The sequence below is a fragment of the Onychostruthus taczanowskii genome, unplaced genomic scaffold (genome assembly GCF_017590055.1).
Source record: "Onychostruthus taczanowskii isolate IOZ18803 unplaced genomic scaffold, ASM1759005v1 scaffold180, whole genome shotgun sequence".
Taxonomy (NCBI): Eukaryota; Metazoa; Chordata; class Aves; order Passeriformes; family Passeridae; genus Onychostruthus; species Onychostruthus taczanowskii.
In genome coordinates, this window is record NW_024499018.1 from 347,917 (window position 1) to 492,095 (window position 144,179).

The following is a 144,179-nucleotide window of genomic DNA, read 5'->3' on the forward strand; positions in this document are numbered from 1 at the left end:
ATTCCTTCAGAAATCACTACACTTCCTGTTGATGTGTTTATGACAGCAGATGACTTACACCAGGAATCCCACAGGACTGCTGCCTTTTGAAGTCTAAGCCTGACTGTCACCTTCCTCTTTCTGCAGCTGAGGCAACATCAGCAGCATTGGTTGATAAGGAGAGGACAGAAAAAAATGTAGATGTGCCTAGTTTCCTGCAGCAGTGCCTGTTGTCCCCAGTCAGGGTTCTCCCCAGATGAGTATCTGGGACCTCAGGTGAAGATGTGGCACACTTGAAGCACAAGCTGCTTGGGTGCCTCTGTGTCACTGATCAGCATCACAGCAGTGCTCAAGAGAAATTCTTGTCTGTCTTCCATGGCTGGAAAAGATGACTTAGAGCTGCATGAAGCTATAGCCTCTTTCTCTTTCTGCCACTGCCTGCCCTTATCAAACTAGAGCTTAAACAACATGAACTTAAAGCAGCATTTTCCCATTGCTTCCAGTTCCTGGATATTTACTTCATATCAGCTGTCTGACTGCCAGATCAGCAAAAGCAGTCACCCAGCCCTGTCTTCTTCTTTCACAAGAGGCTCTGGTGCACTGAACAGCTTCCAGATAGAAAAACTCTAAGGTATAGTTCATATGGTGGTTGTGTTATACAATGTGTGAAAAATGAAACATATTTGGGTGGCAGAATAGACAGCATAAATCCTAGGCAATCTCTTAAAATAGTTAGTGACAACACTCGATAGCAACAGGGGAGTGGGAAGCAAAAAGCCTTAACAAAACTTCAATGAAATGCCTTCAGGCATCTTGTTTGAACAGACCACAGAAAACACACCCCCATGTTTTCTGTGCTTCTTGCTGGTAAGGTAAGTATGGCTTCTCTATCACTATCTCAGCAACAGCTCTGTATATATCTAAGCTACATAAAGCTTAGTTGGAAAGAAACTCCTGAATTGTACTTGAGGACTGCAGTGGCTTACCTGGTCTCTTGCACTGGATAGTCTTCACATCAGGAGACCACTTGAGGCTGGGCTCACACAAAATGGAGTGTGCCCCTTCCAAGTGCATGCCGTGTGGACAAGACAGAGTTATTCTCTCACCAATCTCGTACACAGGTTTCCACGGCTCTCCTTGCAAACCCCCCTCCAGCTCAGGCAGGAGACAAGCAGTTTCTGTGGATGGAGGCATTTGAGACAGCCACAGTCATTCCGTGGATTGCATAAAGCAGCCATGCATTTTATTTTCTCAAAAATTCCTTAAAAATTGAATGGTGAGGTTAGCTGACTTTTCTGTAGAAACCTATCAGTCAGGATATTAACTCATCACACCAGACAAACATGAAAAAATAGGGACACATGGACAATGTATTCTCCTACTCCCTGCAGGTGCAGCCCTAGCTGTATGAGGGCTTCTCTCTCCTTAGGACCCATGTTTCTGTTGGCAGTTCCCACTAGGCAACAGCTTCCTAGTAAGAGGGATATCACACATACAGGACCCTGGAAGAACATGTCCTGGTACACACAGGGATGGCCTTAAAACTAGATTTTATGGGTGTGTTTCTAATGCAGCATTACAATATCTGGATTCACACTAGAAATCAATTTAGACCTGATTACATCTAGGGAATTGGGAAATACAGGTGTGTCTTTTCCCCCCATTGTAGGTGGAAAGCAGATGCTCTGAGATGTTCCATTGGAATTCAGAAGTGCAGCTGTAGCTTAAAACAAGAATCAGTTAGACATACCCTGGCAATATCTCTCTCCAACTTGCCACTGTAAATTACTGCGACACTTAGCAACAGGATCACCAACAAGAGAATATCCATGCTTGCATGCATAAACAATGTTTTTCCCAACTGGGTATGAGTTTTCAGCATTCTGAAAGAAAATGAACAGGTGATATTTTGGATTTAAAATACAAGAACTACCAGCAGCACTCTTTGATTCTGGAATGCAGTAGCTGAGGACAGTGAGAAGTAGTATTGCTACTCTACAACAGAGTGATGAGAGAGTCTGGAATACTGGGGACAATCCTGGTTATCAAGTCTCTAAATGTGATCAAAAGGGATATGGAACAGTGCTCTCCTGATGGTGTGTTAACAAACTGCAAATATGGCTGTTATCAAACATTAGCGGGGCAGGATAAGATCTTGAACAGTCTTGGCCTAGGGGGAGATCAGTGGAAACTACATGGTTTTGCCAATTTTTAGGATGGAATGTTATCAGCTTTCTAAAGGTTAACAGGGACTTGAAGACACAGGGTTTTTTCTCATTTTATATTACACTGTCTTCTAAGAAGAGATCTCATGAAAAACTGAGAACTACTCCATGAATTGCAGGTCTTACCTTTAGTTTGTGAACCAAAAATATCAATGTAGGAGACAACTATTGATTGCAAAAAAAAAAAAAATCACTAGCAAAAGAAGGAGGGCAAGATTTTGGATCTTGCTGTAGGTTGCAATTGTGCAGAGGCAACTAATGAATTTTAAACTAATCCTTTTATCTATTTATTGAGCAAAGAGACTTATGACAGCCTGATAACATGAAGAAGGCATAATCCATTCCTCCAAGAGTGGAATTAGTCCCCCTTGTCAAATAGGCCTAAGTTATGGTGTGCCAAGTACCTTGCCAGGTCTTCATTTCATTTTTCATCACCAGAAAAAGCAGAATAGTGAGTTACAGAAGGAAGATTCCTAAAATCTGTTTATGAATTCGTTATAGACTTCCTGAATGACTGAGCATTTTTCTCTCTAGTTTGTTGTGATTTTATATGTAATCCACATGGCTCAGTAAATTTTTAATACATATATGGAATAAAGGACAAGTGGATGACTTTTCTGTGTAGTTACCATGGTCCAGAGAAGCAAAGATCTTGCTCTGGTTTTGAGGGTGAGGCTTTTTTGTTTTTATCTAACTTTTAGTTTGAATACTTTTGGATACTGTCATGCAAACTTCAGACAGTGAAAAATGCTGCAAGAGTGGCTATTCACTAGGTCAGATACTAAGCTTGCCAACAGAAATACAAATTTGCAAGTGAACATCTATATTAACTGTAGAAAAGACATTTCAGGCAGGGACAGAACAGATAACAGAGCAATAGAAGTAACTCACTTGAACAAATCCATTTTCTAAGAGAGGAGGAGGTGAACAAAATTCTGTAGGATTTATGGATAAATCAAAACAGTGTGGTTCAATCAAGCTACGAAGCAAACAAAAGTACGGTTTAGTTTGAATTTAGTTTTCTTTCCTTTCAAAGTGCTACACTCCTCAGTGAAGCCCATTTTTAAGAGTCTTATGCCTACATTTACATCATGATTATATTGAAATCAGGCACTTCCAGGCTGTCCAAGAGAGTGGTAAATAGAATGCTGTCAAGTTTACTGGCTCTTACCCCATTTTCTAGCCTTATCTTCTATGACATTTACAGCTTCTGAATTTAATTTTCTTTCAACTTAAATATTAAAGCTCAGTAAGTGATCTCCTTGAATTCAATAGTTTATGCACCCTTCTGAAACAAATTTTTAAATCTTTCAGCAGTTGTCTCCAAGTATTTTTTATTACTTACCGAAGATGCTGCAACTCTTCATCTTCGCATGCTTTGCTTTCATGCTGGTCTCCCAGGCAAGCCTTCCCACCACCACGTGGGGAGGGATTGTTGCAGGTTCTACTCCTTGATTTCCTTCCCCCTGAACAAGGACTCCAGGAAGACCAGCAGCTCCAGTGTCCATCAACAACGCCTGTGCAACATTTGGAAATATTTGGTTTAATGTGATAATTACTCTCTTTAAAGCATTCCCTCTGAGAGGTTTTAATGGCACAGGCTGCTCAAAGGTAGTGATGGCTCCAACTGAGCCCTTACAGAAAATTCCAGATTGTAATAATCTAATCTGCCGTCTTTACCCAGCTTTGACATAGGTATAATTCCACAGACGCTATCTATTACCAGCATCTGAGAGAACATAAAACCAGCTTCCAGCTACTACTAAGTATAAAATGAAAAAGAAATTTTTTTTAAGTAATTGATAATTAGTTTAGGATATGGACTTTACTTATAAGTGGTTGCATTGAGCAGTTAGTATTGTCCACTGTATTTAATGCTAATAATAAAACCAGCTCACAAAGATTCAGGCTTGGCATGACCCTCCTCATGCTGTTTGTTTGTTGTGATGTCTCAGCCTAGCAGCCACTGCATGGTTTTGCAGTGGGACAGACAGACTCTGTCTGAAAGCAGCAGAGCACATTTTGCCACTTCTAAATTCTCAAAGGTTTAAAGGGTGCTGACCTGGCTGATCTTGCACGAGAGTTCCCAGCTCACAGGCTGCTCCAAAGGTGTAAGGCTTGCAGTAACACACACACTGTGTTCCTTCCACAGCTGCCTCACCACCATTCTGGCAAGGCTGACATTTGCAGGGATCATTTTCAGCCATATATTCTTCAATGGCTTGTTTTAGATAGTACTTTTTGACTGAGGAGCAGGGCACTTCCTTTACCAGCTCATATAATGGTGTTAGCTACACACAGTAGGAAAACATGCATATTAAATAGTTATTACTGTAATATAAGAGTTTATAAACACATTTCATTACGCAAAATAATTTGTGACATATGCTTCTGCACATGGAAGTTAGCACATTAGATGCTCTAATTTGCTAATTAGCTAAAATCTTATGTTAGTATTTAATATTAGCATTTTTATGAAAAGCCAGTCCTGCTTTAAAGCATCCATTAAAGCTACTGGTATATCAGTAATATTTAAACACATTTGAGCTGTGAGAATGCAAGTGAGATAAAAGTACAACACAGACCACCAATGAACTTGAATTCATGAATTTTCACCCAGATATTCCCAGCATAAAAAAATAAAGACATTTAGAGAGCTCACTATGGCATTTCATTGAACAGTGATCAAAGGTAACAGAAATTGAAACTATTTTGCCTTTAAATTGATTACTTTATGATATTATATGCTTTTACATTTAGCCAAAATCTTGCCAACAGAAATATTTGGGGTTTATACCATTCTTGAGTATGTGGGCAGTTCCCAAAAAGGACATAGACAATGCAACAGGGAATAGGGCCACCATGCCCAGCTCTGAAGTGTCTGACTTGGAGAATCTCCAGTTATGCTAAACTTCTGGATTCAAAGTGAAGGAAGAGAAGTAAAAGAAGTTGGCAAGTGAAGTGGAAGCCACACAGACATGCCCATATGCATTTTGGGAAAGGGGCTATCTAAAATTGGGTCTTTCTCCAATGCTAACATGACCCTCTATTCCTAACCAGAACTCAATACTTAAGTCACTGAAGGCTGGTATGGAGTTGTCAATAGACTTAGATTTGTGTTGCACCTGATCATATTAGCTTCACAGCATTTTCTTCCTGAGCATTTTCCTTTTTTACAAAAGTGATCTGAAAACAAAATGAGTGTAGATCATGGCATGATTAATCACCAGCTGTAGCTTCCTAATTTCTCCCATTGAGGTGATCCCATCTGCTCACCTCTGCTTCAGGAAGATAGCCTTACCTTTTTTTTAATTACTCTGGGATAGTCTGTCACTGATGCAGCCCACAAAGTGTACATCCGACTGTTCCCAGCAGGATTATCCAGGTCTAGATAACTAAGGCCAGCAACAGCACCTGGGCTTCCTCCTTCTATGTAAGGGTCTCCTTTAATTTTATTGCCAGTGCTTCCTGCGGATTCAGGATGGGAAATACATAAAATGTAGATGTTGCTGTGTTTACAAATGGAAATAGAAACAATACACACAGAAACTTTGCTAGCAAGTAGTGAAAGGGCTCACTGGTGCAGTTCAACCACCTGTGCCTGGATCAAGAGCTCCTACACTGATCATATACCACATATTGGTGGTATCTGTTTTACCAGGTGTCTTGACAGCTCAAACTCAGGATGTTCAGAAAAATGCTATTTTCTGGGAAAGCATTAGCAATAACTGACAAGTGCCAGAGAGCTTTTTAAACCAGACACTTGATGTCTGGGTTTAGCATATTAGGACAGAATTCATCAAAGTTATCAACACCTGCTCCTCATTTTGACAGCTATTTAGGATGAGATGAGAGATGGATACATGACAACTGTGTGAGTCACCACTGAACATTCACCTGAAGAAGTCAGTAGCAGTTCATCCAGTTTGGTGCATTCCTTCTTACGCTTTTTCACAATGAGTGCATTCCAGCCTGATGTGGTACACTTGTACAAATCTGTTATGCTGACACCTGCAGATAAACCATCCATTAACAATACTGTACACAGAAAGTGTGTTGGATTAATTTCCGAGTTTTCCACTGGCTAGAGAGGTCATGATCTCTCTTTATAAGAGATCATAAAGCTTAACATCCATAAGTTTGAGCAATGTGTGGATCTTCCCACTAACACAAATGCTAGCTGGTTACCTCCTTGTTCACTACACTTAAACTAGGAGGTTACTAACTAGCATTTGTGTGCTGCGGGGAAGATCCACACATTGCTAAATCTAATGGATGAATGCTCAGAGGTGTGAGGTGTATCTGGGAAGGGTTTACAGTATCATTTATTTTCTCACCTCAGCTCCAACTGATTTTCATTATAGGTGCCATTCTGGTGTTTGCTCTTTTTCTGCTCTACCCAGTTTTACCATCCTTGATCTCCAAGTAACCTTTAAACTTTAACCTTGTTTGAGAGTTATATTCAAGTTCAGCCTGAGAGGTCCTAAACTTACTCTAATTTTTTTTTATATATGCCCAGAGCACTGCAGGTCACAAACATGTGATCTAGAACTAAATGTGGTTTGAGCACATGTTTTAGTCTTTTTTCTTTTGACCATGAAAAGAATGTAGTAACTTGTAGAAGCCTGTTAATTGATTTTAGACATTAGCTAGAAATACATACATATAATTTTTTATTCTTGATTACTAACTTTGCTTTCTGCAACAAACACTCTAGTACTCTACCTTCTGCTTTCATTTTGTCAGTATCCATATAAAAAATAACTTTGTAGTGTCCTCCTAGAGACCCAGAGTGTAAGAAGTGTGTCCCAAAATGTTCAATAAGTCTTCGGTAGACGCTGTACTCGTAGACAACTGGAAGGTTGAACAGTTCCTTCCAGAAAGACTCCGCAAGGGTGAGAAAGTCTGGGCGGTTGTTAATAAACTGAGCAACTTCCACAGTGTTCTCAACAACCATCAGCTGCTTACTCTGGGGGAAGGAAAAGCCATCAGTCATGCTCCATGTGACTATGAGAGTGGCTTCTAATAGCCAGATGGCACACACATTCTATTGGCAACTAACCAACAACTTTACAGAGCTGTTAGATATGTCTAAGCAACACAGTAAATACAAAAAGAACACCCTGAAGTAATGAAATATGGTTGGGTCTTTATTTATAATTGCTGCAACATCTTTTTCCTCCTGTGTACTAGAAAACTAGGATAAGGACAAGTGAGATCACACTCTTCAAAAATAATGATGGCTTCCAGAATCAGAAGCCTGGCAGAAGAAGGTTAACAAACTTTGTCTGAAAGCAAACCACAGGCAGTACATTTGTTCTTTGTGCCCTGTTTTGACTAGGTAAGGCTTTTGTTGTAAGGGGCTCTAGCCATTTGGAGGATGCTGCTTAATTATAAAATCCAATATGCCTCTACAATAGTGTTCACTTTAGACTCTCAAAGTTGCTTTTGAACTTAGTTATGCTGAGTCTCAAAATATGTCATTGCTAGTGTCAGCTTGGGGGCCATAAGCTGCATACATTTGTTACTTGATTTTATTTTCTCTAAAATAGAGATTGTACTTCATAATTGAAAATTACTCTCAAATTATTTATCTAATGCTCCTTTTAAAATAAGTTAAAGGCATAAGCACTGTGACCTTCTGGCTGTTAAAGACACCAGATTTCTCTCTTAATGGAGTTCTACTAATGGAAAATGCATTATAAAATAAGTTAATTTTAACCACAAAGTATTTCAATCTTTTTGCTCCACTGTACTGACCAAGATGTAGCAGAAAAAAGGGGACAATAAACCACTTGAAAAAAAGAAAAAGATAAATCAATTATGAGAAGAAGCCAATGATTTCTTCCTTAAATAGGGAGAAAAACACATAGTAAATAAATAAATTACTACTAAATAGTAGTACTGAGGAAGTAGAAAGAGCAGCCAACTCCTCTGGATTGATAAGCAAACCAGGGATCTCTTTCTGCAGGTTTTATGGGATATTTACTGTCATGCACTTTGTGACAAAAATGTCTTTATAAAACAAGCATTTTTATCTCACTACAAAAACACATGAATAAAATAATGAAAATATTTATGCAAAATACTAAGCTACAGGGACAAGTTACACATACCTTTTGCAGATTTTTATTCTCTGTCTGCTTGTATTTGTTTGAATTTTCATACTGCTCTACGTGTTTCATATAAGACCAGGTACTGTTGAAAAACTCATAACTAAAATCATTTTGAACTTTAACCTAGAAGGTAAAAGATAGACATCTGTATAAAGAACTTCATGTCGGATTTAAATACTGTAATGTATAGAGTAGAGCAAGGCCTTTCCAGTGCAAAACAGGCTGATGTATTTTTCAGGCTGAATCCAATCTAGATTTCATAAAAAGTATTGCACACTATTGGAAAAGCATGGAAATGCATTCATTCTATATCTATCTATCTATCTATCTATCTAAGTATTTATGCTATACAGTAAAGTACATTATGAATTGTTTGGCCTGCTTCTGATAAATGTCAGACAAACCAAATCATTGAGACTAACTTCAAACAAAATATTTCTGGAAGATCCACATAAAGCATGCCAAAGCTCTGTATTTCGCCTCCCAAAAACATTTCTTAGGGTGATTCACTGCTTATGCTAAGATGATTAGCTTTACATTCACTATGACTGTGAGAGACTTAGAAATCACATCTAAAAATTAACTATTTTTTTCCTTTTATTTTAACAAGATACATATCAATTTATATTTCAAAATAATAAGCAACTGCAGAGAGGGTACAGGTGTCAGTGAGCTGTGTTTAAGGAAGCGTAGATGCCAAAGGCTCCTGCAAGCTTTGCATCATTCTCCCAGTTTTAATCCTGACTGTAAATACAAGGCTATTCTTAATGGAAACATACCTGAAAATTATAAGCAAGAACACTTTCACTCAGCCTGTAGTATTCTCTCCTATCGCCGCTAAAGACCTTTCTGCATTGCCCTCCAAAGCTTTTTGTATGAATGACTCTTCCCTTAGTCTCACCGGTAATAATATCAAAGCTACAAGAAGAAAAAAAATGTCATTAAGACAGAGACAAAAATTACAGAGTCATTACAACTCAGTGCAGTATCTGCAAATCATGATCACAGGCTGATTTAACCACAGGGTTATCATAGACTTTTATACATGCAGAACTGCAGTATGCATAGCATGTTACAGCATAAAGGGAAATGTTGGTCTTGATTTGTCAACAATTTAAAAATTAACACGTCATTATCTCTATAGATTAAGACATTTATATCTATCTCAATTGATTTTAAGTTTTATTGTTTGTACAATTACTGCAACACAGGAACAACAGGGCATTCATTCCAAAATGGGGGGGAGGGGGGTTTACTATATTTGAGGTGTAGCATAAAAAGTGATAAATTAACACCAAAGAAACTTAAAACAATTATTTTGCCAGGTTGCAGTTCAGATGTAGAAAGAGAAATCCGTTTGGATCTAGAGGGCTAAATTCAACAGCAGTGAACAAAAAGAATAAACATTGCTGGCTCATTTTTCCCATGCTGAAGATCATGTGTTACTAGAGGAAATTTGATTTAATATCTAGTAGCTGTCTTTGAATGGCAGTGCTTCAGGTCAAAGAACCTGTACATCCTGCACTGAACCACTGGCATGGTGGAAGCAGTGGTACTGAACATTTTTGCATGTGGGATGTTTTACCATAAGCCCAGAAAACCTATCTGTACACCCAGAGTTTGCAAATACATCAAAAATAAGTGCATTTGGTACCAGTACTACTGAACCTGGCACAGAACATTACCCTGCTCCTGTAAGTTCTGAATTCAGAGGTGTTTTGTCAATATCACATACAGTTTTCCTCTCTTCACATTGATCTTCATCTGCGCCATCATCCTCACAGTCCTGATCGCCATTGCACACTAGGGATCTGCTAATGCACTGACCTAAATCAGGACAAACATGCATGGAGAAAGAAGTGTTTGTTAGTTTAAAAATAGATCACATAAAATCAAAGCAGAAGTCCTATTAATCTACTACATTAATAAGCTTATTCACTCCCATGACGAACAGACTGTGCCCATGAGGGCTTGTGAAGCATTAAATGTAGACATAAAGAAATAGTGCATAGCACACTCAAGACAGCCATAGCCATTCACGGCTTATGATATATCAGTGAACCAGTTGACTTCTAGAGCTGCTTCCTAAGCTTTCACCCTTTGACCCAAATCCCATTGGTGATTAACTGTGTTTGTCTCCCTAGTAGCACCAAAACATGTTTATCACGGTCCTCTGTGATAAATATCTACCTACAAGATAATGTGCTCCTCTGTGAAGGTAATGGGAGACGCTTGGACACATTTTATGGAGTATTAGTTTCCATGATTCAGGTCATTTCATATTTGGAAATAGCCTAGAACAGCTGCAAGACATCAGTGTAAGGTTGCATTCATTAACTACCTTTTTATAATGAAATAATCTGTTCTCTGGGGCAAGAAAATAAGGCAGAATGAGTTAGAGAGGGTACTGGGGCTACAGCATGTTATCTTCAATGCTCTGCAATACTCCAGATTAAATTAAAAGCATGAATAGTCAAGGCTGGAAAAAGGAAACATTCACCTAAGTCAAATTCATCTGTAGATCAAGAACACTGCAAATACATTGCCCATTTACTGAATTTGAAAGATAACAAGGTTATTTTCTTAACTTCATTAGTAGAAAATATTGAAAATGGTCTTGGATGGTACCTGAGAAACACCTGAACCGATCACCACAGCCATCTTCTGTTGGGCATCCCCTTGTGGGGGTGCAGGGTCTTGTTTCAAAGGTGTGCCCAGAGCAGGGGTTTCCTCCATACTGGCCATAAACTGCCACTGTCCGTCTCCTAATCTGAATGCAAATCAAAGGATATCTTAGAAAATACAAATGCAAAGACAGAACAGTTTGCTACTGTGAAGACAGTGCTACTAGTCTAGACATTCACTATTTTTTCTGAGAACAGCCAACCTGGTATTGCCACCATATGGTAGCAGACTCTCAAGTTAATAGAAAACAACACTTTCGTCTCTAATGTCTTTAGCGTGATGCATGAGCTTGGCTTGGTTTGTTCAAAAATCTAATATGTAACTGAAGTCAAGAGAACACTGCTAAGAAATTTAAGTGGTTTTTTTTACATTTTTAATAGGAGTAACCATGCGTGATATGAATTTGTTAATGTTTTTTCAAGGTAAACAACATCATTAAGGAAGTTGATAAAATCTTACATCCAGTGGGCTAGTTTTTGTTTTTAAAAAAAGTAAGTACTGTCTCATTGCACATCTTTAATTTTGACTAATCCCTCCTTAACTGGTGAAACATCAAAGTTAATGAGAAAGAAAATCAAATGCAAGTGTCTTGCACATCTATAGAGTTGCAATGTAAAAATCACCAACTTATTTTCATTGACGGTAACATTTTGCAACCAAGTTTTCTTCCCTTTACATGATGCCACTAATGAAAAATCAGTGGAATTGGTACAAACCAGCATCAGTGGAGGAATATCTATGTTTACCAGACAGCTCAGCTGAGCTTTTTGAAACTATCACCAAAATAGAAAGAGCACAAATTATTTTACAACATGAACATCATAGCTTTGAAAGGAAACTTTGGGACAGACTGGAGGATTTTTCTTCTTAGTTCTTGGCTTTTTGGTCTTCTCGTTCTGCTGGAGATTTTGTCTGAGAATCTGATTTGGGGGTTTAATGTTAGAGTGGCTTCCTAATTACTAGGGGGAAAAGTATATGCTAAAGAGGTTATGAATACAAAAAAGATGTGTCCATCTATACCTGTTTTTGAGTACAGCCATTGCACTCGGACCAAGGGCCAAAAGAATTCCAGCGGCAATGGATTAGAGAAGGGCTGCTCCAGTATTGGTTTTTGCATTGAAAAAACAAACAAACAAAAACCAAACAAAATACAACAAAATAAAAACAATAACAGAAAACCCCACCCACCCCCAAAAAACAAAACAAACAAAAGAAAAGAGAGAGGAAAATCATCAGGAATTTCCATCCATAAGCATGAGTGCAAAACTTTCCTAAAAGACAAAGCAAACCTTCAATAATTAGGGGTATGACCAGGTTTACTATAAAACCACTTGAATTTGCTCTTCATGTGTAACAATTAATTCAATCCCAGCTTGGCCTTTCCAACCATTGGAAAGAAGAAACTAGACACATTTACCTAGCCTAAAGATCAGCAACAAAACAAACTGCCAATTTCCATGGGAGGTTTTGGGGGTGCAACTTGTCCCTGGTACTGAGGCTGGCATGGGGTAAGCGGTGCTGTGTTTCACAGACATGGGCTGCTGTGCTTCACACCATCACTGTGTACCCTCTTCCCCAAGGATGGCTGACTTCTCTGGGTAGAAGTTAAAGGACACCATAATGCCTCACTGTTGCTGTCACCGGTGGCAGTGTCAGAGCTGACACCAAACAGTGTGTATTTCTCCCAGGAATTATACCTGATGACCCCTTGAATTCCTGCCTCACATCATGCACCACAATTACACATGCTTAACTTTCAGCATGTATTTCATCAAACAAATATTCACCTGGAAAAAATGGGAAAGAAGCCTGAAATTTCCAGCAACAGAAAAATCCTCAGCACCTGAAAAGGAAAAGGAAGTAAAAGCAAATTTACTTTGCTTTTCTACTTTTCCCTTCCTTTTTTAGGTCATGCAGTTCTTCAAAGTTTCTGCAATCTATACACTAGTCAGCTTAAGAAATAAAAGGAAAATGTCACACAGATTTCTCAGCTTTGTTGTGCAAGCTTGATTTTAAATTTTCTTCTTTCTTGCAATGCTGTCCAATTACTTTTTTCAGCTAACTATTTCCCCATATAAATTAATATTTCATTGCACTTTCCATATTCACTTCATCAGTACAGATTAAGTAAGCAATTTTCTTACCTTCATGTTAGATAAAATACTCAGATATACAGCAATTACCAGGGAAAAGGCATTTCTAGCATTTTCAATTTGGAAGCCAAAGGAGTCAGTCAGTCTGTCTTCTGCCGTTCATCTCTTCTCATTCTGCCTTGCTACCCTGCTTTTCTTTCCCTAAAAGGGTTGAACATTGCCAAGGAATTTTAACCTTAACCCATCTAGTTCTCTCCAGGGACACAGCCAGCTGTGGGAGCTGCTCAGTATTTTTAAGACATACAAATCAAGGCTTGGATATATTAACTGGGGCTGGCAGAAAATTATGAGCACTTACTGAAAGAAGAATCATCTTTTCTTTATCTTCTCATAGTTTCTTTCCTCTGAACAAGATCTTTGAGAGATCCCAGGCCACATGTACTACACCATGGCTAATTCACAGCTGCAGCAGGAAGAACTGCTCTAGGATAAACCTGATGTTGCTAAGGTTTCATTTTAAGCACAAATATTCATTCTCCACTTCCAAAGTCATGCTGATTTTTGTGTATCAAATTTCACTTTGAAAATCAGCTTATGGATCTGAATGCAAGTTTTGGTCAATACTGGTCTGGTTCTTCAAGTTTTTTGTGGATATACTCATAAAAAATAAGAACGCTTAATTTTCCCTTCCTTATCCTGCCATGTGCTCTTATTTTTAGTTTTGATTTTTTTCCCACTTTTCAGAGTGGATCCACTGCAGTAACAGCATGAAAATGCCAATGAAAATGCTGGAAAAATTTACCTTAATTTATCCTAGTGGACCCCAGATAAAGCCCTCATGGAAAGGTAGCACCCCTATGTGAAGGTACCTCATATACTAGATCTCAGCTACTGCACCAATTTTGAACTGCTTACACAGTCCTCAGAAAACTAAATGCTTCATGTCATAGCATCACAATATGGTAAGTTCTAAGCCCTGCCCTATGTCGGCATGCTCTGCTTTCCTCAAGAAGACACCTAGATCTTGGGTCACACTGCTCCATTCACATGAGAGATGCCTATGTCCACACTTCAGAGCCAATACTGATGAGCCAGAGCCTGTCTTTGGGACTTTTCAGATTTAGCAACTATGAATCTCTTTGATAATGTAATTCACAGACTTTCAACACTTCTGTATATGTTTTATTGCTTTTCATCAAAATCCTCATGCTTCTATTTAGACCAATTTGTGCAACACTGACAGTGATCATTTGCCTACAAATGAAATTATTAAAACTGAGTTAAGACATTTAATAGCTGACCCAGAATACAGAAACTGCAAATAATATTTTATCAATCCAGACATATGTCTTAATGTTTCATCAGCTGTTTTAATGGCTTAGATAGCAATTTCATTTTTTGCAAGTATATCATTAGCTATAATAACCCTCAAGACCAAGATATACTGTAATTTGGTCCCAAACAAAACATGCAAATAAATATAAAAAACTACAAGTACAGCTAGCAAAGAAAGTGTGTGTGTTGGTAGAGATCTGGTCTCAATTAATAGTACTGGTATCGTATTCAAATGAGCTTGTATTGATAGACTGTCTTCCTACAAAAAGTATTTCAGCAAGACAAAAATGTTACTCTGGCAGATGCTGTATAACAGTCCTTTCAGCACACATTTTGAGGTATTTCAACCTAACAATTTTATCTTCTTTTCTCTGGAAATAGGACCCTGTTTTTTCCTGATCCTGTCTTCAGAGTAGCAAAAGAAAAGAAACTGAACCAACATGGTGCAAACCAGAGTGAGGGCAGAGCTGGATTTGTGCTGTTCCTAGGACTGCAAGTCCACAGGCCCCATGGCACTTTGCTGCTTTGCAGTGGATGGGTGTTCAGTCTCTCTTCTAGAGCAGTGGGACTGGGAATGGCTGATTCTTATTTCATTTCATAGGGTACTTACAGCAGCTTTTTTCTACTTAATATTTAAGCTCTCAACCATTTATACAGTTTCCTACTTTTTTGTGCGTGTTGTTGACGCTTAAAGCAACATCCAGTGGCATAAACATCTACTTCCACTTGAATTTTGTGGCTGTGCAACACCTAGTACAGTCTCAGGTTGACATCAATTATAATAAAAGGCCCGTTTGGAGAGCTTCCCAATAACTTCCCCTGATGGCAGAGTAGTAAAGGTCAGAGTGCAACTAACAGAGAAGTGGAAGCTGATTTTCCCTTACTGTTTGTGAAAATGGAAACAATCTAGTAACCACTTTACTGTCTCATCCGCAGCTTCTGGTTCTTGCTAAACATTTCTACTGTGTATTCATAAATAAACCTTAAAATGAATAAAATAAATTAATTTTTTAGAATAAAAAAAATGATGTTTTAGGGGATTAAAAGTGGAGTAGTTTAAGCGACACAAAGGGTTAGCCATAAGCCAGGGCACTTTTTGTCTTGCATCAAATGATAGTCCTAGCACAGGAATGATTAATGCAATGCTTCATTTGCTGGGCTAATGATATCCTGCCTGGTCTAGAGACAGCCTGAAATGGTATTGTCTGTATTCCACTTCACACTAAGGTCAGCCAGAATATAATTATATCAATGATATTTCCCTGTAGACTTCTGGCCTTTCATAGGATTGATGCTAAGGTTACTCAATAGTTTACCAAGCTTTAAATAGTCTCGTGTCTTCATTGTCCAAGTTCATTATGTATTACAGCCCTAAAGACAGTCTGTGCTCTGTGACTGCTGCAAATGCCAAGGTTCCAATGACAACTGAGTGGAGAAAGAACATCCTGTTATTATGGTTTTGAATTGTGAAATTGACTTGGGAGAATTTTTGTATTGTTTCTGTATGCTAAGGCAATCTCACTTTCTTTTTTTAAAGCTTTTTAATTGCCTGTTTTGCTTTTAATATATTTGCCGCATTTTAGGGATTAATGACAATGCCTTGGGATGTGTCTCCATGAAATATGTCAAATAGCATTACTGCTGTGCTAACTTTAATGCAAATTATTCTCTCTCAGGGGACCTTGTAGAAAGATATTGTCTTAGATACTGGCATTTGTATGCTGCAGAAACTACACCAAACAAACAAGGGCTGTGCGGGTCTTGGTTTGAAAGAACTGGGTTAGAAGAAAAGAGCTCAAGCTATTACGATTCAAAACTCAGAGAGCTTCAGTGGTATTATACTGGCAATACCTGAGACTTGTCCGGAGCACAGACATTTCAGGCTGCATGTAAACAAAGGTCATCCCTGGGCAGACAAATAATTACTACTCTTTAGAGTTATGTTCTGATCTTAAAACAAAAGACATGGCGAATAAACTCTGCAGCTTGAATCTGCCCAAAGCTGAGTTACTGATCTGTTTTTTCCACATCTCTGTCTGCTTTTATTCGCAATCATCACCATGTGCTTGCTTCTTCTGCATGTCTGGTGCTGCCTTTGGCACACTTCAGTCCTCTCTGAGCCAGTTTAATTTATCATAATAGCAGAAAATTAATCCAGGGGAAAAAAAAATCTGGGTGGGTTTGAGCTGTTTTTATGAGGTAGGTCGTCTCCCAGAAAGGTCCAGTGAGCAACAGACCCATGGAGAGGGTAAAAACATACACAGTCACAGAAACAAGAGATGGGGCAAAAGATGTGGAAAGTGGGAAAATAAGGAGGGCAAGAGGAGAACTTTCTGTTTGCAGATGCAGCTAGCCACTGCATTTGCTCAAGTGCCAGTGAACCACACCCTTGCACAAACTCTTCTGTTTTCTGCTCATCCTAAACTAGCAGATAGCGCTCACTGCTTCCAAGGACTCCCCTGTACGGGACTGTGTCATCCAAATGCACCATACTATCTAGCAATCAGTTGCCTAGATAGGCCTGATTTAGCTGTTCATTGAAGGTGAACATTTATCTTTCATTGCTACTGTTACTAATAATTGCCTCCCTGAGACATTCTACCTTCTGGCTGACAAAACTGCTCAAATTCAGACCGTCTGTCTGGGGAGACGACAGCAAACAAAGTATGGGTAGTAAACATGAGAGGGATTTTCAATGGTCTTCTTCACCAAGGGCTGGGAGCAAGCTTAGATCCACTCTGAGTCTTTCTCAGCTTGAAAATCTTGTCCACAGAGCTCACAGGGATCAAGGGCTTCTGCACAAGCTCTTCTGAGAGCTCACTTGCCAGCTGTGTGCAAAGCAGAGGTACTGTGTCTACGCAGAGCTATGTGCTCTTGTGTGTCCAGCAACAGCACACCTACATAAAACAGGTGAATTTAATGAACCAGAAGGCTGGTATTATGATTTTAGCACTTTAAATATGCTAACACAGGAGGAGTCACATGAAACAGGCTAGAGTGAAAGTATTATTCCATTTGTGCTAATAATGACACAGAACCACACACAGCGTATAAAGGTATGTATTAGAGGTTAAACTACAGTGAGGACTGCAGACCCTGTTCTAAGCAATTACTCCTCAGGCCCAAATATAGCCAGTTTTTAAAAAAAATCCAATTATTTCAGTTTTTGTTGACTTTTTCTGGTATTTTTCTACATTGTTTACCCTAAGTTTAATTCCTACAGTTTAATAAATTCATTAGGTGCTTTATATGACTGCCTGAGAGAGCAGTATCTCACACTGATAATGCAGATCTCTTCTGGCCTGAGGTCTTTGTGCTTTTTAAAATACCAACTCTTTCTGATTTCTGTGTAGAATGAATAGAATGTCAAATATCAACCATTAGCAACCTTGGCCATGCTTTTATATTTCTGATTCTTTCTGAAACAGTGAATATATTCTAGACTTATTATTGTAACTAGCTGAAAAGCTAAAATCCCTCAAGCACCAAACCTTGAACAAAATCTTTCATCAAAGTCCATTAGTCTCCCTCTGAACATTTCCAAGTATCTTGAAATTAAAATCTTAAAAATGTTTTCCAATAAGCAGAACTCCTTTCCCATAAAAGAGAGCTGGGGAACAAAAGGAAGGCAGGACTTCAAAGAAACAGATCTTATTAGGATATCTTTTTGAACTACAGCATTTTTAGGATCATCTGAAATTCATTTTCATTTTCTCAGCTTACTTGAGAAGTCAGTAATTAACCCTAACTGCTACTGTGAAACTTCCTGGAATAAGCTTTTTTGGATATTTTCTATCTGGAAACAAAGTTCAACAGATAAAGTATGGTTTTGCAAACTTTCATAGAGGCAACAGAGATGCAGCACATTGTGTAGAAACAGAAGTGACACAGCCTTGACTCCGGCCCTCCCTCATTCTGGACTGGCTGTGATAATTGAAAACATTAATATCAGTAATAAGAAAGGGATAATGCAGTTGCAGAGATTCACCTGAGTCCAGAGAAGTTTAGATGTGCTCAACATTTGCTATTTTTTCGACAACAAGCTTATAAGTGCAGTGAGTTATTCTGGTTTCTGTGTGTACTTGCAGTTCAGTTAAAAGGAGAAGGACTGAAGCACAGGGTCACTGTGACCATATTAATGATGTACCTTTTTATTTCCAGATATAAAATTCTCAGAAAAAATTCTTCCTATCCAGCCATCCAATTACTTTTATGTAAGTTTTGATTAATTGGAGATACATAAATAGGACATGCTTTATCTGAGAGTGGAGACTGTACCACTAAACATCTCTGAAAGAAACTTCATTTCTGGAGATTGGACTTGTCCCCACTTAGCCTGAGAAGACATCCCATTCTGTGCTTATTTGGTTGAAAGACCACCATGAAAGTAATCAAAAGTATGGTATTTCTAATATAGGTGGAGGCTCTGTAGAACTTCTAATAGCTAGAAAAAAGTATTCAGCAAACAGCAATCTCCAAACTTTTCAGAATTAGCAAATAACTTTGAGATTTTTATAAATTATTTTTTTAAAAAGATATAAATACTGATAATTCCAAAGAAGGAATGTAAAATATAAGGTTTGTGATAGCAACAGAAAAGGAAGCCTCCTGATTCATCCTTTGTGGGGCTTCATGGCAAGAGAGGTACACAATTCTGCTCATTTATTGGGGAATATGTATTTGGTCTTCTGAGACAGTAATGAAAGCAGGTGTGCTGGGGTAGAGTTAATTTTTTCACAGTGGCTAGTACAGGGCTGCTTTGGATTTGTGCTGAACACAGGGTTGACAATACAAAGATGTTATTATTCCTGAGCAGGGATTGCAAACAGCCAAGGCCCTTTCTGCTTTTCCTACTGCCGTGCTGGCAAGGTAGCTGGGGCTTGTTGGAGGTTGGGAAGAGGCACAGATGCAACAGCTGACCCAAGGGATATTCCAGACCATATGACATCATGCTCAGTACATAAAGAGGGGAGAAGAAGGTGGTACTGGGGGACATTTGGAGTGATGATGTTTGTCTTTACAAGACATAGCCTTTACATTTGATGGGGCTCTGCTCTCCTGGAGATGGCTGAACACCTACCTGATCATGTGTAGCTGTGAAAGAATTTCTTATTTAGCTCTGCTTGTTTGCACAGCATTTCCCCAGTTAAACCCTCTTTATCTTAGACCACGAGATTGCTGGCTTTTACCCTTCCAATTCGCTCCTCAATCCCACTGGAGTGGGGTGAGCAAGCAGCCGCATGGGGCTTAGTTGCCATTTGGGCTTTAAGCTGGGACACCAGGACAGGAAATACTTCCACGTAAAAGCCTGTGCCATCCATGAGAAAGGTACCCTGAGAAAGGTTGGTGGTCAGTTTTGAACTGAGGTCAATTACAAACTTGTAAAATGGTCGAGATACAGAGCAAAAAAAGCAAATTACCAATATTGCTACTGGGAGGGCTACAGTAAGTAGGCTTAGACTTGTCACAGTTTTGTGACCTTTACACAGTGCAACATTCTCTCAGACATTTTTCCCTTTTTGAGCAGACATTTTTTGGCTACATATCATTCTAACGTATATTCAAGCCCTGCTCAAAAATGTGCAATTAGTTAACAAGGACTAACTAAAGGGATAACCCAAATCTGAAATTGTACATAATGGCATATTCTCCACCATCTGCTGGAGAAGCTGAGTTTGCCCTGCATCATCTGGAAGATTGTCCATGCTAGGTGTGTTAGTCTAATCTACATCTTGCGGCCACAGGATTGTAAATTCCATTTTGTGATCAAAAAAGAAGTTCAAAAAGCTCCATTTCTTTTCTGTGTCCTCTTTACACACACTAATAAGGTTAGGTACTATTTTGTCTTCTATTTTTGGTAAAGTGAATTAGTGTTAAGAGGGAAATTGTACATGGGTGTTAGGGGAATTCCCTGATGGAGCCAGTATGCCTCAGTTCCAGTAAATGCAAAGCTGAAAATGTCTGATACAGGGAAAAGATTCCAGAATAAACAGAAGACAGCATTTGTAACTGCAAAGTTGAGCTGACCTTTGTTAGCAAATCATTTGTACTTAGGGAAGGTTCCCAGCCAGGGAAAATAATAAAATGCAACAGTGATTTTGAAAAAGGAAAGTGAACTTAGGAATAAGCCTTTATCTTCAGTAAACATAAAACTTAAATTTGTCTGTTCCACTGCAAAGCCTTTTTTTTTACAGCTTGTGTCTCACATCCAAAAATGAAAATCAACCCCCACAAATTCATAAAAGGTAAAGAGTGTTAAGCAAATGACAGGGTTTTATACTTCAAAGTGGGCTTATAATTTTATTTCTAGAGAAGGGACAGGATGACCAGGGAAAGCAATCATTTGTAGTAGTCCTAGAGCAAGAAAAACATAAATTCTTTAAGACTCCTGAAGTGAGATGTAAGATAAAGTAAACACATATATAAACAACTAATATCTTAGGCTCATTTTGCTGGTTTTCAGATCAAACATGAGTGCCCCAATTTTCTTCAATGCCCTATTCTTTGACCTTCCGCTTTACTGCAGACACTTATCCTTCTTCCTGAGTATTAGACCTAAAGTAAAACTGGAAACTTATGAACAATAAATATTTGTGATCCAAAAGAAAATCAGATACCTTACATTTTTGTGCACAGCTTTGCATTTACTCAAATACGTGGATAGTTCTAATTGCAATATACATGGAAAATTTGAAAATTTACCACGTATATGCTGTAGCAGTTATTTTAACACTAACAGGTGCCAAACCTGGATCAGTCCTGTAAAACTGAACTATCTGTTTACCTTGGGAGACAGAAAGCAGTGTAAAAAGGCATGTCTCTGTATTTCTTCAGCACTTCCAGGAAGAGAGTATCAACCCATGTTCTAAGGAATGGGTGGTGAGAAGTAAAATCATTCACATTTAGTAAAATCAGACTATTATGAAAGATAGCCATTCACATATGCACTTATAGGATAGCTGAGAAACACAAGGAGGGAATATAATACTGGAGATATACCTAGCCAAGCATTTAATTCCACATAAAAAGAGGGTAAAATAACCAAAGACTTTTCTCCCAACACTTCTGAAGGAAAGAGATTTTTTTTTCCCAACCAGTTGATACTGTACTTTTCCAAAGATTATGCCTATGTATCATTCATACAGAACATTTGGAAGTATAAAAGAATTGACATTGTAAGTTATGTTTAGACATTCAGCTTCCAAGTTAGCAAATTTCAACCATAATGCCTGGGCTTAGGTATAGGATGTGTCTAGCTGTAAGTGAGACAAATTTTGATATTTTTTCAGTACAAAAGAAAGGAAAGAAAACATTTTTAAAACAGCTAAGTGTGTACCATCTGTGTATGTGTCTGCACAGAAAGATACACACAAGTATCACAGAATATTCTGAGTTGGAAAGGATCCACAAGGATGATCAAGCCCAGCTCTTATCCCATACAGGCCCATACAGGGATCAAAACCACAACCTTGGTGTTATTAGCATCATGTTCTGACCTACTGAGCTAATCTCAGGATCATGACTAATATTTTCTTTTCAGTTATATAATTGTTTTCAGTAATAAATTTTTTGGGTTTAATGTGCTTTAGAATAACTCCAAAAATGCAAGTCAGAGACTTCCACAACATGGGGAAAGGATGGATGTTTAAAATGAAGGCCTGTCAGTGGGCATGTAAGAAAGGGGACATAGCACCTATTTGGCCAGCCACCACAAGAAAAAAAGCCATCACTACGAGAAAAGTAGACAAAATTTGAAAGTAGAATTAATGAAGATCTGACCTTTTTTTTCCAAGTATAAAATTGGTCAAATGCATTTTTCAGAGAAAATGACAGCCTTAGAGATTAGATACACTTATGCCTCTATAGTTAGTGACCTTTATGAAATCACAGCATGACAAAAGTACAGCTGGAAGAAACCTCAGAAGGTCATCCAGCTTATTTTCCTTCCCACTAAAAGATCCACTAAATCTATGCTATTTCAGACAATCATTTGACCAGCCTTTTCTCAAAAATTCCAGAACCATCTGAAGGAAAATTAAGTCCCATACTATGCAGTATGTACTGGTATAAACATTTTCCTCACAACTCACTAAAATATTTTCTGCAATGTAAGAGGCATGTGGTTAGAAGCTAAGCATTTCCACCTGGAATGTGATTCAGACTACAATACCAGAGGTGGTAGCTCAAATGCTTTTTGTACCTCCTCAATGAAAACTTTGCTGCAGGCTTGTCTGTGCATACATTTTTGCATGAATAATGCAACAAAGTAACAACACAACATCAAGAAAGGTTGTTTTTTTATCAAAATAATACCTACAAGAATATTTTGTTGCTGTATTGCTCATAGTTTACCACAATTAATTAATAAATTGATTGCTGCTTGAATATTGGCCTAGTCAAGCTTCTCATTTACAACACTGAGGAGTGAAAATAGAATAACAGAATGGTTAGGGTTGAAGGGACCTTAAAGATCATATTGTTCCACCTCCCCTGCCACGGGCAGAGACATGTTCTACTAGGCCAGCCCCATCCAGCCCAGTATTGAACACTTACATGGAAGGGGCACACACAGCTTCTTCTCTGCTCTGACAATAAATCATTTCCTACTAATACCTAATCTTAACTTGCCTTTCTTCAGCTTAAGGCTTTTTCCTCCTTCAGCTTAAGGCTTTTTCCTCCTTGTCCTACCACTACATGCCCTTGTAAAAAGTCTCCCTTCATCCTACTTGTAAGCACCCTTTAGGTACTGGCAGGCTGCCATAGAATTGTAATTAAAAATATTGAGTTGTTAAAAATTTTTATCACTTCCAGTATATTTTAACAAGCAATTTCAGAAGTTAATGTCAGCTGTTTAATTTTCTTTTATTCATTTTCATCTTAAACAAACAGAAAGACTTTTCTATTATGCTTATTAGTTTCTTAGCAGGATGCAACAGGCTTATTCATAACCACTGTTGTTTGCTAAAATTTTCTGTTATTGTCATAAAGATTAAGAACTGTACAGACAATATTAATTAATATTTCAATTTATTAACCTAGTATACTGTTACTGTTTGAGAGTTTTTACTGAGTTGTTTGGTAAAAAGGTTTTACTTGAACTCTACTGCCATCTTGTGGTGACCAATGTTTCTGGTTCAAACTCGCGTACAAAAGTTTTCAAACTGAAGAATCTGGATATTATACAGATGAAGTTATGCTGCTTCTGCCTGCTAGGTAACAAACAATCAGTGTCTTCCCCACTAATTCCAACTGAGATATTTACCTCTGCAAATCAGGATGATAACCAGACACAAAGGCAACCAAACCAACCCTCATGAAAATGTTGCCCTTGAATACCTCAGTTTTCCTGTAGCATTCCTGAGACGCTGTTACCTATGTTAAAGTGTTTGATATTCAGGAGAATACCGAAAGGCATGCCTTTGATCTACAAGACCACACTAAGAAATAAAGACTTCAGTTTGTCTGCACCACTGAAGATAATTGAAGATAGTATTTAGTGCTGACTACCTTCAAACATCTATATATGAAGGTTTATTCCCATCCCTTTAACTCCTCCCTGCTTGAGCAAAGGGTCTACACATGCACAAATGAGTCATACCATATGATGACATTACACAGAACTTGCTTGGATATCAGTTGCTCATTTTTACACACTAGTCCTTTCAGCAGTTCAAGTTCAGTAAAACTCCTCTGTTTTGTGTCACACCACAGGTATGTATGGCCGTACTGCACCCCAGTGATGGTGTGATGTAGTGGCATGACATCAAACCTGAAAAAAACAAATGCCACTGAGGTTATCTGTGGCTCACACAACCCTTCCTCTCTAATGCCTACCCAGTCCTGGTTCTGGTCTCCCTGTCCTTGAACTAGACTTAACTTTAAGGCTTATTTCTAAAAGCATATCTATTTTTTCACTTCAGTGTTTTAACTCCAACCAAATCAGCCAGGCTGAGGAACATGGTGCAGAACATTGTGCTCAATAAACCCTAGCCTAGAAGATTAATAGGATCACTGTTTGCTGGCACAACAAAGGATTTTTTTCCATCAACAAACCTGTCTGGACCAAAATTGCTGTACGGAAGATGTGATGGGATACCAGCTTCAGTGACAGACTCCTGTTTCTTATATCAAAAAGACAGTTCTGAAATCCAGACATGTCACCTTCTAAATTTCTGATTGCTTCCTATGCAACAAAGAAGCAGCATGAATTAGTCAGTGCTGAACTTAGACTGGTGCCGCTCAGCAGCTGCCAGTACATGAGCCTGTGGGTTCTGAGCAATGGACAATGAACTCTTCTCCCCTGTGAGCTTCACACAAGCTAAGACCTTCTGGAATGGTACAGGGTCAGCCACAGCTCTGCCCATTCTCTACCCTAAAAGTAATCCCGAATACTAAAGAGAAATGCATGATGATAGCAACAATCTTTCTTTCTGAACAGGTTTGAAGACATGTAAATGAAAAAGATTATTTTTATCCCACAAAGGACAGGAATAATTCCTGCATATTCTTGCAGGCAGCCAAACCAACAGACTTCCTTTGGAGGCCGTTGCCATGGCACCTGTCCAGTGTCCATGCCATCTTCCAGATTTCTGAGATTTACTGAGAAAGAAAGAGCAGAGGACACACTAGATAAAAGGCACACAGCAATGTTGCTGGAAGAAAGATGACTCCAGTTCAGCCTGTAGGATGTATTCATACCATTTGAGTTAAGTGGTTTGTTTTGGGGTTTTTTTTCTGAATGGTATTTCATCCACAGCACACTGCCATTTCTCTTTTGATTTCTGGTAAGGAAGACAGAATTGCTATAAAATATATTCATTGAGTCAAGTCAGGATAAAATTAATTTTACCTAAATTAAGCCACTATGTGCCCAGCCTAAAGGGTCTGCCTAGTCCTCTCTTAGAATTCATGGAAGAAGGGTTACTCCCAAGGATCATTTCTTCAACCTACTTCAGACACCTAATTTAAGATGGGATGATTTACCATTTGGAACCAATCTCTCCTTTTTAACTACTGCAGGACCATAGATGGGGTAAACATCTGGATTTCATGTGAGGTTAAATTAATACAGGCAAAGATTTCTGTTATTTCAGAAAGAGAAATTGCCACCCAAAAATGAGAGAACTGAGTGAATAGCCTGAGCCACAACTTTTTGGGTCTGGAAGCCATGCTGCTAAAGTCAAAATGGCTTTTTCCCCCATCCCTCAACCTTAGCAGAGGTCAAATGCCTCCCACTACATAAATTAGCACCTAAAGAATTCAACAAGAGGCTACACTCCAAAACAACTGAGGACAAATTAATATTTAGACAACCATATGAACATGATTTGTCCAGGAGTGAAAATGCAGCAGGTCAGACACAGCTTTACTAATCTGGGGACTGTGGCATGGGACTACCCCGTTTTTTGACCAATGAGCTCCATGTCACAGGGGTTCAACTGATTCATAGTGGGTGGGTTGTTCACAGTTTGTTGGCTTCTGCTTGGCCCAGACAGACGGACTTGTGAAAAGCTGCATTTTTCCTCAGTAAACAAGGACTGAGATCTAGCCTACCAGACAAAGACATGTTTTCATCAAGTACTGTAAGACAAGATACATAATTCTACAATCAAAGATAAATAAACTGGCTATAGCATCAATTTCTGGCTCTGTTTGGGATGACAAGGTAATGATCTGGTAATAAGGTATGCATAAATTTCTCCAATTTCCCCTGAAATGAACTCTCTCAAGATAAAATTGTGTATAGATTGTAAACCTACTGAAGGTGCATAGTAGGCAGGCATGTGAGAATTTAAATAGTAGACTTTCAGAGAATCACAGAACATGCTGAGTTGGAAGGGACCCCTAGGGATCATCAACCAATTCTTGGCCCTGCATAAGACAGCCTCAAGAATCACACCTTGAGTCTAGAGCATTGTCCTGATGCCAAATGTCCAAATGTTTCTTGGATCCAGGCTTGGTGCTGTCATCACTTCCCTTTTCTGTGCCCATGATGTCCATTGCAACGCTTTTGATCCCAGGCAGACTGTGTAGCACTGTGGAGTGGTCTGGGGGAGGACATGGACAAACAGAGCGCAGGAGAGCCTGTTGTTCAAGGCAGCTTACTTTGAAATTCATGTGTTACAGGCAGGAGTACCCTGTGCCTGAATTTCACTCATAAAAACTCACCCATTAGACCTATTGCTCTCTACAAGTGTGGAGAGTTTTGTGCAGGAATGGCTTGATGAGAAAGGACATAGTCAAATTGGCCTGATAAAACTAGATGGGAAAGGAGGCTAATGATATCTTGAAGGATAGGGTGTCCTTCAGAAGGGGAAGTCTCGGTAAGACTGTATCAATAAGTTGCAGAATTAGGGACTGAGAGTTAGCTCTAAAACCGCAAAAATGCAGAAGAGACCTTCAGATGATGTAATGACGCAAATAACACATTAACCAATGATGAGGTACAGTTTTGCACTATGTATGAGCTAATTAAGTATTGTATTTAACCAAGTGTATGATTATCAATAAATTGAGAGTTTGCTGATGACCATCTGGGGTCGCCTCTCCCTTCTTCGATGTAAAGTACCTGAAAGGAAGGTGTAGCGTGGTGAGGGCCGGTTTCTTCTACTGTGCTTACAGACAGAATAGAAAATGGTGTGAAACTGAGAGATGGGAGATTCACGTTAAAAATGTTGTCAGTGCTCGGGTGGGCAGAAATCAGTTACCTGGAAGGTGGTGGAATCGCTCTCCCTGGAGGTATTCAATAGGCGTCTGTGTTTGGCATTGAGTGATGTGGTTTAGGGGTTTTAGGGTTACAGGGGTAGTGCTGGGTGGACCAGTGGACTGTATAGTCTTGTATATCTCTTCCAAAATTGTTGATTCTGTAATTCTGTAAAAATAACTTCGACTGTCGGTGTGAGCAGGATCAGGACTTGGCGCTGAGCCACTCGCCTGGCACCGCGGGCACTGCTGTAGAGCTGCACCCCTGAGGCGCCCCGCGCTGTGCCCGGCCGGGCTCTGCCCCCACCAGGCGCCGCCTAGCACAGGACTCGGCCCGGGTCCGCCAGACGCCCCCTCACAGCGGGCCCGCTCCGCGCTCGCCAGCCACCGCTCGCAGCGGGCCCGCTCCGCGCTCTCCAGCCGCCCCTCGCAGCGGGCCCGCTCCGCGCTCTCCAGCCACCGCCCGCAGCGGGCCCGCTCCGCGCTCTCCAGCCACCAGCCCGCAGCACACGCTGGCCCCGTGGCAACATTTAAAAACCAAGCCTATTTCTGTTCCTAACAGAACAAGGATCCCACCGCACTGAACCCAATTCAAAACTCAAATAAACCTGGCTCTAAATCCATTTTAAAATCCCATTAGAACTAGCCCACAACCTCCGTCATTTGGAATCATAAACTTCCTCCTCAACCAACATCTCAAAAAGCCAAACAACTCCAGTACACACTGAAAATGAAGTAACTGCTAATAAAAACAAAAACACATCAAAAATCAATCAAACCAACTCACCAGACTGTACAACTGATGCTAAACATTACTAAAAAAAGCCCCCAAAGCTCTACCTTTATGCTAACTCACAAATAAGAACCCATAATCCATAAAAAGAATTTTTTTTTAAAAATTAAAACTAATTAAAAGCATAATTAAGACGAAACCATTAAAATATTTAAAAATATCACCACCCAAATTAAAAAAAAAATATTGCCTATAACAACCCACCACCTAACTGCCCCTTAGAAAGAAAGAAATATTTATTATTTAATAAATATTTAAATATTTAAACATTAGAAATATTCAAATAAAATAGGAATAAAACAAATAAATAAAACTAAAAAAAAAAAATCCAAGCAGAAATAAATCGAAACTCGTAAACATTAAAATCACAACATTCAATAAGTACACCATATCCCTTTTCATACACCAACTACTAACAATATAAAACAATAGAATAAATTCTTCAAAACCACCTTAAAACCACTACGTGAAAAGAAACCACTTTCAAAAACTAAAAACGGCATCCAACAAAAGCCATCTCATAAACTAACAGCCAGAACTCCGGCAGCCCAGCTAGCCCTCCCAAATCTGTATGTTCACCCATACAATAAACACAAGCAAAATCCCAACAATACTTACCAGAAGTCTGTTAGGGAAACCTATTGAAATTGATTCTACCTCAAATACAAACCAACCCATCCGTAAAGTTACCTTCAGTCAAAAAGCAAATTGCACATAGTTAACAATACCAAAAAGTAAAACAACACACCATACATATAGCAACAAAGAAGATAATATTGAAGGAGAAAAAAAAAAACCCAGGATTTTTTCTGCTTTTTTATTTTCAAATTAACTTCTTTTATTTGCTAGAAGAAAAGATTTTGCCAGGACTGTAACAACTTCTTCTTCCTTCTTCCTCTCCTTCGTCTCCTTCTGAAATGTTCCATCTCACTCCAAATTCCTCACAAGCCTTGAGTTGAAATCCAAGCAAAAAGCAAAATGCACAGTCCGCTTGTGCACTGGCTGCTCCTGTGGCTTGTCAGAGTCTGCATTTCACTCCACATCTTGTCCCACTTTCAGTCTCAAGGCTGTCCTGCCCTGATGAGTTTCACAGAGGAATTGGTACACGTTAAGAGAGGATTTTTCTCCCTGCCTCCCTCCCTCCCTCCCTCCCGCTGCTTTCCTTAGCACATTCCAATAAACTGCAAGCTTGCAATGATGCACACTCATCTCGAGGCTCCCAGCAAGCATGCAGGAGCCTCGGGCTTACTTGGTTCCATGGCTCTGTGCCTCAGCCAGCTGAGAAAACCAGGGCTGAGGCCGGGGGCTGGCGGCGGGCGCTGGCGGCGGGCGCGCCTGCTGCCCCGGGCCGGGCAGGGAGGCCGTGGTGCGGTGTGGGGCCGCGGGCGCTCCGGGGACTCCTGCTTCGTACCTGCTGCAGCCGTGGCCGAGCCGCCGGGCGGTAACGTAGCAGGAGGGGTTTCGGTCGCCACGGGTGAGTGTGTGGCTGCTGCTTGTGAAGCGAGTTACTTTTCGTCGGGAGAGAGCAGTTTGTTGCTTTAGGGTGATGGGTGTGGGGAGAGGGGCGCTGATGGGAGCGCGCCGTGGCTCCGGCACAGCGCGTTTTGCTTCAGCACAGGGGCGGGGGCACATAAGGAATGGCGGCAGCGGGTCCTGAAAATGGAGGCTACTCGTAATTAAAACTGAGTTGTGGTTTAGAGTTGAATGTGCCTCTGACGTGTTTATAGGACTCGGTTTGCGCTAGGGTTTTTAAGGCTTGTTTAGTTTGGCGATTTGGAAGTGTTAGTGATATTTTCATGTCTTGAAATGCTTTTCAGACGAAGGGTACCTCGTCGTTTGGTAAGCGACGAAATAAGACACACACCCTGTGTCGTCGATGTGGGTCCAAGGCGTACCATCTGCAAAAATCGACCTGTGGGAAATGTGGTTACCCTGCTAAGCGTAAGAGAAAGTGTAAGTAACAAACTTTTAATTGGCTGTAGTTTAAAAAATTGTGTTACTTTTTCTTCAGTAGTTTGACTTGCTTTCCAGTCAAGGAGGAAAACTTTGTGTAGTGTTGTTTTGCAGTTTGGACCTTTTTTCGAATTAATGATGCTTTAACTATGTGCTAGGTAATACGCAGTATTTGTGCGTATATGAATCAGAAACTGATTTCAATTATAGTAAATTTTTTTTGTCAGCTTGAATAATTGTACCGTGCAAATGTTACTTGCAACCAAAATTACTTGGTGCGGGTAAATAACCGTGTCTTACATATTTTAGATAACTGGAGTGCAAAGGCTAAAAGACGCAACACCACTGGTACTGGTCGCATGAGGCACCTGAAAAAGGTCTACCGTCGATTCAGGTATAACATTTTATTACAGACTAGCATGCTGTGAAATCCTGCATAGACACCACTTAATGACAATTCACCATTCTAAGTCAGCATTTCAATTTGGTTTTAGTACCACTTAATGGTGTCATGAAATAATGTGGTTTGTATAATTGTCTGCATTTTATTCTCTTTGGAAGATAAGAATTTACTGGTAAGACAAAGGGTGTATAAAAAATTACAATGTTTATACTAAACGAAGGTAGTACAGAATATAAATGCTACTGTAGTAAGAAGCTCATATATAAAAATTATTTGTGTGGTATTTTGCTTATTTGTGATTCAGTTAAATAGATTATTACACTAAAGGTTTATTGAGATAAGTCTCAAAATGCACTTCAGTCCCCATTTGCTCGCTCAGAAGAAAGTTCAGGACAGGAACAACTTCTGGTCCCTCTCTTTAGAGTTCAGTCAGTGTTGATTAGGTATTACATCAGATCTGGAGTTGCAAGTTTCTAAGACTTTTTAAAAACTTTCTGAGTTGTGCTTGGGAGGTAGTGGGAGTGTTGTATGTTTCCCATTTTGTGTAGTCCTGTGGGGTTCTGTAGCTTCTGGGCTACCGCACAAGAATGCAATATGAAAGGTGCTACGTAATTCAGGAGTGTTGTCATAAAAATGCAGATTAGCTTTATTAGAAAAAGGTAAGAGACTTAGTCTCAGTCATGAATGTGGTTGAAGGATCAGTTCATTTGTTTTGATTAGCTCATCCTTTTCCAATGACAGCCATAAAACACCATCCAGTGTGCAGCTGTACCTTGCTTTCCACTGAGTGTTGCTTGAGTAGATAGATTTTTAATAATGTGTTTCTTTTTAAAAAGGTCTGAACGTGTGAACTCTGTTTATTTCAGTGCGTTACTAAGATAAATTGAAAGAAGCTAGTGAGCTTCATCTAAAACCTGAGTGTCAGAAAATAACGCGGAGCAGGAATCAACTTCTCAGAAAGTGGTAACCATATTTCTACTTGCAGGAATGGATTCCGTGAGGGAACCACACCGAAGCCCAAGAGAGCAGCTGTTGCAGCCTCCAGTTCATCTTAAAGACTCATCTATTTGTTAAATAAATGGTCTTAACCAGAAAATCTGTCACCTTTTTTTACATACTTCACTGAAATGTAGTATTCATGAAAATACATAAATACTTGAAACCACAAATTTTGAACTGATTAATTTAAAACAATCCTTTATTGACTCTTCATTTGGTAGTACCTTTGTCTTGAAAAGGACCATAATCTCTGCACTGGACTGAAAAAGAGGCTTGTATGTATTACTCAAAGGAGGTCTCCAGCTAGAGAAGTGGAATATTGGTACTGGGGATTTGCCCCGTGTGCCTCTGATCTCAGTTTGCCATAGCATGGAGAGGTAGAATTTCGTTTGGAAGATAGTAGCTATAATAATAGTTCTATGTGCTGTCTTGGGAGGCGTTTGTGAAAGAGGGATTTCCAATATTCTTTTTTTCACTGCTCTGTGATACTGGAAAGCCTGCAAAGGTGCTACTATGTGGATCATTGCTTCTTGGGCAAAAAGAAACTCCCAAGCCTGGAGCGTGTGTTCTGCAGATACAGGGCATTGGAGATTTGTGGGTGGGACAAAATTGCCTGAGTGGCCTGGTAGCATTGGTGTGGAAAGCAGCCACACACATGTGAGTTAACTGTGTTGTGTGTAAATAATAAATTAATACCAGACAGTAAGTCAGATGGAGCTACATAAAAATTATAGCTAAATTAATTTGTACCTTACATTGTGTATTACTGGCATTTGAGCTCGCACAAAGTGATTATGAAGCGCTGCTATGAAAGTTTGAGGAATTGCAGTAGTTACTGTGAGGGTTTACAGGACTGTAAGATTGCCTTGCAGAGACAATACTAGAAACTGAAAAAGTTGTGATGCTTTAAGCTTCTGAGGCCCACTGCTCTTAGTTTTGTCATGAACTTCCAGAAGCAGGATATTGCTTTGTCTCTGTATGATCAGTAGTTAATATATCACCTGCAAAATCACAGAAATTTTCAGTCGGGTGTGAAATTGGAGTACCAAACTGCACTTTTCTACATTTTAAAATGGAGTTAGAAATTTCGGATAATGCAGTTTATCAACCTCAGCTGTCTAAACCAAAAGAAGTCATTTGCTGCTGTTCTGTAACATGTAACAAATAGACTACTTGCTCTAGATTCAGCTGGTCCATTTGAGAAAGTCGGAATGTAAGTGATAATGATGCGCTTAAAATACACTGCACAGTACCGGCCATGTATTCCCAAGGCTGAGGAGTATCCCTGAAATGATTTTGGTGACGGTTGGGAAACATGTAGGGAGGAAGTAATCATAAATGTGCCCTTACTCCTTAAGAATAAACTGAAGACCATTATAAAAGCAGGTCAGCAGGATTCTAAGGGCTTTTTGAGCAATGTTGGATTGGTGGTATGGCAGGTATTCTGACCAGGGTTGGGAGTGAAAGCCTTTGCTTGACAAGTCGTAGGTGATCTTTCTGTAGCATGGGATTTTGCTCTGAACAGCCTGTTTGACCTGCAGACATAAAACACTAAGGGCAAGTGCTTACCTGCTTGCTGTTGTTACCTATTAGCTTCTCATGAGTTCTGCTCCTGAAAAGTGAACATTAGTATAAGCAATAAACCATGATAACAGTGACTGAAACTTCCAATGACTTGGAGTAACTGAAACACTTTATTTTGCAGAGAATTTTACTTGCAGCAAGAATGAATTTTATGGACAAGAATTTTGACAGCTGTTTTCAATTGTTTAAAAATCCTTGGTGAGAAGCAGGAAATTGTTTTTTTGTGGTTTTTTTTGTCCTGTTCAGAAAGGATTGTGTACTTCATGTGTCAGTTATATTTGCACTGTACAGGAAATAGATTTTGATTTTTTTGATTGTTCTTTGTAGTGTGTTGTTAAATATTGAAAGGCTGCTTTGCTGGTTGCACAGGGTATGATCTTTTGCTGAATTTCATAAAGCACTTTATCTTGAGTGCTATCTATTGAACCTCTGCATAATGCTTACTGTATATTTATGTGTACAGTAGTATTGTCATATCCAGTCTGTAATGTATGATTTTCGCATCCTTCAGGCTGATAGATGGTGTAGTCCAAATTACATCAGAAATTACATTTCCTATTGTTCAGTGTACAAGTCTCACTTTTTAAAAGTGTATTGGATGAAGGTTTCTTAAAGGCATAGAGGTGTTCAAGTGACTACAGTGGTGAAAGATGGATTGCCTTTGGTAAAAGATCCTTGTGTGGTGATGTATTATGTCCTCAAACACCTCCCCCACCTCCTCATGGCCACCAAAACTGCCCTTGAATTTACCAAAAACACTGTCCATACCAGGGCCTTTGTTGCCTAACCAAGGAAGGTGACAAGAAACAGTAAGTCATCCCCTGATAGCATCCCCTGGGAATGTTACTTGCCTGAAACAGCCTGAGTGGAATGATATGGTTACAGACTTTGGAAAATTTCCGGTAATTACTGCCTTGGATGGTGGCTAATATGGAAACTGCCTGAGGACTAAAGTCAGTCATCTTGCAACCCTATAAACAGTGTTCCTAAGTGAGGCCCTTTGAGCTCCCTGGCACAACAGCAGGCTGCATGAGCACCTACCTCCCTGCAGGAGAGTTCAGCAATTCTTAGGTTCTAGGAGCTAGTCCATGGGACCCACTGCCCTCAGAGTGGGAGTGGAACAGAGCTGGCAGATCTTTGAAGTGTGTGTTCCACAGGGAACAAGAGCTCTCAGTCCCCATCTGTAAGAAATCATGAAAGGAAAGCCAACAGCATGGCTGACTCAAGACCTGCTTTCCAAACTGAAGGGCAAGAGGGAAATAAAAAGGCAGGGAAGCAGGAGGAAGTATCCTGGAAGGAGCATGGGGACATTGCTCAGTTGTGACAGGACAGGGCTGGGAAGGCAATGTGTGGCTAAAGCAAACCTGGCAAGGAATGAAAGAGGAAGAGGAAGGGCTTCTGTAGGCATGTAAGCCATAAAGGAAGGTCAAAGTGTAACTTCCCCTGCAGTGAACATGGCATCAGTGCCATAGTAGGATTGAGTGCATCCTCCAAGACTTTGCACTATCTGAGTGGTACGGTTGATTTGGAGGGACAGGATTGATATGAAGGGACAGGATGCCATGCAGAAGGACATGGACAAGATCAAGCTGGCTCAGATGAATTTAAAGATGCTCAGCAAGGCCAACTGTAAGGTCCTGCACACAAGACAAATCCCAGCCGAGAGATCAAGGGATTGAGAGATGCTCTATGAAGAAGGATTGAGGGTAATGGTGCTTGAAAAGCATGACATGAGCCAGCAATGTGCACTTGCAGCCCAGAAACCAGAAAGCCAACCACATCTGGGGCTGTATCCAGAGCAGTGTGGCCAGTAGGTCAAGCAAAGTGATTCTGCCCCTCTGTCCTTCTGTCTACAGAGAGACTTCACCCCAGAGCACTGCATTCAGCTCTGGGGTCTCCAGAACAGGAAAGATGTGTTTCTGTTGGACCATGCCCTGAGAAGGGCCACAGAGAAGATTCAGGGGGCTGAAGCACCTCTCCTATGAGTCCAGAGAGTTGGGATTGTCCAGCCTGGGGAATAGAAGGCTTCAGGAAGCCATTCAATACTTGTAGGAGACCTGGAAGAAAGATGGGGACAGGCTTATTAGTAGGGGCTGCAGTTACAGGACAAGGGGTAATGGTTTTAAACTAAAGGAGAGTAGATTCAGGCTATGTAAAAGGAGGAAGTCTTTTTCTATGAGGCTGCTGAGACATTGGAACAGGCTGCCCAGAGAAGCTATAATACTCCCAATCCCTGGGAGTGTTTCAGGAGAGATCGGACTGGGCTCTGAGCAACTTGGTCTAGTTGAAAATGATTGCAGGGCAGGTTGGATTAGAGAATCTTTACAGGTGCCTTCCAACCCAAACCATTCTGTTATTGTGTGATTTCTGCAGTGTCCTCAATTTAGAAGCTAGAAATAGCAGAAGAGAGAGAAGTCTAGAGCTGGGCAAAACATACACTTTTAGCGGGAGGAGAGGGAAAGTGGAAACAGTACGGATGCTTGCAGAAGAAATGTGCTGTACATTCAGCAGTAATATAGAGTCAGAAGTCAAAGAGAAAAGGGCAAGAAGCATGTGCCTGTTTGCAAAGCGCACCAATGATGCCAAGTCTTAATGCCAGCTAGTAGAAACAACCTGCATTAATGTTCCCCCTTTCATAGTAGTGAAGCTGAGAATGTTTTCCATTTTGTTTCAGTCCTTTGTTTTCTTGTGTAATTATTACATCATCTACCACTCCTGGTCTCCTTGCTGGCCCTGAACTGTACAGGGGTCTGATGGCACTGCAGTGTCTGGGCAGATGTGCATCAGGAAAGCCTTGCTGCGTCCCTGAAACACAGCACTGGCTCCCTGTGTGCCACAAAGGGCCCGCATGCCGGGTCTCCACACTGGTGGCACCTGTAACACCCTGGGTAACACAGTGCTGGGGGTGTTTTCACAGAGTAGCAGCTCTATTTATGCTAGAGTACCCTGAGTCTTCCCACATATGGGAATAAATTATTGAAAATATAGAAACAATTTACATTTAAGAGAAATAAACTGTACTGGGGGAACTTAGCAGCAATTTTTCTCAATCAAAATAAGGTTATGGAGATAATTGACAGAAATCATTATGTCAGCTTTGAGTTAATTTTTTGTTTTAAAATACTGTCTTAAAAGTAGAGGCATGCCCAGTGTGAACAAACAGAAAAAGTGTTTTTAAAGTAGTGCATGGGCTTTTCAAGATAAATAATGTAATGGAGAGATTATCAGAAAGCAAGTTGGCCTCAAAGACTCATGGAGGAATTCCTCCGTTATGTTTTGTTCCTACAGCTATTCTAAGAGGACAACCTGCACACCACACGCTAACAATACATTACTCAAAGTTGTGATGTTGGCCAAAAAATAGCTTGCAATCATTTGTTATCAAGACAGTAACAAGATCTGCAGATATCCCAAATAATTTTTTCCCTCTTCTATCTACGGCTTATTCCATTATTTTTTTTCCCAGTGTGATATTCAACACATAATTTTCTCCTTATACTACAATGAATGTTTCCAAAAGGTTAAAGTAATGCTTTTTGCATCACAAAAGAGAAGTTGCCAATTTTTCTTTTCCTGATGTTAGATTGCCATCCAATCCCACCCTGAAATTTGATAGCCTGACAATACATATATTTTCCCCAAAATCTCAGATCATGAACTATGCTAGTTTGTATATTCTGATTTGTGTGTGTGTTTACTACTTGTGATGTACAAGGTTTTTAGAGCCAAAGATCTAGCATCAGGCCAAATTCTTTTTATAATTACCCTTCAAAGCTTGTACAATTCTATTGTAGTGTAGTGTAATGTTACCATTGTAGTATAGCAGGATGCTCTAAGTTGGGTAAAACTGCTCAAACTATGTCTTGTTAGCAACAGTTATCAGAGGTGGGTGTCACACTGCTTCTGATGTTGAAGAATGCTGAGACCAGCCCGACTCAACTCTTCAAAGTTAAACATCCTGAGGATGTGAAAAACAATATTTCCTGAGAGAAACTGGCACTGATGAGGATGTGGCCGAGTTCCTGAGAAAGGAACCCATAAATGACAATGCAGATAACTGAAGTAAAGCTGCTGAGCTAAAGGCTAATGAGCTGACACAGGCAACCTAGAAACACCTGGCTGACAATCACTTTATCTAGGTGGTTTGTATACTGTAAGAGTTCAGTCCCACTTTTTAATGGACACACTTCTGACACATCCCTTCCCTTTCCAGAGTGAGGGTATGAAGATTTCTTCCTTGAGTAGGAACACTCCTCAAGGTTACTTCCCCATGAAAATTTTCATGCCATTAACATAGAGGAGTTTCTTAAATATGCAATTTTTCTGCATAGACCAGAATTTCTGGTTTCCAACTGCTAAATTAGTGACTATAACATAAGTAATATTGAAGGCTCTCTGAATTGGATTTAGGACCAGTACTAGAATAAAATTGTCCCAATTTTCTTGCTGTCTCATGTATTTATCTATTTGCAAACACATTCAGAGCCTGTGTGTAGGGTAGGCAAGAGAAACTATTTTAGATTTAATCATTCACTTAGTCTGGAGTACTAGAGAAAGGAACTAAAGACATGGGAGTTGCCCATAACCTTCCTCTTCAGTTGATGATCTCTCCATTTGGAAATATCCATCCAATAGTCACTTCTCCAGGTTTACATATTTCTTTCAATGCGGAGTTGGAATGTGAAAAAAAAAAATTAATCCACTTATCGTCAACAAAAAAAGAAGTATGATCTTCGGTGTATAGAAAATATGGAATGGAATGGAAGGCAAGTTAGCCGCTTAAATGCAATGTGAACGAGCGGCGCGAGTGGTTGGTAAGGCAAGCCAGGGGGCAGGATACATGGTCAAGGCAATTGGAGAAGAGACTCCTACTTTTCTTCGTATTCCTAATAGGGTCTGGATGTGAGAAGAGGAACTGAGGAGAACAAACGGATTTCATTTACAAGGTTATTGGAAACACAAGTTTCGGAGGTCCATTTTATGACGGCGGCCTCGCTGCAAAACTACACCACCTGACAACCAGCCCCGGACGCGCCGCCATCTTCCCGCTCCGCAGCCCAGTGAGGCTCGTTCTCCCCCGGGCGCCCGTGGGCCGGCCCGGCCTCCCCCGCGAGCCGCAATGGTTTGTCCTGGGGCAGGGCGGACGGGCGGTCAGTGCGCCGTTCGCTTCCGGGTTTGGGTGTGGGCGGGCGCTCTGTGGTTGCTCCTCCCCGCCGGCGCTCTGGCCCGGCGCGGGTGGGCGCTATGCGCAGGCTCGGCCCTTGCCTCAAGATGGCGGCGGTGGCGGATAAACAGAAGCACGAGCACGGCCGGGTGAAGATTGGACACTACATTCTGGGAGATACGCTGGGCGTCGGCACTTTCGGGAAAGTCAAGGGTGAGCGGGGCCGCGGGGCGATCGGCTGCCCGTCAGCTCCGAGCGGGGCTTGCACGGGCTGAGCTGCCGGGCTGGGACTTGCGATCCCGCTGCGGGAAGCGGCGGCTGGGGCAGAAACAGCTTCCTCCTCTGTGCTTGCGGAAACAGCCGCTGGGAGCGAAGTGCTGCCTCTGGTTAGAACAGCACCGGGCGTGTAACCAAAGCAGGGAGTCTAAATCCTCCAGCTTCGTATATTGCATTTTGATGCTCAAGTACGAACTCTCGATGCCCTTGTAAGGAAGGCAAGATTTCTCTCTCTACAGAGAAATAAGCGTAAAAAGACGGGTCTGGGATTGTTTGATTAGTTGGTAACGCAGCTGATGTGCAGATAGGGAAAAACTTCATGTTAATCTTCTTGACCAGTGGTTAGCAAAGTTTGTTGTTTTTTTTTTTTCAGCTCAGATTTAAAAATTTTTCCAGTGCAGGGCTATGCGTGCCGTACGGCTGTTTGAAGGCTAGTAGAAATAAGGTAGAATTTAGACTTCCCCATAGTACCATTCATCTCAGATGGCAGGACTGTGCATTACTTTACACTGTTCCTGCCGCGTTGTTTGTGAGAACTTCAAATATTGGGGCAAGCAAATCAAAAACATCCTTTCTCAAATGAGTAGAGGTAGGCTCAGGCTGTATTCTCAATAGGAGTTGTGGGGAGTTTTTTGGTTTTTTGGGGGGGGGGGGGGGGGGGGGGGGGTTTTTTTTTTTTTTTTTTTTTTTCTTTTTTTTTTTTTTTTTTTGTTAACTTAATAGGTGCTAAAAAACCTCAGCTTTTTTCCCCAGTATAGCTAATCCATTATATGTGCTCTGCACAAGCTCTTTTAGCTATTGATTTGTACTGGAAAAAATTAATAATGTATAGTGGATAGGATGATATTTTGCTCTAGGAAAGCAGTAAAAAAAATTTGGAAAGCACAGCCCTTTGAGTCTCTTTTTCAAGAGAAGCATATAAAGGGACAGCCCCTGCCATTTGGGAGCAGTGATGACCCCCCTCCCCACCCCATCTGGCAGCTGGGGTACCATTTTTTTCTGTGGGAACTTAGTACTTCCTTGAGTAGAGAGAAAAAAAACGTAATGCAGCAGACAAGCACTGGGTTCTCTTTCCTCATGGAAGGACTGCCTGCTTGAGGGGAGGGGACAAAGCTATGTTTGTTCTGTGGTTTTTTTACCCAGCACACTGCAGAAGACCAGGATTGACATACCATCAGTGTTCTAGTACGATCCTAAATTTAGGGGAGCACTGTTGCAGTACTGCTTTTCTTGTCCCCATATGTTGTACTGTGTTACTTTTATCTTGCTTCATCTGTGCTTAATAAAGAACATTTTATCTATGATGCAATGGTTTTCCTCTTGACCACACAGTTTCTTAACTTAATACCAGATCTGCAATTGTTTTCCTGTTTTCATAATTTCCTTCTCTGGTGATACGGTTTCATCAATTGACATAAGGTGAAAAATGTGTGTTCACTTCTTTAAATTCCATTAGCATATACCCTGAGTTCATGTAATGTAGTGGGTCAGGCTAAGTGAATGTTTTATTCTAACAGTGGTGGCAGCCTGGAAAAATAGGACTGGAAAATCAGTGCTTTATTTGGTAATTGTGAAAGCCCTCCTGCTGTCACTTTCAGATGAATTCATGCTGCTCTTAGCTGTCACTGGTGTGATTCTGTCCAGTTTATCATTTTCACCTGGCTGTGCCGCTCTGAAGGAATTCTGAGTGACTTGGTTTACCTGCCTGTGCCTCAGATGGGCAATCACAGAAATACCTGTTCCTAGCCATCATCTAGACAAAGTTAAAATACCACTAAAGTGAAAAGCTGAGGTGGAAGAATACTGAATCTAAACCAATGTATGAGGCACATTCATGTTCAGACTTTAGTAGGATTCAGTGTAAAACATCTATCCCTATTTCCACCAATTTTTTTAGGCACTGCTGATGTTTTCTGCTGAAACTAAATGCAAACTTATTTCCAGATACTTTTTTTTTTTTTTTTAAGTTATCTTTCATAAAAGGAGGAGTACTTGGGCTTGCAGTGGTCCATACTGAGACTACAAGAGCTGTTACTTAAGGCTCTAAATATGCAATAATTGTTCCAGCTCTCTAGAGTGTCAACACTGTTCTGTATAGACTGCAAACCAAGTGGTCTGGGTCAAGGCAGCAATAAGACACCTGGAAATGAACAGTGCAGGTCAGTATGGTATCTGATGTTGTGCAGCAAGATGGCTTTGCACAGCACAAACTATTGTTGTTTAGGGGCTTTTCCCATGTTAGTGAAAACATGTTTAGCTGATACTCTTAAAGACTGCTTCCCTCTGAGCTTTGGATTTGCTTTTTGGCCTACTGTGAATTGTTTCATTAAATACAATTTAACCTTCAGATTATTATTTTTTTTTCTCTGAAAGCTTAATGACTAGTGTATTTCATGAGTATGTTGTATTTGGTCGGCATGGCCTCAAAGTCAGTTTTTTTCCAGCTCAAGAACTGTTGAACAAGATGGAGACTCTTCCTCCTGCACTTCTACAGTTAATAATAAGTCACTGCTGCTTTGAGACTCTGTTGTGGTAATGAAAATCTTGATGCTATGCAAAGCCACAGTGAAGTTTGAAGGCAATTACTATTATCAGAAAAAAAGAAATATAGGAATATACTAGGTCTGTTAAATTATATATATATATATATTTTTTTTTTTGCATAGGTTGTTTTGAAGGACTGATAGCTAGTTCCGGATTAGGAAGTTTTTATCTATAAAACTTCCATCAAGTGGTAATGCAAAATAGGTTTCAGGAAGGTAGCACTGGCTGCTTACGTTTCTAGGTGATGTTATCATCTGGTGTGAAGCTTTCACTTCTATCCTAATGTTGAATTCAAAAGTGTCAGCAGTCCGCTAGCAGTTGGTATCTGCTGTTTTAGGGGTAACAGATACCTTGAACTGTATCCAGGAAAGGCTACTTGTATCTTAAAAAGCTAGATTTGTTATAATTTTAAATTGAATTACAGTAATCCAAATGTTTCTGAAAAATACAGAAATTTAATTTGAAACGTCCAAAACAAGAGAATAGGCTTTTTGGGATCTTTCTGCACTGGCACCACACCATAGTATGTTTTCATTACAATAATTTATTCAGAGCTGGTGGAATTGAAGAAGCAGAAAATCTCCCAGTCAGTGAATAAAATTAAGGCTTGAGGCTCACAGCCTTGAAGGCTGTGACAGCTAGAGTTGGTTTCAGTGAACTGCAAATGTTACTGTTTAATTATTTTGAAAGAAAATTGTTTTGAAAAGCTCTTTTCTTATGTGCCTTGCATATTGAGCATAGATTGTAGCTAATGAGTTACTTTCTAATGTTTTTTTGAGTGCTAATGGAATTCCAGTCTAAGGTAGACTGACAAATCAGAAATGAAACAAAGCGGCTTAAAAATGAAATTTTATAACCCAGTGCATATCAGAACTGTCTATTTATACCTAAGCTTTAGACTTGGTCAAATATGTATGTTACTTACTGTATTAAACACCATCTTAAATATACTTTGTACAGAAAAAGATGATGTGGATTTATGTGTTTGACCAAAAGATTTTTGCTTGGTTTCTAAGAAGTTGTTTCTTGCTAACAAAAACAAATGTTACATTTTAACTTACTGACTAAAGTTGTGAGGGGTTTTTATTGTTGTTTTTTTTTGTTTGTTTGTTTGTTTGTTTTTTTGGGGATGGGGGGGTTTTGTTTTGTTTTGGTTTTGTTTGTTTGGTTTTGGTTTTTTTTCCCCAAATAATCCTGATGTACATCAGTTCCCATTATGGATGGGTAAAGACTTTACAATTAGAATAGTTCCTTTTCTAATTTTTATCATTTTATGGTGATTCTTTACTCCTGAGTGTTTGAATGTAGGTGATATAATTTGACTCTTTTAAACTGCAATCACATTTGAAGAAAATAAAGGGAATGCGATTGCTTTGATTGTAGGTGTGGTCCAAAGCAAATAATTCTCATACATTTCTAGGCACTCACCTGCCACTGCTTTGTGGTCTCTCTAGAACTTGCTATGGATTCCAACTTTGTCCTGCGTTCCTCAGTAGTGGAATATGCCTGCCCAGTACTTTGTTGATTGTGGCCCTTGTTAGGTAATGGCCCCTCTGAATTAGGGGATGTCTCTTCATCCTAGCCAGAGCTCTTTTGTTTTTTCATGTGCTGAACATATCTCAGTGCAGCATTGTGATGGTTCTGGATCTTGGGTAATCCACCGCTTAGTTCCCTATAGGAATTTAGGCTGCTTAATTTTATAGGTGGCTGTCTTCTTGTAAGAAAAAGCGTGCAGATGCTTATTATTGTCTTCTGGCTCTCTGCTAAGAACTTCTCACTTGCATTGGTTTTTAGCTTGATATAGAGGCAGAAGGCAGCGGAAAGGTATTTTGTGCCGGAATGAAATTTACAAATTGATGGGTGTTTGTTTATTCTATCCAGATTATCTGTTGAATGCAGAAAGATTTTTGTGGATCACTGCTGTTTAATCACAGCTTTCCATGGATATGTTTAGATAAAACTTGAAGCTCAGGGCTTATTTAAATTCTCAAGTGAGGGTCGGCACCCAAATGAGTATTGTGTTCAGCACAGTTCAGTTACAAATGTCCGTTCATGTGGATAAGGATGAGCCATGCATGTGTCTGGAGAATCTGGCTTATCTTTGGAAGGTAGAAGTCAGGGTGGCAGATGAATGGTATTATTAAAATCATTGCATGTGGCAGCCATGCAGATAGGGAAGCCTTCTAGTAAAAGAGATACTTAGCTTCTTGGTGTTCCATCTGTGATCGTGTTTTGTGTTTAAGAAAAATATTCTGATGGACTTTGCTGTGACTACTCCCAATAGCACTTGAAAATTTAAGGACTTTAAGAGAGAACTTGCTGTGAAATAGTTTATACTTTTTAGTTCCTCTGTTTAAAGAACAGTGAAATTGTCCTCAGTTTCTTTTCGACTTGTAGGAACACATTAGGTTGCATGTTTGCATTGTTTTTCCTTGTTTCTGTTCTATTTTTTGTGCATTTCTCATTGCATTTGCCACTTATTTAAATAGAATAAAGCTCTGTTGTTAACTGCACAGAATGTGGAGCTGTCAGACAGCTCCAAGGACAGATACATTTTTATAAGTAAGCTGATCAGTACTTACACTCGTAATTCAGAGCAATTGCTGAAGCAGGCTTCTTGAGGGAGTGATAGGAGTGATCCTTGCAGATGAAGTAGAAGAGGTACAGGAAAACATGTTTGAGTGCATTGCCAAGCAAGCCAAAAGCTTGGAGTGACTTACACAGTGAGTGGGAATGCTCTCTCTAATTAGCAAGGATAACAGGGTTTGGAGGTATGCTTTGCTTTTTGGGTGGTTTTTTTGGTTTGTTTGGTTTTTTTTTTTCCCTCTTTTTTTAAAGCAGTATTGCAAAAAATGTTATGCTGCAAGATTCTGTTGGTTAGGTTTAAGGAATTTCTTACATGTATGCATCTTCTAATGATAAAATTGTGGGAGAAATTGGAGTAGGGCTGAAGAAATTCCCTATCATCTGGTTTTCAACCTCCCCAAAGATAATGGGGATATGTGGAATGCTAGTGTCTTAACTTGGCTACATTCAAAAAGGAGAAATAATGTCTTAACTGAGCAATTGAAAACCTTGACTAAATACTTCCTTGTTTCTTGCAGTTGGAAAACATGAGCTAACTGGGCATAAAGTTGCTGTGAAGATCCTGAATCGACAGAAGATTCGCAGCCTTGATGTTGTAGGCAAAATCCGCAGGGAGATTCAGAACCTCAAACTCTTCAGGCATCCTCATATAATTAAGCTGTAAGTTTTGCTTACTGTAATCAAATTATTTAGGCAGTAATCTCTTTTTGCTCTCACTGGTCTAGAATGCATTTAAAGTATTAAAGTATAATACTACAAACAGTAGTATTATACTACAAACAGTAGTATTACTTGTTACAGGTATATAAGTATACTTATCTTCTCAGAGAAATAACCAGCTTCAAAGTGTGCAGCTGAGCCCTCTGTAATGTGTTTTTACCAAGCTGGGCTTTATTGCAGGCTGGAGAGTTTCCATTAGATCTTTGCTTAGACATTCTTTGGACAGGTGTATGAAAGAGTGTCATGATAGATACTTATGGTAGCAGTCATCTCTGAGTTTAGTGGCTACTTCATTTTACTTTTTCTGTTTATGTTTGTTCTTTTTTTGTCCTGTTTGGAAAATGAGTTACTAAGAACAAGAGTGTAAAGGTCATTTCTATAGCAAGTTTATTGTATCTTTTCAAAGTGTTTTTAGTGATGTGCTGGTCATTGATATATGTTTTTTCAGTGTAGATGGTGCTCCGCAAGATTTTTCTGAATAAAGGATGTAAAATTTGATAAATCTGATTGCTGTTTCAGAAATCTTCAGTGTAGTGGCTATCCTTTGTGTAAATGTGGTATTTAAAATGTGCCTGATTACATCTCTTAGTTGATCAATAGCTCGTCAGTGGATTTCAAAGTAAAGCTGTGTCCCAGAGTAGACCCCTCATGTCTCATCTGTGGTAATAAATTATAAGTAACATTGATTTTCCTTGACTCTAATTTCCTGTTAAAATAATCTGCTCTTTCATAGTGTGGGTGACTTCCACTGTCTTAGTCATAATGTGGGCGGTTGTTTTATTGGTAGAATTTTGTCTAAAGACCCCACTGCCACTGGCAGATGCCCTGTTTCTGCACTCCCTTTAATTCAGCAACAGCTGTTACACTGAAGCTAAATTACTTTGTGTAAGGTCAACTCACCCACTTCTTCAGAAGGCTAGTTTTCAGAAGGCTGTTAAGCTGATTTGTCAGCAAAATTGCTTCTGCTTTTAGTTAATCTGTGAATGGGTCCAAAGGGCATACCTATTGCCAGAGCAGAAGAGGAAGTGTCAGTGCAACTAGTGACATACCAGGGTGAAAGAGGAATGTGTGCTTGTGGTGTTGCTAAACTGAAGACAGTTTAGCAGATTTGAGATGACAGTTTCTTTCTCAGGGAAAATTTTTTCTTTTGCATGTGGAATGCTGTAAAGAGAACAGATGAAACAATTTTTAGGTAAGGATATTAGAAAAAATCAAAATCTCTTAAATTTTGATTTTGTCCTTAAACTTGTTATTTCAAAGCTATGTTTTTAAAATATAATAGAAATAGAATGATAAAAATATAACAACCACAGATCAATACTCTTAAATATTAATATTCATCATTATTAAGAGGAATTTTTTCCTAGTCTCGAAGTACACTTTTTCATTTATGGCAAGTTAATTTTTTTGCATGTTAATGTTGAAAACTGTGTATTTTTGCAATACTAGTCCTTTTGAAATCCCTTTTCACTGCATCAGGCTGTTGATGAGGCAGCACTGTCTTATACAGTCTTACAGTCTTAAACACTATTAAAGAAATCACTTGTTCCTCTGAAAGAGCAAGGACTGATATTGCTGGTAGGGATTACAAATTCTCTGCTAGTTTTTGCACTGGTGGTATCACACAGTGAAAGGAGAGTAAAAAGCTTCTGAAAAATATTGTCATTCCAGTAGCTGTAGATGGTCTGATAACTATTTTAAAGTATATTTTTATCTGATTATTTGTATGACTTCAGCTTTAACTAAGTGTAACTAGTGCTTTACTGAGTGTATAGACTAATAGATACCTTCTCTTATCAGGTACCAGGTCATCAGTACACCCACTGACATTTTCATGGTGATGGAATATGTTTCAGGAGGAGAACTGTTCGATTATATCTGTAAAAATGGAAGGGTAAGAAGTAGTTCAGCTCTGCAAATCAGTGACTTGCATTCTGTTATTGCATTTGCAACATTCCTATGTCACTCTACACTGAGGGGATAGACTTTTGGGTATCTTTTTGGGCATCTTTGACAGAATGATACAATAAAAAGTTTTAATTTCTCAAAAGAATATTATGATTTGTGTAGCACAGGATTTATGATTAGAGTGGCACAGGATTTCTATGAGCAGAATGAATATACTATAATTTATAAGTAGTGTAGTACAGAATTTTTACACAACCTAACTTGGGATATCTGTTCACCTAGGCCCTCTGTAGATCTGGTCAAATCTTAACACATATTTTGCTGTATCCGTTTAACAATCACAGTCTAGCCTTGAAAGTAATAGGGATGAGCACAAGTCACTCCATCTCAGAGGAAGCTGGAGGTGTCTGTGGCCGCTGAGAAGTCCCAGGTTTCATTCCCATTAGTACTCATAACTGATGCTAAAGACATCAAACTCTGGCTGCTCTTGCAATTCTGTATGCCATGACAATCATCCATGGTTCTGTGCCTGAGAACTAAAGGCTGATAAAGCAGCAGATAATCAGCCTGGCACCCAGGAATCTTGAGGCTGGTAGGGAGGGGGAGAAGAAAACTGGTTTGTTTATTTGCTTCACAGGACCCCCAGAGCCTGGTAATGAGGCGGAGGACATGAACACATGACTTGCGTGGTCACAGAATGGCTGCTTGCCTCACTAAGTGGTGTTAATTAAGTTAACCACAATATCATGGGCTGGGAGCAAGGGGTGCTGGTAACACCTTGTTAAATGTGGATGTGTTTTCTTGTATTCAGTTTCAATTTGGCTGCTATCAATTAAAATATATTTTATGACTCTGGGTTGTCTTTTTTTTTTGAAAGTACAAATGTTTATATGTTAACACATTCCAGATCTTTATGCGTGACTTTGTCATAGCATTTTTCCTTTCTACTAATCTGTTAATTTACAGTGGCTGGGAATAAACCAGATGAATATATACCCAGTTGGAGTAGCTGAAAACTGTTTCTTTAGTATATTCCATTATTAGAAAGCTACCATTGTCCCCTTATTACTGTCTTCTACTGGTAGAACAGCTTGTGTGAAAGATCTGAAGTCCCTTTTTACAGACTAGATATATAGGATTCTTCAGTTGCTGGGACAAACTGATATGGATTATGGGTCTTTGTAGGAAATGTCCACCTAAGTCTGCTGTTTGGGACTAGCTGCTGATAGCATAAATAGTATCTGAAATATATAATTTCTGTGCTGCATTTCAGCAGTTTTGGCCAGCTTAAATCTTGCACTGTGCTTAAATAAACTGATAATTCCAGTTATACAAAGCTAAATGTTTGAGTGCTAATGTTTCTAGTTAGTGAGTAGGTAACAACTGCCAAACCCAATTTCAAAAGTGTCATTAAGAACTTTCAGTAACTTTATGAGCAAGTGGGTATGCTTTGTTTGGGTCACTTTAGAGCTGTGGTACAAACAAAATGACTTAAGAGATGAAGCTGCTTGCTACAAGTTCTGATAATCTGCTTTATAAAGTATCAGATGATAAGTATAATTGATAAGTTTAGGTCATAGGAAAGTTTCCTCTGGCTAGTAAAAATTAAAAACAAGTTAACTTCCACTGTCTCTTAATTATTTAAAATCTTCGTCTGTTTTAGCTTGATGAGAAGGAAAGTAGGCGTCTGTTTCAGCAAATCCTTTCTGGTGTGGATTACTGTCACAGGCACATGGTAGTACATAGAGATCTGAAGCCTGAAAATGTGCTTCTTGATGCACACATGAATGCCAAAATAGCTGACTTTGGTAAGTATTGCTTTATTTTTCTATCTGATTGCATTTCTGGTGTTAGATCCTGTTAATAACAATAAGAAATATTAAACAAAGTGTGTGTACTTTAATATCATGGTGGTGGGATACAACAGAAGAATATGAAGAAAATAGATGTAAAGCAAAATAATGTTCTTGCATATTTATTGAACTTGTTTTCCTCTACAGCTTTCTTGCTTTCTCTTGAGGTATTTTCTGTGACTGGCTGAAATTGTGAACTGATTAGTTTGGTTTCACTTAAGAATATTTTTTTCTAAAATGCTAAGTAGACTTAGTTTGTGACCTTTCTTCTTCAAAACTCACTCCTTTTCTGTTTCACCATCCATAAAATTTAGATGCTTAGCTCTCATGGAAGAAGAGTGCATGGCGGTTCATCTTTAAGAAACTACAATGCTATAGAAAAAGACTAGAAAATATAGAAATATATAATAAAATAAATAAATATATAAACGTATAAATATATTAAAAAAATATATATATATAAATATACAAACATATATATATATTTAAAAATAAAATATAAAAAAATACTAGTCCTGCTGATTTTTTATGCCAGCTGTTCATGATGCAGCTGCAGAGAGGCATTGAAGCTAGGTCTTGGAACCATCTGAGTCAGGAAACCTCACCACATAAGAATAGTAAGGTATCCATACTGCTGTGTCATGACTATATCTGTCTTGCAGATATAGTGGATAATACCTGCTTATGTAAGACTCCGGTGAAAGGTGTTCGGTAATGCTGAGTATGTGAAGTATGTTTTAAAAGTATGGTGTTCAACTGTGTGGGCCCTGGGAATCATATTGGTTTCTTAGGTGAAGAAAATTATTTGGGTGAAATGGCTCACATGGTAAAGAAATGAATTACAGTAACTTGAAAAAATGTCTTCCTGTAATGTAGCGTCAGCAAAACTGTGGCACTTATTTTTTCCATGAGTGGTGTAACAAGAGCTTAATAAAGCTTAAACAAGAGCTTAATAAAAGCTTTTGTATGTTAGAATATGAAAGCTAGACAAGCTGTACTCTTTCCCTGCCACATTCTCTGCTGACCCATAAAAGGGCATAATTCCTTCTTGGAAACTGAGTTCTTTGGCTTATGGTAGTCTTGATCATGCAGCCTCACTGAGGAAACTAGAAGAAATTTTTTACAGCTGTTAGTCTATACTGAGTGCTGGTAAGTGCAGTTGGCCTGGTTCTAAAGCATGCTTCCATTGCTTACAGAGTATCTGAAAAGCAAACTACTAAACTGCAGAGATGCAGGAACCAGGTGCAGAGTGTAGGGGTGTAAACTGTAGTAAAGTCATGTTTACTCATCAGTTCCCTTCTTCTCTGTAACCTATGGTAGCATTTCCCACTTTGGCATTTTAGAAGCCAAAATGGGAATTTTAGTACTTTCTTGTTAATGACCAAAATCCTATCTTGCTATACTGCTTCATCTTCCTTAGACCAACTTTGTTCTCTGTCATGCGTGTGATTTAACTGTTCTAGTCTAGGAATGAATATGTTCTCAAATATCCCTAGGCTGCAGGCAGTAATGGGTTGATGTTACTCAGATTTCTGATAAAATACATGGAGGATTTTGTGGCATGCTCATTTAAAAATTGCATAATTCCAAACAATACTATTACTTAACTGGAGTAAATTTGTTAATTTTCTAATTTGATTCACTAGTGGTTTGTTCTAGGTGGTATATGTAGTGTGAAATAATTTTGCTCCCTGAATTTTTAGTAGTTACTCTTATACACTTCCAGGTCTATCAAATATGATGTCAGATGGAGAATTTTTAAGAACAAGCTGTGGTTCCCCTAACTATGCTGCACCAGAAGTAATTTCTGGAAGGTAGTTTCTTTTATATTGGATACATGTATGCATGTACTTCAGTCATGTTGCTGCTTGATTTTAAAGGGTACACAACTAGTTCAGTTGACAAGCTTGATGCTGAGAAACTGAGGGCTGTTAGTGGTACTGATAATTTTTAAAATGTTTAAAGCTTCTGTGAACTAGCTTTGAATAGTTCCTGCAAGGTAGAGGTGATGTCTAATGCCCCAAATGCATTGTGTACACTCTGCCTGAATTGCTTTAAAAATCTCCTGTACAGCTCAGGTCTTGGAAGCTGAGGTGCAGAGTCACAGGCAGAGTCTGCTGTGAAGTTGAGTATCATGCTGTAGAGTAGATACTCATTTTGGAGGTAACTTCCTGTTTTGTAAACCATGATTGTCAAATCTGCTGTCAGCTACCTACCCTAATATTTATTACCTCTTGTTGATTGGAGGCCAGATGTCTCTTTTACTCTGGCAGGGGCACAGAATACGTTTCATGTTCTGCTATATGGACTTGTCTTAAACTTGTCAGCCACAATTTGGGGGATAACTGATTTTTCAGAGATTCCTCTAAAACATTGATAACAATATATAACGTGGGCTTTCTTAGCAGTAGATACATGTTTCTTTCAGTTTGCCATTGTGTGAAATTGCAATATGGATTATTGTTACACATTAGAGAGGAAAAACTACTTGTGCCCTGTTATATATTAGAAGGGGAAGAATACTGAAGTTCAAGGGAGGCACAGAATAGAACTGAAATGGTATAGCGCTTGCAAAATCAGTTGTCCTGAGTTCACGTGCTTTTAATTACTGTGAGACAGTGGAAAAATGACAGAAAACATATTTAAATGTATTAAACACAAGTCACTAATAATTTTTTTTTGTCACAGGTTATATGCAGGTCCAGAAGTAGATATTTGGAGCAGTGGGGTTATTCTCTATGCTTTGTTATGCGGAACACTTCCATTTGATGATGATCATGTGCCAACCCTTTTTAAGAAGATATGTGATGGTATCTTTTATACCCCTCAGTACCTGAATCCATCTGTAATTAGTCTTTTGAAGCACATGCTACAAGTGGATCCAATGAAAAGAGCAACAATCAGAGACATTAGGTAAAACACTTGCTGATGTCTGATCACAAGATGCTGAAACTACAATAGCACAAATATGCAGAACAAAGAAGTTATTCATACAGCTTGTTGATGTCTTCTAGACTGAGATGAAAAATTCAGCTTGTGATGGCTTGGTTTTAGGTCTGATAGTGCTGATCTGTAGTAGACAATGAAGTATCTATTGGAGATCATAGTAAAACAAATTATTTACATTATATGTGGAAATTCTGAGACACTTTAGGTTTAAGACTGCCACAGCAAAGCTGTTTACTTGCATAATGGTTTGCAAAAATTACACTGTATAGACTTCTCTGGGAGAAGAAAATTGTCTTTGCTGTTAGGAACCAGTGCTCTCTACTGTAAATGTCTCTTTAATCTGATAACTACTGCTTTTATTAATATTTCTTCAGGCTCTGAAAAGTTATTTGTTAAGACTGTGAATGGCACATGTAAGGCAACAATTTGTAGCTTCAAAGCACTGGCATGAATTTGTATATGAATGGTAATTACTTCACCAAGTACTGATAAGTTAAAATTTGTAGGTAGAGAGGCATCATGGGCTTCAGATTCCAAGAGGTAATTCTGGAGAAGTTGATTGTATTGACAAATGTGCGCTGGATCGAATTAAAAAAGAGGTAGCTGAGAGAAATGCACTTTATGCAGCAGCTTAATTTTCTTTGCAAGAAACTCTAAGGAAAGAATGCTGCTGAACTACGATAGTGAAAATGCTGCTTCTTTCAGGGTTAGAAGTTAGGAAACGAACAACCTCAGTTGTGTTAAATAAATTGTGTGTGGAAAAGAAGTGGTGTGATACAGATGTTGAAAAACTTTGGTTACAGAACACGGATGGAATTTGAATCTGAAACAGCTCTGTCCCATTCCCATATGACATGTCATCTCACAGTTCAAAGGACAAACTGAGTTTAATTGAATATCTTAATTCTCCTAGGGGTTGTATGTAAGTGCGTGCAAGGGGAAAGGCCTGGTGCCATGAACAGTAACAATATTCCTCTGGGTTCAGTCATCCCAGCTATGGCTGAGCCTTTGTTGTGATATGGGAGAATATTCTTCTGCTTCCAAATTAATTTTTCTGATTAAACTGTATTTTGCTCTGCACATTTGTGCTGAGGCACACTAAGCTCTACACTGAGTAGAGCTTAGTGCATTGTGCTGGTTTGGGCTGGAATAGAGTTGGATTTTTTCACAGTGACTGCTTTGAATTTGTACTGAAAATAGTCTTGGTAACAGGTGGATGTTGTAGTTACTGCTGAGCAGGGCTTGAACAGAGCCAAAGTCTTTTCTGCTTCTTACACAGTCCTATCAGAGCAGGCTGGGGGTGCACAAGAATTGTAAGGGGCCTCTGCTGGAGCAGCTGACCCCAACTGAGCACAGGCATATCCCATACATATGGGGTCACACTCTGCAGCAAACATTAGAGGAAGGCTGATGGGGCTGGTCTGCTGGTCATCAGACATTTTGTGATGAGCATTTTTTTTATCTGCATTACTCATCTTTCTTGGGTTTCCTTGCCACCTCTCTTGTGCTTTTGGATATTTTTTTTGCTTAGAAATTTTTAAACAAAATTCTAATTATCGAACTGTTTTTATCTCAACCCTCAAGTTTTTTACACTTTTACTCTTCTGATTCTGCCCCTCATCTCACTGGAGAGGACCAAGCAAGTGGTTGTGTGGTGCTTAGTTGCTGGCAGGGGTTAAACCATAGCAGTCCTGTTTGATACCCAGTGTGGGGCTTGAAAGTGTTGAGATAAAGACAGATTTGAACAGAGCATATTAGATAAAATAATTATAAATTCTATCTGTATAATAGTTTGTCAGAATATTGATTTTTCTGTCCTCAATAGTGATTCATCTGATCTCTTCCATGTTCAATTTTTTGCTGTACATGTTGAAGATTTGGGTTTTTTTTGCAATTTGCTGTGCTATGTAGCGCTTAGTGACATTTTTTTGGGGGGAGGGGGGGTTGGGTTTTTAGGACATTGGCCTTGAGCTTAATCTGGTATTTGGGCTCTGTACTGAAGCTGTGACTGTCCTTTGAGTACCATCTCAGGGAGACCATTAACAATTACATATCTTTGTCCAAGATTTTTTTTCTGTGGAGCAAATACAGAATGGCACGTTCACTACATTCTTCTGTGATGTTTTCTCCCTCATTGCCATAACTTCAGTATCTTGAACATGCTTTGGCTGGATATTTCTGCTGGTATTTCTTAGGAGCGTAGTTTAGACTTTTTGGAAGACTAACAAGATATTTTGGAACATCTCCTAGGCCTCATAGCAGTGTGGTTGTGGGTGGTAAGGCACATGGGAGAAAATGTGCAGATAGGACAAGATAGAAATGACATTTTATCGTGAAGTGATAGAATGTTTGAAAGAAAGATGCTGTTGCAAGGAGACCTGGCTTATTAACACCATGCTGGGACCTGGCCTGCTGCTATTGAACACTGCTCAATACTTATCAAGGAGAAGAGGGGATTTCTGGGTCTGAAAACATATTAACAGACACTTCAGCTAAGAGAGAAACCCAGCTTTCAACTGTATCACTTACTCCTATAACTAAAAATAAACAACCAAAGAAAAAGTTATCTCATTTGGTCAGGATTGAAGAAGCTTCTAGGAGGGAACAGGAGAGGGAATCAGAAGGATCAGCTCTTTCTGCAGCAAAACAGTCACAAGAACAGGAGGAGGAAGTACTGAAATGTTAAATGAGAAAGTAACCACCTGATTCCTATCCCTAAGCAATTTGTTAGATAACAAAAACATTTTTTCAGTTTCCTGCAAAATGTCTAGTAAAATCTTGTTCAGGCAGTGATTACTTTAGGTACTGTTTTATTGTCTGTGCTACAAGGGGTCTTGGACTGGCAACCATTATTCTTTCTTCCAGCACAGACTAAAATTCACTTTATATTTTAAAGGAATTTCCTGCTATAAATGTTTTCTTTACTTACATATACTCAGAATTTTTTATTTTTGAATTTAGGGAACATGAGTGGTTTAAGCAGGATCTTCCAAAATACTTGTTTCCTGAAGATCCATCATATAGCTCTACCATGATTGATGATGAAGCCTTAAAAGAAGTGTGTGAGAAGTTTGAATGCACGGAAGAGGAAGTGCTAAGTTGTCTGTACAGCCGAAATCATCAGGACCCTCTAGCTGTTGCTTATCACCTCATTATAGATAACAGAAGAATAATGAACGAGGCCAAAGACTTCTACTTGGCCACAAGTCCACCGGATTCTTTTCTGGATGATCATCACCTGTCTCGCCCTCACCCTGAACGAGTGCCATTTTTAGTAGCTGAAGCACCACGTCCTCGCCACACCCTTGATGAGCTGAATCCACAGAAGTCAAAACACCAAGGTGTAAGACGGGCTAAATGGCACTTGGGAATACGGAGTCAGAGTCGACCAAATGATATCATGGCTGAAGTTTGTAGAGCAATTAAACAACTGGATTATGAATGGAAGGTAACAAAATAGAGGACCTTTACAGCAAACAGCAGTGCACTTTAGTTTGAGCTCTGTAGTTACATAGCCCAGACATCTGAAACTCTTCGTATTCTGGCATTAATCTCATGTGCCTGTGCTGTCTGTGTTTGCTGTGCCAGAAGGGTTTTGGGGAGAGAATGTACGTGCGGACAGGAAAAAAAAGGCTAAAATTTTCTCTTGGGGCTGCAGGAATATATTTCTCTTGGCTAAAAAAAAAACCCCAATAACCCTCAAATCCAACAGGTAATGAAGTCTGAAATCACTTGATAAATACTATTGAGTTGAAAGGACAAAAGCAATATGCAGTGATTGTCAAGTGGTTCTGGTTAACTGACTCAAATCTCTTTCATGCTAGGTTGTAAATCCATATTATCTGCGTGTTCGGAGGAAGAATCCAGTAACAAGTGCATATTCCAAAATGAGTCTCCAGTTGTATCAGGTGGACAGCAGAACATACTTACTGGACTTCCGTAGTATTGATGGTATGTGAAGAACTACTGAAGTTAATTGAGTTGTAGGGGAAATCATTCTACTTGCAAGCATGTATTTATTTACTTATTTAGAAGTGAAGTGTTGCCCTTTTTTTATTTTAAATCTAACCTGTATTAGTGTTTCCTTATTCCTTCCTGGATTAGTGTCCCAGTGACACGTGCTTAGCTGCTGCATCCCATTTACTTTTTTGCTATATCAGCTCCTGAGGAGCTCCATTTTTTGTCTGCATCAGAACTAATACCAGTAGTGCAAAAGGGGACAGGATTGTTGGAGGTGAAATTGGGACCAACTTAAGCTGACTTTGGAGCCTCACCCCAAATATAAACATTAATTTAGATTTGAAGTAAGCATGTGAACAGTGTTTTCTAGTGAAGATAAATGTGACATCTAGGCATTTACATTTGACTTGGACTGTACCTCACTGTACTGGGTCTGACTGAGATGGAATTAATTTTCTTCCTAGCAGCCTACGTGGTGCTGTTTTGGATCTGTGACAAAAACAGTATTGATAACACACTGCTGCTGAGTGTTGCTCGGCAGCACTGGCATAGTATCCAGCCTTTCTTTTTCCACACTGCTGTGTTGGGAGGGGAGCAACAGCTCTGCAGAGCTGAGCCATAGTGATCAAAGGGATGGATGCTCAATGCTGTATTATGTTATGCCTAGCAAAGAGTGGGGAAGGTAACCTTGAGACTGGTTGGGCATCAGTCTGCTTTGGAGATAGTGAGTGGTTGTCTTTGCATCACCTTCCCCCCTGCCCCAACACCTTGCTTAAAATTGTTTATTTGCCCTTCCAATGTTCTTTCCCTTTGTGCTGAGAGAGCAGCTGCGAGGCAGTTAACCCACCAGTTCTACTAGTAGGTAAAATTTGAGGTAGGAATTTTATGCTTGCAGGAACTAAAATCTTGAAAGGTTTAACCTGTACAAAAATATATTTTATGGAGTGACAGTAATACAGCCTGGTTAGGTGAAGTGAGCATAGGAGCTAATAGAGACTGAACACTTGTTTATGGGCATAGTAGGCTAAAAGAAAATGACTACAGCCACTGATGTAGATGACGTACCTAGGAAAACATTGCATGGAAAAAAAGAATTTTTTTTTTTGCAGCTGTGGGAGGGCAGCCTGCTACAATCCTGGTTTCCACTTTTGAGGAAATACAACCCAAGGGCACAGATTTGTTGTATCTCTTCCAATAGTTAAACTGATTTGACATTCCTTCTCTCTGCCATGGTTAATGGTTCTTTGTTCCTCTTAACAATTTGTAAATTTAAGTAGCTTTGTGTGAACAAGAGATACTGCCTTTTCACCGATTTCTCCTGGAAGAATTTTTCAGGAGCCAGCTTAGAGCCAAGTTAATGTTCAGTATTTAAAATAAGAATAGAGATACTTCATCAGAACACTACTATTAATATGTAACTATTTTCTCTTTATACTGAAGGTAAAGTTAAGTTGCTGCAGCCTAAATATACAGTCTATGGTAAAAAACTTTCAAAAGAGAAGAATAAATGAATACAGATGCTAACAAGTGTAATGTTGTAATGAATTATCATAAAATACAAATAATAACAGTATGTAAATACCCAAAAGAGGACAAAAATAGAATAAAGTGGATTGTAGGAAAAACATCTACAAACTGCTATTGAACTTAATCTTATGATGCTGACCTGTTTTTGTTTTGAGTAACCTAAATTGAACAATTGGCTGCTGAAAATCAGTTAATGAAAAATACAGTTAGAATTAGTCTGAACTTTATGTAAACAGTCTTGAAATATAGTTCAGAGCACAGAAAGAATTAGCATAAGAACACTTGCTGTTGTGCTACTATGCATACAAGCTTTTATTTTGTATCAAATGCTGTTTGCAAAAGCTGTTCATTTATTAATCAAGATTTTAAAAGACAAGATTTTGAAGTGTGAGAAGGGGAAGATATTTGTTCTTCTCAGAACTGATTTGATACTGGTACCAAATTTTCCTCTTCTCTTCCCTTGTTCCAGATGAAATTGCTGAAGCGAAGTCTGGGACTGCTACTCCACAGAGATCAGGTTCTGTGAGCAACTATAAATCTTGCCAAAAAGATTCAGATGCTGATGCTCAAGGAAAATCTGCAGATACATCCCTTACCTCATCAGTGAACTCTTCGCTTGACTCTTCCACAGCTGACGTAACTCCAAGACCAGGGAGTCATACGATTGAGTTTTTTGAGATGTGTGCAAATCTTATTAAAATACTTGCACAGTAATTTTGAAGATGGGCTTATTTCTTTTAGAGCAATAAGCATGCCTAAGTCATAGTCAGATGCTTCCAATTATAATCAAGTGAAATTAACTAAGGCGCTGAAAAAGCTAGCCACATAATGCAATTTGCATGGGGATTAAAATTATTATGGGCAGTTAACGCGTATTGTTTTGAAGCTGGAGTGAATTCTGATTGCCTGCTGTCCAATAGTATAACACAGGTACAGGAAATAACATGCCCTTTGGGTAGTGTTTGTAACATTTTACCTTGAGTGCAAAATAGGCTGCCTATAACATTTAAGCTAGATGGATCTCCTTGTTTTTTTATCTAGTTACACATGTATCTGATGCACTGTAAGTTAACATACACGTACTAGTTCTGTAATCTCAGTATGACTTGGTCACCTTCTGCAGTTGTGACTCACACCTATCAGCATTTCCTAACAGATGTTAATGTGTTAAAACTGCTATGTTTCTTCCCCCTTATTTGATTAAACAACAATAAAGAATGCTGTGATGTGTTACAATGTACTACTTTTAACAAAAAGTGTTATTAAAGGCATGCAAAGCTGGCCAGTTGGAAATGTGTAGGTGCTCTGTAATGAATTGAGGGTTAACATTCTGTGGACAGTGAGTAGAATGATTGAGTCCATAACAGTGGCAGGAGACTTAATGCTGAGAAGATGTGGCATCCCTTGGCCAAACCAAAATGTTGCTTTTTGGAGAAACTGTGAGGAAGCTCCTCCTTGTCTGTACATGTTATCTTGGTGTGGTGGCAGCCTAGCAGCTCCCCATTGCTACTGCAGACCAATGTTCTTTTCCATAGAAACATGTCCCTGTAGTTCAGAGCAGAGCCTGAAGGCTGTTTCATGCTTTTCCAGAATCTGAAATTTACAGGTTTTTAACATATATGTTCATGTTTTGATACAGCTGGTTATGACACTAACTTATAATATACTATATAGTATTCAGTATGAGGTGAAAACAACATACACAGGTTCCTAATTTTTCCCAGGTGACCTCTGTAGGAAACTTAACTATTTAATTGAATTAAACGGTCTAACTTTTCAATTGAGCATTGAAAACTGATCATGACAACTTGAGTGCTAGAATTTTTAACTAGATTGTAATTACCCATAATAAAAGTCCTTCTGCATTTATGGTTTTTGTAGCATTTCAGGAAAAAACCTGAACTTCATATGTTAAAATCATAGGTAGTACTTGCATGAAAACCTTCAGTCTCTTTGAATTGGATATAATTAGCCATGGTTCCATTTTCATCTGGCACTTAGTAGCTCTAAACAGTCATAAAGTACTTAGTTTTGCATTCAAGTCTTAATGCTTGCTTCAAAATAATATTCATGACCTACATAGTTTCAAAGGTTGCTTCCCCCGGAAGAGGCTGGAACTCCAGGCATTACTATGAGCAGTGAAACCTGGACTCTTCACATGGATGGAAATTCTTGCCAATGGCTGAGATTTTATCCATGGGAAACTGCTAGGTTCAGATATAGGAACAGTTTAAATCCTGGCCAGCTGCCTGCAGCTCAGAAATTCACATGCACAGACTCTGAAAAAACATAAGGCTGTTTTGGAGCCCCTGAACTGCTGTAACTGTTTTGAACTGCGTGATTGTGAGGTCTGTCTCATAGGTGGGTGCAAGTTTACAACTTCATTTTTTTATCCTCATATGTCACAGATGGTCCCTGTAGTGACGTTAGCTGTACCTTAAAGTGGAAGATTTTCCAAAGTGGAAGTTAGTATCAAAAGTTGAAACCCAAAACCTTAAGATGCCAATGTGAGGGACCAATTGCAAATCCTACAAAGAAGTCCTGTCTTTATTTTTGTACGAATTGGTACTGATGTACTGAATAAATCAGTGTGTTCATTTTTGTTACCCTTTATTTTGGAATTAAGTATTGCACTTGTATAAATACTACAAACGCACAGGTTTTTAAATTGTAGCAATTCCTCATCTGGAATTGGTTTGGGATCACTTGCATATATTGAACTATTTATAAATGCTGTCTGCTCCTTGTAATGTTGACAACACATGCAAGGTGTAAAGATGCAAAATAGTTCTTAATTTTATATACATTTCAACCCTCTTGTACTTTAAGACAACCCTGCTTTGTCCTTAGTTTTGGTATCAGGAGGTTAAAGCAAGTTTCTGAAAGAAGTGTACAATATATGTCATTGTAAATAAAAGTGCATTTTTATGGTAGATCAATTTTGATGGCCCAAGGTTTTCTGATTGAACTGAGATTTTTATAGGGAGGGGGAGGGGTAGAAAGGGGCACTAACAACCAAGTTGAACCCAGTTGCCTGTTGTGTGACTTTCCTATGCTTTGTAGATCTTGCTATTGAAATTGCTTTCTTCACATGTTCCTACTGATCTTGCAGACCTTTTGGATTGCACTAAAAGCTGCCAATAGGCTGTGAAATGAAACTTCATAGAGAGCTGCCAGAGTTTTAAGGCAGATACACTAACTGGTAAACCGTGTTACTCTGTATTCCCCAGCTTATTCCTGTTGGAGTACAATGAGTTACCTTGTCTTTGTATTGTAATTTTTTCAGTAACATGGATGAACCTGGGCTGTCCATGTGCAATATAAATCACTAGGTAATGGATAAAAATTCATCTTGGTGGTGCAATATGAAGAAAAAAATTCTTTCATGTTTGTCTTGATATGAATGTTTAATACAAACTTAGAGCTAAATTTAATTTTACCAGTTGATTACCAGTGTAAGATACAAAGTCCTGTTCTTTAACAAAGATGTGCCTACTTCCTGTTAATTTCTTTTGACAAAGCTGAATGGCAAAAATGCTTGTTTCTAACTGTATAACTTTTTAAACTTTCGAAACTAAAAACTAAGTAAACATGAAATACTGAACCATCTTGTTTGAAACTGTGTGCTTGCTGTTTTCTAGTGCTATATGTAAGTGGACAAGAACTGTTACACTCATTTGAAAAACAACAGCTATTAGAATTACAGAAAAAGCAGCAACATGACAAAAATGACAGATTTCCCAGCTGTACAAGCTGGTGCACCAGCTGTGCTCGCCTGATCTGACTAACCCTTTCCCTCTTGATCTTGTAAACTCTTGCTGCAGAAAAGGAATTTGAAACGGAACAACCCCTGACCACGTATCTTTAGCCCCTGTGGTGATGCGCCTCCTCTCGCATCTTCACTCAGCCTTTCCCTCGCACCACGGATGGGCTTTGCAGGGACCAGTTTTAAACACTGCCTCCCTGCAATTTTGAACCCTGTCTTCTCTTTTTGTTGAGTTTTTTTTGTTTGGTTTGTGTGTTTGTTTGGTTTTTTTTGTTTTTTTTGGGGGGGGGAGGGGTTGAGGTTTTTTTGTTTGGTTTGAGTTTTTGTTGTTGTTTTGTGTTGGCCTTTTTAAATGCTTTTGGGGTTTCTTGGGGGGTAGTGGTGGTGTTGTTTTTTGTATGTTTGTTTTGTTTTGTTTTAGTTGTGGTGGTGGTTTTTTTCCGTACAGAAGAAAAAGCCGTGCTTGTGAGCCTGGGTCACTTCTCCTTACGGGATTTCCCGGCCGGAGCCGCCTCTCCGTGGCGGGTGCCGCTGTCCCAGGGCGCAGTCGGCACACGGTGGGGACATTCCGCCGTCCCGTACCTGTCCCCGTGTGACACTCGAGCACCACGGGCGGTGGCACTCCCAGGCCCGGCTGTTTTGTCCCCTCCGCCGCCGCCTCATACGAACAGGGCCGGGCGCCTCACGGCTTCCACGCGGCCCTGCCGCCCCGCGCCTGGGCGAACTACGGCTCCCGGCTGCCCCTGCCGCCGCCGGGGCCACGGGCACTGCCGCTGCTCTTGCTCCTTCCTGCTCCTGCCCGGTTCCTGCCGTGCCGCCCCGCCTTTCCGCTTCCTGCCGCGGCGCTTCCAGCCGGGAGAGGCGGCCGGCGGCAGCGCCAGGTACCGCCGCGGGCGTCAGGGCTGGCGTGCCTGAGGGACAGCTCCGGTGCAGCCGATCGCATAAATTCCTGTGGGGGAGTGCTGCTCTGTATTACCGCTTTAGCTTCGAGATGAGCGAGGGGTGATTTTCCTGCTGTGTACTCAAAAGCAAAATTACCTAACTATTTAAAATGCATTCTTCCTAGTTCTCCTGATGGCTTCTTTTGGGTGGAAGAGGAAGATTGGTGAGAAAGTCTCAAAAGCTACTTCTCAGCAGTTTGAAGCAGAAGCTGCGGATGACGAGGATCTGGGTGACGATGATGATGCTAACTGGGTGCTCGCAGCTAAGAGAAGAAAGGAAGTTCTCTTAGAAGATTGTGTAAGGAAAAGTAAGGAGCTCAAGGATGAAGGTGCAAATTTGGCTGAAAATAGGAGGTACTAATGTTGTCTTACTCTTTTTTCATTGACTAAAAGCTGCTGCATGGTATTTTAATCTCTTCTCTAAACACTAGTAATTTGCTAGTATCTGCATTGATAGTTTCCATAATTTGAAGAGTAATAATTTCTTTCGTTATGCCTTTACTGTCGGGTACTAAATAAGTTTTCATCTTTGGTGGTGGTGTCAGGGAAACAAAGTATATATTCCACCTTATTTTTGCATGTTCTCACTACAACAAAGGTTACCACTTGGGGTGTAGTGATCATGAGATTAGAATTCTCAATATTTGGTGAAATCAGGAGGAACATCAATAAGACTATTACACTGGACTTCTGGAGGGCAGACTTTGTCCTGTTTAGGAGACTTATTCAGAGAGTTCCTTAGGAAAAGCAGCCCTTAAAAACAAAGGGAGTCCACAAAGGGAAACAAAGGAGAGGTGGGCGTGCTTCAAAACAAAGATCTTGTGGGCTCAGGAAAAGACTGTCCGTGTGTGCTCAAAGATGAGTCGACGAGGCAAATGTCCAGACTGGATGGGAGCTTAGGAATAAAAAGACTATCTATCATCTTTGGAAGGAGGGTCAGGTCTCTCTCAGGAAGTATTTAGGGGGGTTACTAGGGCATGTAGGAAAAAAACCAAGAAGGCCAAAGCTCAGCTTGAACTTAATTTGGCAACTTTTGTGAAGGATAATAAAAAAAAAGTTTTTACAAATATATTAATTACAAAAAGGAAGGGTAATACGATCCTTTGTTCTCTACTGGATGTGGAGGGAACTTTGTAACTGCAGGTGAGGAGAAGGCAGAGGTGCTTAACACATTCTTTGCCTCAGCCTTTAGTGGGAAACAGCTTGTCTTCAGCACAGCTGTCCTACTGGGTTGGTGTATGGTGTCAGGGAGCAGGGTGGTTATGCAGGAGGAGGCAGTCATAGAACTGCTGAGCTGCTTGGATGTTCATAAATCCATGGGCCCAGATGGGATCCATCCCAGGGTGATGAGGGAGCTGGCAGATGAGCTTGCGAAGCCGCTTTCCATCATTTACAAGCAGTCCTAGCTCGCTGGTGAGGTTCCAAAGGACTGGAAGCTGCCCAATGTGCCAGTGCCCATTCACAAATTGGAAGGCAGATCCTGGTAAATATAGACCAGCCTGACCTCAGTACCTGGTAAGGTAATAGAGCAGTTTATATTGAGTGTCATCATGCAGCACCTACAGGATGGCCAGGGTATCAGACCCAGCCAGCATGGTTTAGGAGGGGTAGGTTGTGTTTGACCAACCTGACCAGGTGATGACCTGCCTGGTGGATGCAGGAAAGGCTGTGGATGTTGTGTACATGGACTTCAGCAAGGCCTTTGGCACTGTCTCCCCCAGCACACTCCTGGAAAAGCTGGCAGCCCATGGCTTGGACAGGAGCACTCTTTGCTAGGTTCAGAGCTAGCTGGATGGCCAGGCCCAGAGAGTGCTGGTGAATGGAGCTGCATCCAGCTGGCCTGGAGAAATTAGACTCAGAGGTGACCTGATCACCCTCTACAACTTCTGAAAGGTGGCTGTAGTCAGGTGTGGCTTGGTCTCTTTCTCCAGGCAGCAGCTGACAGAACCACAGGACAGAGTCTTAAGCTGTGCCAAGGGAAATGTAGGTTGGATATTAGGAAAAAGTTTTTTTATGGAAAGAGTGATAAAGTACTGGAATGGTCTGTCTGGGGCAGTGGTGGAGACACCACCTCTGGATGTGTTTAAAAAAAAGACTGGATGTGGCACTGGGTGCCATGGGGTTGGACTCGATCTTGAAGGTCTCTTCTGTGATTATAGAAGTTGAGAGATGAAAAACTCACTGCATATGAAAGCTGAAAGGGTAAATAGGATGCAGGGTGTTAATCCATACCATAAGTAACACTTCAGCCACTCTTGAAAATGTGTGTTTTTCCCCTTACTGAGAGTGAGCCTGTTTGCCTGTGCTCAGGCAAATACTGCCAAGCAGCTAATGCGCTGTTTATCTCCCTAGTGCTTTGTTAAGTCAGGTACAGGGAGCTGCTGTGAGTGCCTTCTGAGTACTGGGAGTTTGCCAGTTCTGGAAGGATATTGCAGGAGTGCTTCTATTGTCTTGTTGTGCTTCCAACAGGAAGTCAAGGTGTATTAGAAGAGGGAGAGGTGGACTATAAGTTGTATATTAACTACATAATTTGGCCAGATCTTCACTGGAGGGGGAAGAAACAGTTTAGAAGGACAGAGTAGTCCCTTTAAAATCTTCAGAATTCTTTGACATAACAATTTTTTATATTTTCTTTACTTTTAAGAGCATCTTTATTGTCCCAGATCAGAGATATTATTTTCCTGGTAGACATATTACCAAGATGTCAGTAGGTGCTCCTGTGCTGTTAAGCTTTTTGTCTTAAGAAATATCATACTAAAAAAGGGTTCCCTGGGCAACATGGAGGAGAGAATAACTTGGAAGTTTAATGCAGGCAAGTTTATATATCATAAGAAACATACTGTGAGTATGGTTGTTTCTGATTTAAAAAAAAAAAGTAATCAATAAATACAAAATCTCTTGGAGAAAAGGCTTATTTTCAAATATTTAAATACAGTTTCCTCTTTGAACTGGTCACTCAAATAGTGACACTGTTCAGTGAGTGACTTCAGTTGATTCTTTTGTGTTTCTGAGGCCTGTAATTACTAAATAAAATTTTGAAGCCTTTTAAAGATGAGTTTAAACTAAAACCAAGTTCAACTTAATAAGTTTTAAGCATCCTGCCATTGTATTAATCAATAGATTTAATGCAGTAGTTGCATAAATGAGTTACAGTAATATTAATAATTGAAAACACAGAATGTACAAATTAGTCAATTAACATCTCTGTTTTTAACACCAGAAATAAATCATAGATTGGTCTACAGAAAGGTAAATCCATTCTGTCCTTTTAGGAATACAGAGATTGCTGAATATTTTTACCTAATCTTGTATCCTTAATACATCCTGTACTATAATAAACAGATTGATATCTTTTTTTGTGTCTGTCTTCAGTTGTACATATGCCTTCCTTGTATTTTGCTTTGGGTGTTGTATATCTTTTCTCTATGTTCTGTTTTGATTTTTTGGTGTATTTTTTAAAGTGTGGAAAGTCTCTTGACAGAGAGAGTGGCAGATATTCTGTTGTAGTTGTGGTTTAGGGCAGGGATATAATGAACAGCAAGTAATTTTTGTTGCTTTTAATATCTTCACTTGGTCTTAGAAGCTGAGTTCTCCATTGCCTGTCAGTTAGAAAACAATGCAAAAGCTTCACCCATCCATAAGTAGCAAGGTAAGCATTTTTTGTGAATTTAGGGAGAACTATCTCTCATTGGAAGTGCTTATGAGAACCACTGAGAAGGTCTGAGTGGCTTACAACAGGTGTGCTGAACAAGGCTCAACAGAAGTTCCCACTTGAACTTACAGTTTCTATCAGTTACTCCAGCACACTCTACAGTTCTGGCAGTGATGGTGACATGGTGCTGTTGGGGTACAGAACTTTCAGACAGATTTTCCCTTTAAAAAAATATATTCACATAGGTTTTACTCTTTCTGATAGAAAGTGGTTGCTGTTCAGGCCCAGACCACATAGGTCTATTTCTTGAAATAAGCAAACTCATGTAAATAATTATATACTTAAGGCAGATTGTGTCCTGGAATATCTAAGTGTGGTAACAGTTTGTCTGAGTTGGATTGTGTAGCATTCTAGAAGAAAAGCAAAGACCTAGCGCTAGCAAGTAACAAAGGTTGGTTCTTGGTTGGTGTTACTTGTGGAGTGAAGGGGATCCTAAAATAAAAACTTGTAAAGAAGCAGGGGGCAAATTAATTTCTTACAGTAGAGAGACTCTGAGGTAATGTGCATGGCAGAAATTAGTATGATGAATTTTATAAGCAGGCCCACTATTACTTAGCTAAAATAGTCATTACCACATTTATGCTTTATTAGTCTGCTCAGCTTACTTTTTGGGTAAGGGAAGGGGATGATGGTGTTACAGGCCCCACATGGTTTTGTTAGACTCCTGTGTACACTGTAAGCCTGTCTGTGTGGGAAAGTGAGATCTCACTGTTTGGTGTTTGTAAGCTGGGGTCTCAGTGCTTCTCTGGGGGAGGGAATAATGAATGAGTTTCTCAGGCACCAGAATTTATGCAGCATGTGTTATTTGTTTGCTGTCACAGATGGGAGTGGCAGCGGGGGAATGTTTGGGAGGTGGTGAAAACCCTCTGTGGGTTTTCAGCTTTTGTGGAATTGTTTGAGGAATATTTATACCTTCTGTAATGTGTGTGTGCATGAACCTGATAAGCTGAGACAGACAAACAGAAGAAAAACAGTGATGAAGATGGCAGTTTCTGACCCATATTTTGCATTTTTTTTGTGGGATGGGAAGAAAGATTAGGAGTCTACCAGAAAAATGTGTTAAAGTAAGTTGATTGTCACAGTGGGGGTGTTACTGTGAAAACACTGTTAAAGAGACTCTGGTCTAGAAATTTGATAAGTAGGCAGTGTTGAAGATGGCTTGTAAATTGGTGATCTTGTTGGAACAACAAGAAGAGGCAGATGTGTGGAAGAAGTATCACATTTGTATGCTCTTTTGATCTGTGAGAAGGAGCAGGGGAACAAATATATACAAACATACACACAGTCTTTTGGGAACAGGCACATGGTGCTAATTCTTTAGGCTGTCATGTGCAGGGCAAGGAGGTGGCCTTTGATGGTCCCTGTGGATCCCTTCCAGCTCAGGGTATTCTGTGATTTCAATGAACAGAATATTGTCTGTTGGTGGAAAAGTATGGAGAATATTCTAGAGGACAATTTTTTTGCTTATACGAAACTTGAAATACTGGTGAATTACCCATCTTCAGACACCAAGTATGGGTGTGCCCACATACACTGGAGTTAAAAAAAAGGACAACTGAAAACAATACCAAAACCCAGCAACCCCAGCCCAGTTGTTTTTTTTTTTTTTTTTTTTTGTGTTGATAGTCCTACACTGTTTCAAATCCAGTGTAAGTTCACATGTTCTGCCTTAGTATTTTGAACACAGCAATTTCCAATTGCAATATTATTTGACTGGGAGGGAGGAGAGCCTTTGGCTCTGGCCACAGGGTTAAGAAATGGTTGAGGTGCAGATAAACAGTGAAGTATGATGTCCTTAAATACACGGCATGTGAGAGCTAACAGCAGGAAAAAAAATCTGACTTGTGTCCTCAGTGTAGCTGAGTTGCCTGTCCGTGCAGTAGCTCTGCAACCATCCCTGTGCTGTTTTCAAACCTCAAACTTCCCTAGCTGCCCAGTAAGTGGCGATAGAGCTCTTCTCGACGTGCCCTGAAGTGGTGAAGGATTTCTCTTGGATATAGATGAAGGATTTCTCTTGGATATAGACACTGTCGGGTTTAAATTATCAGTGGTTTGTGGGTTTGGTTTTTTTCAGTTTTGCCAAATACAAGTTAATACTGCTTTCGCTTCTGATGATGTTTATTGTGCTAAAAAAGAGTAAAAATTTCCATCTTGGTTGGGAAGGTCATGTTTTCAGCTGGAACACTCCTACATTAGAGGTTCCTCTATGTTAAAAAAAAAATCTTTGTCTCTTGGTGTCTGGATTAGACTGATTAATAATATTTTACTTTTTATTTCTCTTAGTTTTTGCAATAGGAAGTTAAACAACGGCATGTCAAAGTGCAGTGACTAGACCAGGTAGCAGGCCAATTTTCATGAAACTGTTTACTTTTCTAGAGGGATTAATTTTTTAGAATTGCTTAATTTTCTAATCTATTGAAAATAGCTGAACTTTTCTGAAGGGTCATTTTTTCCACATTTCAGCAGCTGAGACTTTTTTTCTCTGATGTGAATGCCAGCATAACTCCCAGATGTGTAGTTTGTGATTCTTTAGCTATATGCAGTGTAATTGAGTTTGTTTTTCTCACTAGACATTATAGGTTGTCAGACCATGAGGCACACACCTTTAGAAAGTATGCTTAGTGTAGTGGTAAGTCAATTGTTTACTGAAAAAATATGTCTATCAGGTGGAGCAGATTTTAACAGTTGGATTTATTCCATTTACCAATGTGTTTTAGATTTAGATTATGGTAAGTACTTGATTAAAAATTAGTTATGAAAGTAATAAAATTGTTTTTAGATTATATTACTAATCCATTTTGATGCAACTAAGATGGCAAAGGAGAGACCTCGTGTTGAAATTGCTTTTGAAGTTTCAGTCAATAAAACTTATGTTACTTACATAATATTGTGTTAATAAAGAGGTTTCCCAGAAGATCTCAGCAGCTGTCTTTGGCAAAAACCTTTCATCAGTTTAATCAGCTGAGTTACATTGTAAAGTAGCCTAGAAAAAATAGGTTGTGTTAGAGAGAAGAGGGATGCAGGAAGAGCAGGTAGCATTTGTTTCAAGTTTTCTGCCCTAAACTCAATAGCAGTTTTTCCTGATGAAATCATGAAAAGGTGAATAAGAGTCCTATGTGGATAAGCAGGGAAGCTCCTGACAAAATCCAGACCTAAAATGGAAATTTACAAGAGGTGAAGGCAGAGTTGTTTGACGCAGTCAGACTGCAGAGACTCTGTCTGAGTATGCAGGGGCAGGGATGAAGTTAGCAAAGCCAAAGCCTATGTGGGGTGAAATCTGGGGAGGGATGTGAAGGGCAGCAAGAAGAAAGGCTTGTACAGGTGTATCAGCAACATAAGGATTGAAAATAAGGAAAAATAAGGAAAAATCTGGGTCTTCTGCTGAACGGGGTGGAGAATCTAGTGACAAAGGATGCAGTGAACAAGCTCTTGCTGTCTGCTTTACCTTGGTCCTTACTTTAAGTGTTGCCTTCAGGAACCCCAGGTCCAACTGACCACAGGGAAAGTCTGGCTCAAGGAAGACTTACCCTTTGTGAGTCAGACTAAAATGTTTAGATAAACCCGATGTATAGAAGTTCATGGTACCTGATGGGATCTGTCTCAGAGTTCTGCAGGAGCTGGTTGATGTCATCACAAAGAATCTGCAACTGCACTTGAGAGGTTTTGACAACAGGGCGTAGTTCCTGGGAGCTGACAGACTGATGGGGAATGGTGTGGTTTGTCCATCCCTGCTGATACTGTGGACAGGAGTCTGAGCAACCTCCTTTAGCTGACCCTGTGTTGAGCAGCTCACTGGACTAGATGATCTCTGAGTTTCATTCCAGTCTTGGCCTTTTTGTAAGTCTATCCCATTAAAACTTCAGGCACATTTAGAATACAGAAGGTAGCTCTTGTTCCTTTTTAGATTTTGATTCACTAGTACAGGTGAATTCCCTGTCTTTGGTGGAACATTTCAGGTGAGGAAACAAATTAGAAAAACTGCACTGCCTTCTTAGGATCTCTGCTAACTGATCTCATTTAAAGCAAACATATGTTTTCAATTAAAAAAATTAAAAGGATTGATTCAGTAGATAATCTAAGAGTCTATGAACTTTAGTGTCTGGCTTCAAGAATAAAGTCTAAATTTCTGTTAGGCTGCTGTATATTGGCAGTGTTGACTCTTTCCATAAGAGTAATCTAAAAGCCCTATAGAGTTTGGATTTTTATGATTAAGTGTAGGAGAAATTGCTGGAAAATGCTTATAATGAAACCTGAAGTATGTAATAAGTACTCATGCCTACTGTTCCTTGTAGGCTGAAAATAACTGTTTAGTATGAGTTTGGATGTAATTTGCATACCACTTATAATTAGCTATTATATATAATGCTTACGTCCTTCAGAGTGAATTACCAATACCAGCGTTCTGCAGACAAAATAAAAGTTTTAGCATCAATAATTATTTGATCGAGAGTTTTCTTGGGTCAGTCATGCAAAAATGCAGAGAACATAAGTAGATTTTTTTCACACTGTAAGTAAAATTATACACTACAAATAGGGACTTGATTAAAACCTCTTGTGAGTTCTAGTCAAAGTACCTGATCACTTTTTAAAGTTTTTCAGTGTTTAGCATTACTGTCTATACTGTGCCTATGTAAACCTTCCTAACTGTTACCCTTCCTTGGGAGTGCTGTACACATCATCCGCTCACTAAAGAGACAAAGGGTGTGTAAGCTGGAAGTCCTGGGTGCAGAACACATGAGCTGAAACAGAAAAGACTGAGCAAGTATGGACTTTGTCCCTTTGTTTTCTGGAAAAAGCATGTTACAGCTTCTTTCTTATTAGTCAGAATGTATGGATTTTTTTTCAGGCCTCATAACCTTTCTACAGAATTAAAAAAGTGCAGAGAGTTTTTTGCAGTGTTTAAAACCCTCCTGTAAGCTATTGTGTAAAGTAAAACATTCATTATTTTGTCCAAGTTAATTTTTATTGCTAGCTTTATTTTGTTTATCACTTACTGATAGAGTTGCTGCTTCCTGGTGATGCATCTAGCTCGCTCCTTGCATTGAGAAGTAAGTTCTTTGCAGACTGCTTAAGTAGTTATTCTCGTTTAAGTTGTAATTTATCTTTAAATTAGCTATTTTCTTTTCGTTCTGGGAAATGTTATTTTCCAACAGCTGGTTATTATTTGTCAAAGCAGGAGTTCAGTTATGAAATTGTTACTAATTTAGTGCAGATTTTTCTGAGACTGAGTGCAAGAATTGTAGATTATTTAAGCTGTACCCAGAGTTTGAATAGTTTTGAGAGAATTTTTTGGTTAGAATTGTTGTTCCTTGAGGGTATTGAAATGTGACACCATATGAGCCATCTGCATTTGAATGTGTGCATATTTCTGTATGTATGTATTTGTAAACAGAAGCAGAAGGAATATTCATATGCTAGCTGTAGACTGTGGAATTATTTATATATGTCTTTTATAGATATATTTATATTCTTCTTCAGAGAAAGCATAATTTAATTGGTGCCTGTGTATCATCCTGTATAATTTAGTTGTTGTCAGCCAAGACTAGAATCAGTATTCATTCAAGGTCTCTTGACAGTGTGAGGAGAAAGGTACATCCTGTGAGGTGACTGCAGGGTGGCTGCAGCCCTCCTGTAAACACCTCAGGTGAGATATCTGAACACAAGTGAGGGCGTGAGAGGAATTGGGCCTATCAGTGCTTTTTTGGAGGTGGAGGAAGGGTAATTCGTGTCACCTGCCCTTGTATTTATGTCTAGAGGGTTTCTTCCTTCTGTGCATGAAATATAATTTACAGAATTTTATGGATGAAGAGCTGTGTTTTTCACTGGCTATGTCCTATGCAGTGTTTTTTAAGTAAATTCTTCAAAAATATGTCTGTTTACTTAACATTTCCCTTAATATTTAAATATGTAGAGAATGTTACTGGAACTGAAGAAGCGTAAAAGAAAGGTTCTTAAGTGTCTCATCAGTATGTATTAATTTTTAATGTATATGTTAATGTCTCTGTGTAGAGTATTCATGCCTTACAGTTCCTGTTTTCTATTCTGTCTCTACATATGAATGGCTACTTGTCTCAGATTTTTATATGCAGTAATCAATAGTTTCTAGAATTTAACATTACTTGCTGGTGCTCTTGTTTTGTCCTGCTCCTGTCATGCTTTCCAGACAACTTTTGTTTATAACCCAGCAGGACAGTTTCATCTAATCCCAGAATACCTCTGTGGTACTTCTTAATTACATAATATACTAGACTGTAAATAAATAACATAAAAATATAAATATTGATATCACATTATTTATATTTTTGTTACATTATAATATTTTGCATTTAATTTTTATCACTCACTATCATAGCTATGCTTGAAAAATTAAAATATGTGAAAGTACGTGGGCTGGCATATTTCTAGCCTTGTAAAGCATACAAAGGTGGTGTAATTGAATCTGCCATTTTTTACTTAATTTTTCTGGCAGTCTGATTTTCCTTGAATCTGATGCTTATGTGCCACCTGCCAGTCTTTGGGATATTTTGCCACATGAATATGTACAGCATTCTGCTGCATAGGAGGCACAGTGAGTGCACCTAGCAGAGTGCTACTGGTGTGGTTTTTTTTCTCCTCCCGAGTGCTGTGTTGAGGTGAAGTGCTTCAGTGTGAGTTTCTCTCACAGTTGGCTTGATTTCTGAAACTGTCTTAATTCCTTTTCTCTTTCTGCATGTTACTGTGATAAACTGCCTGAGACAGGGATTGTCTTTTAAAATAGGTGACATGGTGGCAGTATAGCTAGCCAGCACTACTGCCAGCCTACAAAAATCAATTTCTGCTAGCAGGTCTGTATTGGTAGATGGCAACTAGAGATTCATGTGAATTCTTGGATGCAAAAGTCTACCTATCAGGTTAAAGAACATGCTTGACCTTAGTGATTTTGCCAATAACTTCAGTTAGGAATTCTAATGGTGCAAGCTTTTAAATGTAGGCAGTTCTATTATTTATATGCCTAGCATAATGCAATTTAGCAAAACCTAGTACTTTGCATTAATAATCTCAGTAGTTTTTGTAGAGAAATACAAACTGGGGCCTTTTACACATCCTTCACAGAGTCCCCTGTATTAATTATATAATGTATTACAACATGGATACTGTAATATGTGATCATATATATATATTTTTTAAGTGACAGTTTTGTTGTTTTGCTTTTTGTCCAGATCTAGTGTTAAATACACATAATTCCTTTTCCTTAGATAATGAAACCTTTGTATTTAGAAATATCTTTTTCATAATATATTTCTCTTCACAGGGGAAGCAGTGAGGAAAAAAATTAAGTGGTTTCCTAATTTAATAACTTTGGCCAGTTGCTCTTTAAGTCTAGTTATTGTTGCTGACAAAGATAATATCCCCCTCCACTGCCTTTGTTTTAATCGTCTCTTCATTCATAGAATTTAATTTTGAAATAGTAATTTAGTATCTCTTGCCCAGTCCTTACTGAACATGATGGGTACCCGTTGTCCATATCTTCCAAAATTAAAATGTACTGATTTTAAGGGATTGGAATTGCCCATTTACTTCAGTGTTTTTCTACAGAAGTAGGATATGGCAGTACTTCGTTGTAAGGTCTTGGTTCCTGTATGTATGTCAGCTTGTCTTCCAGTTCCCTAAATGGTGTCCTCCATATCCTGTGGCATGTTGTGAAAGTATCCTTAAACTGAAAACAATGCTTGGCAGTAGACTTAGAATAAAAACTCTTTATCAACGTCCTGTTCAGCCAAGTCTTTTGAAGGGTTAACTCAAACAGAAAATGGGGAGCATTGAGAGTGGTGAATTCTCAGTTTACATTGCAGAAATATTTGATATTGTAGGACTGATGGTTGTTAATGAGTTGACTTCATAACATTAACTACTACCACAAGAATGACTGCTTGGAAGGGTCCTGTAAAGTAACATGTGGTCATCAAATTTACAGGAACTTAATTTATTGTGAATATTGACTTCCTCAATTGTTTTTTGTCCCATCGATTTATTTACGTGGCAGTTAACAAGGCAGTAATTTTGTAGATAGTTGTTAAAATATGTCAGGGCTGAGTTAACCGGAAGCTAGGGCTGGTGTGTGCATTCTCCCTAGCTTTGGTTGTTTGGAAGTACCGGGTCAAGAATTGCGGTTCTACCAGTGGGTAACTGATCTGAGTTGGGTGTCCATATGACCCAGTTCTGCTGCTCTTTAATTTCCACTACTTTGCCATGGTCCCTTTTTTTTATGTTTTTACCCTGGGGGAAGCCAACTCAAAGTACCAGTTAGTCACAGCACTGCAGAGGAAGCCTGGCTGGAAAATAGTCTCCTTCTGGTTGCTGCTTCTGATCTGGTTCATAAATGCTTTTGACAAAATAGCCAGAAAAATGGGAGTGAGTGGCTGAACAGCAGGGGAAGAGGAAAGAAGTTTTTTCATTTATGCTGTGTTGTTGTCTAGTTGTTGCCTGTGTTATGTTACTGTATTGCACATAAAATTTGAAATTGTTATCTGTGAATTTGTTTGCACTTGTAGTTGTTACACTTTTAAAACACTCGTGTTTTCAAATGAGTCTTTTTGTTTCACTTGTCTTGTTAGACTGTGAAGAAACTACTTCTAAATAGTTCATAGGGACTTTGCTAGCAGTTATTTTCTACAATTTTAGCAGTACAAACAAAAGTACAGTGTTTTGATGGGGGTGGGTGCAGAGAGAGTCTTAACACGACAAAAATGTTAAAATATATTGTTAAGTACTTTTGGTAAATCATCTGACCCATATGAAATTGGTAGTCATTTGGGTGACCAGTACATTTGTCCTGGTCTCAAAGAGAAGACTCAGTATTTATGGTATCATCCTCAATTTCATACTGTTGTGTTTAAATACAGATGTTTCAGACAGGAACCGTACCTTTCCACCCATGAATGCTGTCCAGTACACTTGTAACATATAGTGAAGGAGGTAATGCAAGCCTCCTCTCTTTCTTTTTGTGCCTTCTGAAAAATAGTCAGAGAAATTTTATTTTTATGAAGAACTGAAGTTTGCTATTTTGCAGCCAGTTCAAACTAATTAATAATTTTTACAGGCTGGCATTCTTATCACAAATTGGATATATTTTCATGCCAGTCTCTGGAGTTTTACTGGCTCTAGCAACTAAATGACAGGTATTAAAGCAATATTTTGTCTTTGACGTGTCAGCTGGGAATAGAAATCCAATGTAGTAGACCATGCATGGCTTAAGCTTTTTGTCTTCTATAAAAATTAGGAAATTACATTTAAACAAAATGCAGTTTATAGTTGTGGGTTTTTTGCAGCTACAGTCTTTGGATAAGAGATCTTGGCAGTGAATAATGGATTGTATTCAGCTGGCTCCACAGTCCTGTTTTTACTCTTAAAAATAGGAGACACCTGTTAAATATGTTGAATAGCATAAACTTACTGAAAGGAGTCTACAGCCTAGACTTCTCTGTAGTAAGCTGTCTGGAAGATTTAATACAAACTTTTCTTTTCCTGGGAATTGGCTCTTGTGACCATAAATTTGCCTTCAGTGAATTTGGATGTTGACATGGGTGTTTTTATATTGGTTTTATTCTAGGCTGTGAGTAAAAGTCATTTCTTTGTCAGAAGGTTAACCTTTCCTGGTGCTGCTTACATAATTTATTTTCCTGGATATATTTGAAGTATTGTATATTTTAAAATAGATATGTCATTCAGTTAAGTGTTTCAACTTCCAGTCCTCAAAGAGCATTTCTGATTCAAATTTGATTAATATTTAGTCAGACCTCAAAAAGGACTTAAATAGGGGCTTGATGAAGAAAAGGTGTACATAAAGCATACTAGGGGTAGGATCACATGCTGAGATTGAAATGAAAATTTTCCAGTCCAGAAAATAAACTTTGTTTTATTCAGTCCCTGCTACACCATCTTTCTCTCGCTGTCAGATTAGAAAGATTTTTGCAGAGCTCTGAGTATGAAAGTAGTAGGATGCTGTTTGCTAAATTGCATTTGCTAAAATGCAAAACAGGCAGCTGTTTTATTTAGTAAAGTAAGTCTCCTGTGTAATTCCAGTGTAGTTCTCCAAATGGAGAATTACACCGGGAGCTGTCTGGTATTTTAAAACAAACTGTTGGATAGGTCATAACCTTGATTAGACTGTTGATTTACTTCAAGGAGCAAAAACTTTTAAATTGGTGCAAAGCAGGGGCAGGAAAGTAAACTGAGGTAGGTGAGAAGAGTGCAGAACAACTTTTAAGGACTTACCAGAAGATTGCAGAGATGTTGGAAGACGTTTGCCTTTCAAAAATATGGCAGAATTCCACCCACAATATCAAGAATATTTCTTAATATTGTGGGTGGAATTGAATAAATAAGGTTTCAGAAATTACTTATTTATGTAACTGATTTCTTTTGTGACAGAAGAGGAGAGACTCTCACTTTTCAAAAGTGAGGAAGGAATTGCAAGCAATATTGGAAAAAAATTTAGAAGTGCTGTTGTTCTAAACAATAAAGGAAATTGATACTAAAATTGAGCAATAATAATTAAAATGTCCTAATTAATTTACAGAATTGCTGTAATAAAAACTAAGGTATTTTTGTACAAATTAAGGGTATTATTACATTGAGCATTGTGTAAGTATGAAAAATCTGTAATCTGGCACTTTTTTCTGCATAATTTATTGTTTTTTATTTAATTTAACTGATTGTGAGGGTGTCCAGGTTACTTACTTTTGGTCTCTATATTCTGATAATCCAGCATTTAAGGAATTCTTTTGTTCTGTTGACTTAAAGCCTTAATTTCTATGCCAGATTTCTGAGAAATGTTAGGATCATAATGTTAAGTAAGACAGAGCTGTCTGCTATCTGTGGACAGATAATTAAAAGCTTAAAACAAACAAATGTCTTCACATCTAAGAGCAAAAGAGTTGACACCTATCATTTTGGCCTCTACTGGTGTGTGCCTAAATGGTATCTGATCAAGTGATTCTCAAGAGCAGAATATTGCTTCAAAGGCAGCGTAACAGTTTTTTTCCTTCCTGCTGCTTTCAGAGGAACTGCTGTTGAAAATATTTTGAGGAACTAAAGCTTTCTATTTAGAATTTCATTCCAGCAATAAAAATGTGTTACTTCTCTGTGAATAGCTAAAATACTACAGCTATTGCAATGTCTGATACTTGATTTATATTAATTTGCAGCTTCTGTTTAGAATACTAAAATGGTGACTTGATTTTACTGAAACAATACAATTAATTATCGTTTGAAGCTTGCAGGGTTAGGATAGTCAGTTTTTACTGCTTAAACAATGAAAATAGCAGGCTGAGGTGTAATAAAAATTGATTTCCTTCCTGTATTTTCATGCTGCTCCTGTTTGTCTCTGTTTATTTGGGCTTCCTACAGAGCTCTCACCTGTAAAATGACTATCAATACCCGATATTAATTACATTAAATTACAAGTCTGGTCTTAAACAAAGCACTTCACATGTTTATAGATGGTTGCAAAGGAGCTTTTAGACTCAGTAGAGGGATTCTTAGGTGTTGTCTTTTTTACTAGTTGTGGCCTAATCTGATACTAATGTTGAACATAAAAGCATTTGAAACTGAATTTTAACTATATGAATGTAATTAATATTTATCCTTTTTATATTCATAAATGAACACTGTTTATACAACATACTAAATGTTCTTCTGTGTGAGAATATTTCTCAGTGGTGTGGAATGTCTTGACAATTGCTGTTCTGAAGCACTCTAATATGACTTCCAGTGAATGTATCTGTTGTTTCCTCTGTATCAAGTCTGTTGTTAGCACTGCCTTTCTAAATAGAAAACAGGTATGTTACCTGAGTTGCAGCTATAGATATTGGCAAAATACAGGTAAAAGTTTGCCTGTCTGTAGAGAAGTTCTCAAATGTTGCTTGCTAACTGGTGATTTAAGATATTTCATTCTGCATTTTTACACATCTTTGTGTTCTATTTTGTAATTGACAGTTTAGTGTTAATAGAATACAGGTAGAAATAGATTATTTCTTTTGACTCTTCCTGAAGGTCCATACTGCACCTCCAAATTTTTACATGGTAAAAACCTAAATACTTCTCACTGTAGTCTGTCTGTTGATATTTCTGTTGTTAATCAGGTGTGCAGTCAGTGACAGTAGTCACTTCTGATTGAAAACTCGTGGTTTCCATGACAAAACTAAACCAACAAAACTACTACGTTACTGAAAGAAGAGTAATTTCTTGGATTTCCTTTCCTCTACTCCAAATAACGCTCTGGTGCCTGAGCTAACAGCTTGTAGCAAGATCTTGAGATATTGGGTATTCTCACTTAAAAAATTATTCTCACGGTACTGAGTTCTCAGGACTACTGCAAATGATTAGCAGTGTAGTTTTAGCCCTTCTGACAGTCAGCATGATGCAATCTTGTGGCAGGTAAGTAAATTCCTCTGTGTTATATAAGTTTTCTATTAAAGCCATATTTTGAGAGAAAAATATGAAGTAGCAGTGCCAAGTCCAGAAAGGATCTGCAGCAAGGCCAGAAACAAAGCTGTAGAATGTCCACTATCTAGAATTTTGCATGTGATTGGTGTCTTTTAACTAAGATTTTGTTCAGTAATATGCAACTTACTTGTTCTGTTTCTCTGAATAAAAAGGGATTTTTAAAAGAAAATAATGTGCTTTGAACTTGCTTGTTAACCAACTCTATAATTCTCTTCAGTCAGGGCTTAAGTAATGATGTCATTTTTGAAGACTAAAGACAAGTGTAGGCACATGCATCTGTGCTTCCCAAAGCATCCCTTGGGGACAAAGCGCTCAAATTGCACACACTGATGGCCTGGGAATGAAAATTTGCATTTGTGTTGCAAATTTTCTTGTCTGCTAACAGATAAGTGAGGTATCTGTGTAGGGTGGAGCATGAAACAATGATTGACCAGGTTGTAAAGAGAGAGGTAAAGTAAGTCAAAGGCAGCAGAGCCCTCAGCTTACAATTCAGTATAAAATGTACTTGTGAAGGACAGGTTTGTTTACTCCCCATTTCCTCTGTATTTGTTGCTTTAATTATTTACTGCAATGTACTCCTGTGTCTCAAAAAAGTGAACTTGTGAAAAAGTAGTGAGTAATTTTTTTGAGATTACTCTTTCATATCATGTGTGAGGAAATTAAATGTTATTCCTGTGAGAGAGGCTGTCTCTCAGAGACGGTACCAGAATCCTGATTCTGTGGCTTTTGCTTTAGGGTGCTTGATTTTCTATGTGAACTTGTTTATCTTTCTCCAGTATTGTATTTCATAGTTTTTCTTTGACAAAGGTGGTTTCAAAACTGCATTTGCCTAATAGATACAATGACATAAACTAGCCATATTTACATTTGTGGCTGGAATTAAAATTAGGAAACTGGTGAGTGGAGCTTACATGAAAAATTTGATTTCGTAGTTCGTTGTCATGATATATGGTAATTAGTTTTGGTACATGATGAAATGGTAATTCCCATCTGTTCCTCTGTGGAAGTTGTTGGGAGAGAGGTGTCTTTGAAATACTTGTGTAGCTATTTAATTTTATGGTATGTTCAGCTGATTAATTAACGTGTAACAGAGCTGTGTTTTTACTGTATAAACCAGATGTATTTTCAGTTTGTGCACTACAAGTGTCCAAGTGTCAATGTCATTTTGAGTGGTCTAATATGTGCAAGAATAGTAACTCTGATATGTAAGGTTTGAAGTTACGTACCTCAGGTATGTTCATGCTGTTTTGCCCCACTGTCAATTCAGAAGAGTTTGTCTTCTCAAAGAGTAGCTGCACTGAGTTTGTTTATACCTCCTTTACTGTGGGGTAAGACCCACGTGTATGGTCAGGGGCCACTGAAGAATTGCCGTGCACCTCTTGTGTAGCCACGCCTAAGTGAGGCTGTTAAATTAAGACATTTTGTTGAAAAGTCTAGTGGATATTAAAGCAGCTGTTTTTTTCATACATAATCAGAAGTGACCTTTGACACTTTACCACAAAATAGTCATGTTTTTGTGCTGCAGTGATTATGTTTCACCAATAGTTGTCAGAATTGTCTGACAAAAAATTGGGAAGTTGCTAAAAATTCAGATGAGCGTTTTAAACACATGAAGCAAGTTAGTAAGGTGTACCAATCCTACAACTGTTATCAGACTGTATGTGCTGTGGACATCAATTTTCTGTGTGTACTTAAGCAAACAACTTCTTGTCGCTTATTTATGAACTGTTCTTCTGTAAATGCTTCTACTAAGTGCTGTACATCTCCCTCCTCACCCCCAGCAGAGGAAGTACTTTACTGTGAAAACCTGGCTGAGTTAGAGAAGTCTGAAGTTGTTAAAACATGTTAAACAAAAAATCCGTGTTACATTCATTCTTCTTTTTCCTTCTTAGTGTCCTCATTTACCTGTTGTTTATATCTTTCCTCCCAGAGTCTATGCCTGCATCATCTCCCAGCTTAAAAAGGGAAGTTCATTCCTGTAATCAACTTCTGCTTTAATTTTAATTTCTCTTTTTATGTGGTCTTTATAATTACCGACTAGTGTTCTTTTCCTCTGGTTTCCAACAAATTCAGGATTTGACCCTGCACTAGGTTAAAATTGTTCTAGATCCTGTTGCTGGTGGCCACAGACCGTTCATGTTGCCCCTCTGTGACAGGAATCCTTGACAATTAGGCATATTCTTTTTAAAATTCGCTGTCCCTTTCTTAGCTTTTTCTGTGTTTTTCCTCGTTATTCTGTAACATTTGATTGTGGGAGTATCCGTCCAAGTCTAAAAGTAATCCCAGGATTTACGTTTCTTCATGTCTTCTCCTGACGCTGTACTCCTGTACTCTGCCTCTCTCCTGCACGTGTGTCTCTTTTTGCTAGATTTGCAGATATTTTCAATGTCATTCTGATTATGTCCTGTCTCACTCTGTTCCTGAGGCATCAGTCTGTAGCAAGTCTGAGAGTAAAAATATAGAACTCTAAATCCTGCATGAGCTGTGGTGCTGCTTTTAGCATTTTATGTATGTGATTCAAAAAATGATCTCTTTGTAATCCGAATGTTAGGTTTTTTACTGAGAAGCCTCAAACATTTTTTAAAATTTGTTTTAATGATCTTAATTAAGAGTCCAAGAGATCCTGTTTTCCCAGGAGTGGTGTTGAAAAAGTGAAGTGTAAGCACGAGATGTTTGTTTCAAAAGTTTGGCAAGCTGTAAAAAAAGGTGCGAAGTTTCTGCAGCTCCCAGATGGTCAGGAGCACATCTGAAGAGAGCAGTTTCAGTACTTTAGAGGAGCCATGTGATTTCATAGGCTGTTAAATAAAAAATGTCTAAAAATTCTTTGTCCTGAAGCCATTCCAGATGTACCCACTTGTCAATAATTTATTTATTTTTACAGCTTTGCAAAAAAGAAGAGAAAATGCTAATTAAATTCTGATTGTAACTGTATAATAATTTTTTGTAGTGAAGTATACTACTTGGGTGAAATCACTGTTGATAGATAAGTATGCTATATCTGTGTACTCACATAACTAGAATTCTACATTTCAAAATACTATAATCTTACTTTAAAAATGCTTTGTATTACTGTTTAGGTGCTTAGTTATAATGAACATACACATAAAAGTTTTAATTTTTCTGGAAATACTGTTTCCATAACCTATTAAAAACAGGTTATGTCCATTATTAGTATTCTGTGACTTTACTGCTACAGTAGATAAATTTTTATAGCCATGCCAGAGATCTAAAAATTAATGGATCTATTTATTGTTGGTTTATATTTTGCTTAAAATTGGTTTTCATTTAGCCAAGAGATAATAATATCATAAATCATGTATCACTGGTTTTTGCTGATATCTTAGTGTCCTGCAATCCTAGTGAACTCAATATTTTTCTACTCTGCCTCCTGCTTGAAGCAGGGTCAACAACAGTGAGTTGCTCAGGACATTGTGAGTTGAGTTTTGGGTATCTCCCGTGAGGGAGATATACTTAAACAGAATTTTCTGTGCTTAAGTTTGTATTGCTTCTTGTTCTGTCACTGGGCATGACTGACAAGAGTCTGATTCCACCTTCTAAACTCCCTGTCCCACTTCCAAATTGGGTAATTTTGCACCATGGTAAGATTCCTTTGAGCCTCCCCTTCTCCAGGTTGCACAGTCCTGTTTCTCTTAGCCTTCCCTTATATGACAGATATAAAAGTTCTAAGAGATGTCATTTTATATCAAAGCTTTCCTTTTCAAAACTACTTCTCCTCACAATGGTAAAGTGTAGTGGTAAAGCTGTACAGTTCAGCTCAAAAAAGATCCTGAGAAATAGTAAAGTGATCTATTTTTAAAATTATTTATTTTTCAACACTACCCCTGTGTTAACTCCGTTCTTCTTTCAGTCAAGGTTTATGGTTTTCATAAAGCAGTTATTGGAACACTGACTTTATAATGTTATCTTATATCCCTAGGAATCTTTTTCAGTATGGTGGTCGATATTTAATATAATGTTTTATATAATCTTTTCCTTCAGAAGAATGAGGTAGAACATTCTTTGACTAATGGACTACCTTTTTGTAAAGAATTTTTCCTAAATTTTCATTTCTAGAGCAAGCAACAGTGGCGCATTTTTGCTTAGTAAGGACAGTATCCTTAGTTTCTCCTGGAGAAATAAATTTTTTTCCTGAGTATTTAAAAGAATAGAACAGACATGTTTTATCAGACCTTCTAAAAGAAGACAATTTCACAGGCCTGTGGGTACCTGCAGACTGTAGGCTGGTAGTCAGCAGTCCTGTGTAGGTGGAACCTTTCCTTCACCAGCCCTCTTCTGTTTTGTTCTTAGTCTGTGAAGTAATTTTGGCATTCTGTTGTTCCTTCTCTTGGATCACTCTTTCTGAGGCTCACAGGCAGAGTTACATAATTTACTGTTCACACACAGAACGCACACAGCTTAGTGTTTCTGTGAATGTACTACTTTTACTCCCTTGTCCATCTTTATTCTCTTGGCAGACTGTTGGCAAACCAGCAGCAAAACCCAGCAGGATTTGGGGGATATTAGCTTATATTTGAATCTTCTTTCAGAGTTAGCATGTTCTTGCTTTGAGTTTTATCACATTCAGATTGGTGCTTTGAGCAATTTTGTTCCCTTCATAGAAGTAAAAATGAAAGGTTCCTGAAATGCAGCTTCTTCTCTTATGTGTTTTTACTTGCAGAATGCCAGTGCTGGTCCTTCATCTCTGGTTACTGATGTTATTACTGTAATTTCTCTGTTCTCCAGAACTTTTTAATCTAAACTTTTTTGCTGTACTCACAGTATTACACCTTCTGCATGGCCAGGACACCACCAAACTGAGCTGAGGACCCTTGTTCATGTAGACTTTATTTGCAAATCTGTGCTAGGTCTTGAACTAAACTATAATCTTTTTGTCCAAAAAGTGGTCCCCACTAAGTAAAGAGCAGCATAATGCTTCTACTGAGGCATGTAGAAAATGTCAGGATATTTTCTTTAGGGTGAACACCTGCCCATGGGGCATGAACTGAGATGAAAAATGTGCAGCTGGTGCCTGAACTTTGAGGAAATGTAAAAATTTATTGAAACATCCTTTGCTTAGCACTCAAACATCACACTTACTAGTGTAATTTGCAAACTAATAATACCTGAATCATTGTGAGAGCTTGACTTCAGTCGCACTGCTTTTCCAGTCTGTTTTTCTATTCTGAGTTGATTCAGAAGTTTCTGAAGTCTTTATGTGACTGTTCTGGCAAACCTGCAGCTGTAATACAACCCAGAGGACTGAAAACTGGGAAAAGGAAAGGGAAGGAACAATGGGGAGTAGGAGAAGATAAAAACTGTTTCATATGAAGGGCATGTGAAAATTGCTGTAGTTTTACCTATACTATATTAGAATTGAAGCCTGTGTATCTCCCAAGAGTAACTGTTTTCATACCTTTGCAGTGTAGTTAATATAAATACAGGCATTCCCACACAGTTCTATAACAAATGTGGATTTTGAAGTTTCAGAGAACATATGATAACTTCACAGACTCATTAATGTTGATGAAAGGCCACCTTTATTGCTGAAAGACTGTAATTGCATCACACTATTCTTTTACAGTTCTTCATTGTGGTTCAAGTTTTACCTCTTGGTTCAAGACAAAAAGCTACTTTTTACTGGTTTTAGTCAACTCTTCTGTTGTGTTCATTCTCCTAGGAAAGGGCAACATGGTGTATGCTTTCCCAGACAGTGATTTTAGTACAGCTGTTTACTTTCCATTTCCTTATAGTTGTATTCCAAAGTTGTTTATATGTCTTTAGAGTCTTACATTATCTTACAGTACAGAAATGTAGGCTTTTTAGAATGAAAAGAAGTTTTAAATTATGACTATATCATGGCATGTTGAGTTCAGAATATATTTTTTTTTATGCCTGGCTAAAGATGATTTTGACAGTGAGGGAAATTGGACTCAGTTCAAAATTTGTAGTTTTAAGTCATTAAGCTTTGCCTCAGCTTTCCAATGTTGCCTTGTAAATTCACTTGAGGTCAGTTCTGTACTAATACTTAGTGTCCATTGGATCAGAACAAAAATATCCAGTTCCTGAAAACAGCTCTTATGGGCAAGTAATTAGAAAAATAATTAATAGTAATCATATGCCATGGCACTTTCTTTAGGACAATGTCAGGTTATAAAAAGAAATATCCAGTCCCTTTAAATATGTTGACATTGTAATATTGTTTTAAATACAGGTACAGAGAGGCTCTTGTCAAGTGGGATGAAGCACTTCAGTTAACTCCAGAGGATGCTACACTTTATGAGATGAAATCACAGGTAAAGCATGACAATTCTTTGCCAGTTTAGAAATTGGAAAATAAAACATTGTGCTTGTGAACAGGTACTGGGCAACATTTTTAGTTGTTGTGTACAGGAACTGCAACACGATTTAGGTATTTCATTTTTACTAACTAACAGTGTGTCTTTTAACAGAGATTGGAATAATGCTGTTATCCCAGCCAGTCACAGTAAACACCTTTGTTGGGTTGGAATTGGGATGCTACATTGCAGAGAAAAAAGTGATACTGGTGCGATCAGGGAGAGCCTTAGTGTGATACATTAGCAAATCTGACCACTAAAAATCTGCTTGCTCTTTCTAAAGATTGGGCTTAATACTATCTACTGTCAATATTAAACATGGGTACTGTGTGCAAATGGTTTGCTTCAATCTGGTTTTGTATTAAGTGTTACGTAGCTAAATCAGTCATGTAAAAGACTTCATAATATCTCCTCTAAACCTGCCCTCTTTCAGTTGGAAGCTGTTCCCCCTTGTCCTATCACTACCTGCCCTTGTAAAAAGTCCCACTTCTGCTTTCTTGTGACTCCCATAGGAACCCTCCAGATTCTAGGAAGCATCTCAGCAGGCCCTATAAGCTGTGCCTATTGAGTTTCAGCAAGTGATCTTGAAAAACTAAATGGTTTGAGGAAGAGAGGAAAAGAGAAAAAAAAAAATTGGTGAATATATTATGTAACTTCTAGGAAGTTTGCTATACTGTTTAGTTTTTAAATCTTTGTGTTACTCTAATTCTTTTATTGTGTAGAAACCCCAGTCAAGACCCTAACACCCCTATTTCCCCAAAAAAGAAGCCAAAAAAACCCAAACCCCAACAAACCCCAAGAACCAATGCTGGTGCTTTTCCAGGGTGTGGTGGCTGCTTTTTCTAATGGATATTACCACCTTTGCTCCTCACAGTCATCTTGTCTGTTGAAGAAAGTTTCATTCTGCAAAAGAATTACTAGACTAATCGTGACTTCATTTCAGGACAATGAATACTGAAGGATGCTTTTGTTTTATTTAGCTGCAGAAGGTTTAGATCTTACCAGGTTATGCCTTTGGTTTGAGACATTCTTATAAGGCTTGAAGATTTTTCTTTAAATTGTTTTGGGAGAAGTCTGTTGTTGTCTTTCCAAAAGTGTTAGTGTAAGTGAAAGATCTGTCTAGCCTAGTGGAATGGCTGGAAAAGAGTTACACAACTGGCACGAGCAGGTAGCAATACTACTCTCTTGATCCTTTCCCCAGGCTCCAACAAGCTTTGGCCTGGGACTTCTCTGTATTTAGAAGTGCTTGAAAGATTTTCTTCAACAAATTTGTTTCAATGCTTTCTGTTCCCTTGTAAATTTCTACTATCTGCAGAGCTATGTATTAAGGAATTTCAAATCCTGAGTATGCATTATTGGAAAACAGGATAATGCAATTCTGCTTTAATTAGCAGCACTCCAGATTGCTGTAAAGGATGTTAACTTAAACAGCAATTCCTTTATAAGTTTAATTTTTAACTTCACTAGTGAAGAAGGTCTTCATGTCTGCTAAGATGTGAAGATGGTATTGGTAAATTTTATTGTCATAAAGATTTAACTCTGCTTTGAATAAAACAGAAAGCTGTTAAAAATTTCAGGACAGTTCTGCTCAGCCAGACAAATTAGTTAACAGCTCCCTTATAACTGTTTTTACTATGGTCTTACGTGAATGCAAGAATTTCACATAGGTCCCCAAAAGCATTCTGTTCAATTGAAATTACACCAAAAGGAAGTATTTTCTCACTGAAAATAGCAGGAGAACTGTGAAGTGTGTAAGCTTACCTGCATCGGAGCTATGATGCAGTGAATTATCCAAAGAGGTGCTTACTGCAGTGTGCTTCAATCTGTGCTCCAGATTATAATACTGAGGGCTTGTTGGTTTCTTGGCTCCCCAGTCCCTGTATTTCAAAAAAATGGCAAAGGTGAGTTAGAGACACACAGCTTTTCTGCTGACCAAGAGGAACTGAGAAACAGCTGTGTTACTCTCATTCATCTTGTGAATTATCTGTTCTTGTCTAATGACACAAGTGGACAATAATGAAAGCTGAAGAAACTGAAAAAAATGCTGAAGAAGCCCGAGCCTCTCTTCTATCATGCCTTTGCTTTCTTTCTGGAAAAAGAGAGCAGTTCTCTGCAGTTGCACCAGTTCTTTTTGATTTCACTTTCTTGTATTGCGTAACACTTGTTACACTGTGAATGAAAGCACAAGAAAAGCTTGTGTACGAAATATACATGTATAAAACTATTTCTTGAATCTTTTTAATAAAACATGTAATGTTTCAATTGGTAATGTCCCTTTCATACATGCAAATAATTATTACAGATTTTTTTTGTCGTATGACTTATGCTTACTGGAAGCTGTTTACTAGAATGTGTAATTTGATAGCTTTGTACTTCTAAAAGCAGTGATGTGAGCTGTAGAAATCCACTTTTGCCAAAGTAAAAATACATAATTCATTCAAAAAATGTTGTGGCCAGTATTTAAAAGATACCATCTTAGAGCTGACTGTGTTATTCCAGTCCAGCATACCAGCACAAATACTGTAGCTATTACAGTGTATTCAGTGAAAATATTTTGGAACTGTATGGCAGCTTCAGAAAGGCCTTGACCAGCACTGGGCCTATAAAAATTCCCGTCTTGATATATGTGTCACATACTAGAGGAGGAGATTTGTGTTAGGAATGGCTTTGTGCAGTATGCAAGGATTTTTTATGGACTGTATTTATTTTCTATCAGTGAGAAAAATGTCTATTCATGAAGAAAACCTGTTGGAGAATTAACATTGCAGGATGAAGTGGGGTTTTTTTGCACAGGCTTGAGTATCTGTCTTATACCCTTACATTTATTAGGATAACCTTACGTTGGGTTACAAAGTAGCTTCTCCATTTTTTAGTATTTTCTTTCTCAACAGCAAATGTAACATTTTCAATGCTGTATTGTTTAATATGCAGCTCAGATAAATATGGTAATAGCACTGTACGAATCTGTAAATGTTTGTGGTAAGTTCTTGAAGATCTGTATTTTAACAGATTAGGACAAATGTCTTTCAGTACTTCGGAAGAGCAGAAATAGCGTTTAAAGTTCCTAGTTGTCAAAGTTATTTGAACTAAGTGTATTTTCAGAAAATTACGTGGGAACTGTGGAATTGCTCAGTTGCTTCAAAAAAACATAGACTTTGATGAGATTTTTTTTCTGTTGTTCTCAGCTACTCTTTGATCCATTTAAAAGCAGATTTTTATGGTTTTTGAGAGGTTAAGGGTCCAGTTTTCTTTGCGTGCAAGATCTGTCAGTATACGTACTTGATACTTCATCACCAGCCTAAGCTGCTTCCCCATTACAAGAACAATGACTGGAAAGTAAATGTTTATGCACGTTCATTTCTGCATTTTTGTTGAAAAACAAAAATCTTTAAAAAAGACCCAAGAACAGAAGCCTAATATAAGTAATATTGTAAGTATAGTCAAAGGAATATATAAATACTGCCTATATTAATGCAGCCACTGAGACTGCTTGAAATTAATTGTGGGCTGAATTTCTTAAATATTGACTGGATTATTTTGTTACTGCTTTGAATTACAAAGGTGGAGGCGCAAACTTTGACATACTCTCTGATTTTTTATCTTCATGTTTGGTGACTGGACCGTGTGGGACATTTTTGGATAAAGGGGGATATCAAAGGACTTGATACATTGTGATGTTATATGACAGTCTTGGGAGCCAGACTTGCTGCTATTCCGTGCTACTGAGAATTCACCTGGTTCATGCTGCTTATCTCATGACACTTGCACCTCACATCTCAGATAACTATGCAATTATGACAGAATTTTTAAAGTAAACTATACAGGTTTTTTATATGTATTTTTAGAAACGAGTAAATTCAAATGTAAGCCATCAGGTTAAGTTCCTCTTTGTAATTTTTTTGATGTTTTGTCATCAGCTGTATGAGAATCTTTTTGCCTTCAGTGCTGCATCCTCAATTTGCATTCATTGAACTGGACCAGGCTTTCAGATATATGTCACTTCTTTGTTTTTATGTATGAAACCCATAATCTTCAAATCATTCAATTTCCCCGCTTTTAAAGGCTTTCTTAATGTTGAACTCAGTGAAGAAATAATATCAACTTCTATCTCTCTTCCTGCTTAAGAAATTACAAGGTTTCTAAGACATGACCAGACTTAGAACCCCAAGTTTAGATTATATCAAGTCTGCTAGTAAATGCTGATTATTTAAAATTTGTTTTTCTTAAATTGGGCTGTGTACAGAGAAGAGTGAACTGTCAAAAAATTAGTGTGAACTCCAGAAATCTAAATTGCAATAAAGCATTTCTGTATGGTGCAATGGTAAGTGCTTTAGAGCATGGGTAAATGTAAACTATTTGTGGGAAGGATGAATTTTATTAATCTGTATTTTGAAATGGGTTACTGGATGGAAAAATGAATTGGGTCATTTTCACTGGATGTGGAATGTATCTATATATAGTGATTCAGCCTCAACCTACTGAGCTCATTTAAAACCAGAACTTACTCAGATTCATAAAACTTCCAAAATATTGTGGGCAGAACATGATGGGTCACTCTGCTGCCTGGGTTTCTAATACTTGGTCAGTCTTCTGATGAGAGTTGCTATGTTTAATTGGTTTTTTTCCACAGAGGAGTTCTAATTCTTCTAATCTCTCTTGTATGAATTTATTTAAAATCTGTTAAAGTAAGTTATTATAAAACGTGGATGTTTTTGTTTTAAAGCATGTAATAAGGATAAATTTGAGTGAAGCAAGTTCTGAAAATCCACTTACTGAATATCTTTATAAGACATTTCCCTCCAGTCACTTTTGACACATACACGTGTGTGTGTGCGTGCGCAGGGAGAGTCTTGAGATATTTTTTCTGCTTCATAATTTTTTTCCTAATTTTTGGATTAGTTTTAATTATGTTTTCTAATAGAGTACTATCACTATACATATATATTGCTACAGATACACACATCACTTCATATGTACACTATATATATATATATTATGAATGTGTGTGTGTGTGTGTATCTGTATGCTGACATACTTGACGTGGCTGCACATTGAGCATGTGACAGGCACGCTGTGTGACAAGGAGGGCTACAGCAGATGTGGTTCCTGTTTGGCTTTGTCTTGCCCATGTGTCTGTACCCCAGAAGGACTGAGCACCACTTGTCAAATCTGTGCACAGGAAATCTTTGTGCTGGCAGTGTTTTTTATTCCTTGTTCAATGTGGTTTTTGGGTGTGGAGTAGCTGGTTTGCTGGTTCAGTTTCCAAGTAGCATACAGAGATCTTTTATTGAAGTGATAATGATATACAGGTATATACCCAAGACAAGGCTGCACACATTCATGTCTGCCATTGTAGATTCATTTTGATGACCTCTTCACCTGAATAAAAAAGTGTAGGAAGATAGTGTGCATTAATAAGTATATTCATTATACTGACTGACAAGTGTAGCTGAGTCATTTTATTAATAATTTTAAAAACTACCTGTGTTGGATAAAAATGCATATACTTTCAAATGTGTGTTTGTTTGAATGTACTTTGAGAATCTAATGCCAAAGTTATTAGGAGCAAAGTAATTACTACATGATCCGGAAGAGCATTTTTAAAGCAACTGTTTATGCTGGTGCACACAATAGTCATAAATAGATGAAAGTGGAATAACTGCCTTTATTAGTAAAGTAATAATTCAGTAAACAAACAAGTAAAATTCATTAGGCAGTACAAAAGATTTCCTAAGCACTTACACAGATGTTTTGTAATTAGTTTGCAGTAGAAAGTACTGGTAGGAAATATGGAGTACTTGGGATGAATAAAAATGTTCCTGTGAATATATACTTGGATTTGTTTTCTCTTATGAGAATAAATACTTTAAGACACTGGTGTAGAAGATAGCTGATAGATGCAGAATCCCTTCATCTTGGTAGGATGTGCACCTATCCACTAGTAATAGTTTGATTCACTTCACACATCTGCTGCAGACAGGGGAAACTGCCCATACAAATGTAATTCATCTAAAAGTTTTGGAAAAACATATAACATTCATCATAGACTTTGATACAAAATGCAGTCATTGAGAACTGTTGAGCAGGAAAAACAGGGAAGATGATATACTACTGTAGATTGTTTTTCTAAAGATTTTTTAGGCACTTCTAAATTCTAAGGTACAGTCCATTGAATGGAAATAAAGTGAAGCCATAAGACTAGTCTTTAGAAAAGTTTAGCCATACTAGAACAGTAGAAGTATCAATCCAAGGGGTTATTCAGAAGCTGTGCTTATGATGTTTCTTGTTTTTTTCAGTCCAGGGTTGTTTTCTGTAGTAAATCTTTGCCTTCCCCTTTTCCTCTTCTTCTTTTGTGTAGTGTACTGCTCACCTCTATGCTGTGCATGTACTGTTTGTTAATTAGAGTAAATACTTAAGATCATCACATTTGAATCTTCCTTTACTCCACACTCATACTTATCTACTTAATTTATCATAGAACAGTAAGGTTAAATAAATCTGTTTTGAACTTCAGCAATAGTCCTAGCATGTTCTAATATTATTCATCATAGTTGTGGTCAGTTGGGATGAAAGTGGTTGCCCACACATGAGTCTAACCCTTGTGGTTGACATCCTCATCACACTGCAGGAATGTAGTTGTCATTTGTTTCTTACACTGGTATCTATCACCATAGCATGTGGGTGTCTGAAATAATGATCTCAGAGTGATGCAGGTCTTCAGGTGATGTGCCAATCTCATGGTGGTATTGGAAACATAAGGCAAGCTTTGAGCCACATTGTGTATTGCTAGCTGTGATTTATTGCCTTAGTTATGGAGATTCAATGTAAGGAGAATAATCCTGTGGTAACTGTTGAGTAATAGAGATTTTCACATTCAGAAACCACTTTTTTCCTTACTTAATGTAGGTGACTTCATGTCTAAGTTAGGCTCTGCAGAATGCTTGTTCTCTAAATACAACAGTCATTGTTAAGGTCTGTTTCCATGCATAGTTACAGGGATTGTTTCTATAATTATATCATGTGCACTGCACTGTTTCTGGTAGATCTCTATTAAAAAAAAAATAAATACAGCCCAGGAGGTTTTTTTGCACGTTTATTATGCTTAGCTCTCCATGTGTTTGTCCTTGTGACTATTCTGTTGTGCTTCTATAGGCTGTAGGGTTTGTTGACAAGGAGAGACACCTTGAGAAGCAGTTAATCTACTTGTAATACCATTGCTTAAATAGTTTGGGTGAATTGTCCTCTAGCATGCCTGTTTCTCTCTGTGGGGATTGAAATGAGTCTGGGTGACTATCTGAGGTCATAAAAGTAACTTTTAACTAAAAAAAGCTAGGTAAGATGAATCTTAGTTATTGAAACAGTGGTTGTTGCCTGGGTAATCCCAGAAAACTTAAATTTATTTTCAGTTTTGCTTATTTTTCTTCTTCTTTTTCTATTTCTGATACAGGTCCTGATGTCTTTACATGAAATGTTCCCAGCAGTGCATGCAGCAGAAATGGCTGTCCAGAGAAACCCACGTTCCTGGGATGCCTGGCAGACTTTGGGACGTGCCCAGCTTGGATTAGGAGAGATAGCACTGGTAGGATAAGAGAATTAATTGTGTGTGAGAAGGAAAGTACAGAAATACCAAGGTTGCTATATATCCTTATGGTAACTTAAACATAGACAAGGAAAAAGACCATTATTATTTATCTCCAGTGTTCCTTCTGCTTTATTGTGTTTCACAAATGCTTCCTGTGTGGTTTTGTTGCTGGACTTGTGGAAGACCAGTCTAGCTCGAAGAGTTTTGTGTCATATACTATATTTATGTGGTGGCTTTATGCAATAGAACAATTATGCTGACATAACTGCACATACTACATTCTGTGTGTTGTACTGCTGCAGTGCAGCTCACCATAGTTTAAAGACAAAGGCAATGTGAAGTCCAAGGATCAGTTTCCGGGCTCAGTTTTTACACATGCCTGCTGATAAAATTCTAGTGTCTTGTTTTCCTTGTGTCCTGCTTATGCAGCAAATAACATGTGCACATTCTTGCTTTCCTCTGATTCCCTGACTTCAAATGGTGGCTGAGGTTGCTTCTTCATTTAATAAGAGAGCAAAAAGCCAGGGATGCTCTGCAGTAGCTGAAGTGCATCTTTTCTTTTCTGAGTTATAATAGCTTTTTGCTAGTTTCTGTGAAAACACAGCAGGTGAACTTGCAAATTCAGACACGTTCCCAGAGGTCCATTAGAAAAACATTGCATTGTGAGCTTTTAGATGAAAAAGATACTGGTTGTATTTTGAATAGAAGTTGCTGTGTGCTATATTGATACAAATAATTTTGTTTGTAATTTAGAGTGGTTTTGCAAAGTTACAATGTTTAGTCTGAAAATTTTCAAGAATTGAAGAAATGATAGGTTTTTTTTTGATGGATGTTAACAATTCATACAAGACAAATTTTTAAAGTGTAGTAAGAAACCCAAACCAGCCAAAACAAATGCAAACTATGTGAATCACCTAGAATCACAGAATGATTTGACTTGGAGGGAACCTTAAATGTCATCTAATTCCACCCCATCCAGCCTGGCTTTGAGCATTCCCAGAGATGGGGCATCCACAGCTTCTCTTGGCAGCCCCTTCCAGATTGTGAGCACCTTCACAGTAAAGAATATCTTCCTAATATCTAAATTTCTCCCATTTCAGTTTTTTCCTATAACTCCTTGTCACTACCATGCCTGATGAAGAGTCCTCTCTCCAGCTGCCCTGTATTCCCCTTTCAGATACGGGCAGGTTGCCATGAGATCTCCACACAACCTTCTCCAGGCTGAACAACCTCGACTTTCTCAGCACATCCTCACTGGGGAGCTGCTCCAGTCCTGTTAGACAAAACCTAAGACTAAACCTGTGTGTTACAGGTGTGCAGTGTGCACCCTTTGTTTGTGCAGTACCATAATATGAAACATCTCGTATAAATCCATGTATATCTGCATTTCAGCAGTGGTGACATTCCATGGTTTTTGTGGTATAGAAGGTTAGGGTTGATGGTCTGGTCTGTCTGGATCTTTTCTTTTTAAGTGTATGAAACTGTCACTGTAAATTGTACCTGACAATTTTAAATGCACTAGTCTAAGGAAAATTAGAGTTTTATTTCCTTCAAGGATCCTAAGTAACTGATGCTGTTTATTCTGTAAAAACAGTACAGTTGCTTTAATATTGGTCATAAATAGTAATATACCTGTACTAGTTATATCCAGCAGACTGATTCATCAGATCCTGTAAGATTTTTCTACGTAGACAAGTTGTGAATCACCAGTGGGACTGGATATCTTGAGTGCTGGGGACCTAGTGTTCATATTATATTAATTTTGTCTTTAGAGTAGGACTTCAGGTGCTCTCTTAGAGTGCATTGTTAAGCTTAATCAGAAAGGAATCTAATTTATGTATCTGAGACTATTCAGTGATGCAAAGCAAAGCATTTTAAGTGGGAACAATCAGAAATTTGCATCAAAGCACTTCATTCATCTGAAACACTGCTCTAGGTGCTCCTGTAATTGTTAAATTGACCTTACTGTGATGAAGAGGGAGGGAGGGAGGTTATCACAGGTAGTTTGCCCTCTTAGTTTTTGATTGTCTCTGAGCAGGGACCCTGAGGTGTGGAAGCTCCTGTTGGTGTCCCCAGTGCTGTGGTACTGCGTGTTCATACTTCATTGCCTTTCTGTCTGTAGGTTGAATTGCCTTCTGCTAAATATGTTTTCACATACAGAGAAGTTGGGGAGTTCTTCTAAAATGCAAATAATGTTCACTGTTTGTTTTTGAACCATGCAATTTTTAGGGAATCTTAAGAGGCTAAGACTGAAGGAATTTTAAAATAAAAAATAAGTTCATAGTTACTGAACTTCTGGAGTCTTCTAGAACAAGTGGTTTAAATCATAATTATCCTTTTTCCATTAGTCTTTAATTGCCATGATTTTCTATTTTTTCCCTGTATCATATTTTTTACAAAGAACAGTTAATAAAGCATAAATATCACGGCTTTTTTAGTAATTTTTTTTTTGAGATTTGGGAATTACTATCCTTCTCAAGAATTGCTTCTTCTGCTTCTTTGTTTCATTTCTCCCCCACCAACATCTGTCTTCATTACCCACATCCTGCCAAATGGTCTGTTGTGAATACTTTTATTACTTCACAATGAATGATGCATTTTTTTCTTAGGGAAAAAAACAATTTACTGTATTTTAATTTGAAGCTTCCCAGGACTAAAATGCTTCTTCCAAACAAATGTAATGTATATGATGAGCTGTGTAATAATAAAAAAAAAGAAATATTTGCTTGGATTTAGTTTTTGTCAAACTTGTGACAAAAAGAATTAACTAAATTAGTCCCTTTTAATTCAGCTTTTATGAAAGTTGTTTGCTCGTTTTTTCCCTGAATTTACTAAATAGGGTAATTAAACAGCAATACTTAAATGTGAGCAAGGAAAACTTTATTTCTGTAAGGCAGAAATTCCTTAAATTCTACAAATCAATGTGCAGAGCACACCTGAGTAAACTTGCAATGTGAATGTAGTAACTGTAGAAATGTAGTCAGGCTTGCAATATTTCTCTCATTTCATTGCAAATACTTGGTTTTACAAATTAAATTTCCTGCACTGCTGATAGCATCTTAACTAGTTAACAATTTTGCACTAATGGCTTCATTACAACACTTCCTCCTGTGAGACAGGGTGAACCCTGTGCTTTGATTAATCAAGGGGAAAAAAAAAAAAAAAACAAAAAAACCCAAAAACCAAACAAAAGCAATATTAAAAAGAAAAACCAAAACTAATCACAAGAAAATCAAGGACTCAATGAAAGAACTGAGTCTCCCACCATGGAGAAATTCCTCAGCCCTGTGACATGGTCATGGGCTGCCAGCTCAGGTGGCGCTGCTTGAGCTGGGGCTTGGCCCAGGTGACCTCAGATGGTCCTGGCCACCCTCAGCCATCCTATGTTCTGTGACTTCAGCTTTATGCCATTGTGGGTCCCTGGCAAACCTGGAGTACTGAGGATCACAAAGTTGAGAGGGCAGAGGTGTAAATATGCAGCAGTTGTGCATGGGTTTTGTTCGATGTTTTGAAGGATGTGGTTTCCTCCCCAGTAGTTAGTGCTTTAGCAGTCTTTAAGTATGACACAACATTTTGTCAAAAGAGTCATGCCTTGACAATATGAATTCTCAGATCAGCCCTTTCCTTTCATCTCTCTTGTTTGGACTGAAATAGTTTTTGGTCTTTTAGATAATGATGGCAGTTTTATACTCCTAAAGAGAGAAATGTCTGTGTTTTATTGGAATGCAGCTAATTAACATAACTAATCTGAATTTGAGATAATTTTTCAACATGTTACAAATGTTAGCGTTTAGAAACATATAGAGTATTTCGGTAATAAAAAGGAAATTGGTGGTTGGCCTTCCACTGGAAAGTCAAAAGTATTTAGGAAGTTAGTAAGAGAGAAAGTACCATGCTTTTTCATTTAAATTATGTTAAATTATTTTCAACAGCTTTAAACAGTCCTACTGAGTTATTGAGGTAATAATCAGTAATATAAGCTTCCCCAGGAAGGTCTTGTGTTAATCCTGCCCTCTCCATCTACTATAGAGTAACCCTTTTTCCTTTTTTAACCACTGTTGGAAATTGTAAATATATTTTGTGATAATGATTGTTAATGCACAAAAAGATCTTTTAGTCAAAGATGATTTTTATTTTCCATCAAGAAAGTTGAAGGGCAAGCAAGTCTCCAAAAGTTGAAATGCCCTTTTCAACTACCTGTCTGCCAGGGATATTCAGTTTTTTTAAGTGATTGTGGCTGATTTAGCTGGCACCTACCTTTGTCAGATCCTCAGAACTTTCAAGGAGTGCATTTCTCAACATTGAGACCTTGTAATTGAAAGCTTTAGCTAAATCAAATGCACAGAATAAGACAAACAGGAATGTTGAACAAAGTTTATTTGACCATTGTTTTAAAATTCCTGTAATAAATTTGTCAGTATAATTTTGTAATAAAGAAGTAAATGTGTTCTTGGATTTTCCTGATTTGCAAGATGGAAGTACTAGTAACACTTAAGCTTTGTTTTCTTAGGCTGTCAGTTTCTAGGATGGGATTGATTTTTGTGGTTGCTGTGTCCTTGGTCCTCCTGGATCATATCCTTGTGTCTGGTGGAGCACAGCGTGAGAGGTCTGTGTGGTAGAGGCAGCCTGAAGCAGTGACTTCAGCAGAGCATGCAGCAGCCTTGCAGGGGTAAGGTGTAAGGACAGAAGGGTGATAAATGTGAGGAAAGAGGGCTGTGAGGAAATCACGTGGTGCAAAATGACGTCTGTGAAATCTGTCACCAGAGCAAAAGAAAGTACAGGAGTGGGATAAGGAGGATGCAAACTTCTTCAAAAAGAGAAGAAGGAAGATGTGAAAATGAGAATGTCTCACACACATCTACCAGATGGAAACAAAGACTCTTATGCATTTGGAATCTAACCAAATCCCAGTAAGCATAAGGCAAAAATAGTCTTTCACATCTGGAAAATTACTATATTTCAAGTACTTTCTCCAGAATATGAGACTTCCAGAACTTTTGAATAAAATGGTTTTGGAAATGTAAGAAGTGCAAATATTGTGCTCACCTCATTTTTTAAGACACCAGAATTACTTTTGATGAAATTTTCAGGGAGAATTTTTTTTATTGAAAAGCAGAAATAATCTGAACAGAAAGTTACACAGAAAAGTTGAAGATGTCAGTTTAAAGTAAAAAAAAAAAAAAAAAAAATCTGCATTCATATTATACCATAGAAACTATTAAACTAGAGTGAAAATACCTGAAAGGATGGAACTTTTTTCCTTGTTTGAAGGAGAGAAATATCATGAGGAGTCTTTAAATATACTAAAATGTCTTATTCCCCTATTTTCTATGTTACTGTGATATGTGATAAATGCTTCTGTAAAAATTAGTTATTTATGTTCATGGTGAGTAGTACAAAAATAAGACTCAAATTCCAGTAATATATTGTCATAGAATCATAGAAAGCTTTGGTTTGGAAGGGATCTGTAAAAGTCCTTTAGTCCAACCTCCTGCAATCAGCCAAGACATCTTCAGCTAGACCAGGTTGCTCAGAGCCCTGTCCAGCCTGGCCTTAAATGTTTCCAGGGAAGGGGCATTAACCATCTCTTTGGGCAACCTGTTGCAGCATCTCAGTAAATCACTGTGAACAGTGTCGTCCTTACATCTAGCCTGAATCTTCCCCTTTTCAGTTTAAAGTTATTATCCCCTATACTATCACTGCATGTCCTTGTCAAAGTTCTTCTCCAGGTCTTTTATGGGTCCTTACAGGTACTGGGAGGCTGCTGTAAGGTATCACTGAACCCTTCTCTCCCCAGGCCCAACATCCCAAATGCTCCCAAAGTGTCCTCATAGGAGTTGTGCTCCAGCCCCTTGATTCTCTTTGTTCCCTTCTTTGGCCTCAACACAGCAGGTCCCTGTCCCTGCTGTGCTGGGAGCCCAGCTCTGGATGCAGTGCTCCAGGTGGGTCTCAGCAGGGCAGAGCAGAGGGGCAGAATCCCCTCCCTGCCCTGCTGCCCACGGGGCTCTGGATGTAGCCCAGGACACGTTTGGCTCTCTGGGCTGGCAGTGCCATGGCCGGGGCATGTGCAGCTTTTCATTCATCAGCACCCCCAAGGGCTATGCTGAGTGCTGTAAAAACGCACAAACAAAAAAATTCCCATAGTAAAGATCATTTAGCACAGAGAAAGATTACTTACTTCACCGATAGACGTCCTTTGAAACAGGCCAGAAAGTGTCTGCCTAGTGTAACATAAAGGTCTACCACATACTTTGGTGGCAGACACAACCTCTTAGAATTCTGGCTTTTTGGGGGCTTTATATATAGTGACAGTTACTAAGTCCATGTCTTTAAAAAAAGTGCAGTCTGATCAAAATTGCCCTTTACACTTAAAGGCTATGCAAACCAGCAGAGGAGACTGTACCCATGGGACAAATGGAAGATTGTTTGCTACAGAGTACTATTTAGTGAGACAAAATGTAAGATACTTCAAAAGTACAGATTTTTCAAATACTGTCATTCCACAAGGAAGAATGTCTTGCAGAAGGTTTTACATTGCACTTCCTTACAGAAGCAAAAGCAGATACATGACTGTACTGATAAAAAGTCCTGTAGTCCTTATATGAAGGATCTCTAAAATCACAGCTGCTCTTGAAAATGAAGCTAGAAATATTGATTTTATATAGTGTCACTGGGTTTTCCTACAATGCGACAGGAAATTGGAAAAGGAGATCTCCATTAGGGGAAGAATTAGGAAGAATTAAAAGTACCACTGTTCTTTTCTTTTGTCATAATAGAAATTAGAGGCTTTGGACACTATTCCAGTGGCAACATAAAATTTCAAATGGATGGCAAGTATGTATTTTTCAGTTTTACATCGCTGCTTTAAAGTAAATCCCTCTGATCTTTTGCAGCACTTAAAATTTACTTAATATTTTGTTATTTCTTTATAAACATGTCAAGCACAAAAACTCTTTTCTAGTAGATTCACTAAGATCTTTTTATGTTGTATTGTATGAATCATCAAAGCAGCTTTGACGCTTCCCAAATGTTATTTATTGTGCATGAACATAACTGTATAGACAGGTTTTAATTAGGGGACCTCTTTCATGGAAAGCTTAAAAGCAGATGGTGTTTGTTTGTATTTTCTTTTCAACAGAAATACAAAAATGAGCATTTAGTGTTTACTTGTTGTTCTTGTATCCCTGAAAATTAAAAACTAGCAAAGTTGAATAGAGTGACAGTTTTACAAGAACTAAACTTCAGTTCTTCTTCTGTTTAAAGTTCAGCATGCTCCTGCACTTCAGAGCTGGCTGTGGACCAATAACCAAGCTTTTTTTTTCTCTCTGGAATTGAAAGGCTGCCTCTTACAACAGCGGTAATACTGATAGTATGGGCAGCATTTCTTAAATCTGATTTTGTATTTCTTTCTTCTGAGTTCCCATCATATGGAGTCCATATATTCATCTGTGCCATCAGAAGGATGAGTTATAATTTTCTGTCAGTGCAGAAGAAAAACTGTGATTTTCCAAATTATTGGCATGCTTTAAGTATTTATAAACTACAACAGAGTAAGTATACTGTGGTTTACCATATATCTTTAAAGTTTTAATATTCAAGTTGCCTGAACTCTTCCCAAATATCATCCCAATCCATATCATCACAGTTTTCCAATCTTACAGGAAGGCTTCTGTACATGTCATAAAAGAGTTTGGTCACTAAGGTGACCCATTTTCATAACTGACTTCACAGTCATAAATGTGAAATACACACCTGCTTTGTGTACATGTACCTAAGTTTGAGGTTAAGGTAACCAAAAGACAATACAGTTGTAATTCTTGGTGTAGCTTTTTTCTAGTATTGTAGCAACCTCTTATTTTAGATTGTCACATTTCTTTGTTTTTAATTTCACAGCTTCTCTGTTGAGGATTTGTATTTGTGAGTATTTTCCCAGCTGAACTGAAAGAAAGGAGAAGCATCACTAACTACACTTACTTCTACTAGTATTATGTTATTTATAGGATTATAGACGTTCTCTCTTAGAGCAACTATTGAAGTTTGGGGTTCATTTGACTCCTGTTCATTTATTTATGTGGTTTTATAACCACATACCTATTACAGAAACTCTTTACCATTTGGCTGGTTTTAGTGTAGTGTGATACCTGTATGTGAGACGACTGTATTCTAATTTAAAAGCAGCAATACCAGTGGTACTTCAAATTCCAGTCATCCCTTTTCTGTATTTCTTTAAACTGTATCTGTCTGCTTTTGCCTTTTTGTACATCTGATGATGAGAGAAAAGTGGAATAGGAAACCATCAAAAAATTGTTTTTCCTTTTGCTTTCTTAATAACAACATTGTTTCTAATATATGAACTCTCTGTTGTGCCCTTGTTGCAGGTACCTAGTTTATTCATGCATTTTTGTCCTTTCAGACACAGTTGTTTGGGGGTCAGGCTGCTATTGAACCAAGATGAGGGGGGATTCCTCCAATAAAGACGGGAGTAAAATGGCTTTTGGCTTTGCTCAAATGATATATGTAATTTTTTTGTTGTTGTCAATTTTTATGAAAAAGGTAGAATTTAAAGTGTCCCATCTTTGTTTCTTCCTTGTTCTGATTATAGGCAATCCGAAGCTTCCAGGTATCCTTACACATCTTTCCAATGAACCCTGAAGTATGGAAAGAAGACCTTTCCTGGGCAAGAAAACTACAGGAACAGCAGAAGGCCACAAAGACTGAGTCAGCGCAAGCACTGGCAAAAGAGCTCGAACAAGAGTCAATCCCAGACTATGACTTTGAAAGTGATGAAATTGTGGCAGTCTGTGCTGCCATTGCAGAGAAGGAGAAAGCTCTTTCAGCAGCTAAAACGATGGTGATTGTGTCTGCTTCAGGCACAGTAGAGACTGTTACTGAGCAGGACAATTGTCCTGCAACTCCTGATGAAACCCTTTTCATCAGGGCCCGGTAGGGCAGCCTCATGAGTTGTCGTACTCATAGTTTTAAGAACTGCTGTTATTTATTGTATTTTGCTTGCTTTGTGCTTGTTCTTTTTCTGTTAAATGGTAGGATAGCCTACAAAAGTTAAAGAATTTAAGTTTTCTTTCCTTAATTAATAAAGCAATGATCTGGGTTGTAGTTCCATTCGTTTTTGTCAAAAAGAAAGCCAAGTGTTGATTCTAAAAATTCTATGTTGAAATGCTTAACTGCATTCTAACAGCTGCTTCATCTTTGTGTATTTCATAATTTTTCAAGTTAGTGTGTACATTTTCCCAGTAATTAGGAAAGTTTTATTGAAACTGTAAAAGTGCTGTGGTTTATCCCCAGCTGGCAACTCAGCCCCAAACAGCTGAATGCTTCCTGGTGGAATGGGGGGGAGAATTGGAAGAGTAAAAGTGAAAGAACTTGTGGGCTGAGATGGAGACAGCCTAATAGGGAAAGCAAAAGCTGCACATGCAAGCAAAGCAAAACAAGGGATTCACCCACCAGTTCCCATGGGCAGGCAGGTGTTCAGGCATCCCCAGGAAAGCAAGGCTACATCACGTGTGACTTGGGAAGACACTCAGAATGTCCTCCCTTCCCCTACCTCCTTCTTTCCCCAGTTCTGTGTGTTGTGCTGTGAGATTGAATATCCCTGTTGTCAGTTGGGGTCACCTGTTCTGGCTTGTCTTCTCCCGGCTTCTTGTGCACCCCCAGTCTTCTCACTAGTGGGGTGGGATGAGGAGCAGAAAAAGGTCTTGACCCTGTGCAAGCGCTGCTCAGCAGTAATAAAAACAACTGTGTGTTACCAATATTTGCCAGCACAAAATCAAAACCTAGCCCCCTACTTGCAACTCTGAAGAAAATTAACTCTATACCAGCCAAAAGCATCACAAAAAGAAAAAGGGGCATTTAAAAATTATTTCAATCACTATTAATTAGCATTATTTTTCTTCCAGTAAAAGTGTGAACTGTTTTCTGTTATTGGCAGTCTTTGTTTTCATTAAGGTTACTTGTTCTATGAGAAAGTTTCCTATGAAGCAGGGATGGGTAATTATTTCTTATGTCTGTGTGTGACAGATCTGATTTGTACCCAAATCAAGTAGAAGCCTTTATGTTGTTTTCCTCAGTGAGTGGGTTAAACACTTCTGATTAGATTAAAGGAAATGCTTTACCAACCAAAGCCCTGAATGCTTAGTTACAGCTGAATGTTTCACTGGAAGAAAGAACACTGTGACTGAAACTGGTTTTTCCTTATCTTGTGTGCTGTGCTACAGACATCACCAAAAGTAGTATGGTGGGAGTAGGAAATATGGCTGAATTGTATTGTATTTGGGGCTTTTCTTTCCTAATGAGGCTAATCTGATAAAGGCAGTCAATTTGCTTTTCCTAATTCTTATGACCTGCCATTAACAGTATGCTCTTAGGGAAAAAACCAGTTTTCCAGGACAGCGTTGCTGGAGTCTTCCTTTTTATCCTTTTTGGATTTTGGATGCAGTGTTGGGTGATGAGGCATACCCTAGGAAATTTTTTTAATGTTGATTTTTTTTTTTTTTTGGGGGGAAGGTGGCATTGGTTCCTCACACAGGCAGTTCAGACATGCAATCAGGCTGTTTCTTTGATGTGCTCTGTGCTGAGACTGTTCTCATTTAACTGTCTGGGAGACATGGTAGAGATGATCACATCCTAACAGTACTGGAAAAAATGGTCAGCTGAGGAATTCCTGAACAATTCATTTTGGGAACACGTAATTTTTACTTGATTTTGATAAAATTTTGTATGATAATAGATAGTTGTGTAGACAAGTGAAACTTCTGACATCAGTCATCTTTGCACTTTTCAAGTTTGATTTCTAATTTCAAAATAGTGCATTTTAAAAGAAAATAATGTTGCTTGAGAAGTATAGTGGTTTTGCAGTGGAAAATGCATTGCAGAAAAACTATCTCAAATCATACTTTCTGTTTATCTGATATCAGAGTATCTTTTTTTAAGAGGGTACGTACAGTTTTTTAAAAAGACTTAATTGCCCTGTTGTACTCAAGTTTTAATTAATTTTTGCAATATTCTCCCTAAATGTTTTTTGTATTTGTGAATTTTTAGATCTGTGCTTGCATGAGCACACATTCACACAAAATCACACCTTTTACTATCTTCTGAGTATTCAAAATAATTAGAACTAGAGTGGCATAAATATATTGAGAAATGTAAAACATCATCATGCTGCATTTTTATTTCTTCATGAAGTTCAGAACGATTTTAAATGCTTAATGGATAGGCACTTGATTAAGATATGATTTGATAGTTTAAATTATTAGAGTTGAAGGATTTCTCAGTCTTTCTCCTATCAACTTAATACAATCTAGTCAGCCGTGGGAAGAGTTAACGTGAGAGGGATTTGGACAGATTTCTTCAAAGAAGAGATCTCTGGCTGGAAAAGGAGATGTGTGAGATGCTCTAGCGTGTGTTTTCATTCTGAAGGAGCTTGGCTGTATCCACCTCATCTTTCTTTGCACTTTGTACTTGCGTCAGTGTTCTGTCTTTACTCATACAGAAAGGACTGCTGCCCTTCTCTCAGAGGCCTGGGTTATCACAGAATCTGTTTCCACTGAAATGATTCACAAAGTTCCTATTGACTTCAGCACTGCAGGGCCAGAATGCTGGAGGGGTGTACATCTGCACCATCAGGCTGTGCCAGGCTCGAGGGGTGGTGGTTTCCATCTCATATACTGTGTTTTCCTTCTGATTAGATTAGGTTATGAATTCTCTGTATTGTCCGAACTGTAGTGTTTTGTAGAGCAGTTCCTGGGACACTCTTTTCAAACTGGAGAGAAGTTAAAATATTGATGATTTCAACATTGTTTTTGTACGGAATGCCATGTTTTGCATGTGTGTAATTTTCTGGATCAGTCTGCAGTTTGAATAAAATACTGACTTTGCTGCTTAGTGATGCCTGTTTATTCTTTGGGTTATAACAAAAATAAGTATTATTTCCCATTCTGGAATGTTCCTCATTTAATAATTGGCTTTTGTCTCTGGTGAACATGTTAATTTGTTTTAGTAAAAAAGAAAAGAAGAAATCTCAGGGAAAAATATTTAACAAAAAGGTGGTGCTCAGAGCTTTTAAATCTTTCAGGGATATCCACATGAGATGGAGCAAAAGGAGATGTTACCCAAAACAGGATATTAGTGAAATACACTCCCTCTTTGACATTAGAAAACTATTTTTATTGTCATCATTAGTGGCAGTGACTGCAGCAGCTTTCATGTGTTTGCCTTCCATATGAATCACATACTAAAATGCTCAACTGTTGCTTTCAAGAGGAAAGCTCAAGAGCAACACTGGGTTAGATGGATTCATTTTTGCTTGATTTAGAAAACTACAGTTAAACATTCAGATATATTTTTTCCCTTTGAGTCCCTTTGTATCCAGTGGAAAGAAATACACAGCCTCACAGGGCCACTCATATGCCTTGTGTTAGATAAGTATCAGAATGAGTTGAATCAGCCTCCCAAGGTGCCTAATTATTTCCCTTGACTACAAAGGAAGCTCAAGGTGACTGACTGGCAGTTAAGCTAAAATGCTGAAACCAGGCATGTGACTTCCACTCTCATAGATGGAGATAAATATCTTTAAAATCCTTAAATGTGCTGAGAAAGAAATAAATCCTTTCTGACAATACTAGAGGGTAAAAAGGGAATAATGATCAGATGACACAACAGTGACACCTACTTGATAATACCATAAGATACTGGGTTTTAAAAGTAGTTATGGAGAGGGATAAAAAGCAAATGGAACAGTTTACTCAGGGTTTAGACATCAAGATCAGAGAGGTAGCCCTGGAAACTTGCTTGCCCACACAAGGTAAGTTCCTTCCCAATCCTAAAACCAAGGGAAAGGAGGTAAAATACTAGCATTGAGATGCTATCTTTAATTTATTTTGAGTTCACTGAATTGCTATAAAACTATAATAACTGTAGTTAGGGCTGGGGCACAGGAAAGCAGAAGCATGTGGGCTTGGTTTGTTGGCAGGTTGCAGGAGCTATGTGTTACTGTCGGTCACTGTCAAGTTACATGGTGTTCCCAGATCTGCTGGAGTCCCTGGGCTGTGGTTTTTCCAGAGGGGCTGGTTCTGGAGCAGCAGGGGCTGATGGACACCGGTGACTGCTGAATCCTGCCAGGTGTGCTGCCTGGCTTTCAGGGCTGATTTCCTAGGAGCCACAAGGCTAGGAGCTGTAAGGGTTGTAAAGGATAAATGATCAAAGGGAATGATTAGATGAGGGGATCGAGCTGCCTTTGGTTTCACAAAGCAGGAGATTCACTGAGTTTCTAGGTCTGTAAGTCTGGCAGGCCTGGAAGAGGGCCTGGAGCGCAAAGGCCTGGTGGTATTTGGTAGCTCTAATAGTAAATCTGCCTTAAGTGACCAGGTTTGCTGTTGTGTCTGGCAGCAGAATTAAAAACCTCAAAAGCTTCCTGACTTAGGATGTTGGCTGTGCCATTTGAAGCCAGCAGATTACACTGACCCTGTTAGTGCATTGGCACTGGGCCTGTAGCGCCAGTTCAGGTCAGGCAGCATGGGTGTTCCCGACAGCAGGAATGTGTGAGCCTGATTTAAAACAGCCCAAGCCCTCTGAACCCTTAACCGTTCATAAGGCTAACTTACCACGGATCGGAGATTCAAACTAATCTACAGATCTTCAAAGAAACCACTGTCTGGTACAGATAGTGGCTCTCATCCTGCCTGTGGTGGGTGGATCGTGCAAGCCTGTGGATCCTGCCACAGGACAGGGTCTTACATGGACTTAGGGCTGGGGCTTGGGTGTGGTTGCAGGGCTGGAAGTCTGGCAGTGTCCCTGGAAAGGGCTCAGCAAAGCAGTGATCTGGGATGTGTGGGCAGGACAGACTGCTGGAAGTGAGGGAGGGGGACTGCCAGTCACAGCACTAGCAGGGTGGATGGAGTTTGAGAGATACAAGTTTGGTATGAGAAATTTTTGAATCAGTACATTTTCTGTGAACACGGAGGACTGGGGAATGTGGATGGTGATGTGAAAGGCTGTTCTGAGGGGATATGGACCTCTGGGGTTTGGTAATACAGGGGAGATATTGATGTGTAAGAAAGGAAACCTTTTTGTATATATGGAAACTACTCATAATACCTAGCAAGAAAATAACCTTTTAACCTCCATGTGGCAAATTAGACTCTTCAAACTTGTAGCCCTGTTAAGCTCAGGGAGGCCGAGTAATGTAGTTCAGTATTGTGTCTGTGGTCAGCATTGGAGGAAGGTGCTAAACCTGAGTGGGACTGTGGGGCAGGTGAACGAGATATCACTACTGTCACCCTAAAAAAAGGCACTTGCCCAGTCCTTCTGCCCATCTGCTCCTGAACACTCATCTGTGTTTGCAACTAGACAACATAAGTGCTCCGATTTTGCCTTTGTGCGCTGCCATGGAGCTGTGGCAGGCAATTCCAGTATTGCTCAGAAGACTTTGTGGGTTGTTTGGGAATCAGGAGTTCACTTCTGAGGGAGTTCATGTTGATAGTGAGTCTAGTCCACTACTGACACATTGTGAATGCTGGGGGCAGGAGGACTTCAGGCCTATCCTGTTGGCTAGAGGAAGCCACTTAAGATGGTCTATTCTTGCTTAAAGCTCTTGCAGACCACGTGTAGTTCTCATCAGTAATGATGACAAGGAGTAATAAAAGCATATTAATGAAATAATTTTTAAAATAGTGAGCCCTTCCTTATTTAAATACTTACACACTGCAGATATTCAACTGTCATTGCATAAAGTACCAATAATATTGGTGTGCTGCTGTGGGCCAGCTGCAAAGGCGTGGTCCCATATTGGTACATGTGGTGTTATCTGCCAGTGGCAGTCCCACCTTCCTGCTCTGCCAGGTGCTATTTCCTGCCTTGGGAAGTATGGTGAGTCTGTTCTATTTGTTGGCCACTAGTAAGCAACCGACCATAGTGAGGTGGTTTAATTGCAAGGAATTCAGGCAGATCTTTTATCTGTAGATCTGTATCAAATCTGTAGCTGCAGTAGGAGCTTGGGTAATACTATTCTCCAGCTTAACTGGTGTAAAGTGGCTGCTGCTGCAAATACTTGTGTAGAGATTTAACCTCACTTTCTATATGTATGAAGGCAAACAAGCTCAACTTCTCCCCTGTAAAAGGAAAATGTCTTTGTTCAAATAGAGAATTTTTGTGGCTCTATGTCAGTGCTCTTGGGGATAGTTTTGAAGACAGCTGCTTCTTGCTGATGGTGATCAGGCTGTGGTGTTTTGGAAACTTGCAGGACAAAGTATGTTTTGGCAGTAGCTGAGTGCAAAGCATTCCAAGATGGGAGGCTTGTTAAGGCAAGGAGTTGGCACTGAATGGCAGACTCATGTAGACATCTGAGATCAAGCAGAACATTTCCATTTAATTGTGATCCCCAAAGTTGCTTTGGTCGGTACAACTGCTTAAACATATCAACATAAGGCTCAAGATTTTCATTACAATGTAGCATTCACATGAAAACACTTTAAGCAGCATAACATGCTTTGTATTTGACAAAACATCCCCCAAATATCTGTACAGAATTATTCTGATACACAGTATTTCTGGAACAAGATCTAACCCTTACAACATAAAATACAGAACTCCTTTTTGTCAGTGGTTAACAGCTGGTTTTGGTGATGTGTTTGTCATCAAAACTCAAGCAACAAATGCTCTTCAAGGTGTTTAAGACTGCAATATAGGTCTATATAATCTATACTTTAAATGAAGATTCTGCTTCCATGGTTTCATACGTTTATTTGATGGAGTATCAGATTACACAGTCATAAAATTCTATTTACTATTCAAAGTAAAATGATAAATGTTACGAAACAATAACTTTATTACATCAGTGATGCTTTAACTAAAGTGAATATTAAGACTATTAACCAGGAGTTGAAAGTTTCAGGCCCTGATATTGAAAGCACTTCTATATGTCCTCACCTTTACATGTAAGGAGTCTCCCTGGGCAGCAGAGGGACCACTCTGATGGGCAATGTTAAGTGTCTGCCTAAGGTGTGCAGACAGTGGGCCAAAGTACTCAGAGAGGCGTGCATGTGTTACACAGAAAAACATTCTCAGAACATAAATAAAATCGGATTTTTTTAGTATATACATATACTGAAAACTAATATTCTTAACTGGAAAGATGTGTTTTCTTTTTCTCTCTTAGAAAGGCATATATTCCCATTTCACTCAGAAAGTGCTTATGTATCCTCAGCTCAAGAATTATCTCATCAGCTGTGAATCTAGCATGAACAACAAATCTAAGCTAAGAATGCCTTATCAGCAGGAAATACTGTGGGAAGAGAAGGCTGGCAATCATTTCTATATACCTTGTATTCATAACAAACCTTCTCATAGAGAAGAATACACTTTTAAATATTTTCAATCCTGATATATATACAATGATAAAAATTCACATTTTCACGCTTTAGTGAGACACTTTAAAATCCTACTGCAGGCAGCTCTCAGAGTAGCTGTGTCCAGTTACTAGCAGCTGCCTCATATTCAGCTCTAGTACCAGAAGCTCAAACTCTTGATAGCTGAGCAGCAAAGGGAAATGAGCAAGAACAATTCTACCAGACTTGGAAAGGGAAAGAAAAAAAGAAAAAAAAGCAAGTGATGGGGTCTTTCTATTTCCAGAGGCACAGTAGCTCTCCTGTGTCCTACAACAAGACAAGGCAGTTCACGTTTCCAGTCCCATCAGACCTGCTTTGTACCATTTGCAATGCAGGGCCTAAGTGCAATGTCTGTTCCACACAGTCCTCAGTAGTCTAAAGGAAATGTACCCATCACACAGCAAGAGAAAAATAGCCCTTTGAAGCACAGCTGAACCCCTCTTCCCACGAATAGGCAGAACACCTATCTATTGCACCAGTTTTTCCAATGTACCAGGAAGTATCCCCAGGGTTGATGCCTTTCACGGCTATCTATATGCACTTTTCTGACAAATTCAGTGTCTCTGTGGGGAAGGTGACCTGGAGAGGGCCACTCTTGGGTGCAGAGCTGGCCCCGCCACCCGAGCTGATTTCGCTCACCAGGAAGACGCTCTCGGAGTCGTGTCCCTGTGAGGAGTCCGAGGTGTCGGAGCTCCGCAGTGTCCTTACGGACGTGGTGTCGGACTGAGCGGAGCTGGCGCTGGGGCCCGGGAGCAGCACGCGGCCCCCGACGCTGCTCTCGCTCAGCTCCGGAGGGTACAGCAGCGTCTGCGAGGTGCTGCTGATCTCCCTCAGCTCGCGCGAGATGAAGGAGGGCGACTGGCTGGACACGGCGGAGGAGGTCCTGCGCCCATCCACGCAGTTGAAGTTGCCCCCCGAGTGCTGCCTCCGAGCCCCTCCAATGCGGCAGAAGAGGCACTTGATCTTCTCAATGGCTTTGCTGAGCACAGTCTTGCGGAGGAGGATGTAGATCCACGGGTCCAAAATGGGGTTCACCGAGGCAATGCGGATAGCTTGCAGGTCAGGGTTTTGCCTGACATCTTCCACCGATTCAGGCCGGTACAGCTGGTTCACAAAGACACGGACCTACCCAAGGAGAAGGGGGAAAAGGAAGACACCATTACATAATTGCATCAGGATAAAAAAGCTTACACTTCAAAGCAGAGACCTAGATTTACAGATGTAAGCTGTGACAGAGGAGCAGGCTGGCAAAGTTAGGCATCTCAGATTGGCAGCCACGGATTCATTTATGGAAATAGCAAATTAAAACCAGAAAATTGTAACACCTTTGTTGCATGTAGAAAAAGACTGGCTTTTTCTCTCTCCTTCACCTCATATTTAATTCCTGAACCTCCAAATTTTGGCTGGCATCTTTAAAATTTCCCAGGAACAAAGACGTAGACCTGTATTCTGCTTCCTTGGTATACCGTAGGTCTCATGCAACCTGCAAAGAGGTAACTGGCTGAGGAGACCTGACCAGTTCCTTTAGCAATAATCATTTTAAAATGAACTGAAACACACACGATAATCCAGGTACACAAGACACTGTAGGCAAGTCCTGAGTTGTCGATTCCCAAGTTTAGAAATGTATTTTCCTGGCACCTGTCCTTACTGGAACTGTTTACATAACCACAAGTGTTTGCTTGCTGCACCATGGTTTAGAAAAACAGAAATGTAAAGAAAGAAATGGAGGAAAAAAACCCCCAAAAAAATCTCCTAGCCCAGCTAGGAGATTTTTAACAGGCCAAGATAATGAGATTATTTCAGCACTGGACTAGAATACTCTTTTCTCCTGTAAAGCCAGCATTTTGGTTTTACTTACAAAAATACTGATTAAGTGGTCAAGAGTTTAAGATGTTGATGTGTGAAGCAACTATTTAATTAGTGAGTCTAGTTTATCATGCACTGATTTTAAAACTGAAGGGCCCTGTCTTCTATATAGAAATGTATTCTTCAGCTCACTCTGCTAGTTTCTTCTTCAGCTAGTCTCTCTCCTTGTTAGGAGCCACTTTTGTAAATGCTGCTGTAAGGCACCGTCCACAATGGCATCACAGGAGCTTGTTGTGTTGATTAGTCTCAAATAGCTCTTCTCCATTTTAGCAAGATCCAAGCAGTGTCCAGTTAGAGAAAGGCTGAGGAAAGCCACTGAAAAGTGAATAATGGAAGATTCTATTTTCTTCAGGTTTCTTCAGGTAAGTCAAAATAGATCCCTTAATTATATTTTTATCTGATACAGTAGAAATCTAGTAGCAAAATTACAAGGTTTTTAGAATCTTATCCTTGGCTCCTGAAATGAATCAAGGCCTGCCTAGCTAGGAGGTTACAGCCAGTGAGGCAAGAAAAATTTAAATAAATGAGCCAAATTAGGATAGCTTTCAGAAGTAATTTCAAGTAATTTTTTTTTACAATTTTTTATAAAAAATTTACAATTTTTCCTCCATGTAAAGCCATCCAGGTCCGGTGGAAAATTTCACAATTCTTGAGAAATTTTCTTGCAGGAGGGCAATGTGCTAGCATTCAACCATGTCAGTATTCAGAGATGGAATATTCTCCAAAGCTATCAGTGGCAAGTTTAGAATAATGCAGAGTCCCTCTGTGCCTACAGTCTCTCAAACGGACTGTCAAATTGATGATTTCCTTTTTCAGTATTTTTCTCTAGGTTTATGGGTAACCTAGTGAACTCAAGATATGGGAAAATCTTGAATATACAAAGCAATATAGTGATGCCAATTTTATCCACAGTTACTCTTCTAATGATTTATAACACTGCAGATGTCTTTCTGATTACTAATTTCTTGGCCTTATCGATCTGTTAGGCGAAACATGCCATTCAGGTGCTTCAAAGAGTATTCCTATGCATTATGAACTCATTTTTATGGCTTTTGAAAAAACTTTTGTTAAGAAACTTTCCTCCTTTTTTAAACACTTGACTTTATTTTAAACTATTTCAGACATAATTTAATTTTTCATTATTAATTTTATTCATAACTAATTTAATTAAAATTTTATTTATAAGATCGTAATTTTATTATTTATGACTTTGACTGTTTGTTCTGTATGCAGCATTCCCTATTTTTGCTGTGAATAAAGGATCCGTAAATAAATTATTGATAAATAAGTTGTTGCTCCCAGGCAACACCGCTAGATGGCGCGGCTGCCCCGTGGCGGGTGTGAATCTTTGTAAAATATTTGTGTATATGTCTAATGTGAATACATGTATGAAGGGTATGTGTACATATGTTCAGTATGTATGTGTTTATGTGTATAATGTGTGCCTACATACAAGAGGTGTGTGTATATGTGAAATGTGTATGTGTGCATGTGTATAAAGTGTAGATATGTGTAATATGTGTGTATATATATGATGTGTAGATATGTATAATGTGTATGTGTGTATATGCCTAATGTGTATAACAAATCCACCTGGACCACACAAAAAACAGAAGCCACACTCTGAAGACAGCTGAAGAAACACACAGTTCAATTCAACTTAAGAGACCTAGCTTACATTTTTTTTTTTTTAAACTTAGAGCTATAGTTACACGTCAGTGATTTAATAGTCGGATTGTTCTTTTGATAAGCAGCACGTGAAATTGAGGTACTTATTCCACCTCTTTCTGCTACCTGGCAGACTTTATGGAAAGACAAAAATGTCTCCCCGTGTTCACTCTGTAGCTGAAAAGGATGGGTGAAAAGGATTATAGCTAATGGTACAGGACAGCTTGTTTTATGCGGTCTCTGCATGCTGTATTTCCTTTTCACAGCTACGCAGCATGTGGAGGTTAACAATTCACAGAGTGGACCTAGTCAGTGAAAACTCTGACTGTACAAAACTGTTTCTACTTCCCAGAAGAGTCTCATAGAAAATGGATTCCCCAGAATGTCATATGCATTTATCAGTTCAGAGCTATTGTTGTCTCATATTAATCACAATAGAGTAAAAATGTATCTGTGTAAGACTGTAAGTTCTATCCTTCTTTACTTACTGGTGAAACAATATTTAGTAAAGGATCACTTAAAATTACAGCAAGAGATGTACTCTCTTTTGGCTACAAGTCCTCTGCTGCAGGAGCTAACACGATAAAGGTATTGCCTGTCATCTTCTAAGCGGAATAAGTAAGTGGAATGCGCTGCTAAATAAATTTGCTTGGATTTGTGCAATTTGAAATCCTAATTAAAAAAGGAAACAAACTAGAACAATTCAGATCTCTAAAAAATAGCGTTTGTATATTAGGCTTGCAGCTGTAGAATCCAGACAACATATCTTAAGAGTACTAGCAGTTTATTTGCAATTAAGAACTGCACAGCTTGAACGTATGTCAAGTTTATGCTCCAGACAGGAACTTGTAGGATCAGAGTCCTTGTGCTGTTTGAGCTTTTCCTTTTTACTAACTACAGATGGAAGTCATGATTTCTAATCCTATGAAACATTATAAAGTGACTTTTATAGTTGCAGTCACACTTGTAATTGTTTCCACAGCTTCCACCTGCCCTCAAAATCTCCCCACATGCTGATATGATAAATTAAAAAAACATATGATAGTAAGCAGGAACAAGTTTTGCAGCTCCACAAGCCAATAACCTTTGCCCTTCAAGGTCTTACTGTCTGCTTGGTGACTATGCCACTGCCAAAAAATCATGCCTGACACCTTGCAGCTGGTCATGGACAGACCCTGACACCGCAAAGTTGAAACCAGCCAAGCCAAGCAAATTAGATCAATTAACATCAAGTTAGAAAATCCTAATCATTTAATGCAATCAACAAGATGTACACCCCAAAACATTACATTTTGTTTTTCATATGATCATAATTTAACAATAATGTTCAGAATAAGAAGAAGATCACACACTTAAAAACGTTAAGAGTATTTGACAGACTGCTGGAGTGAATTCCAGACTTTGAGTAGTGTATGCCTATTTACTCTTGAAACAGCCTGGTGTTTTTAGAAAGGCCAGATAAAACTTTCCACTCTGTTCTTGACAAAATCTCTCCTAATATAACTAATTTCCTACATTTCACTCTATGCAATTCTAATTTCTAAAACGCTCAAAATATTTTAAGAAATGACATAAGTCATGTGGAGTCAAGACACAAGTCAGCACAAAAGTTACGTGCTTTTCTTACTTAATTTTTAAACTATTGTCAGATTCATGTCTTTTACATCCCCTTCTGCACACTGAGAACACACAAATTTATATGAAGTTTCCTTCACAAACCTATTTTTCATTCATCTTTTTTTCCTTCATATATTTGATCAGCCTTCTCTCAAGTTCATTCATCATTTTGCATAATCCCCCATAATTTTGTTACAGCACTTATTACTTTAAACTTTTGCAGATTTTATGAATAATCACTAAAACTCTAAACTACCCTATATGTAAATCATATGCTGAAGCATCTCATTATTAAAACTGCTGTTATCTGACTCAGTTATTTCAGGGCTGTTTAATATTTCAGGTCTTAAATTTTTTTTCTATCCATAGTAACCATAATAAGTGGCTCCTGTTGGATTGACTCCATCTGCTATCTTACTATCTTTGAGAAAGTGTTCTAAAATGCCAGAAGTTTATGTGTCTCTTTCAGAAGTTGCTTTTCTTTGACTTACTTGATGGTTTATTGAGCTGAAATCATCAGTGGGAAGTCAGCTCATCAAAAGAAAACCTAAGTCACAAAGCACCCTTTGAGCCTACTTGGCGTATCTGAATCATGCTGGCACCACTTTTATAGCTCTTGATGACTGCCAGGCTGACCTGAGGACTTCTTAAAATTCCTCCGAGTCATGAAAATGTAAGTCTATTAGTCTATATTAGTTATCAACCTACTTCGCCTAGTGGTTCTTTCTAGGGATTTATACTATAAAGGTTCACTTCTCTGAATTTCCCCATTCTTAACATGCAGTGTCCATGCATCCAGGGGGCTTAACACAGCAGCCTACCTGGCAGTTCCTCATGGCACAAAGCAACACAAGTGGCTGTGGCTTATTCCCACAGAGGGAGGCAAAAGACTTAAAAAAGCTACTTAACAATGAGGAAATTTAACCACACTGGACACTGTGATGATGCGTATACATGTGGTTATTTGGGTTTGTTTTTTTAAAAAAAGCTTCTTTTTATTTTTAGTCACTCATCTAAATGAAATGAGAGTTTCCTACGTCATTTTAGCTGGAGAAAATACATACTGCTTTGCCAGGTAAAAGCTAACTTACGTGAACATTCCCAAGGTAACACTCTGCCTTTGTACAAAGTGAAATCAAGGTCTGGGAGAGCTATACAACTTTATCACCTGCACCTTCACATACTTCTGCTATATGCAAGTTTTTCACTAGCTACTGTTTAAATAATAAACCTTTTGCCCCACCCAGGTTCATTAATTTTAACTCTCAACAATCCAGTAATCCAGTTCACTTTCTGGTACACCCTCCCTTTTGATTCCTGCCCACCCCCCCCACTTTTTTGCCAAAGTATTATTTAAAAGACTGTCTAGGTGCAAATGGATATAAACTTTCATTCTGCCTTTCACACTCAGACTTCTCAGCACTCCTCTAGCTGCTCTGCTACAGGATAAGACTTGGCTTGTTTTCTGAAGCTGCTGAAGTCCATCACATCATGATGCTGTATTTAATTCAGAGAACTCATTCTCTACTTTTACGGAGCACCTCTTTTGAAAATCCAAAAAATGCAATATTGTTCTCTTGTGAAGTAGCTGTTTTGATGCTAGATGAATCAAGTTAAGTACTGTCACCCACCACTACTGTTGGGGTTTCAGCCACCTGATGCATCCTAGTGCAGCGAGTCAGCTTACCCCGTTTCTGGAGCTGGACTGCAGGGCAGGCTGGCACAGTTCCTCTGTCTAAGGCATGTGCTCCTCCCGGGGACACCCTGTGTGCAGCTCAGGCAGCACCTCTCAACCCAACCTCCTTTGGGTGCAGGCAATGAACACACGGCACCATGCTCGCTCACACCTTGCCACCACAGCAAGTGACAACGCCGAAGGAGAGGAGATGGCCTTTGGTAACAGCCGGGACCCTGATGCTGCAGCACAGCCACACTTCACCAGCTCCTGTTTGTCAGGAATGTGGCAGCTCTGACCAACCCATGCCATTAAAGCTCCTCTGAGCAGGGGGACAGACTCGCTGACACCCGAGTCCTGTTCACAGGCACTTCTCCCAACTTCCTTACAGTAACTGGCACTGCTCTTCATCTCCAGTTGGCCAGCTCTTTTGACATAGAAGGCACCCCCTCTCTATGACACAGGGATCACCCTACTGACAAGAAGCCTCCTTAAAAAAGTCCTTCTAAAAACACCTTCTGTCTGACAGCCAATGCTTTAGTCCCTACACTGTGTTTTGTAAGATGGCAAATAAGGCAAGCCAACTATTTGTTTAATGTCTCTGAGCCAGAATAGGACAGGATTTTTGACAAGCTTTATTATGGCTGTTGGCAAGGAAGAATTCTGCCTCTAGCTGGTGGATTTGGGTTTTTTTGTCTTTCCTGAAGATAGAGTGGAGGAATAGAAAAAAAGTGAATCCTGTGTGTTCAATTTAATAACACTAATTATGTCAGCCTTTTCAGAAAACGAGCAAACAGTTAATTGTAATGTTGTTTGACATTTCAGCATGATCTCAAGGTTTATGTGGGCCAGTTTCCTCCAACACTCATTTCACTGAGCAATACACCGACAGGTGGTTCCACTGAGTTCACTCCTCCCACTGTGTGGGAAACTCCTGCAAGGATGCCTGGCATCTACCCCAGGGATGGTGCATGAATCCCTGAGGAGTGGAAGCTTAGCTTAGGTTTTGGTTGTGAAAAACTCTGTATGTTGCTAGTGCCAAGTGATCACAACTCTTTCCTCCTTTTGCACATCAGGGACTCTTGCACCCTACAGCAACAGCATGCATGTTTTAAAAATACACTAAACAACCAGAAATGCAGGCCAGTCCCAAGCCTCACTTATCACAAATTAATTTTGCATGTGAACTTTAAAGTGCCTTTAGCACTCAGGATTTTACTATGTGGATTCCAGCTGAACAATTATTGAGATTTTTGGCAGTCTATTTTAATCAAGTGAAGGACTACAAGACTTGGGATAAGCAGGTTTCTTTTTGTGTAAATGTAAATCTACTCAACTTTCCCTTATCATGCATGCATGCTAGCAGCCATTGAGTTATTGCAACAATTTGTGACACCAGCTATAGGTGCCACAAATAAGCACCTATTCCAATAGGAATCTCTTTGACAAACACAGACTAGGAGAAGAAAATATTCTGCAGTAAGGGTGATGGAACAGAAGAGGGGTTGCATGTTACTCACCACCAGAGGAATGGAGCAGATGACCACGACCAGGGAAGTGGCAATGAGCAGAATAACCATCTGAATTTCTGCTCCAGCCATCCGACGGAAGCTCCGGCGTCTGCGAAAGTCAGATAAACGGCTGGAGGTGGTGTCTGTCCCCAAGGACGTGCGCCGCATGAACTGGCGGTGCATGCGAATGAGGGCCACGCACACCAGGATGTTGCAGATCACAGTCACCAGGATCAGGAAGGAGCTGAAGCCCGCGTACATGTAGGAATATGCTGCATGGGTGGACACATTTGTTCGCCAGTCTATGAAACACCAAGTGTAAGGGTACTGCAAAGTAGATTTGCCGAGTCCCATGCTGGGGAGAGCGCAGAACAGCACGTTGGAAGCATAGATGGCAAAGAGTGTGAGCCCTGCCAGCTTCTTGTCTACGTAATGGTTGTAGAAATAGGCATGGTTGATGGCCAGGTACCTCTCTATAGACATGGCACAGATAATGCTGAGGCCAGAGAGACCAAAGAAGAGGAGGATGAAGGAGCTGTACTCACACAGTGCAGCTCCTCCTGGCCATTGGTTCTGCAGGTAAGTGGCAATTGTGACCGGACTCACCAGGCAGGTCCCCAAGAGATCTGTGACCGCCAGTCCACAGACCAGCGTGTAGAAAGTGGTCTCCTTCTGCTCCTTCCTGGACTTGCAGAGCACCACGATGGCTATGAGGTTGCCCACCACGCCGAAGATGAACATGACAGTGGGGATAGTGGGGGGCTTCCCTCCTTCGGCCCCGCTGGCAGTCCCGTTGGCGGAGCCGTTCGCAGGTGGCATGATGGTGGGATCGAATGACATGATACCCACGCTGCAGCTGGCGAGCTGAGAGACGGCAAGATCGGGTCCGAAAAGGAAAAGCCGAGAAAGGGAAGGGAGAGGGTTGTATAGTGCGAAAATAAAAATTCAAATGCGCGAGAAGTTATTAAAAAAAAAAAAAAAAAAGAAAAAAGTGGTGCGTTTCAGTTAAAGAAAGAAAGAAAAAAAGTCCTAAAATGAGGCCGAACCGGGGTGCCGTCCGTCAACCACCGACCGCAGCCGAGGGAGCCGGGGCTGCCTCTTCCTGCCGCAGCGCTCCGCGCCCAGCCCGGAGGGGGATCGGGGCGGCCCGAGCGGAGCCGAGCGGAGCCGCCTCACCGCCTCTCGCACCGACGCCGGGGAAGGCTCAGCGCGGCGCTGGGGCGGCAGCTCCAGGTGCCCTCGGGGCGCCGTGAGAAGGTGCCGGAGCGCGGTGGCCGCGGCTCATCCCCCGCCGCCGACCGGCGGTGCGCTGCTCTGCGCTCTGCGGAGCGGAGCGGTGCGGGCCGTGCGGGGCGCGGGCACCGTCTCAGCCCCCGCGGCGCTCCCGCCGAGTTTCGCCGCGGAGGGCGGGGGCGGGCGGGCGCGGCCGGGGGCCGGGGGCGGCGGGGGCACCTGTGCGCTGTGCCGTGTGCGCTGTGCGGCCCGGGTGCCCCTCGGGGCGGGCGGCGGCAGCTCGGGCTGCTCGCACCGAAAGGGCTGCGGCTCTGCACGGCGTTTGCCGCGGAGCTGGGTTGTCGCCTGCCCGGCCCGCCGTGCTCCGGCGTAGCAGCCGGGGATGGGTCCCGCTGTCCGTGTGCCGGGCCCAGCCCGTGCCACCGCCGGGCCGCGCATCGCAGAGAGGGGCGCGGGTGCGACGGGGCGACACGGCACAGGACGGCCGGCAGGCGATGCTCCGGCATCAGGGCGGCATGTCCCGCTGCCAAGGGGAAGATCTGCTATGCTGCCTGTTTCTGGCCTCTGTTAGTGTGGGTACCGAGCACAGGAAGTGTGTGTGCACGTTCAAGGCATGCATTTGTATGTCTGTACCGAGAATTTGTTCCGTCTTGACTGTGAGACGGTCGTGTGTGCATTAGAAATAGGGTTACACTTGGTGGCTAAGCTCTACGATTATAGTCAGTTTTATCTGGGCTGATGGGAGGACAGCAGTCACTTTATGCAGTGCCTGTGTGCAGCTTTTACCCAAGCGGTGAGGGTGGTGATGTAGTCCCTAGTCCAAAAATGTCCATACAAGATCTACAGCCACAAGTGTGTCCATGGGAATTTCTGTGCTAGTGACTATCACTTCTGGCTGTCACTTCTGGCTCAGGGATGGAGCGTCACACCGGCATGCTGGATTTCACACCTGCTGGTCTATTGCCCTTGTACACTTGGTGACATTAGTTGCTACAAAGAACACAAAACCTCTGTCCCAAAACGTGACATTTGTACCCTTTGAAGAATCTCTTCTCTGGTGTAAAGGCAAAATGTATTATGAAAGTCTATTATTTGTCAGTCTTATAATCTTCCATCTCTTTTATTTCCTTTAAGCCTATGAAAGTTGTGCCTGTGGACTTGCTACCAGTAAAGTCATGATAACATCATAATATGCTGATGACAAAAGTACTGACAGAACAAAATATGCGAGGACAAGTTTGTACTATGGGAAAGAGAACTAAGAGTTTCAGTTTTCAGTGCTATGTGGGCAGACATGAAGAAAAAAAGCTGCTTTTTATTTGATCAGCTTTTTATTTAGTGTTGTTATATAACATAATTGAAAACTAAATTGCAGTTTTAGAAAAAACCTTGATTTTTACTTAACACATATAGGGATAAATAAACTGTAGCAGTGGTGGTGGTCTGATATGTTCAGAGAAAACAAACAGTACTCTTCCTTACATTTTGCTGGTATTGGTGGCTCTTTATTTTTTACAAAATTAGAAAGTCATTCTGTCACAAGCACATGGGTACACGTGGGAGTAGAGGTTGACCAGTTACATTTTCCTAACTATCAGAAGCAAATTAGAAGCACTTCAAAAGAATTTCCAAAGTGAATGCAACACAAAGGTTCTTTTTGCTTTCAAACAATTTTCTGACTGTTGCAGGGAAGCTGACCCAGGTGCAGAGCAAGCTCTGAATTCAGGAGGTGTAATTGCATGTGCTTTCCCAACAGTCCCTTTTTCATACAGCAGGACTTTGGAGCACTGGCATTAGAGACCATTATCTGGGATTAATTTAACACATGTGCAGCAATATTTACCAGTATGGAAAAAGAACTTCCTTGCTTCCCTGAAGCAGTGCAAAACTTTTTCCTGACTAAAGGTAGAGGAAATTATTTTTGTTTCTTTGTTGCTGCCTTTTTTTCACTTATTTTCTCATCTTCACATCCCATCTTATGAGGTATTTTGCCCACCTCATAACAGATGGTGTGTCTTAACAAGGCTCAGTCTATAGCAGAGGTTGCCCAGACCCTTCTGTGTGTGTGTGTGTACATGAATGTGGGTGTGAAGCAGTGAATAATATCTTTTGTTCTATAAGGTCTGCCTTAAAATGGATACACCTGAAGAACTAACTAAAAAGTGCAGGAAAGTGCGGAAAATCAATGAGGAAACAATATAAAAAAAACCTCCAAAAAACCAAAAAACAAACAAACAATCCAAAAAAAACCCCTGGTAACTGTAAAAAAAAATATAGCTTTGAGTGCAAGGATAGCATGCTCAATTTTGTGAAATAGTGTTAGTTCTTTAATTAGAGAATAGGATAGAAATCAGTCACACAGTTGTGTGATGTCAATCAGTTGTGGGATGGGTTTCTGGGGATGTGTGCTTACTGTGTCCACCCATTGTCTAACTTTCAGAGTTATTAGGAAAATACAGTAACTTTTGGGAGTTTCCCACTGAACTAATGGTTTTGATATACAGAACTCCTAGTCAAGATGAAAAGCATAATCACGTGAAATCCTTAGTCTTGAGAGCAAAGCAGACTGTGGAACTGAAGTGGAACTGAAAAATGAAGAAATTCCATTTGTAACATGAGTTGTCATCCTCTCATAGCAGAAATGTCACACGCATTGAGTAACCACCAAAGAACTTCTGTTTGTGAGGACAAACTGCTTAAGTGAGAATCAAAGTATCACAAATTAAAAATAAAAGCTTTGAAGGGTAATCATACATGGGAAAAAACCTTCCATGAATTTCAGATATCCTAGATTAGAAAATATTAGAACAGTCAAAATATTTAGGATTTACTCTTAATTGCCTCATAGTAAACTTTTTCTGATTGTAATGCTCCAGTTTTTAGGTTAGTTGTGACAAACATGAGTCAACCAACTACTGTAACTTGATCAGTTGAGATGTATAACTAACTGTGGTCATATATCTAGCTTGGTGAAAGATTTTAATTAAAATATTTGACTTCTTTTCTTTTCTTCCATGACATATTTATTCAGCATGTCTCAGCTGCCATGTGGTATCCCTTGTATCTCCTTTAGCTGGTTGAGGCTTCCAAAATCTGCATTGCTCAGGGGCAGCTGGAACAGAGCCAAAAAAACATGCAAAGGCCTTTCTGCTGTTTGTAACTGAATTTTAATACTGAAATGCCCATGTAGATATTTGAATTGATGGGTGTTTTCTGGCAGTGCTTCTATGAGCAGTGATGTCTTCAGCAGGCAATGGAAGTGTGTATACAGCCAATTTTGGAAACTTTGCACTGCTCTTAGCATGCTGCAGGTTGAAAAACATTTTGCATGTTAAACTCCTATTGCATATTTGGAGTTCAGTAGCATTCTTGGCTTACTCAAGAATTTGTCAGCCTTTCTCCTTTTGTGGAAAATTTGGCTGTGAGAAAACTTTATTTCTGGCTTTTTTGCTTAATTTTAGTTGTCATGCTTTTGACACATAAAGTTTTTTCAGGAAAAAAACCAACTGTTAGAATAAACTCTGTGTGTATGCCAAAATAAAATAATTATTAATAGACAATGGAGATAGACTGAACCAAATGTTGCCTAACAGTCTTTAATTAATAATTAGAAGAGAAAAATTAAGCAAGGAGTAAGCTGAAAACTATTTCAGAGGAATTGGTGAATTCTGTAATGTCACTTGAACAGAAGTAGCATTGGAAGTAGATAAAAATTTTATACTTTAAAACACAGAATATTTGCCTGCCCTCATACTTTTGTATAAAATCATCACAGAGGGTAACAGTTTGGTTTGTCTTTTTTTTTTTTTTTTTTTTTTTTTTTTTTTTTTTTTTTTTTTTTTTTTTTTTTTTTTTAAATTCTATTTATTACTAATATTGCTAGAATTATTACTAGCACTTCTGGCACTTTTCCTTTGTTCTTGGTAAAACACTGTGATGGGGGGGCTTTTCCAGGGCGGGGTAGTTTTTTGTGGAGTGAAGGCAGTCCTGTCCCGTTCCTGCTGTTCTTGCTGCATGCCTGTCTAGGAGAGAGCTGCAGAATGCCCCTGCCAGGGGACCCAGGCGTGCACCCCCGTGGGACACTGTGTGTAACACAGCTCTATAATTTACTCCACAGTCATGTGTTCCATATTAGTCAATCATGCTACTGAAGTTTGGGGGATTTTTGACTGGGTAAATGATGCTGTTAATCTTTGTAGCACAGTGGGTTTTTCCTCTGTAATAACATCCGTAACTGTGCTAGTTCACAATTCTATTTTAGCAGTTATGAAGTCTGCATTAGTTGTTAAAATACTTAAAATGCTTAAATTTAGCTTTTCAATCTGTTTATTTGGAACAGTGTATGTTAAAATAGATTATCCTTCAACTGTTGCTTGTACTGTCCTATTTATTTATTTATTTTTAAGTTGGCAGTTTTTACTTGCCTTTCAGAGGCCAACAGAAATGGGAAGTTCATAGAAGAGCACTGATAAATAGCTGCCAACACATTTTCTTTTTTTAGAGCCTTTAAAGTACTTTTGACTGTTTCAGGCATTACCTGATGTATTACACGTAGCCAGCTAAGCCAGGTCCTATGCAGAAAAAGATATTTAGAGTTACATTCCTCTTTGGCACAAACTGTTATCTTCACTGTAGTAAACTTGTATTTTAGAATACATGCTGGATGAGTTGTACAGGTGCCTTGGAGTATACTTCATTAATATTAGTAATTGGAATTGTTTTGTATTTTTAAACTCTCCGTGGGTGATGCTGTGTGCTGTTTCATTTTGTTGTGGGGAGGTACTGTGGCTGGCAGCTGTGGTGGAAGCAGAAAAAACCCAGCACTGCACAGGAAGAAGTCGTGTGGCAGGTCCTGTTCCAGTCTAGCTGTTCTGCAGATTTTCCATGAGAGATCATGGGACTGAAGACCCTTTCCAAAGATCCTGACTGTAATTCTATGACAGTATCTGTGTGCCAGAAATTTAAATAAAGTATCAGGCTTTCTCATGGTTATTTCTGGGGTTCTTTTGGGCTGTGTGATAGCATTATGTCAGGGTGTGATATACACCCATATTCTGTGGATTTGAAGAAAGAATGAGAGCTTTGCATTTCTGTTTGAAACTTTTATTGGGTTTCTTTTTTTTAATTGAAACTGTCTACCAAAGGCACCTGTGATGAAATCAGTGGACCTGTGATTTTTGCAGCTGGTTTGACAGTCATGGATGTGGCTTAACTCATGATATGGTTTTGTACATTCCTTTCTCTGTTGTCATACTTGGCTTTGTTTTTTTGTTCAACACCTCCATGTAAAATAAACTGTAGTTTCTCTGGAAAATATATTGCCTGTGTACAAATTGTGTTCTGTGTCTATCCTGGTGAAGTGGTCCAAGAAGATGGTCAGTAATTTCGAGGTGGAATTTGTTTCCTTCCATGAAGGTACTGGGACCATTTTGGAAAGAGGGCAGAATCCTTCACAGTATGTGCTGAGTCTCTGCTACCTTTGCAGTCTGAGGGCTGGCTTGGGCATATGATTTGAGGGTAGTTGTGAGATACAATCAGCTGAAAGTTTAATAGAAATTTCTTCTTATACCATCCTGCCATTGTGGGGGGGCCTTGGAAGTGTTTCCAGCTGTCAGGATGGACTACCAACTAGTAGTGCAGTGCAATGGCTCTTCTGTTACCTGGTGGAAGAATTATCTGAATAAATGCTAAGGCTGGGCTCCTTGGGAGAGATTTTTTTCTTTTTCTTAATGCTTGCTGTTGCAGTTATTCAGAAAGGGTTTGTACACTGTGTAACTACTGTATGTGATCAACTCTTGCGTGGGGGGAATTATGTTACACTAAGTATTGAATTCTAAAAGATTCTAGGACCAAGAAAAATAATAGAAACCAGCAAGTTACTGGATATTATCCGTTACTCAGCAGCTTGGTTCTTAGAAAAATCTACTAAAGCTCCCTGAAAAAAAGGCTAATTTTGTGGGAATGATTCATGTATTAGGTGAGTCAGTTATCTTTCACTAAGAGGACACTGGCTGCAAAATCACTGGAATAAGGTCCAGCTTTAGTAAGTCTGCAACAAATGACGAACTGTATTTGCAGCAGAATGTTTTTAAGAAGGTCCAAAAGAAGTTTTCAAGGAAATGTTTTCTTGCCTGTAAATTCTCTGTTATTCCAGCAGAGGGTAGTTTATCCTCTAGGAAGCTAGGTGTGTTGAAGGAATGATTGGGAAAGGTAACTTAGTGATTCCCATTTCCTCTTGTTTTAGATAGGGCAATAACTTCAATAGACTGACCTCATCAGATTAACAAATACTAAAACATATTGTTAGGCTATGTTATGTTCTTAGGCTGGGACTGGAAAAGGCAGCCAAATTCAACAGCAGTCCCATTTCTGTCCTGCTACTCAGGGCTTCATTTGCCCTTCAAGAATTACTGCAGTTTGCTTGTGCTGAGAACAGTTGCATTATCAGCTTAAGAGCTATTTCACTTTCATTTGTCAGCTGGTGAAGTAGATACAACATGAAGCATTTTTTTTATTTCAGATACATAAAATCACTCTAGTTGAGGAGTGTTTGGCTTGTTTACAGTTGCTTAAAAGCCCTTCTTATTGCCACTGTACTCACTGCTGCAGTAGCTATTGCTGAGGAGAATATATATTTGCAGTCTGTCCTGGTAGTATCCACCTGCAGCAGCTTCCTGCTCTGCTCACTGGCAGTGGGTGTGGACTGGGGGATGCTCTTTCTATGGTCTTCTCTTCTATGATATTTTATTTTAAATCAGTCATCAGGAAGCAGTCCTGAAGTGCCTTTTGTGGCTGTCAGTCCTGAGGTGCCGCAGAAACTCTTTTGACATGAGATCATGAGTGAGAGCTGAACATTTGAAAGGGTAGCAGAAGAGATGTGAGGATCCACAGTTGTTCAGCTGCCGTTTCAACGAAGCCCTGTTACTCAGAACTTGTTTCCATTCAAAGCAGTGTTTCAGCTCTTCTTGAATACTGGCCTTTTTTGCCTGATTTCTCAAAGGAATACACTAATATTTATCTTTTTGTTTATCTTAGTAAGAGGTGTAATATGATTAATATTTTGGTGCATATTTTAATCTTAAATTTCTGTATAATTAGCTCTTAAAAAAAAATCATACAAGGAGCTTTCCTGTAAGAAACCTGTGAATATGGTCAGTACCAATCATGTCTATGCTTCCATGGCTAGCTTGATCTTGACATTACTATCACTTGGAGCTTTCCCTGTGGTGCTCCAGGGAAGCTCAGTGAGCTTCACAGGACTTCTATCTTTCTTGCTTTCTTTCTCGATGTCTCACTTTCTGATAGGTCTGTGATTCACACCTAGCTGTATCCCTCTGTGTTACAGACTTTCCCCTCCTTTTCTAGTTTTGAATTTCAGAAATGACACATTTTTAGTTTCTACTTATAATTTTCTACTTCTTGGTTAGAAATGCCCTAACTATATCAGGGATGAATAATGTGTCTGAATTCTTTATTTTGGAATAACCAAAATAAAAGTATAACCAGTTAACTTGCTTGTATTTTTTACACCAATATTTTACATGATCAAAGGAATACAGAAAAACCTTTGCATGGATCTGGAGAAGACATATGTCATGCTGTCTACCAATTATACAAGAAGCCTAGGTAATTAATCTCTTAGTGCAGGCACTTTGGTAAGCTGTGTTACTAACATGGGATCATTCCAGACCTGAATACCAATCCAAGATCACTTTTGTCTAAACATTAGACAGACAAAAGAAGGAGGAGGAACCCAGGACAGCTTTTCCAAAGTCATACATAGTGCCAGATTTGCTACTTGCCAGTCCCTTCCAATCTCATGGACTTTGCTGCCTTTCAAAGTGGAAATAACTTTGTAGGAGACAGACCCATTTATAGTTGATTTAAAGTATTTCATTTGTACTTTCTGTTGTTTCACTGGTGAGCAGATTGAAAAGCAATAATGCCTGGTTAATTGAGACTGTAAGCTTGTCACACAGATGAGGAATGTCTGTGCTAGGAATTAATACATTTTAAATATAAGTAAACTTTGAACCATTGCACTCCATAACAACAGTTCACCATTTATTAAATGTATGTATTAGCGTAATAATATTTTTGAGATGTTTGTAAGAGAATATTCGTATGTGCTTAAATTTATATATCTTATTCATTATTTTGACATTTGGCTATGGCAGAGTTACAGACTGGAACAAAAATGAACTCCATCCTCTTTAAAAATGTAGATAGATAATAGTTTTAAATAATATACACATTGAATTCCTGATGCTGTTTTCTTCACCAGCTGGAAAGCCTCTTACTGTCGGAAAGGCATTCAGTATGTTTGACATTAAGGGTGGGGAATGTTTGTGTAATTATAAATGTTAGACTTGCAAATACGCCTTTTGATTGCAACAGCCTGAACTTCCACATGTCAACAGGAATTTTAACTTCACAAGATAATCCTTGGCTTATGTACCTTGGCACCTTTCTCTTTCCTATATAATTTCAATACGTATATCGCCAAATTGTAGCTGGATTTTACATGTGTGCACATGAGACATTTGGATACTGTAAGTATCTTGACTAAATGTTGGGTTGCTCCAGCTACTGTGTGCAGCTGTAACAGTTTTGGTATTGCGATGAAAGCTGAAATCACACAGTGTGTGAGTAATTACCTGTGATCTTACAGGCTTACAAGTGATATCTTGTGCAGTGCTGCTGAGCCTGGTATTAATTCTAGAAAGGCTGCTGGCTGCTGAGGTCTGAACATTTTCAAGGAGCTCTATGTGATTCTTTCCTAGCTGTGTAGCACAAAAACTGCAGTGCCTTACAGTGTCTCCACAGTGCTTCACAGGCCAGTTATTTTTAATGTGGTGGTATTATTTTTTCTTTCAGCTGAAGAAATTCTTTAAGAACCTGATTATGGTTTCAGGAAGCAGAGTGGCTGCAGCTTTCATCTGATCTGAGAAGGAAGAAAGAAAGAAGATTGAAGCTGCAACCATGTTGTGAAGGATTGCACTTTAGGACTGTTTGCTTTAGGATGGCAAATGAAGTGTCTGTGTGCTTCCTATCCTTTCATAGATAAACTGAATTTCACATGCATGACATGTGTTGTCGAATCCTGGGAATGATCTCAGAAAAATGATAACTCAGGTTATCTTAAGTATTTCTGTGGTATGAGAGACCCCTTGAGACATGCTGACAAGAAAGAAAAAGGAAAAAACATAAAGGAACAGTATTTCTTGATGATAAAGGCCTCTGGAGATTTCAAAGGTTTATTTTATTTCTTCCTGCATGTGTGATGTGCTTACTGCAGTGGTGCTGCAGCCTCACCCACCTGAGCAGGTGCAAACAGAGCAGGGCTGTGGGACACCCTCTCTGACATGGCAGATCTCGAAGGAATGTCTGTGATGTATCACTCGGTTCATGGACATGTATGCCATGTGGAGAGCATTCCTGCATAATGTCCTGATGCACATTAACTAGGCAAGCAAGATACTCATGTGATGTAAATCAGATCCTTTCTTGGAGATGTACTGATTCATATCTCAAGTCAGAATCTAACCCAGTATGCCCAGTATGTCAGAAATAACAACAATATTTTGTTTTACAAATAATCTAAACTATTTTTTGGTTCGTTCAGGGAGAGAGAATGTTTTATTTTAGTGATTAATGGTTAATCATGTTAATTTTATTAGTGTGATGAGAGAAGGAATATTATCTGTAAAGGCTGTGGAAAGATGGTAGCTTTCAAGAGAACTGGTGTGGTGCACAAATTGTAGGAGGCTTGGTAATAAGACTGTAAATATTGGAAGAGAGGAATATAATGGGAGCACGTGAAGGAGTGGAGTTGTGGAAGACTTGTTTTGTAGGTGCACTTCTTTTTCTTGGAACTTCATTATTTGTATATCTTAAAGGTTGTCATCACTCTGTTTCTTCATGACTTTCTGTTGGGTTGAAGTGAATGCTCTGTTTGGGCTGCTCACTCTGTTGTCTTGTGTACACCCAGAATCGTGCTGACCCCAGGTGATCAAGGTATTTTCCCACTCTGGCAGTGGCACTGTGCTTCTTGATCTCGTCTCCAAGCTGCTGGGCACTACACTCACAAAGAAAAGCATGAAAAGTTGTTGCAGCTTCACGCTTGGCTGTACCTAGGTGCAGGGTGTTTCTGAATTTTCATCATTAATGTTAGGTTAGGAAGTCTTTAGGAAAAGTTAGTTAAATAGCAAATCCCAACAAGCTGAATGGAGAGATCTTGAAAACAGGGTGTACCTTAAGCAGTGTCATTTTGTGGGACCAGTGTCCTTCAAGACAGTCTCCCATTCCTGAAATTAACCATATGGCCTTTTTTGTTCAAAAACTCTTACTGTTCTTTTGCTTGCCTGCCACTCCCAACTTGTGCTATGCACTACCTCAGCAGTTAAAAGGCAGCAGGCTTGCATTCAGTTTCTTCCTGTGCCTGAGGGAGCTCTAATCAGCATCTCCTATCTTCCAGGAAAGTATCCTGGCTATAAAATCCTGATGTGGGATGGTTGCAGTGTCTCCTCTTGAAGGTGTTTTGCTGTGTGTGGAATAATTAAATATTAATTGGGAGTGCGAAAGGAGATCAGTTTGCAGATTAGCTCACTCTGGGAGCAGACAGACATGAGTTTTAAGCCCTAGATCCAGAGAGTGCTTGTTGTTGTTCTCCTGCCTGGTTTTAGTGTCATCCAGGCCCCTTCAGCCTGGTTTTCTGAGGATGTCTTTGATTAGAATGCCACAGTTAAGGGAAGCAGGAGAATGTGGAACTATACATACATATGAACAGAAGTGAAACTGATAAAATTAAAATAGTACTAAAGATGTCAGCTCTCTTGAGCAATAGCAGCTGAGTGTGCTGATAGGCAGGTTTAACTAACAGGGATGATGCTGAGTATCTAATTTGGAACTTAAGCACCAAATTAAGCATCTAAATCCTACCTCTAGTGTACTTATACAGATCTAACCATAAATGTCAATGCATGCTGAAAATGTAAGGTATTTTTGCAGTCCCGTGCAGCCTCTTGTGCTACTATCACTGCTTTGCCCCTTTTCATGTTGTGTCTCTCAAACCTTGTGTCTCTTGCTTTCACAGCTTTCCGTTTCCTTTTGTTCTATGAAGAATCCCTCTGTTCCTTTTTGCTAGATTCCATGTCTAAAATTGCTTCTTCAAATACACTGTGCCATGTGTCAAAGCTGATTTTCTTACCAGCGGTTCCTGCAGGCTGTTTTTGTATGCCAGTGATGGTATCGATGCTCTTTCTGCTTACTTTTTTTCCTCACAGTAACTAATCTATGTGTTTTATCTGAATTACTATCCTAGATGAATATTATACTGGATAGTCATTGGTAATCACCTTTTGAGGGATTAATGGTTCATCCAGTATCTTATAAAAATATATAAATAGTAGAAATTGTCTGTACTAATAATATTGTTATCAGTGATTTAATCTCTTCCAGTGTTTAGGGACTATGCAGTTTGGAGGACTTTGTTGTATTTCCTTAATAACTATGACCATGAAGAAAATAAGGTGCTTCCCCCCCCCCAGTTTCATTGCTGGTTTAGAAGGAACTGGGATGATAATTGTATTTTCAAGATGTAATCTGATATACTTTTAGTTATCAAGTACTAAGAGTAGTAAAAAAGCTTATGTTTTCAAGGTTGTGATGGATGTTAAAGTTAGCACTTTACTGCAAACTAATTTTTTTTTAGCAGAACCCAGTCAAGAAAGCTAAATTTGTTGTGGTAGTTTGCTTTCACTGTCACAAGGCTTTGTTAATGTATAGTGTGCTTGTAAGACTCATCCAGTAGCTAAGAGAGTGCCAAATAAAAAAAATTTTATTACATAATAATGTAATAAAATACGTGACATCTGTAAACTGTACTGTGTTGAAATTATTAATACAAAAGGTGATGTTGTAGACATCAATTTTTGGAGCTGGTCCTATTCAGAGGCAGCTGTAGTGAGTATTTTTTAAAAATTGAGTGTTTTGAAAAAGTGTGTCTGTTCTTGCAGGGCCTTACTGGAAGTTCTGAACCTTGTGTTTTGTCTGGGAATAAGTAGAGAATGCGTTAGAGCAATACCTAAGCACTTACAAACTCAAAAACCTGATATCAAGTTCTTTTTAATAGTAACCAGAAACCTGTTTAGCTGTCTGAAATATCTAATGGTGTGGCAGATTAATGAGTATTTTAGTGATACAGAGAACTGCAGTATGCATTTTAGCAGACTAATGTGAACTTTAAAAAATACTATTTGTTTTATCTGAAGGGCACACAGATATTAGTATCATTCCATTTTAAAGGAAATGGATCATCATGATATTTTGAGAGCACCAGTGGAAGTAATTTTGACTAAATGCTTGCCCACTGATCGAAAAGCACAGTGCATTTGAATTCAGCTCCAACATAAAGTATCTATGTCTTTTATCTGTGCAGAGGCAGAGTGAGGAGCATATTCTCTTCTAATACTTTTGTTAAATGTTTGCACTGTTAATTTAATTTTTTTATCTGTGCCCTGCTTTAAGCCAACTAATTGCAAATATGGTTTTCATTCAGGTGGATGAACTCAGTTACTGTACTCAAAGTGTTTAGCCTTGCAATAATTTCTGGCATCATAATTCAAATCTGTATTAACTGCTTCTACACTTTTTTATTCTCCATCTCCCAAATAATTTAGTATTAATGATAAAACATGATTCTCCTTGTGAACTTACCAATAAAGCAGTTTTGATGCTGGTCTAAGGGGAAAAAGTATGCAGATATGCTTGGAATTGCCCAATTAGTCACGTCTTTCTAATTTCCCTCTACCAGGGAAGTAGTGAAAAGAGCTTTTGATATCCAGCCAAGAAAGTTGCATCACAAAGGTTTTAAAATGACAAATTAAATTCCATTAATTGTGACCTGTTTCTATGAAATTATAGTGATGTTCCTAAGTCAAAACGGATTGAAATCATGCTGTGCTGTTCCTGGCTTGTGCTTTCAGGATATTTATGTTATCAGAATATTTGCTGACTGGTTGAACTGAAGGTATGTTGAAAATGTTATCAACCATTGTCTTGATGAGATGCACAAATGGAACCTTTTTTTTGTCAGCTATTTTTCACTCACATTTTTATTCTTTTTTGATCTCGATACTCCTTGTGTCTTTTTCACTTCATTCTTCACATTTGGTTTTTGGTTTTTTTTTTTGTTTTTTTTTTTTTTTTTTTTTTTTTTTTTTTTTTTTTTTTTTTTTTTTTTTCCAAGCAGCCTCATTTGATTTGAACTTTCTGATTTTTTCATTGCCTCAGAGAGACATGAACAGTATGCAGACTTGATAAAAAATAGCATTGGATAACAACTAGCATAAAGTAGCACTGTGTGACAGCTGCATGCCCTCACACAGAGTATTTTTATTTCATTTTAAAGTCTGACTTTTTAAAACCCTTTTTCTTATGTTGCGTGCATATTTATAACCCCTGAATCTGTCACTTTGGGTTATTCCTGTAAACAGTGCAGTTTTTATGTGGAGCAGAGGGGTTAAAACTAATCTGGGCCATGTGTCCTGTTTTCAGATCACCAAATTTAAAGCCATTTCTGAACTCCTGTGGGGCATACGGTTTTGGGGAAGATTGCAGAGGGGAATAAAAGAAGAAGTACATCCTAAATTTAATTTAATTTCCTCCATGCACTTTAAGTTGGCCTCCAGAAGTTTGTTTAGCAGAATCCTTAGAGTCAACAGAACTCTTGAGCTCTAATGAGATACAGAAAGATAAATACACTTCATAATAAATTCATGTTACTATCCACTCAGAACAAATTTTAGGAAGGCAAATGAAAATTAAATATTTATAAACAAAATGAACTGAATTGCAAAACAAATTTCAGTCTTTAAGAGGAAGGGGAAACCTTCTGAAAGCTAAAATTGCTGTTACAGTAACTGGAAGGCTCAAATATTGCACAAGAGATTTAGCCTGACAGCAGATGAACAGTTTAGGGAAATGAACAACCGAGCAGCTCTGTTTCCAGTAGAAGTAATAGATTCAGCAGATTATTTGTGGAGATTACAACCTCAGGAACAGAGGGCTACCAAGGTGATTAATATTTTTGCTAGTTTTAAGCCTTAATGATCTATGTGTAAAAAGCACACTGAAAAATGCTGCTGACAGTTTTTAAAAAGGGAGCTCAGGCCTCAGTAGAACTTGCCTTCTCAGTAGGGGTACATACTTTTACCATTCCTCTCTGCTTTTCAATTTGCTATTTAATCTTCAAATTTTTTCTGAGCCTTCGCCACTATGGATGGATGTTGTCCTTTTGCTAAAAATAAACTTGCTGTTTAAGAAGAATTAACAAAGAATTTCCTTGATGTCTTGCTGAAACGTGCATTCCACAGATAAGCCTTTCAGTTTTAGATGATTGAAAGGCAGATCTTTGTCTTCAAAGAGATTAGATTGCAAATAAAAGACCAATATGGAGATTTTCACCCAAATAATGACCTGTGCAGATCTATACTTGGTGATCTGTACTGCAGGGGGACAATAAAGATACTTTTGATGATGTTTAGCTCAGGATGAGACACTGAGAGGATTATCTGAGAGGAAATTCATTGCTTGGTTTCAGTACAGCCTTTCAATGATGCAGTGAGAGAAAGGCACATTTTGAAATATCTCCTCTGTTAGGTAGCCTAAGTTTTGCTTTTCAAGAATGTTTCCCTGGCAAGTCCAGCATTTCCCTCTTTCTCTCTTGAGTCAGAGGACTACCCATGTCACCAGTTCCTTGGTAGCTATGAGGTTCTCCCACAAGTTTCTCTGTACTTTTTCTTCCGAGTAATGATTTTTCTCCTACTTTTTTCATTTTCTTCTTTTTTTTTCTCTTTCTGTCACCATACCTGCATTTGTCAGTGACTTCTGTGAACATTGACTCCTGGTGTTGGCTAATGTCTCTTCTATCCCTGATGATGTATATCTGCATTCCCTGTACACTGTAAACCAGAAAAAATGCCCAGGGGTTTTGTTTGTTTTATCCATTTACAAATTTGAAAATACAGATGTGCTTCTATTGTGATAGTGCTTCATAATGTAAATATTTTCTATGTATATGTTGCATAGAGTACCATTTGTCTAAAGAAAAAACAAGCCACCTGCTGTTGGTTTTTTTACTCAGTTAATCCTTCCTGAATGAGATTTGAACAGGCGGAAAAAAAAAAAAAAAAAAAAAAAAAGAATTTATAAGATTTTTTTTTTGCTAAGAGTTAATTTCTGGCATTAAAGTAAGGAGACACATTCTCCCAGCAGAATTGGAGAACATATAGCTCTAAACACTAATCATATTTCTTGGTTGGAGTATTTATTTTAAACTGCAGTATAGTCAGCAAATTAAGTATGCCACCTGTCTGTAATCAGGACAGGACAACATCCTGGAACAGAAGTGAAAGTGAACAAATTGACTGAGTTTGGGATTGTCCTTCTGATTGCATAATAGTGGCTGTGTGTCAGCAGGAGGGACAGAGAGCAGGGAGATCAGGGGCTCTGGGAGGGTTCCTGTGTGCTGTGCTGGCCGTTTCAGGGGCTCTGTTCCTTCGAGCACGTGGCTGACTGGGCTAATTCCCGTGGTAAAAAGCACAGCTGTCTAAAACAGGCTTCAGATACATTTTTAAGGAGATGTTACCAATGCCTCATTTGCTGGCAGATAGAGATTTCTTGGGCTGGAGAACAGACAGTGAGGCTAGAGGGTCAGGGCTGAAATGTTCCTATTCAGGATGTCAGGAGCTTTGTGCCAGCGTCGGACTTGGGGCGCCTGGTCATCACTTTGTAAGCTCTAGGACTGAGAAGTAATTGGTCTTTGTGTTGCTAGACTGGCTGGTGGCAATCAGTTTCAAAACAGGACTTGCACCAAGTGAAAGTGATGATTTATAGGATATTTTTTAATTATTTGAATTTTTGAATGAAAGATTTGATGTGGTCTTCTCAAGCCTTATAAGCAGCCCGGAAATTCTTACCAAAATCATAATTTCAATGGAAATTGAAAAACCTCATATAAAGTTTTATTCTATGCACATTTATGTATCCTCAAACTTAAAAAAATCTGTCTTCTCTTTAATCCGAAATATAAAATATCCAATCTCAAAAGATTTGAAATATCAAATCTCAAAAGTTTTAACACAGGAATTGCAAAAATGTTAGTATCAGATTATTTTCTATGCTTTCTGATATATAATTTTTATTTATATGGAGTTATTTCCTAAAAATAATTATTTGAGACTGTGCTTAGAAACCCTCTGGCATCAGCTTTCAGGGTTCTTAAGTTTATGAACTTATGCTAATGATACAAATTGTAACAAAAAGAAAAATCATGACACAATGCAGCAGGGATTTAGAAACTCTGTGCAGTGTTTGTGAAACGCTTTTTGTCTCTCAGGTTCCATAACTATCAATTCTGCAGAAGCAATCTAAAGTCTTCTTAAATTGTTACTCAAGGACTTTCTAAGGTAGAACTCAGAGGCACGTGAAGAAGTTTAGGACTTCAGTTTTGTGAAAGTTTAGATGGATCTAGCTGACTGCACTAATGCACTAAAGGCAAGGACAGAAGCATCTTACATTTAGATGCTTGCTTTGATGTTTGCATCTTAACTGGGAAGAAGTTTTGGGAAAACAATCAAATGGTGTGTAAAATTTTTTTCTCCACCAGCACCATGGGGAAATCCTCATAACCATGCCCCATGCAGTGTAGATAAATTTGAGATGAATAAGCACACTTCATATGACTTAAGTAGTCTTACAGTGTTATCTAAGTTTCCTCTATAAGGGAACTTCTGTAACTTCCTCCTATTTTAAGATGTAGTTTTGTCACCATTTTAGATTACACTGGGTGCAAGCTGCTGCTCTATACTTCAAGATTTTTTTTTTCCCCCCCGTAGGTGTTTGTTGACTCACATTGAGGTTTATGTTTCTGAAAGATCGTTGCCTGGAGTGCTTTCACCTCAATTTGGAGGTTAATTTTCGCCTTGATCTGTATCTTGATCTCATTGAATGTGAGCATACAAATGCCTGTAGGAATGTGCAGCTGAGGGAGGATGGGCTGTTCCTTTCAGCAGCTGCCTGAGTTCAGGAGTTTGTCAGGTGCCATAGAGATGTCCCCTGAGACCATGTAGAATTGTCCTCTGGGAGTGGCAGTGCATCTCATCTGACCACAGAAAGAATCTTACCTTGCTGAAACAGTATTCTTTATCTTAAATGGTAAAAACAAGGGTGATGAATCCTGCTCCCAAAGTCTGTGTTTCAGAGTATGGTATTACATAAGGGAGAACTTGCACTGGGATATGGGCAGGTACCTTTAGGAAAACATCATGAAATTAAAAGTCAGTTTCCATGACATTTTCTAAGCTTGCTGTATTAATTTTTTTTTAAATATTATTTAATTTGATTTACCTTAAAAAATAATTTTATTGTGATTAAGGTTTCTTTCTAAAAAAAAATATGGAAGATGGATTTGATTCTGAAAACTGCTGCCCATGTGAATAACACCATGAAATGTACAGCTAGAAAATTGGTGTCAAAATTTCGAGTGAGCCCATGCCTTTAAATTATTAATGTTGAATCCAGTGCCTTCAGCATTAATATCTTTGGGTTTAATTGGGAAGTAGTTCAGAAATCTTTGGTTTTCCTTTAGTCTCTTTGTGTTTCATATTGTTGTTTGCCTACTGATTTTGGTTTAATTTTCCACGTAAGAATATTTTCTTTCAGCTTTTTCCTAGTATATTTCAGAAGTCTGCAAAATATTTGAAGAAAATAGAAGGAAAAACTGTGGGTTTGTTTACCGCAGTGTGTTTTCTCAAGAATGCTTTGTGAATAGTAATCTTTTTTTTTTTCAATGGAAAAAATACTTTGTTAATCATTGTTGGAAGGTGAGAGAGCTGCAGTCACTGTAAATAAAACAGAATTCTTTTACAGTAGTCTCTTTCAATAAACCCCAGAGTTGTTTCTTTTTTTTTGTACTGTAAGCATTATAAAGTTATTACTCATTAATCATAATCTGAAACTTCAACTTTAGCTTTGAAACCTGTTCCAAGGAATAGAAAAGAAAAAGACTAGGCAATTTTTTGTATGGACATGTCTTCTGGCCGGATGTTTTTTTACCATGGAGGTAAACTTTCTTTGTGTGCTTTGGCTCTTGTTTTGTACTGCGCATTCTGGAGAAATAAAATAAAGGAAAAAAAGAGGCTTACAGAAGCATGCTTTTGACCTGAACACAGCTACTACAGAGCTTCCAATTTTCGTGGTATTAAAGAACAAAGAGACTTCACTGAAGCACTGGGTAATAAAATGAAATAATGGAAAATGTGTCTTTGAGGTTAAAATAATTGTAGTGATACAATACTGTGAGGACCATGCCAAAGCACAAAGGGATGATTTGTTCTTAATTTTTTGTTGCCAGTGTTCTCTGTTGTTAAAAACAACTCAACAAAACATTATCTCAGAATCAAGAGAGAGCATTCTTAATGCCTGTCCTGAATGTGGTAATGCTGATTCAAATCTTTGTTGTCCAAATAATTTGTAAACTTACCTGTTTATCATTTGTAAACTTGCCTGTGAGAATCACATGTTCAGCAGCCTACAAGTCCTGCATTCTGTTCATCTTTTTCAATATCAGCTGGTACAAATTCTTTGGACAAACTTGCCATTGTCATTTAGGCTGAATTACTTCATGCATGTGAAATGGCACTGATTCAAATGGACTTAAATGTGTGGGACCGTTATGTGGAAGAAAGCTGGAATTTTCTTAGCTGTTTCTTTGCTATCAGAAGATCTGTCTGCTTTTTTCTATGCTTTTTAAGAGGCAAGTTCATTAAATTCCACAGCATATCACTGCTTGTGCCTTTCACTTGTATGTGTGATCACTGTAAAGTAAGATAGTTGTTCCACAATTAACATTTTCATCTCAAGATGCAAAACCATACACACCTAAGGTGATGTTTTCTGGCTGTATGTCTTCGAAGCCGAACTTAATTTTCAAAGTTTTGGCTTTTGAAATTTTTATCTTGTTTATCTGTGTTAGCAGCCTCTGCCTGTGTTACCTTTCTATGCCTGTTGAGCACTTGAACAAAACCATCCTAAAGTTCTTCTTCAGGATGAATTTTAAAAATGATTGACACCAGAGCTTAAGTGCAACATAAAGATAACAGTTTGGTCTGGCTCTGAACCTGAACATTCCAGAGATATATTTCATCCTCTTTAATTTGTATGGCCAGAGCCTTGATATGTACTTCTCTTGTTTATAAAGCATTCTAGCACATGGTCAGTATGGAAAATACTGCATAGAAGAAGCTATATTTGTTGTTGCTTTAGATATAAACTATTGACATTCACCTTTGGCTTAAATTGTGTGGATAATTTCCTTGATTGCCTTTGATGGGCTCAGTTAGGATTAGGGCATTGGTCATTGATATCCTATACTGGGAAAGTGCCATTTGTCATTACTTTGTTGTTACTGCTTACATTACTAATGATCATAGAGGTACAAAACTGTACAAATCACTGAACATATGTGTATCTAGGAGCCTGATTTTTCATTTTCAACAATGGTATTTTGGAACAATGTTATATTATTTGATAATTGTTTTACTTGACAGATGCATTGCTTTAATTTTGCCTCTTTTGATGGCTTAGGCTGCAGATGTGTAAAAAAGTGAGATGAACCAATACAGGAGGAGTTGGTTTAAGTCAAATAATATGAATGTGTTTTGATGGTCCCACTTATTTGGACAACTGCTTTTTGTTAGCATTTCTTCATCGATGTTTCATTTTGGACAATTCCAACAAAAAGAAGGTTGACAAATAAAGCCTGTATAATCATCAGGTGTATAAACTTGGCACTTGACTCAAGCTTGATGTTTGTTCAATCTTCTTTTTATAGAAAATGTTTCTTGTGAAAAAAACCAAATGATTTCTACATTTGATTCAACAAACACAGCTGGTGTTTGCATCCTTGAAGTCACTAGAGTTACTTATTAATTGACATTAGTACCAATGGGTTCTACTAGTTTGAAGCACTAGAAATACATCTGATGTATTTCCATCCCTTCTTCACCTTCATTTATACACTGAAGTTTTAGATCATACAATTTCTGTAATTCTACGTTTTCAGAATTGCACTATAGCCTTGGGTCTTCCCTCTGGACCCCTCACCCTCAGCACAAGGTCCATGCATCAATCTTCCTGAATATGTAGCTGAATTTCGTCATTCACTGAGGGAATTGTGATCCTGGAAATAGAAAAAAAAGTACAGAAGCACCAAACTAATTAATTTGTGGAATAGGATTTTTTCTTTTTCATTCTCATTAGTTGGAAAGAATAAAATAGCATCAGAAGGTTTTTTCATTTTAATTAATGACTGGAAGAAAGATGGACTAAGTATTTTTAATATCTGCGCAAATGTACATTATGATGTAAGAAGAAAATTCCCTGCTGAGGGAGAATGTACCTAAGACCTATAAATGTTAAAGAGCTGTGGATTTTTCCTACAGAAAGGGAATTGCTTTTAAATATCAGCAAGTATTTACCCCAAATAGCGGAATCTCATGCAGGAAATGAATTAAAAATCTCCCTTACAATATGAAGATGTGTAGTCATCCTGGAGTGAGTAGATTTCCTGTGGCCTTTTAGACACTAACTGCAATAAAACAAGCACTTAAATTTTCTGTTTATGAAATTAAAGCTCATGCAGTTTTACTTCTATGAGTAAGATTTACGGTTAAATGTAATAAGAAGTGCAGGCCAACCTGAGTCACAGCATTATTCCCTACAGAGAGCCACTGCTGTTGGGGGGCAGTACTGTTGTCGTCAGTGGGACTGTTGAGTCTCTGGAAGGGTTGTACAGATGGGCTTTGCAGATGGAGTTCATTCAGAGGGAGTATGCCAACATTAATTTCTGGCAAAATTAAACTGCCCCACATTGAGGGTTATGTGAAAGTGAAGTTAGAATGTGTTCAGTGGGGCTTGGTGTTGTGCTCACCTGTCTGTGTCAGGAATGCTGTGTGTATCATTGGTTCCATCACAATCCATTCAGTAGCTGTGTGTTTACTCAGAGCCTTTATGTGCACAGCACAATATTAATTCCAACAGCCTCAAAAGTGGAACAGGTCTCTGCATGACTGTTTTCCCTTTTTCTTAAATCAACTCAGTCCTCCTTACTTGTACAATGGATCAAAGTGATCTATTGTTGCACTGGAATATTTTAAATAGTGTGGGTATCTCCTGACTATCAATATTAATCATTCACCAACATGAATCCAACCAACTGTGTACAGAAGGGCAAAAGAAACAATCTGGCAATCTGGTATGGTAAGGTTTTCATACAGGTATGGAATAGGTCTGTTTAAATCCTAATGTCGTCATGTGAGAATGAGCAGTATTTGTTATTTTCTTTTCAAGAAGGCACTGGTACGTCTCTTGTAATCCAGGGTTGAATCTCCTTAAAAGAGAAGTCCGTGGTTTGGATTGATGTTTGTGGCTCAGAACTACACCCCGAGCCATCAGAATGTGGTTGCTATTGCACTGGGCAGCTGTAAAGTGTGTAAGTGTTGAACTCATGCCACACAGACCTCCAAGATCTGAGTTGGCTAACATTACTTATGCCTCACCAGTTCCACTTTTATAGGGGACACACTCTTACTAAGCTCAAAGGAGGACTGGAACTAGAAATGAGATAAAACAAACAGGAGCTCTGCCTCCTAAACACCTACCCATTTTTTAATATGATGGTGGTATGGGCAGTTTAATGTTTTTCATTCATTTTGCTACACCAAAAAACTGAGGGAAGTAACATGGAGGAATGAAGGAAATACTATATACTAAAATATGTAATAAGTATGTGTATTTGCATTAGAAAAATATAAACACTTGCACAATCCCAAACAAGTAAGTATTGTTCCTACTAACCTTTATAGCAAATTTGCTGTTGATTTATTAGGGTCAGGAATTTACCTTGAAACAGAAGTTGAGGTGGAGAGAGAAGTTAATTGGCAGTAGCTGTACTTGTCATCAGTGAAAGTGCAAATGGATTTTCTAATGCACGCTATTATCTTGAATATATGGTATGCTGTGGTAGCACACTGTGTGCCATGTGCCTCACCCTTTCATGTTACTCCCCCTCATTTTCAATGACTCGTTCTGTATATTAAGTGTGGAAACCGTTCCAAGAGTGAGACTGGCACATTCTTTACACAGCTGAATTGACACGTCTGAAGCTGCCTCTGGTTACTGCTTATAGACTGCCTTGCCTTTCTTTCATGAAGAATATGTTTTGCCTAATTTTAGTCATGCAAACCCTTCAGTGTGATGTTGTCATAAGTCCTTGCGCAGTAGAAGGCAGCAGTCTGCCTCCTTGGCCATATATGGCTTTTATGTTGTTGCCATATGCCTGCTGACATTACCTGAGTATCGCATGCCTTTCATTTTGTGTGAACTAAGCGTATTAGGGGGGAAGGAGAAGGCTCCTGCAAGAGAGAAAACTATCTATCTACTCCAGACTTATGTAATGAGACTAATTAAAAATAGCAATGAAGTAAGGAAAAGTAACTATAATTAATTATATTTTATTTGATGTTCCCCTCCACTGGAAAGAAGAAAATAAAGAAGAAAATAATTTAAAAATAATGTAGCTCAGACACTGGTAGTCAGGGGCAGGGTTCCATGAGCTGCTTTGTGCCAGAAAGCAGTACCAGGACATCTGATGGCATTAGAACTGGGTCTGCTCTGCTGCTGTGTCCCCAGAGCTGCCACCACTGTGCCCTGGCCCAGGCCAGCTGCCTGGGAAACTGCCAGGCAGTTTCTGGGCAGGGCTGGGAGTGGGCTCTCTCTAACATCTAATTCCATGTTGTGCCCTCTGTGTTTTGCAGACACAGGCACTTCAGTAGAGACCTGATGAGTTCATTGCCAGGTGGCCTCAGTGTCAGAAAATGGTCCTTGCCACTTTTACTTTGCTTATATATATTTGTATATGAAAATGTGCATATATAAACAAACAAAAAATACATATATATATAAAACAAAAATCTTAGTTCTACAAAGAGAAGATTTGCAAATCAAATGCAATTAGTAATTTATTTCGAATATCAGTGGGCCCTGGAAGTGTAACTCCTGTTAGTGTCTCTGAAAGTTGTGCTAAAGTTGTTTAGTTACTCAGGCACACGCTTTGAAATACAAGTTAGTTTACTAAGTGCTTTTGTGGATCCTCAAACTACAGTCTCTCTTTGAGTCACTTTTTGGACTGAGTTTTCATTTTCCCATCTGTTTTTAGAATGTCAACTCAGCCTTAAAAACTTAAGCAGACTTTTTCGGAGGCTTATGCCAGCACACCTTTGCTTTCATGCATAGATGCTCCATTTTAATGCAAGCATAATGTATTATGTTTTCACATTTAAATAGCTTAGTTGACACTCTACAGGCATACAATTTGTCTTCTTTACCTAAGCTTGACCTCTGCCAGTTGTGTATTCACATTTCTGCCTTAGTAAAGCCACTTTTTTCTGTAGGTATAGATTTTATAGTTGTGCTCAGAGCATCGTTGTACCTTCGTTTATTTTAACATTCATTCCTGTTGTTCTCAAATTCAGCTTTGATGGTGGATTTTGGCAACCTCTTTTAAACTGCTTTTCACTGTTTATTTCTGTTTCCTAACAGAAAACAGAATTATCTTATTTCTGTTTGTCTTATCCATCTCCATTGCTGATGTACAGTGCCCATCACTTCTTTTCTCTGACAGATGTAGGGAAAGGACCAGAGCAAAAACAGGTTTGTTGTTGGTTTATTTCAGCAAGTTGCAGTCAACTCTGTCCATTACCAGTTAGTTGAGGAAGTATGAGACATTGCTTCTAATACAAAGCGTAATCTTCCTCCTAGGTTTGGCTTACTCCTTAATCCTAATTGGTTTACTTTTACATCCAAATTTTTTGTAACACTGATAGTTCTTAAATGGTTTTTGCTTAATTACTTTGTACTGTATAGAAAAAAGGGCATAATATAAGTAGTTGGCATTATGTTTGTGCTTCATACATATTAATTATGTGTTTAAGTTTATAAGGTTTTCATGTCAATTAATGACCTTGTTCTTGTGTTGTGAGTCAGGAATAAGGAGAAACTTTATTTGCTTTCTCCATACTTCATCACAGTGAACATTTGTCATTGTTGGCCTGGTCCTTTCAGAAGATAATATTATTTTATCCTTTCTGATTATTGTATGTGAGGTGTCCAGCCCTTTGATTTTTCACACTGCTTTTCTCTGAACCTTGCCTAGTTCTGCTGTATGCTTTTTGAGACTGGGTAATCAGAAGCACGTACAGCATTCCAGGTGAGACTCCACCACTGATTTATATCATGGCATTACAATACTTTCTGCATTATTCACCATCCTATGTCTTATCCTTCAAAACATCATGTCTGCTTTTTTTACCACAGCTCAGCATTGAGCTGAGGTCCTTAATGAGTTTTCTACAGTGATACCAGACTATTTTCAAAAGTTCATACAGTTAATTTAGGATGATGAAAGTACACTCTTCCTTTTTTCTTCTGTCCAATGTGGGTTATTTTGTAAGTATTAACATTGAGTTTTATTTGCCACTTTGGCGATTACTTTGGTTTCTCTTGTAAACTTCTCACAGTCCTGTCTGGACTTGACCACCCTAAATAACTTTGAAGCACCTGCAGTTTTCCTTGCTTACTACTCAGCCTTTGTCCCAGTTTTGTTTCGTTATACTTGAAGAGAAGCAAACACCTTGATTTTATACTGGTCAACCTATTTTTTCAGTAAAGCAAACTGAGCATTCACCATTGCTGCTTTTTTCTGTCTATTAGCCAATTTTAATCATAAAAATGCTTCACAACTCACATTTTTAACAGGCTCTACTTATATTTTGAGAGGAACTTATTTGAAATCTGATTTTTTAGAATGTTTTATTAAGGTACACACCAACTCACGTTCTGTGCATAGTGATTTGTAACACTTGAGCTCCTGGCTTCTCAGAATGCTGCTGCATAAATCTACTTCTCTAATTTTCACCCCCCCATCATATTTTTTCATGGCAAAAAGAATAGAGGTCTTGTGTTCTTGTCCTGTAATTCATATTGTTTCACCCATTTCTTAAGGTCTCTGATGATGACTCTCAAGCCATTTGTCTCAGATCTTAACCTGTCCTTACTCTTACAAAATTTTCCTGAACATTTCCAGAATTTCCTGTTACTTTCCTAATCACTGTTCCAAAAATTTAAAGTACTGGCTTCTTTGCCTGTCCATCCAAGACACAGGGCACAGATTATTCACTTATTCACTTTTTTTTTTTTTTTTTTTTTTTTTTTTTTTTTTTTTTTTTTTACCTATTCTGATCACAGTATCTGTAGTCTGCTTTTAGATTTCATCTTCACTCTTTTCTTCTTTAGGGTAATCATTCTCAATGTTTCTTTCAGAGTTCATGAGCTCTACGTTTCTAATTATTACTTTTCTATGCTGTACCATTTTCAGATCATGCACAACTTCTGTGCAGTGCAGTTCTACAAACTGGGCACAGCTGAAATTTTTTCAAAGCTGAGCAGAGTCAAAAGAGGTAGTCACATAAAGCTTATCTCAGGAAGGCAGTTTCAAGCACTGGAGAGCGAAAACATTGAGAGTGTCAAAGAGAAGGAAAGTCCCAAATCTGCAGTTTGTTCCACTAAAGCTTCCAGGGGAAGGTTCCATCCATGCTCCCCGATATCTGTCATCAGCTGACATCTCTGAACCTCAGTTTGTCTCCTGAGACTTTGCTCTCAGGACTGAAAAGTGCATTTGCTGGGAGAAGTAGCATGAATAGCTTCAGCAAGTTTGTCTTTGTTTACTTTTATCCGTCATTTTATATTATGATTCTGTTGAGCATCCCAGCTGATATTTTCACTGTAGAAGTACTACTGCAGTATCATTCCATGAAATGTTTAAAAGTCTGTGAAATACGTGAAATACCTGAGCTAAATATCTTGGGTTTTTTTTTTTTTTTTTAAGATGTTTCAAAGGTGAGATTATAAAAAAGTAAAAGACTGTTTCCTTCTATTAATGGGATGATTCCTTGTCTTCTTTCTTTGGGAGGGAATGAGAAGGCCCATGCCTTCTCTGGTGTAAATTATTTGCTTTTCAACTTTTTCAACTTTTTCATAAATAACTAGATGACAGTTCTTACACCTGTTCAATCTTTGCATAGTGATGGAGGAAATATGTGGAAAATATAACACTTACTTTACAGATACCACATACCAGTTTACAGATCAGTTTGCCTTTGAAGAGAAGTTGGCAAATTGTGGTGGAGAAAGCTGGTTTTATGTAGTATGTATCAGATAGAAGAGGATCAAGTTGTAATGTATTTTAGGCATTGCAATTTTAAATAAAAATCAGAATTTGTGGAAAGTCACGTTATATATGTGAATTGAACAAGACAGAATAGTCCTAATATTTCTGCCATTCAGATATTGACAAGGATTTTAGGATTGTCGGTGTTAATGAGCCTGGGCTTTAAAACTTCACCAACTGATTTTCAGGCTTTCTTGTGGGGAGGGTGGGGAGGAAGAATCTTTGTTGAAGTCTTAGGTATGACAGCAATTCAAACCAACATGCCCAACCAGAATTAAGTAGTTCTGTTGCTGATAACCACATAACTGTGGGGCTGAGCTTGCAATGCAATGTATGTTTGGAAAGCTGTGTAAACCTCAAATGACCAGCTAGCACATTGCAGTTCCTACCCCAGGTACTGTTCTATCTGTTCTCAAGCCAGCTAGTGTTTGTACATAAGGTGCAATGTCTCTTAAATGCAGTCTAAATACTTCAAGATTTTTGATAGCACTGTTGGAGGCTTTCTATTAGGACAGTATGAGCATATTTATCTTTTTATTTTTAAACTGTGTAGATATTTTTGGGAAGTCTGTACTGTGGTTCTGCCCTCTCTTCCATGGGCTTGCAGAATATGCATAAACTTGACCTGGTAACCTCTGATTTCCTGCATTTCAACTGCAACTGACGTGCACATATCTCTGCTCACA

General features: G+C 38.8%; 5 protein-coding genes and 1 long non-coding RNA gene across 8 annotated transcripts in view; 3 read left to right on the forward strand and 3 right to left on the reverse strand.

Moving 5' to 3' along the window:
• The window catches only part of C7 (complement C7), a 23,424-nt gene extending 10,116 nt beyond the window's left edge, over positions 1–13,308 (reverse strand). Inside the window, exons 1-15 of one of the 2 annotated variants that reach the window (XM_041401002.1) lie at positions 13,150–13,308; positions 12,793–12,848; positions 12,026–12,098; positions 10,949–11,090; positions 10,006–10,147; positions 9,100–9,238; positions 8,321–8,443; positions 6,930–7,173; positions 6,102–6,215; positions 5,506–5,672; positions 4,267–4,495; positions 3,550–3,721; positions 3,096–3,183; positions 1,730–1,862; positions 966–1,157 (exon numbers count right to left, since the gene is read on the reverse strand). In XM_041401002.1, coding sequence (XP_041256936.1) covers positions 966–1,157; positions 1,730–1,862; positions 3,096–3,183; positions 3,550–3,721; positions 4,267–4,495; positions 5,506–5,672; positions 6,102–6,215; positions 6,930–7,173; positions 8,321–8,443; positions 9,100–9,238; positions 10,006–10,147; positions 10,949–11,090; positions 12,026–12,098; positions 12,793–12,848; positions 13,150–13,155 — 2,020 coding nt within the window. In that variant the 5' untranslated portion in view covers positions 13,156–13,308. Of the gene's footprint in view, positions 1–965; positions 1,158–1,729; positions 1,863–3,095; positions 3,184–3,549; positions 3,722–4,266; positions 4,496–5,505; positions 5,673–6,101; positions 6,216–6,929; positions 7,174–8,320; positions 8,444–9,099; positions 9,239–10,005; positions 10,148–10,948; positions 11,091–12,025; positions 12,099–12,792; positions 12,849–13,149 lie in introns of those variants that run through there. The other variant, XM_041401003.1, reaches the window with a different exon arrangement.
• A 15,629-nt stretch (positions 13,309–28,937) lies between these two features.
• LOC121334115 lies at positions 28,938–29,216 on the reverse strand. The gene is made up of 2 exons (XR_005952408.1): positions 29,178–29,216; positions 28,938–29,005 (listed from the first exon to the last, which is right to left on the reverse strand). It is a non-coding gene; the product is annotated as an uncharacterized LOC121334115 (long non-coding RNA).
• Positions 29,217–29,733: 517 nt separating this feature from the next.
• Positions 29,734–31,380, forward strand: RPL37 (ribosomal protein L37; the record flags this gene model as incomplete). The annotated part of the gene is made up of 3 exons (XM_041401012.1): positions 29,734–29,881; positions 30,191–30,275; positions 31,270–31,380. Coding segments are annotated over 3 exons (303 nt in total), but the record flags the coding sequence as incomplete, so codon positions are not given.
• Positions 31,381–38,036: 6,656 nt separating this feature from the next.
• PRKAA1 (protein kinase AMP-activated catalytic subunit alpha 1) lies at positions 38,037–57,635 on the forward strand. Its single transcript, XM_041400998.1, has 9 exons — positions 38,037–38,244; positions 43,956–44,097; positions 45,958–46,051; positions 47,729–47,873; positions 49,645–49,732; positions 50,607–50,831; positions 53,829–54,315; positions 54,692–54,818; positions 56,824–57,635. Exons 1-9 carry the CDS (start codon positions 38,112–38,114, stop codon positions 57,066–57,068), a joined length of 1,686 nt encoding a protein of 561 aa, XP_041256932.1. The 5' UTR covers positions 38,037–38,111; the 3' UTR covers positions 57,069–57,635.
• A 1,719-nt stretch (positions 57,636–59,354) lies between these two features.
• TTC33 (tetratricopeptide repeat domain 33) lies at positions 59,355–103,072 on the forward strand. Of its 2 annotated transcripts, none has more exons than XM_041400999.1 (5): positions 59,355–59,686; positions 61,187–61,415; positions 83,471–83,552; positions 91,042–91,173; positions 99,779–103,072. In XM_041400999.1, the coding sequence occupies exons 2-5, from the start codon at positions 61,195–61,197 to the stop codon at positions 100,121–100,123; spliced, it is 780 nt and encodes a 259-aa protein (XP_041256933.1). In that variant the 5' UTR covers positions 59,355–59,686; positions 61,187–61,194; the 3' UTR covers positions 100,124–103,072. The 2 variants fall into 2 exon arrangements, with proteins under 2 accessions (XP_041256933.1, XP_041256934.1); XM_041401000.1 differs by lacking the exon at positions 59,355–59,686 and adding an exon at positions 60,967–61,001.
• A 3,463-nt stretch (positions 103,073–106,535) lies between these two features.
• Positions 106,536–117,253, reverse strand: PTGER4 (prostaglandin E receptor 4). Its single transcript, XM_041401004.1, has 2 exons — positions 115,923–117,253; positions 106,536–108,698 (listed from the first exon to the last, which is right to left on the reverse strand). The coding sequence occupies exons 1-2, from the start codon at positions 116,751–116,753 to the stop codon at positions 108,105–108,107; spliced, it is 1,425 nt and encodes a 474-aa protein (XP_041256938.1). The 5' UTR covers positions 116,754–117,253; the 3' UTR covers positions 106,536–108,104.
• Between the last annotated feature and the right edge of the window lie 26,926 nt (positions 117,254–144,179).

Bases quoted from the DNA above. Each gene is read 5' to 3' on its own strand.
- PRKAA1 (XM_041400998.1), top strand. From the start codon at position 38,112: ATGCGCAGGCTCGGCCCTTGCCTCAAGATGGCGGCGGTGGCGGATAAA. The intron at 44,098-45,957 runs GTAAGTTTTGCT...TTCTCTTATCAG, and splicing joins CATCCTCATATAATTAAGCT to GTACCAGGTCATCAGTACAC. The intron at 50,832-53,828 runs GTAAAACACTTG...TTTTGAATTTAG, and splicing joins GCAACAATCAGAGACATTAG to GGAACATGAGTGGTTTAAGC.
- TTC33 (XM_041400999.1), top strand. From the start codon at position 61,195: ATGGCTTCTTTTGGGTGGAAGAGGAAGATTGGTGAGAAAGTCTCAAAA. The intron at 61,416-83,470 runs GTACTAATGTTG...TTTTAAATACAG, and splicing joins AATTTGGCTGAAAATAGGAG to GTACAGAGAGGCTCTTGTCA. The intron at 83,553-91,041 runs GTAAAGCATGAC...TTTCTGATACAG, and splicing joins TTTATGAGATGAAATCACAG to GTCCTGATGTCTTTACATGA.
- PTGER4 (XM_041401004.1), bottom strand. From the start codon at position 116,753: ATGTCATTCGATCCCACCATCATGCCACCTGCGAACGGCTCCGCCAAC. The intron at 108,699-115,922 runs GTGAGTAACATG...CTCCTTGGGTAG, and splicing joins TCTGCTCCATTCCTCTGGTG to GTCCGTGTCTTTGTGAACCA.